This window comes from Pleurodeles waltl, chromosome 1_1, assembly GCF_031143425.1.
Source record: "Pleurodeles waltl isolate 20211129_DDA chromosome 1_1, aPleWal1.hap1.20221129, whole genome shotgun sequence".
Taxonomy (NCBI): Eukaryota; Metazoa; Chordata; class Amphibia; order Caudata; family Salamandridae; genus Pleurodeles; species Pleurodeles waltl.
Window position 1 is genome coordinate 450,490,318 of NC_090436.1, and position 144,179 is coordinate 450,634,496.

A 144,179-nucleotide genomic window follows, 5' to 3' on the forward strand; every position below is an offset into this window, starting at 1 on the left:
GATGGAAACAAAACCTGTAGTGTAGTCTTTATGTGCATTGTGGGCTAAGAGTGGAGTCACAACAGATTGTGTGAGTCAAAAACAACTTACAAACACTCAACACTATGTGGCAGGAGTATGCAGAGCATGTGTATCTATAGCTACACATGCTACAAATATAATATTTTATATTTCTTAGAACAGATTTCAGATGTGCTATTCTTGATGCCTGTTTTGTTTCAGTACTACATTAAACCACCAACAGACCACTTCTATATATGTATGCTACTCAAGAAAGCAAGTTGTTGCTCCACGTCCATACTTTTGCTCTTAACTCACATCACCAACCTGGAGAGCATTTCCATCTTACCAGCTTACGTTATCATGGCGATGAATCAGTCTTTCTGTGGAGAGTGTTCCAAAAAGGCCTATGAGGGCTTGTTCACCTTTTGGGACCCTATCTGTGAGGATGTCACCCTCTTCCAAACTGACACCTTCTACTTAAGATTGTTGACAAAATATGAGGCTGGAGGCTTATGCTGGAGGCATGGAAGGGGCGCATTCAGAGCACGTGTAAAATCCTGTGTAGGTAACATCAGTTTAAACTAAGTCTTTAAACACTACAACCAGAGGACAAGCAGGTGCTGCCAGGGTAATTAGATGCCTTTCTTAACTACACACCTGTAAGATAGCCCTTCTGTGCAACACTGAATTTTACTTTACTTAGGGTTCTTCTCCATTCAGAGCAATGGAGTTGCATTATTCCCCACAGATACCTGCTGATTCCTTGCAAACCCTTGTGTTAGACCGCTCCTTGATCTCTTTAGTGCTGATTTTCTGGGACGATATAGTAAGAACCATATTTTATTGTCAGTCTTTCAAGACAAAGTCCACAGAGCTAGCAGATTATGATTGAGTGAACTACTTGGCAACAGAACCAAACTAATGATCAGTGAATCCCACAAACTCTACAGGACTTGATAGATTATTGCACTACATCTTTTCAACTGTACTTAATACTTATGTGATACGCCAACTTTAACAGAAGAAGGTTCCAAGAAAAAACTGCTAGTTCAACCCTCATCCATGAAGACAAGAGAATGCCTATTTGCAGTTGAGGTTGCTTGTTGTAATACCATTTAGGATACACATTGGCTTCATGGAGGACTCAAAATGTTACATTTCTCAACGGGAGGCCTGGCTGCCTGCTCTAAATTAGACACTGGAGTCAAGTGATCAAGTACCTCAAAGAATTCTTACAGGTGCGGGGGAGGTCACCCCTACCCTGAATTAAAGGGGGTCTGCTCATTTCACTGTATTCTTCCTAAAAAGGATACAATAGCTCAGGTGTGGTGCCCAAATACCCACTCGATCAACATGCTTGCTCTTCCCTGAGCCTGACTATTCCTGATAATGCTCACCTCAGGAAAGAAACATGTATTCAAGGACCCTGCTGCCAAGGTTTCTCTCTCTCAATAAACAAGGACTAATCATCCACGTGGGCGAGTTTCCCTAGAGACAATCAAGGATCATTTTTCACAGAGGCTGTCCCACCATGCCTCAGATTCTCAACCTTGTTTCTGTCCTGGAGAACCGGGAGCTCCTATTGTCTATTCCTGGGCATCTATGACTAGCACCCATATGCATAATTGCATCTCGAACCCTTCCTGAAGTTTGTCACCTTATTTTAAGGCACAGAAATGTATTAAAAAACAGTAAATTAGTAAATAAGTCAATTAATACGGTCAATGATTATAAATGTATCTATGTATAATACAATGTCTAATATAAATAGCAATTCACAACACTGAATCTGAAAGCTATACTAAAACACCAAGAATGATATAACAATCTCACACCTAATAATTTACTAAATACATGATTTATCTCTGACTTCAAAAAGGTCATACTATACATAACATTCATTAAATATCTAACATGGTAAAACTAAAGTCTGCCCATTCTGGCTTGTTCAGGCAGTGAGGGGATAAACTTTGGACAACTATAGGTATAAGCTAAGTCTAAGGGCCACATTATATATGTGACTTTTCTCACCCCAAGCAGTCACCTACACTTTTACTAATGGAGTTTCATACTGATCCACGTAACCAGAAAGTTATAATATTATGAAAACATCAAAATTGCCCATTGGCAAAGAGCCTGATATTGCCCCAAACACATGAAAGATTTGTGAGGAACACATACAATTTCTCTTCAATAGATTTTTATTACTTTCATGGAGCGGTCTGCATTTTTACGCATGTAGCCTTATACTTAAAATTACTATTTGCTGGATCCAAACAAATCTAAATCTAGAATATATCATTTCTGTTGTCAATAATGTATATTATGCAACATCTTTCCTGACTTAGCTAATTAAACCTTATTTAACTTCTGCCATATAAAAATGAATATCGAGCAGTAAGGGCCAGATGTATCATGAAGGCCTTTTGCGATTCGGAATTTGCGATTTTTAAGAAATCGCTATTTTCGACTCGCAAAATGCCATGTATCACATTTGCGAATCGGTAATAGCGATTTCTTAAAAATCGCAAATGCTATTACCGAATCGCAAATTGCGATACCGGCCCCATTCGCACCTATGTGCAAATTTTTTGCATTTATACAATTGTGATTTCTTAATTAGAAATCACAATTTTGGAAATGCAAAACCCCAGGGTGCTGGGGGCCTAAGGCCCCCTCTGCTGCACCCCAAAACTTGGTGGTAAATAGCGATTCCTAAATGCCCAAATCCCATTTAGGAATTGCTTCAAACATGTGCTAAGGAATCGCAAATAAGGAATCCTTATTTGCGATTTCTTATTTAGAGAGTCGCAATTTTAAGGAATCGCTATTTTAGCGATTCCTTAAAATTGCGTTCAGAATGTCTTTCATACATTCTGAAATGGCTTTTTTCATTCGCAAACGGGCATTCGCACAGTTTGCAAATGCAAAATACCTCACTACATCTGGCCCTAAGTTCTGTATTTAGCAATCCATGATAGATCTCACAACAATTAGGTGAACATTGCACTAATATAGAAAAGACCTAAAGCATATGGTCTATTACATAGGTGGATCTAAAATAGATTTTACAAGTCCAACCAGATAATCCAGAATTTATGCATCTGGTTAGTAGTATAATAGGTTCCTTGAATTCACTGTCAGAAATTAATATTTATCCTATTTGAATGACAAACAGGATTTGCTTTAATCAGGGCCACAATTCCTCTTCAATGTGCTGTTCCTTTCTATGTCGTATGCCCATGTTAACCTTGTTAAAATGCATCCTCAAAAGAAATTGCCATGGATTTACACCAGCCCCTCAAAGTGCAATATACGCTAATTAGTTTGGTGCTGCTATCGTTATAAATTCCATTTTTTACAGTGAAGGTGTTGATCAGTTATCTGTAGCACCTACAACAAAATCTAACATGCCATAAATCTTGAATAACTCTATTTAATTTGTTTTGCCAACATATAAATCGAGTTAAGCCCTATAAGATAGAAAGAATGGTATATTTTAATACCATTCAATTTTTGCTTTGCAATAATGGGTCATACTCACTATAAGGTTACAGATGACATTTATGGCAGATAACACTTTTCCTTAAATGCTAACCTTTTTACTGCCTCTGAAATCCTTCCAGTTTACATCTAAGATTCATGACAATGATGCAATCGCCTAATACTCCTTTGTCACCGGAAGCTGCAATTTCTCTAGAAACTTGTAGTCATTTTAAAACCCCGATAAATGTGGCCTCTAACTCTTTCACTTAAGCATGCACCTTAATTAAAACTCTACATGGGAAAGGCAAATCTGTAGAAAATGTGTGGCAAAATTACATCTTGTTAACGAACACCCTTGGTGGGCAACTATACAGAGCACAGATTTATCCATAAACCACCATAGTTTGCTTGGAAAGGTCTTTGTAATGCTTTAGGCGAACTACCACAAGGTATTCTAAGTTTTCAGTAATTACATTTTGATAAAGTCCTCTTAATATTCCCGGTGGGACTGCAAAGAAGGATTTGTTTTTTAATCATTTACCAGAAGGTAAATTCTATTATCACTAATTGTTTCCTTAAGGAACCCATGCTCAAGATTAGTATTATTTAAGGGAAGCAAAGTCATCCACATTTTATGTGACTGTAGAAACTGTGACCCCTGTACTGTGGCCTTCAATTTGATGATTCCTTATCTCTCCAAAGTCTCCATTGCTCAAGAAAATATTAGAAAAACGTAGACACAATAGACGGCTGTGACATTTGACTTTCTCAGAAACAAGTTGTGGGAACAGGTTATCAGTTATTCCAGGTATGATGTTTTAAAGCACTTTACTTTGTGGCACATGGACACATGCATCTCCAAAGCCAAATGTTTCCAAGCTAGACCATAAAAAGTCCCAGTCAAGTGAAACATAAGACGCTGCCTTTTGAAGCATGTTGTTAGCTGACCAGCCTTTAATGAAGGCACTGTTATAACTATAAATAAGAGGGCTTTTCCACATGTTTTTTTTTTTAACCGAGGCCCAGATTTGGCCGAGGGGTTGTGTCGCCATTGTATTACGCAAGGTGACGCAAGCCCTCAAGTAAGGTTTACTATGCCATGCAAAGCTCTGCATGGCTCTGAGTAGCATAGTACATCTGGAGTAACATGGCAGTGCAAGTCACTGACTTGGGTTACTCTGCCATGGGAAGGAGTTCCATCAGCGGAGCATGGGTGTTGTTATGCATCTACTCATGGGTCCTGGCGCATTCCCAGATTTACTAGCACTAGCAAACCTGGGAATGCGTCAAAATGCTACACTTTACCAGTCGAGGAGTAACAAGTAGAAATACGTTTATTTTTCCTCTTTCTAAGTGTGTTTCATTCAGCAGCACACATAAAAAGAGGGAGAAAGTCTGAGAAGATTATTTTTGTGTAGGAAGATGCCCCTTTACGCACAAAACAATCCTGCCTGCAACGCAGGCACCGTTGCAACATAGAACAAAAGTGCCTGCGTTGTCGCTAGACGGCACTCAAGTGTGCCATCACACAGACAGCTGGAATGTGCCATATCTTATTAGAGATGGCGCATTCCTGCTACTTCCATTTGCTGCAGTGAAGGAAATTGTATTGTCGAGTTGTGCTGCATCCAATGTTAGTAAATCTTCCCCTAGTATTTAATGATATAGTCCTACAATCTTCCTCCACTAGACCTTTATGCATCACACTAAAACGTAGCTTCAGCTGACAGTAAGCCCCGTTCTAGCTGGTTGGCTTGTTTTAATTTCTCCCTTACCCCTTTGTTTTTGATTGGCAGAGTTCTATCATTCCATTGATGACATCAAGGAAATATTTTTCTATTTTATTTTTAAGTACTTTGATTCGTTATTTAGCTTTCAAATCAAATCAAAAACATTTATAAAGCGTGCTACTCACCCGTGAGGGTCTCAAGGCACTAGGGGAAGGGGGTTACTGCTGCTCGAAGAGCCAGGTTTTGAGCTGCCTCCGGAATGCAGGGTGGTCCTGAGGTTGGCGTGGAGGGAGTTCCATGTATTGGCTGCCAGGTAGGAGAAGGATTTCCCACCTGCTGTGGTGCGGCGGATGCGAGGGACGGCGGCGAGTGCGAGGTTGGCGGAGCGAAGTTGACTGGTAGGCATGTAGAAGCTGAGGCGACGGTTGAGGTATTCGGGTCCCTTGTTGTGGAGGGCTTTGTGTGCGTGGGTGAGGAGCCGGAAGGTGATCCTTTTGTTGACGGGAAGCCAGTGAAGGTGTCTCAGGTGGGCGGAGATGTGGCTGTTGCGGGGTATTTCGAGGACGAGGCAGGCGGAGGCGTTTTGTATTCGCTGCCGACGTTTCTGGAGTTTAGCAGTGGTTCCTGCGTATAGGGTGTTTCCGTAGTCCGGGCGGCTTGTGACGAGGGCGTGGGTCACAGTTTTTCTGGTGTCGGTGGGGATCCAGCGGAAGATCTTTCAGAGCATGCGGAGAGTGAGGAAGCAGGAAGATGATACGGCGTTGACTTGTTTGGTCATGGTGAGAAGTGGGTCTAGGATGAATCCGAGGTTGCGTGCGTGGTCTGAGGGGGTAGGTGCGGTGCCAAGGGCCGTGGGCCACCAAGTGTCGTCCCAGGCGGACGGGGTGTTTCCGAGTATGAGGACTTCTGTTTTTTCTGAGTTCAGTTTCAGACGGCTGAGTTTCATCCATTCTGCAACGTTTTCATTCCATCTTGCAGGTTGGTCTTGGCGCCGGTGGGGTCCTTGGTGAGGGAAAGTATCAGCTGAGTGTCGTCGGCGTAGGAGGTGATGTTGATGTTGTGTTTGCGTACAATGTCGGCGAGGGGGCTCATGTAGACATGGAAGAGAGTCGGGCTGAGTGAGGAGTCTTGTGGGACGCCGCAAATGATCTCGGTGGGGTCTGAGCGGAACGGAGGGAGGTCGACTCTTTGGGAGCGGTTAGAGAGGAAAGAGGTGATCCAGTCCAGGGCCAGTCCTTGGATACCGGTGGAGCGCAGGTGGGATGTTAGGGTTCGGTGGCAGACGGTGTTGAAGGCAGCCGAGATGTCGAGCAGGATGAGGGCGACTGTTTCTCTGTTGTCCCTCAGAGTTCTGATGTCGTCTGTGACTGAGATGAGGGCGGTTTCTGTGCTGTGGTTGGCTCGGAATCCGGACTGGGAGGGGTCGAGTAGGTTGTTGTCTTCAAGGAAGTTGGTCAGTTGCTTGTTGACGGTCTTCTCGATGACTTTGTCAGGGAAGGGGAGGAGCGAGATGGGGCGGAAGTTCTTCAGGTCGCTGGGGTCTGCCGTAGCTTTCTTCAGGAGGGGGTGTTTCCAGCTCTTGGGGAAGGTGGCAGAAGCAAGCGAGCTGTTGATGGTCTGGAGAAGGGGGGCGATGATGTCGTTGGCTTTGTTGAAGATGGAGTGTGGGCAGGGGTCCGAGGAGGCACCGGAGTGGATGGAGTTCATGGTAGCTTTGGTCTCCTCCGCGCTGATGTGAGTCCAGGCGTTGAGGGTGATGGCTGGGGTTGTAGGTTCTGTGGTGGATGGCTGGGTCTGGTGTCCGAAGTTTTCGTGTAGGTCGGTGATCTTATGATGGAAGAAGGTAGCGAGGGAGTTGCAGAGGTCTTGTGAGGGCGTGATGGAGTTGGAGTTGGGATTGGAGAGCTCTTTGACGATGTTGAAGAGTTCTTTGCTGTTGTGAGTGTTCTTGTCCAGTCTGTCTGTGAAGGTAGTTATTTTGGTGGCGCGGATCAGCTGATGGTGTTCGCGGGTGGCGTTTTTGAGGGCAGACATGTTTTCTGCGGTGTGGTCTTTGTGCCAGGCTTTCGAGGGTACGGCAGTTTTTTTTGGATTCCTTGAGGGTGTCTGTGAACCATTGAGGTTTCCTGGTGCTGGTCTGTCTTGGGACGCGTCTTAGGGGTGCGAGGTTGTCCGCGCAGTTAGTGATCCAATGAGTGAGGCTGAGGGCTGCGTTGTTTGGTTCGGTGGAGAAGGTAGGTTGGTTGTCGCTGAGAGTGGAGAGAAGCTGTTCCGTGGGGATTTTGTTCCAATGTCTGCGTGGGATGGGTTGTGTGCGGAGGTGGAGAGTCGTGCATCTGAAGGTGAAGTGGACACATCTGTGGTCGGTCCAGTGTATTACGGAGGAGTGGCTGAAGGATACGTGGTTGCTGGCGGAGAAGATGGGGTCGAGGGTGTGTCCGGCGATGTGGGTGGGGTGTTCACCAGTTGCTTGAGACCGAGGTTGGCGAGGTTGTCGAGCAGGGTGGTGGTGTTGGGGTCATTGTTCTGCTCCAGGTGGAAGTTGAGGTCTCCGAGGAGGATATAGTCCGGCGAGGCTAGGGCGTGCGGGGAGATGAAGTCAGCGATAGACTCGCTGAAGAGGGCGCGTGGTCCAGGGGGTCTGTAGATGAGAGTTCCTCTGAGGGTGGTCCTGGGGTCGGTGTGGATCTGGAAGTGCATATCTGGAAGTGCATATGTTTGGCGGCGAGGGGGGTGTCTTCGGTGGAGGTGGTGACGTTGGAGTCCTTGAAAACGATGGCGATTCTTCCACCGACTTGGTTGGTGCGGTCTCTCCTGGTGATCTTGTAGCCGTCGGGGATGGCTATGGCGATGTCGGGGCCGAGGAGGCGTTCATCCAGGTCTCAGTGATGAAGGCGACGTCCGGTGGAGTTCAGGAGGTCCCATAGTTCAATGGCGTGTTTGTGGAGGGAGCGTGCATTGATGAGGATACATTTGAGATGATTATTGGCGCGTGGGCTGGCGGGCGGGGTGCAGTCGCAGTGGAAGGTGTGCTTGCAGGTCAGGCATGCGAAAGGTCCATGAGTGCGTTTTGGGTTGGCTTGGAAGCAGGTTCTAGAGCGTCCCGGGTTGAGAGCGTGAGGGAGGTGGGGTCGTAGCGGCGATGCGGGGTTTGGGAGTGCTGCGGGCCAGGGGTCGTGGCGCTGGGCGCGGTCCAGGCGCGGACGGGCTTGCCTTTGGCGCGCCAGCGGCGCGGCTGCCATAAGAGGGGGGGGGGCGGGCCGAGCAGGAAAGCAGAGGGCGGGGGGTCAGGTAGAGGGGAAGGGAAAGAAGATAGGGAAGGGGGGATTACAGAGGAGTCAGGAAGAAAAGAAGAGAGGAATAGAGAGGAAGGAGAGAAGACCACAGAAGAAGAGGAGAGACGAGTCCAGAAGAAGAGGAGAAGACCACAGAAGCGGAGGAGAGACGAGTCCGGAAGAAGAGGAGAGACGAGTCCAGAAGAAGAAGAGAGAAGAGTCCAGAGGAAGAGGAGAGAAGAGTCCAGGAGAAGAGGAGAAGACCACAGAAGAACACAGATAAAGAAAAGAAGAAAAGAACGCGCAAGGACGGGTGCAGAGGAGGAGAAGAGCACAGAAGAACACAGATGAAGAAAAGAACACGCAGGACGGGGTGCAGAAGAAGAGAAGAACACAGATGAAGAAGAGAACACGCAGGATGGGGTGCAGAAGAAGAGAAGAACACAGATGAAGAAGAGAACACGCAGGATGGGGTGCAGAAGAAGAGAAGAACACAGATGAAGAAAAGAACACACAGGATGGGGTGCAGAGGAAGAGAAGAACACAGAAGAGGAGCAGAGCACGAGGAAAAACGCGGTGAGGAAGAAGAGAAAGAAGAGAAGAACACAGAGGAAGAGCAGAGCAGGAAGAAAACGCGGTGAGGAGGGAGAGATAGAAGAGAAGAACACAGAGGAAGAGCGGAGCAGGAAGAAAATGCGGCGAAGAAGAGGAGTGGGACACAGAGGAAGAGCAGAACACGAGGAAAGTGCGGTGAGGAGGAAGAGAGGGACACAGGAGAAGAGCAGAGCCGGAGGAAGATGGCTACCAGAGGGAGGAGCAGAAAAGCGAAGGGAGATGGACAGAGAGAGGACAGCAGAGGTACAAAGAAAAAGATGGAGGACAGAGCAGAAGACAGAAGTTCAGAAAAACAGAGGTGAATAACGAGGGGCTGGGTGGGGGGAGCACTTACGGTTTAGCTGGTCTTGCTGGGAGGTGGCAGGAGCCTGGGCAGGTGGAGCTGCAGCAGCGGGGGAAGCGACCTACCCTAGGGTCAAGGGTCACTAACTCTGCCGCGCAGCTTTACACGTCCTGCACCATCCTTAGGTTCCATATTAGTATAGAGTACATTTGCCCTTATCACCCCAACCTGTCCCACCCTACCTGTTTCGTTTCATCCTCCCTCAGTGCTCAACTCACTCTCTACCGTCCTCCACCTCTTTTTCCTCTTCTCCTGGCATTTCTCTCACTTCAGTCCTCTGATATCTCCTCTCTGTTCAGCATTCAGCTCTTTTCGTTCCACCCAACTCCCACTACTCATAGTCTACCACTGTTTGTTTTGCCAATGCCCACATTTTTTAAATGCACCAGCATTTGGAAAGCCAATTGTGGCGACTGAGCATCTTGAAAGTGTATCTTTTCTAATGTTAAGTTAGCTGCCACACTGTGTGACATAACATGGGTTAACACAAAATGGTGCTCGCCTTGAAAGTGTGAAAATAATGTTCTGTACTATCAAAGTGGTTGCCACATTGCATGACACAACATGACAGCAACTTCAAAAGTATGAAAACAATATGTCCCCTACTTTCAAGATGGCTGCCAGGTTACATCATGCCATGTTACATCACACATGGCAGACACATTGAAAGTATAAAGACTACACTTTCAAGATGGCCAGTCTCTGCTACTAGATTTACCAATGCCAGCACATTTTACGACTCACTGGCAAAGTCAAGAGATATGGCCAAAAAGCATCGGCAAGAGACACACACTGGCTTTGCAAATGCTTGCTAACCTTCTCTTTAATCACAATTGCATAGATTATTGATTTAATAATCCATCCTTGATGGTCTCTATGTATATTCAGAAAATGAGGCAGTACATCTTTGGCAAAGATGCACCCCTTGACTGAGATTCTTTATAGGCTTGTGGCTTTGTCACACCGAACTCCATCATAAATTTGCAGTCCAAATCAACTGCAATATCAAGGGACAGAATGAGGGCAAGAAACACCATTTATTTTTTAATCCTTCTCGTTTAAGAGCCCATTTATCTCATTTATAGAGCCCAATGAAATGTAAAAAAAATATCACTCACATGTTTAGTCTCCACGAGGCCCTTATCTGACAAAAATCAATATATTTACCATCAGCTTCTACATCTAGACACCAATGCACAACTTTTTATATATTGTCTCCCTTACAGTATTAAAAACTGTGAGCAAAAAGCTGCATGATTTTAACATATATGAAGCCCAGCACACACAATTCAGTACAAACCATGCCTAACTCTTTGTGTACCAGACATATCAACATAACCTTGCCACAGGAACCACAATCGTCACGTGGTGCTTCTCCAGTATCTGGGCTGCGTATTCTATTATAACCTTCTTCCCCTGTATGCCAGATATAACCATAACCTCTCCATACAACAGACACGAAGAAGCCTCATCTAGTCATTTGTAAGGTGTCAATCCCATTATTAATAAGGAAAACCTCTGACAGTACTGTGGTAAAACATGCTAGTGTTTGTCCATCTAAGGTTTCCCACATATGGGAAAGGCAATCCCTATTCCATGTTAGCACACGCTGAAGAGGGGAAAGACATGTCAAGTTGTGTTCCAAATATCGTATTTTTACTAAAATGACCTTTCTGTGTTCTAGGCACATAATTAATTTAACCTAGAGCACATAAGGAAAAATATGATCTCCATAGATCTGTCATATTTAAATTATCACTTAGATCAGTGAATGCTGCTATCGGAGATTTAGCTCATTGCCTATTCAGTTCCTCCACATGAAGTATATTAAAATCCAAAACACAGACTGTAGACATTCTGTGGTCAAGGAGCTTTATCCCCAAAACTCTTTTTTACATATCAAGGTGAATTCACAAATCTTTTCCCCCCCTGCCTGGCAGAGGAGGGGTGTGGTGGGGACACACTGGGATGTATAAAAGGCAAGAATGTTATGATTGTCCTCGCGATTTACCATGCGAGAGCCTAAAAACTGATATGGTGATCTTGCTGTTGCAGTTCAATTCCAACAGACTAGGTAAAAGCTGGAGATTGATAAAACTCACTTTTTCTACAGCACTACTGCTGATTTACGCTCTAGACCTTTATGGGCACTAGCTTTGGACTTGGGCTAGTTGAAGCTTCCCTCCCCATTGTCGATAACCACAACCCACTCTCCAGCACCCTGCCAATGTCAAATCTTGTTTCAGATCTACCTTGCTCTGCTAATGGCTCATCTACGACCCCTTTCGCGAGAAAAAATTCTAAGTCACAAAGTCAACTTTCCAACGGGATGAATGTGGTCTTGTCCATCACAGTCGACCTTAGCTTTTGACTTTAACCCAGATTTTAACATTTTGGTGTAATTTTGTTAAAATATTCTCTATTTTTCAAAATCAGTTTGAGATTTTTCTTGTGTTGTGGTTTCATTTGATTACTGTTTGAGTACTGCCTCTAAGTGAACCCTGACTGCTCTATGCTGTAGCAAACAGAGGTTTTAGCACGTTTATTAAGGGGTTTATGTGGTTTACCAAGATTTTGATTATTTTTAAGTGGGTTCTTACCCCCTTCAAATAATAAATCATTTACTGACAACTAGGATTGAGGGATTAACCATGCCCCGTCAAGCCCCCTAACTCACACTGCAGCAGAGTGCTTTATGTATATTTGGACACCATTAGCTGTGGAATGCGTAAGTTGCATTAATGGTACTTTAGAATCTGTAGGCCTTCAATTTCCCTTAGATTCATACATTCAACAGTCCATGTCTGGAACCAACTAGGTAGTAGCTACGTCCCTTAGAGATTAGTCTGGGCACGTTTTAGGGTTGGAAAGGTACCTTTTCAGTCCTTGTGCTACATATTCCATTACAGGGACTTACTTGAGAAAAGCTGCTTCAAAAGTAAGAATTATTTCTGTTCTGGTTTCTTGTTTCATTAGGAAATACGTACTGTAGCACTACCTCAATCCCTAATCCATGGTAGCAACAAGTGATGAACTCTGTATTAGCATTTGAAGTCAGTAATAGCCCTGAGAATTTCCATTCCTCTTAGGTCCATGGGGGGGGCAATGACCAGATGGATAGTGTCCTTTACTATTAGATTTCTTCTCTCAACAAACCTGAAGCCTATTGATCAATACTACGTGCCTGTTTTAGAGTTTGGTGGAAGGATTAGTCCTTCATGATGTTATGGATATCTGGTTTGTCTTATTACAGGTGCGTTACATCCTAATGCACTTGTAATCAAACAGATGAGATGTCTGTCATGTTGTGACCGAACAACCTGTTCAACAAACTCTAAATCAGGCCCTAAGCTTTCTGGGCATCATTACCCATCACAAATTTCTTGCATAAAAAAACACCCTCTTTATGATGACTGTACTTTAAAATTTCTCCACCATCAATTTAGAATGGTAATTGTAGGAAAATACCCCTTTTTGCGTAGTCACCTCCACTTTTTGATAGATTTTACAATTGTTTTTACTCTGCACACTGGTACCCAGTGTTTGCACTCTAACCCCTAAAATATGTTGAAATTGGTAATAGCCCTAGTTGGCATGGTTAACTTATCTTTAAGTCCCTAGTATATGATACTAAGTGTACTCAGGACCTGCAAATTAAATGTGTCTACTAAACTGCAGCTACTGTGCCACTCCCTACAGTGACAGTGTAGACATGGATGCATGCCTACCAACGTAACAAGGCTGTGCAGTTCTAAAAGTGCAAATTTAACCTGTCAAAATAACCCATTTTGATGGGCATAAACATTCCTTTTAAATACCGAGAAATCCCACCTAAGTAGGCCTTACTGCACATAAGGCAGGGTGCAGGCTATTTAAATGTAGAACATATGGAAGTTTAATGTCCTTATAGTGAAAAGGCCCCAACAGTTATTTTCATTGCAGCAGAGTTAGCTTTTCTATAGGAACACATTGGGATATAATAGTACATGTATTAATGTTATTTCTGACTAGGAAACCGCTCCAAAGTTCATTCATTATTAGAAGCCCAATTCAGTGTGAAGCTGGATTTCTAATTAATATTTTGGGACTGTACTTTTAGAAATTACCTTTTCCCTGCATAAACTCTCTAGAACCCCATTGACATGAGCTCCAACTGGCAGCTTGCACCTGAATAGCCCTCCATGATGAGGTGCAAACTTGCTGTCAGAGCTGAAACAAAAGATCTTGGGGTGTGGGAAGAGTTGTTTTCTCTTGACAGGATGGCTTGTGGGTTGGGCCCAGAAACTTGATTAACTTCAAAGAGCTTCAGTCTCTGTTATTCGGGTAAATGGGACCCATCTATAAGCAAGCCCAGTCTTTTGCTTTGTCTGTGATCACTGTGCAGTGTGACTGTCAATAGCTAGGTGCAGAAACCTCATATCTCTTTGTACATCTGTTGAGGGGACTCAAAGCTGGAGACTAAACTGATATAAGGTACATCACTCTAGAAGAGGCTTTGGCTTGAGAGCCCCCTCAAAGGGACACTTGAAGGAAGAACCATGTCATACCGGTTCTGAAAGCAAAGAGAAAGAATTCACATCCTCTGTCTGCTTTAAATGTATATAAGAGGGAGCAACGACCCCAGCTGTTGCTCCCAGTTATCTATGACCAACGAAGGGAGTGCTTTGCAGAGTATTAAGGGGTGCTGTGCAACCAGAGCTGGTGTCTTTCTGACAGCCAGCTTCCAAGAGATGAGAGGACATCAACTTAAGTCTTGCTGTGAGAGAACAGGGCTGATTGCAGAGGCCCCTTAATTGTTTGCCCCCATTTTCCACTTTTTGCTGCTGTTTTCCTGACTCTGATGGTGCCCTGGGTACTGCTAACCAGTCCCAGGGCCTGTGCTCTGTGTAAACTCAGTATGCAAGTTAGGCTAATTATAATTAGCTAACTCAACCTACCTATAAGTCCCTAGTATATGGTAGGGCATGTATGTTTAGGGACCCCAGCATAGGTAGTTCACTCATAGGTGCACTGCTAAGGTACCCAGTGTCATTTTAAAGGCAGGCCTGCCTTGCTGGCTGCTTTTAAATTAGTTACATGCAAATTCGACTTTGTAATTAAAAAGTAGTTCCAAAGTCTTAAACTACCTTATTTTTACATATAAGTCACCCCTAAGGTGTGCCCTATGTGCCCATAGGGCTGGTGCCATGTAACTATAAGCAGGGACCTTATACAAATAGTTTTATAAGCCCTGGTGAGGAAAAACAGCCAAATTATTTTTTTCCTCATTGTAGTGAATGGCCTTCATAGGCTAGAATGGGGAAGACTTTATTTTAATTTTAAAAGTCCCCTTAAGTAACAGATACCAGAAGGTTGGTATCAAATTAATTGTTATAATAAATCCCACAACTTCCATTTCTTGGATTTAATATAACTTGTTCAGGTAAAGAGTTTTCAACTTTACCTGAAAAGTTGCCAACTTCAGCCCTGCAGAGTTTTTGCTGCTGTGCTCTGATTGGCCAGCCTCTGGCAGGCTGGCCAGGCTGCCTTGATGAGGTGTGAAGTGGCCTGGCTCCACACAAAGAGATATGCCTGTGGGAGGAGATCTCCCCTCAGCAGATGGTGAAGCAGGAAGAGGGAGGGCTGCCAAACCAGTCTTCAAAGGCAGAGAAGGACATTTGGAGCAACCCAGCAACATACTCACATCGTGCAAACCCAGACAATTAGGTGCCCCCTTGATTAGATTAGGAGAGGGCAGGAGAGAGGTGTGTTTAGGATTTTTAGCCACACCAGTGGGTGGGCTCAGCCAGATGTAACCTCCAAAAATCACTTTCAGCCATGATGGATTTTTGAGGAATGTTGCTCCCTGAGATTGATTTTTGCCACACTTCCCAGGGAGTGGTCATCAAGGGGGAAGGACCCTGCACCTGATTGGAAAACCAGGACCCCCCAGTTTTTCACTCAGGATCAGGGATACAACTGGCAGACCTGCACCCACACCTCAGATCCCTATCAGATTCCAACAAGGAAGAATTACAGAAGAAGAAGGACTGCCCTGCTGGACCCCTGAGCTGCACTTGGACACTGCATTCTGGAGGACTGCACCAGCTGCACACTTGGGCTTCACCACTAAAAGGACTTTACCTGTCTTCTACTGCTTGAAGAAGGGACTCCCTATTTGCTACAGGTACAAAGGAGCTGCCTAGAGTCCCCTGCATCAAGTCCTGTAATCAGAGCCCAGCATACCAGCGGCCATTTGATGATTCTGACCAGGTGCATTCTGGGAATTGTAGTCCCAACTCCCAAGGAGCAACTCAGAGCTTCTGGAACCTTGGATCAAGTTGTGGACACTTCCAGGACACAAAAAGGACCTTTGGAAGAAGATCCAGAAGTTTGGAGACGTTTGGAGCAACTCCATAAGTTGAAAAGGTGCATTGTGGGAGTTGTAGTCCCAGACCCCATGAGGTACACCAGAGCCTCTGAACACTGCGCTGGTGCTGTGGACCATTTTCCTGAATAAAACACTTCTGAAAGTAAGTGTGCCAGTGTTACCTCGTGGGTAGCCTGAACTCTGGACTTTGTTCCTTTCCAGTGTGACCTTTTTTTAACCCTTTGAGCGCTAGTTGCTTCTATGCGCTAGAAAGCAATAATTCTTTAAAAATTCATATCTCTGGTTCCCCTTATCCGATTTTATTAGTTTTTGTGTCATTTTAAAGCTAACAAATATGTCCTATTTTCATAAAATGATTTTTAATTTTTAAACTGCTTCCTGTGTTTTATTTAATTACTGTTTTGTGATATTTGAATACTTTACGCTTAGTCTCCTAAGTTAAGCCTTGTCGCTTGTTGCCAAGCTACCAAGGGTTGAGCTGGGTTTAATTTACTGAGACCTAAGTGGAGGTTAGTGGTCTATTGCTAAGTGTAGGTACCTACCTGCCCTTGCCAATAACCCATTTTCCAACACTTGCCTAGAGGGAACAAAAGTTACTCTCATCTGAACCGGTCTGCTGAGAGAGGGGAAGGAGCCTGCCAAACCTGGAGGAGGTGTGACTGTCCAGGGAGCAACAACCTGCTGGTGTGTGGATCTGCTAGAAGTAGGAATACCGAAACTCGAGCTGAAGAGCATGGGTGAAGTCTCTCCATGCTGGTAGTTTCAGGCAGGAATCACAGACAATGGTCATCACCATTGTAGACATGAACTGTGCCCTAGGCAGACTGTGCTGATTCTAAGAAACTGTGACTGAGGCACACTGTCCTGCTGCCATCAAGAACTGTGCCAGCAGTGGATCGTGCAGCTGAAACCCAAGACTTCTGCGGCTACTCACATCACTACCACTACAACTTTGGAGCTTAAAGTATTGAATTTGGCACGGAAGTGCAGATTTTGCACCATAGCCCTGCAAATGGGGTCTGACGGATATTGCAATTTTCTAATGGTTAGCCATAGGTGAATGGACACAGCAATATAATGGCTCACTGTGAATCTGTGACAACTTTTGTCTGGGTGCATTACTAGTCTTTAATGAATATCAGTATGATGTGAATGGTATTGATGAGGCAACTGACAAGTAGTGACAAGTAGTGACTAAAGAGTTTATTCATAGTAGTGCCTGAAACCCCTTATCTCTCTGGTAAGGACAATTAAGGCAACTCTTGGGTGAGGCAAATGTTTAGGTTAAATGCATACTATACCTTTGTGTTAGATTTGTTTTACTTTTTCCAATGCAAACCCCGATGAAAAGTGCATTGATGGTACTCAATCCACTGAAAAATTGTGGATTATAACAAACATTAACACAAAGCTGTGGAATGCTCTGCCTTGCATTACTTTGCATCAAGGGGCGTTCCATGGGTGGTGCATCAGTACTCCCAGGCAGCCACTCATTGATTTTGATGCAAATCCCCATCTACAAAGAACTGCAGACCTATGCCTCCTTGAGCCAGGTGTAATGAGGAGAAATGTTTTCATCGCTCCTCAGTTTTCCCTCTGCATTTGTGCTGCATTCTACAGCTCAAATACGAAGTGGGAAATGCCTCAGCTCATAACTGTTGCACTGAAAGAGAGGGCTTCCTGTTCACCTTGCTTTCCACAATGCAGATACTGTTGAACGATGGCATAAGGGTGTCTGCATTGGCACCTAGCAGCCAAAACTGTGCCAGCACAGTGAGAGCAAAGCAGATCCATATTTTAGTAGATATGTAGCTATTCTGCTTTGTGCTGTTTATTTGCTGTGATTTTGCATGATTTTTTTTTGTAGTAATTCTGGGTCGTGTTCCAGAGAAGATTCCTTTACCAATTTTAAATAATAAGAAATGTGTCTAGGTTATTAATTGTGTGGAAGCATTTAAGCAGGTGAAGAGTGGTATTGCATGAGATGCTCCTTAAATGTATGTTGTGTGCATGCTTGCGGGTGAGAGTGTGTTTATATGAGAGAGTGTGTATATTAAGTGTGAATCTATGTGTAAGTATATATTTAAGTGAAAGGGGAGGTCAATGGTCGAGTGATGTCACTTTCACTGCCCCCTGGCCTTTTGGGGAATTGACATTCATGAAGGCATTCTGTTCCCTTTGGAACTAGGATCCATAACAGAGGCCTTGTTAGGTGCGGCTCCCCCATTACTTCTCTACCACTACGTTGCAGTTGAGAGCATGGACAGGTGGTTTTGGAGGCCATCAATCACATAAAAAAGATGAGTAAAAAGTAAATCATAAGGATGTTTCTTATCCAGGTGTCTCGAGTGACATAGATAAAATGGTCTAGGCAGGGATGCCTTCTTCGCTGACATGATTTGACGTCCGCCACTCAATGAAAAACATCTATGCAATTCGCTTTTACCCATCTATAAGAATAACAATAAATTAGTTCTTGAAACTAACTTGTTCAGTTATATGGTTTTTTTTTCCATTGCAGTGCATTTGGTGAGAGTCCCATAGTAAAGATGTCGGGGCTGGATGGGAGAGGGATGTACTGGACCGTGCAATGTGTTGGTGGAATCCATGTTCCAAGTTTTTTTTTAAAACATGTAGGAGAAGATCGCTTTACTGCAGTTAGGAAGAGAGCGGTGTTTCGACCTATTCTTGATTAATGAAACCCTTCAACTGCAAAAGCGTCTTCTTTTCAGATTCTCAAAAGACTAGTATGAAGTGCTGTAGTGTTGCAATAGTAGGGCAAGTATATTAGAATAGTCTAAGTGCAATAACAAGAGACATAAGCAGCAAGTTTTTTGTTTAGAATTTGGAAGAATTTAGTTGCTGCTACATGGAACGTCAATGTGGAAAAAAGAAGAAATGTCTCGGACTCTGTAAGGCTGTACCTTAAGCCAAATCCAATGGCTTTAAAAAAAAAAAAAATGTGTTGTGAACTTCTAATAGTTTTATCTACACGTGTTTCCTCTGGTGCCCAGATGAGCCTTGTAGAAAATTACAAAAATATATATTTCAGTGCCGGTGGGACAGAGTGCTGTGTGAGGGAACAGAGTAAATCAAGTTGCCATTGCTCAACGACAGACTCATTTCCCAAAACCTAAGTAATTCTTGCACATAAAATATTTCTAATCCAACTACGTGGTACAGTACTGTAAATGCAGCTTTCAAATATAGTTCACCACCGACCTAAGCAGATACTCTATACCAGCAATTTCTGGCTTTGTTGATTGCTTTTCACTTCCATGCCATTTTGCAGACTTTCAGATGCACAACATTTTGGTTTCCACAGTGTTCTGTCAGGTAAATCTGCATGCTTCTGCATAACCAAAGAGGTTTCCAACTTGCAATTCATAAGTAATGATTATGGCTATAAGTAGGGATGCCATAATATTTCACTTACTCTATAGGCACTCAATTTGCAGCTTAAACTTACGAAAAGAAAGCAACCCTGCCTAGAAAGTTCTATCAAAGGAACCCAGTTTTCATTGTTTGAATGCTGCTTGCAATTGTTGCTTACTTGTTATGTGATTCCTATTATGGCAACCCTAGGCGTGTTTAGTGGGTGAATAATTTTATGAAGAGGTGGAATCATGGGTTTAACTGCAGTCCAAATATTTTAGGCTTTGGATGACTGTCAGGTAATGGCATGTTCTACTCACACTCTCAACCTGTGGAAACAACCTGCATCTCTGCAATGAGAACAGAATAGGTATACCTTCATACTACAGCTACAAACTGAATAGCTATGGTCAGAAAGAAGGAATCTGATGGATTGGATTAAAGCGATAGAGTTAATTTTAAAAACGAATAGAAGTTGCCAACGCTGAACTTCCCGATGCACAAGGTATCCAAACATGGCCAGTGATTTTCTGAGTAAGGATGTTTTAATCAAATAACAAGTATGTGTTTCTCTTTAACCTTCAGTGGAAGTGCATACACTGAAATACTACAAACGCATAACAAAGTATCCTTTGGATGGCATAGTGTATTCAAGCAGTTAGTGCACGTTTTATGCAGAAAGGAGTTAAAGCAAGGTTTACATTAAATCGAAATGCAGTTTCGCCACACTTGTCTGCTCAATGGATTTTGGCCTATTCAAAAACGTTCAGCAAATAAAATGCATTTTTTCAGGTATCAGCGTGAAGAGAGATGATTACTAGAAGAATTTTCCCAAAACTTAAAAATATAACGTTTTCTACCCAGTTTATTTCAAATGTGTCAACTTTATTCAAGCTAAACCGTCAGACGATGTTCTCATTATTGAAACCCAAATATAGCAAACATGAGGCCAATTCTTAAATCTATTTTTAAAAGATCCACATTTCATATGTGTCCTCCAATATTTAAGCACATTAATGTCTTTGAGTTTTGTAAACGTTCTATTTAGAACTCATGAAAATAAATGAGTTGCAAATTTCCATCAATGATTCTGCTGCCACACACTTCTTCAGATTGCCAGCAGACAGTTTGCAGTAAATGCGTCTTTCAAACACATTAACCCTCCCCCCCCCGCCCTTCCTATTTCATTTCTAACACACTTTTTTCCTTGTGGAAATACCTCTCAATTGATATCGCTCTTTCCTTGGAAGACTTATGTTACCCACACTAGCTCAAAATTAAATACTCCATAAAATACACCATACTGGTTTATTTTCTGTGCCAGTAAATTCCATCTGATGGCATAAATGTCCACAAATCTTATTTCCGTGAATCCTGATCTGCCATTTGCACTGAAAGCTGGCACTTTTGCCTATTAAGTTGAAGATGGGTGTTCAAAGAAAAGCTGAGTGTTGGGTTCATAACATTCAATATGAGACTGGGAGATGTTTAGAGAGAGAGAACGTGATTTCCTTTGTTTACACCAACCCACCAGACACCTACACTCCGCCTTACTCTCACACATTCCTTGAATCCTCAACAGTAAAACTGGAGGTCGCTCATTCTCCCACATCTCCTCGCTTAACAATATGCTGTATAATATTTTTTCGATGGTATTAACTATATTTAACAATTAATGGAGTGGTAAGATAGTATTACGGCTTTGATGTATCATATTAGTTTAACATTAAATGTGCAGTTTTATTAATGTTTTTGTTTTGTGCCTTTGTATATCGTAGGGATTGGTGTATTTATTTAAATAAATATAGTGTGATAAACATTGTATTGGCATGACTATTGTCAATGGACTGTGAAGAAGCTGTTTTTCATTTTCTTTTTTTGCAATTATTTTTTAGAATGTAATTGGATGTTTGTTTTATTTTGATTGCTACATTTGAAGTGATGTGTTGCTAATACCATGGGGATGAGACCTATTTTTTTTATTATTGGATGGTTACTCTTATAATCACTATTTGATGCTGAGCTAAGCATGCATCTCTGTGGCCCCCATTATGACAATGGCGGTAAATCCCTGTTACCAACAGAATTCAGCCACATACAAATCTGCCAGTCCAAAGGTCAGCGCTAAAGTTGCAGTATCAAAACCCACACCGTTACCCCAACAAAACAATGGCCGCCACATTATGACCCATGAATCACCACGGCGGGCAATCAATGGCAGTAAACCATTGGCGGTAAATACCGCCGCGCTCACAATGGACACCCACAGACAAAACAACTCCACATTGGCCAATTCAAACAACACACACCTGACACCCATACAAACACCACACCCACACAACTATAAAACACACACATTACTCACAACCCTTTATGATTACCAATCATTGCAACCAGAGAGACACGAAGACCACTGAGACAACTAGAACCAAACACTCCTCACACCCATACACCACTCATGCACTCTACATCACACACCCTGACACATTACCCAACACACCTCACATAACACCCATGGCATGACAAAGACACCCCCGTTTCACAGAGGAGGCGCTAAGTGTCATGGTGGAGGAAATTGGCAGGGTAGAGTCACAGCTATTTGGAGCACAGGTGCAACAAATATCCATTGCAAGGAAGATGGAGCTACGGCGGAGAATCTTGGACAGGGTCAACACCGTGCGACAGCACCCCAGAACAAGGGATGAAATCAGGAAGAGGTGGAACGACCTACTGGGGAAGGTATGTTCCAGCAAGACACCAGCTCACTATCCAGAGGACTGGCGGTGGACCCCCCCCCCCCCACCTCTTCCCCCACAACTCACAGCATGGGAGGAGCAAGTCTTTGCAAAACTGCATCTTGAGGGCCTGGCCGGAGTCGGAGGAGGACTGGGCACTGGTAAGTCAACTCTCAACTATTATCAACCCCCACTACCTGCATGCCATCACATACCTTCACCCTCACTGCCATCACATACCTTCACCCTCACTCCCATGACTCCACTACATCCCACACACTCTACCATCACTTCTCACTTATTCCAATGCCAAGCCCTGCATGCAGTACCAATGTATGGACAACCCTCACAGCCCTGCATGGACACCCATCACCAAAGCATGCACAGCCTAGAGAACTAACAATCCCACCATACACTAACATACAAACGTGAAAGCTGGCAGGGCAAAACCGTCTCTGCGTGTCGGTCTCTGCGTGTCGGTCTCTGCGTGTCGGTCTCTGCGTGTCGGTCTCTGCGTGTCGGTCTCTGCGTGTCGGTCTCTGCGTGTCGGTCTGTCTAGATGCAAGCGAATTAAGAAATAAAAAAAAAAAAAGGGGGCTGGTGGCTACCAACCAGTATAGGCATGGTTATGGCCCCCACCCCTGCTGAAGAGGGTTAGAGTCTTTCAGCTCTCCTCTACACACTAAAATAACTTATCCCACGGCAAGCAAGAGGACATTTGATTATTTTTCGGTTTTGGTTTTACATTTAAGCCATGAGAGCTTGGCTAACTCTCAAAATCGTCCCACTTGGAATGGTGAGGGCTGCACTTTTTGGACTTTGGGACGCTGCCATGTAGAAAAATCAACAAGACCTAGACATATCTGAAAGCTAATCTTCTGGGTGAGTCCAAGGTGATGTGCTTCACAAGCACCCCACACCATTTTCTTACCCAAAATGCACGGCAAACCTCCAACGTTGCTGGAAATCACACATTTTTCCCAAATCTTTGTAATGAACCTTCCGGAATCTGCAGGAATCCACAAAATTGCTACCACCCAGCATTGTCCCATCTATACCAATACAAATTCTGCCCCACTTGTCAGCCGAATTTGTTTTTTATTTTCTCTTTCAACTGCCCTTTTGGACCCGCTTTGGTTCCCCCTCAATTTCAACATATTTTTTGCTCTTCCCTGTCACAGGCCCTTGGCCCACCTACACAAGTGAGGTATCATTTTTACCGGGAGACTGAGGGGAACGTTGGGTGGTAGGAAATTTGTCCTGGTGCAGTGATCTCACACTGAAATGTGGGAAAACGTCATTTCTTTTTAGTTAAATTTGAGGTTTGCTGAGGATTCTGGGTTGAAAAATACTGGAGCATACACACACGTGACACTTCCCTGGACTCCCTCGGGTGTCTAGTTTTCCGAAATGTTTGGGTTTTGGTAGGTTTCCCTATATGGCTGCTGACCCAGGACCAAAAACATTGGTGTTCCTCCCTCCTCCCCCCACCGCAAAAACAGGTAGTTTTGTATTTGATCATTTTGATGTGTCCAGTGTTTTGAAGCATTTCCTTTCACGGGCACAAGGCCTACCCACAAAAGTGAGCTACCATTTTTATCAGGAGACTCGGGGAATGCTGGGTGGAAGGAAATGTGTGGCTCCTCTTAGATTCTAGAACTTTCTATCACCGAAATGTGAGAAAAAAGGTTTTTTTTTTGTCAAATTGAGGTTTGCTAAGGGTTCTGGGTAACAGAACCTGGTGAGAGCCCCACAAGTTACCCCATCCTGGGTTCCCCTAGGTGTCTAGTTTTCAAAAATGTAAAGGTTTGGTAGGTTTCCCTAGGTGCCGGTTGATCAAGAGGCCAAAATCCACAGCTAAGCACTTTGCAAACAGGTCAGTTTTATTGGGGAAAATGTGATGTGTCCACGTTGTGTTTTGGGGTATTTCCTGTCGCGGGCACTAGGCCTACCCACACAAGTGAGATACCATTTTTATTGTGAGACTTGAGAGAATGCTGGGTAGAAGGAAATGTGTGGCTCCTCTCATATTCCAGAACTTTCTATCACCGTAATGTGAGGAAAAATTGTTTTTTTGCCACATTTTGAGGGTTACAGAGGATTCTGGGTAACAGAACCTGGTAAGAGCCCCACAAGTCACCCCATCCTGGATTCCTCTAGGTGTCTACTATTACCAAATGCACATGTTGTGTAGGTTTCCCTAGGTGCCAACGGAGCTAGAGGCCAAAATTCACAGCTAGGCACTTTCCAAAAAACACGTCAGATTTCAATGTAAAAATGTGATGCGTCCATGGTGCGTTTTCTGTTGTTGGCATAAGGCCTACCCATGCAAGTGAGGTACCATTTTTATTGTGAGACTTGGGGCAATCAGAATAGAAGAACAAGTGTTATTGCCTCTTGTCTTTCTCTACATTGTTTCCTTCCAAATGTAAGACAGTGTGTAAAAAAGACATCTATTTGAGAAATGCCCTGTAATTCACATGCTAGTATGGGGACCCCGAAAGTCTGATATGTGCAAATAATAACCACTGCTTCTCAGCACCTTATCTTGTGCCCATTTTGGAAATATAAAGGTTTACATGATACCTATTTTTCACTTTTTATATTTCACCAAATGAATTGCTGTTTATCCGGTATACAACGAAAACTCATTCTAAGGTGCAGCTCCTTTATTGGCTCTGGGTACCTAGGGGTCTTGATGAACCTACAACCCCTATATATCCCCGCAACCATAAGAGTCCAGCAGACGTAGCGGTATATTGCTTTTGAAAATCTGACATGGCAGGAAAAAGTTAGAGTAAAATGTGGAGAGAAATTGCTGTTTTTTTACCTCAATTTCAATCTTTTTTTTATTTTAGCTGTTATTTTCTGTAGGATCTACACAAATGACCCCTTGCTGAATTCAGAATTGTGTCTGTCTGTCCAGAAATGTTGAGCTTTCCAGGATCCAGCACTGGTTTCACACCCATTTCTGTCACTAACTGAAAAGAAGCTAAAAGCACAAAAATTAGTAAAAATGGGGTATGTCCCAATAAGATGCTCAAATTGTGTTGAAAAATGTGGTTTTCTGAGTCAAGTCTGCCTGGCCCTGAAAGCTGTGAAGATGGTGAAACCCTTTGTTGATGCAATTTTCAGGGGGGAAAAAAAAACACAAGCCTTCTTCTCCAGCCCTTTTTTCCCCATTTTATTTTTTTATTTGACATTTTTGCTGTATTTTGGCTAATTTCTTGGTGTACTCTGGGTACCTGTAGAATCCCTAGGATGTTGGGGGAGAAAAGAAAGGACACATATTTGGCGTGGGTAGCTTATGTGGACATAAAGTTGAGGGCTTAAGCTCAAACTGCCCCAAATAGCCAAAAAAGGCCTGGCACCTTAGGGGGGGAAAGGCCTGGCAGCGAAGGGGTTAAGCATAGGTTAATTTAGTGACCTTTGTGGTTTACCTTGACAAGGATTGTGGCAGATAGAGAAGAGCTCGACCTACCTTAAATCAACAAATGCAATTTCTCACACAGGCAGTATGACACATAGAACATAATAAAGTAATTTCAATAAATTCAACTGGCGTGTCTCACAGCCCACCACTTTGCCATGTTTTACAGCCACACATTGCTGTACTCATTATATTTGTTTCCTCGAAGTACATGTACTATACTTTGCTTCATTAAATGGAGGACACAACTGATGGCTATGATAAAGCTGGTTTGTCACCAGCCCCTTACTTCATGTCTCCTAATAATGGTTTTGTCTTTCTCTTAGTCTCCCTGATCCTTTATCACTAGTAAAGTATTTTCGACACCCCTGCCTCACTCTAATTCTGATATATTATTGCCCTCTTTTCATGCTATATTGTGTTGGCTAAATGGACCACAAGCGTTGACAAATCCTAATAGCTTTATGTAGGCACTGGCAGCCAAACATAAATTGTATCAGGCCAGAGTGTCTTTCTTAAGCAACTGAGTTAAGCAGTATAAAATCATGGGCCATTGGAGCAGAAGATTGAGAGTCCGCAAATGACTAGGAATGAAAAGTGCCTTTCACCCCTGACTGGACTCTTTCCTTATGCATCGGAAGTAAGATTTGTTCATTGTACACTTGATTGTCAAAGGTTTGACAAGCAAAACATTGTGAATAAAGCTTCTTAACATCCTAATCCAGAATCCGGCATAAAGACAAGTATGGAGGAAATGTCATATCAAACTACAAACTAAAAAAAAAAATCACACACAAATGAATGTAGCTTCTGCAAGACTCCAATTTTTAGGATGATTGATACACATTTTGCTCTCAAGAACAAATTAATAATTGATACATTTGATCAAAGATTAGTTAGAGTTGGTCAACGCTTCAGTCACACCTACATTCTGACTAGATTATTATTCCAAGTTGCAATCAGGTCTACACTATGCTCTTTCAAGAACAGGTCGCCATGCCTTGCTTACAAACCCACTTGAGCCAATGGTCATTGACAGAAGAATGTTGTATAATTGTTACCGTAAAAAAATTCAATTGCGCCCCACCAATGATATAAATCCAAATTGTGCGCCACAACAAGAGTGACGATTATGGCTTTCCGAATTAGACAATTAGCTCAAATCATAATGTTAACTAAGTTCAACTACCACCCACCAGCAGTGGTAGCCTACGCAATCTCTTCTCTTTCCTAACAGAGAAGAGATCAGATCCACTGGGGATTTCCTATGTTTGAATAATGTGTGAGAGGGAACACTACCGGAGCAAAAGTGGAACAGCGTTTCCAGACATAGACGGGTAATAACCAGTTGTTAAGCTGGACTACTCGACACCAAACCACCAGCGGTGTTGTTAGGGTGCAGTTTAGAAGCACGGTGACAGTCCGCACCTCACAACTTCTGAGAAGCAGTCAGAAGTGTGAATGCAATTTACAGAGAAATACCTCATTCCTGCGCCCGACCTCGGTCCCAGCTGCTGTTAGTAGCTGAGAAAGCACGATATTGTGTTCTGTCTCTCCCACTAAAGCTCATTTTGCCTGCCCTCTGATGGATGAGTGGACAGACAGATGGATGAAAGGCTGCTCGTCAAGACCTGGGCTGTCGTAGAGCTCCGCTGGGAGCCACAGTAATTTCACATCCTTTGGAGCTCCGTCATGATGGATAGAGAGAGCGCTCTCAGCTTTCTCCAAAGCACCATCGATCCACGCGTTACCTATGCGGCCAGGATGGCAGCGATATTAAAAACATACAATTGTGTTAAAGTTCTTCGGATGTAAACCTCATATAACAACAAAAACAAAAATAGAGGGAGTGTTTTGTGGCTATGGACTGTTTTATGCTATGTAATGAAACCGAATCAGAGGACTAACAGCGGAAACCACCCAGCCGACGATCGCAAAGTAGCTGCACACCTGACATAGTGAGAAGATCGAAATAGGATATTTAAAACTACAAAACAAACAAAATATATGGCAGGATCGAACACCCTTGAGGGTATTTGCATTCTGCTGTTGAAAAGAGTGCATGAAACAATTATACAGGTAATAATAGTTGCTGTCTAGCGTTTACATTATTTTTCTTATCTTTAGCAAAACAGTTATAAGAAACACATCTCTGTATGAGAAATATTAGGTTGGTTCTCCCTGGCTTAACACTGCTGGGAATACAAATCCTATCAGTGTACTTGTTGAAACTCAATTTGCTGTGCAGTATGCCAACACAGAGATGACCCCAGAATCAGAGAAGAGCGATTAAGAAAGGAAGAGAGGTTGGTGGATGGGATACCCCTTCTAATTGGGGGAGGATATCCCATTCACTGTATTACAAATGCCATAGGCTATTACGTACTTGTTTTGAGGCAGATGATACATCTTCCATGTTCATGGTGGAATATCTCCTGTGCCAAAATCTCTAAATAAGGCCTAAAGTTTTAAACAGATGTTCTTACTATTACAACTCCAATGAATATGTACCTCTTAAAGCTAATATTTCAGCCTGCGCCTTCTGACTCAGAAAAACCCTGTAGTCCAAAACCCTTGTCTCTTGATGCATCTAGTAGAGCTTGCTATCTCATTACCTGCAACCATTTTCTTTGAGGTAACTCTAGAACCTCTAGACTTCGCAAGAAAGTATTCAGAAGTTCTATTTGCAAATGGATTTTTACATTACCTGGCATAGTGGCGATATCACTAACCCTCCCCAATGACATTGGTAAATGACTCAGACCCTCATGGATGAGTTCTTCTCTTCTCCATGTTTCAGTGGCTGGTGATAGAATTTTCAAGGCTTCTGTGTAGAAGCGTTACCAATATGTTACCTTTCAACAACTGTTTTTCATGTTCTCCATTTTCTTACATTCTTTATTAAGAAATGTAATTTACTGCTTCTGGAATTCATGATGGGTCACTTGATGGGGACTGCATTTCACATCAAGTTGAGCACAGCCAGTCCTGACAAGTAGTATCATACTGTGCCGAGCTAGTCTTTTGTAATATATGTGTGAACGAGCTTGACTTTTACTAATACCCTGTCAAGCAGCACACCATGAGCAGGGCCACTGCAATAATAAAATTATGTGGCTGTTGCATTCTTTACATATTTATGCATTTATAACAGATACTGCCTTCTACTGCATAACCTCCAGAGTTTAACAAAACTCTATTTCTAGGTCAAATGGATTAAAAGCTGCTAACATTGCAGCCACACAAATCACTGAGCAGTGGAGAGTCATTCATAAGTTGACATCACAGCATTTCAGCCGCTTATTCCTGTATTTGGTTGGTAAACTGGGAATAATGATGTGAAACCTTTCTTAAGATTTGTAAAAATGACAAGATAATGAAGTAATGTCATCACAAAATGTGCTGCATTATGTCTCATAATTTGCCCTTTATTGCTGCATAATTGAGTCAACCATGCCACAAAATGTGGTCCTTGCCACTACATAATACCAGTGGCTCTGGCAGTGGGTGAGGACTGCATCTAAAATATAATGCAGACACATGGAGTGAAACTGAAATGCTAGACAAACTAATAAGTCGAAAATGGATTGCTCTGGTAGGAAGGCTTAGTGTTATAAAATAATTACTCCCGACATCTTTGTGTATAGCTGATTGGTGGACTAGTGACGTGTGTGTACATAGACCTATGAGGTCCCAGCTTGGGAGTGAAGGCACTGAGAGTATGTAGTCCAGTTGAAATATATATTACAGACAGTGTGTAATAGGCTCTACACACTGCCAGAAAACATGCAAAAGACCTAGGGGGAATATCCTAACACTTCACTAGGTTTGCATCATAAAATAAGGCAAAGTGTTATGATTTACTTTCCAACAGAATTTCTGATTTGCATTTGAAAATTGTCTATTGTAATGCAAAGTAGAGCTACATGCTTCTTTACCAGAGGGGTGTTGCATGGGTGGTAAATGGGCATTTCCATCCTACCACCAATGGTTTTTTATTCAAAGCTGTATCTATTAAAAATAAGTGGACAGGATTTTGTGCCAAAATGTCTGCTTCCTCGAGGCAGTCATACAGTTTGAGACAAGTTATTCTCTCAACTTGTAGAACTTTGCCTACATACTTCACTTTATAGCTTACACACAGAGTGGGGAAAGTGCTAAAGAGCAGCCTTCCACTCCAATACCTATACCAGGCATCCCATAACCACACTTGCATTATTGCAGAACATATATTACAATAAAACATTCTTGCAAACTATGACGATATGCCTGCCTTTCTATTTCACTTCAGAACTTTGAGATTGTATGTTTATCAGCATCTGTGGCATCGCAGACCACAGACACTTTGTATAGGAATGCCCCGAGTCCAGTCCCTCTTAAAAAGGTAGTGTCTCCTATACCCTTGCCCTGCTCCACACAGAGAAACAGAAATAATGCAAGGCGTGCCTCAACGAATTATGAGGCTGTAAAGAAGATTGCCACGCAAACTAACAAATGGTCAGCGGGCAGGCGGGCTCCAAACCCTTTACGAAACAACAGCGTCTCACAAATGAGACACATGCACTTGCAGGCTCAACCCTAGAAAAGGCATGGAATGGCACTTCGTACCATCTGAGGAAGGGGGGTGGGGGAGCTCTGCACAGAGTACCTCTGACACACCAACACGCCGCTGGCACCACTTCAAAATCATCATGTAACCACAAAAACTATTAAACTCAGAACCTCGAAATTAGGACTGATCTCCCAAAGCCCTCCTTCAAGAAGGCAAAGCATCCCTGTCCGTCAGGAATGTTCCCCAAGAGAGACTTGCTGGTTAGTCACTTTTGTCTCTGGTCTCACTCTCAGCAGGCACACTAAAGTGCCTTGCGGTGATTCAGTTTGCAGAGTGTGCTATATTAAGTATGCTTTGCTATGTTTCATACATGGCTTGCTATTTTATGAATGTATAGTATTCTGCTGATGATTTGTAGGTAACTGAATGTGCTGGCAAGAGAGCTTAGGCTATGGACAAATTCTAATTGTGTTTTTCGTGAAGGGAGCTCAAACTAAAGTGGAACATGTTAATCACATGCCACGTAAACTGTGGGCTCTTTTTCCTCATCTGAAATTGTTTGAGCCCATTTTCTGTTTTGATAAAGAGAATAGGTAAAATGGCAATCTCCAAACCCCACATCTATATCAAACTAGCCAACAAAAGGAATGGGTTGCTGACAGTTGAATAAGCTGTACTTTAGTTCTGCACATGGGCGAGGAGGAGCAGAGCCAATATTTTGCTGCACGTGACAAGTAACATTACAGGGAACAATGGGTGGCTTTAAAGCAGAATTAAGGAGGATATGTTGGTCATATGTTTCCGGTGTTTAGTGGGCGGTGTAAGGGTGGGAATGACAGGTAGAAAATGTTTTTTGTGATGTCAAGCAGACTACGATGTATGCCAAGGACAATGTTTAACTGAGGACATGTTTCAGCCCTGGTCTATATAAAAAGTGGTCTTCAGCACTTAGGTTGAGTGATTTTGAGGAAGTCTCGCCTCAAGCACATGTTTCTGCACCCACTGTCTGTTAAACAGTTACAATGCATTTCTAACTTTTAGTCCATTTATCAAGTATTAACATTGTCTGCTTTGTCAAACAATTCAAGCCACTCCTGCCAGGATATTTAAAGAATCTTTAATGTATAGAAGAATAGCACAACTTCATGCATTGACACTTATACGGTGCAAACTTGCCAGGATAGGAACAGAGAAACCAGTGGGGATTTTATTTCCAATTAGCACTACACATTTACCATTAGATTTTGGTACAAATTCACAAAGTTACGCGGAGATGTAATTTTCACAGAACTACATGATTCATAGTTATGTGGTGGATTCAGAACTCTAGTACAAGCTACATATAATAAAACGGCAATTTAGGTAATACACGTCATTGTATTCATCTTTTGCCTTCCTTACGTGTTCCTGTATACTGAAACTAATCCATCTATTTACATACAACTAGCGTTAAACAAGCATTGGCAAACCTATCTGATCTAGCCTTCGCAATCTGCTGCATTTTGTCTCCCCATCAGAAGCAAAGGCAAAAATAAATAAGAGTCTGACTAAACGTGGAGACCGTATGATTGCAACAAAATATTTAAAGTGAAATATATATATTATTTCAATAGACCATAACTGCATTTTCCTATCAGACATGATTACATATTACAGCAAAGGAAGCCATGATAGATTTAATGCACTTCCCAGAGATATACGATTCTTATTTGAGTAAAGATGCATAGGGTATCAATTACTCTAACCTGAAGACAGTTTAGACCCAATAAAACCTATTTAAGAAAAATATAGTAAATAATGGAAAGAAAACAAAAAACACTGGTGATGTGAACAATCTATGGCACTTATATGGATTTAAGCCAGCTGTCACAGGTAATCCGGCAGAAGACAGTCTCTCACAGTAAGAAAGAGGCAAGGTCCTTTGAGTAGGGCCCATTTCCACGTGATGTACCCTTTAGTGGACATAAGCATAATTAATGACTTGAGCTTAAGACATTGAAGGATAACTGCTGACCCCAAGCCGCTTTAATTAATTTTTTATATATGTATTTTTTATTTTATTTTTTGTCATGGACAGTTTTATGCTAGCTCTTGGACAAATACACGTGCTTTGGATGAAACCATTTCTGGTGCTCACTTAAGTGAGCTTAAGTTTCATTTCCAACACATTTGTTTTGTTTAATGAAAACTACACCTCAACCAGCATTTACATTAAGAAACCTGCTTTAGTCATACATGAGTTACATATTTATATTTTGTAATGACCAATTCTCAATTTGAGCCGTGGTAGCAGGCGGGTGCCCATTTGCCATCTTTTTTGGGGACTGGCACTTGTCTTCCCAAACTTTGTTGCAGAGAAGAAAAGCACAAAAGTGAGACCCGCGGAAGAGAAAGGTAGAAAACCAGTGACAAATTGGTGAAAGCCAGAATGAATAACTAACCTACAAGAGTCGGTGAGAGAGTGCCTGGTGGTGAATTATGGATACCTACGTTACAATAAAGACTACACAGTCTTGGTATTTGGCAATCCAAGCCTTAATGAAACCAACTGCGATTTCATAAACAAAAAGTAAAAAAATATATATATTAAGTTACATCTTGGACATATTTACACATTGCATTAAATCTTATAGGTTTACATTGGCAACAATATTCCGTATAGTGCACTTAATGATAAAGTAAAAAGTAGAAGAAACTATTATAGCCCGAGGGTACAGTTTTAAAATTTACACCTTAGCTACACACTACTTTCCGTTAGTTTTACATTCATCAGTATACTCGCAAACTTATTACTACTTCAGCTTCTATGGAACAAACAGCTAAAAACGTACAATAAAATGGGTTGTTTCGTTAGTTTAGTGAACACCACAAACCACCCGTTAAAACTTAATTTGTTTTAGTTACAAAAACATAAATATACATATATTATCACAATATGCAATTCTTTCAAGAAAACCCAACCATGGTAGTTAAAAAAATATTTTTTCCACAAAAACGGTTCAATAGATTATCACCTTGTTTTTTCCGTATCACTAACTTTGCAGCAAAAAAAAAAGCACATGAAATCAGCACAAATAGCTTGGGAACTCCCAAAAAAAATTAAATAAAGTTTCTTTTTTTCTATTATAATAATAAAAACCATAAAATCTATCAACCCCGGCCTCTGACAAACAACAAAGACAGTACTGCGCCTGCTGCTTTTATAGCCACAAAAATCCCACAATCCCTGCTTGCAGATAATGACGTTAATGCCTGCACAGCCAATAGTAAAGAAGAAGAGCCTTAAAAAAAATTCAAACTGTCGGCCTCTTACAAAGCTAACTGGCATTAATTATTCAAATTAGGCAAGTCTTTAAATTGTCGGCGGCTTTTTTTTTTTCTTCTTCTTTTGTAAGTTTCATTAGTCGGAAGCTCTTCTCTATGAATGTCTTGTTCACCCTTTCAGTTAACAGAACATCCAGAAAATTCGTCTTTCTATAGGAGTGGCCGAGGAAAACAAAATCAGAACCTTGACCAACTCTTTTCTTTGGTTTCCAGTTGTAGAGGCTTGGAACCTGTTAATTGAACTTCGCTCTGGTCTAGGAGAGGCTCGTAAATTGTTTCTGCGCAGGGTGCGGTCTGAGTGAAACGTTGATCGCTTTGCACTCAGTTGGGGGGCTGGAAAAGGCTACGTTTTGCTTCACGCTTGTGGGTGCTGTCGGTTTACCGCCAATGGAGCAGCGCATTTAGAAGTCTGAAAGACAATTTACCACCTGTTCTACACTGAGTATTGAGGTAATGTAATGTTTGCTGCTGACCAACATGTTCTGTATGTCAGGAGTCCGCATCTTACTAAGGTCGGTTATTTCGATTCATTAAATTGGTGTTTGTCGTTTGCAGCGCTAGAAGCGATATGTAAGAATAATTTATTATGACTGTTTTGCTTTCATGTACATCATGCTCTTTCACATTGGAAATGCTACTTTGGGTGCCTCGGAGCATACCTGACCAGCCTGGGTTTGACCTATGTGGAACCTATTTAACATAGAAACTTCCTGACATTCGTTTTGGAAACCCTTGCGTGCGCCCTCCTGGTTAATATTAACTGTGTTGAATTGCACTTTTACTTCGCCCATTTACTTCATCCATCACGATGTTTGACTCGGCCAGTGTTTACTTTCTTTTATTTCATGTTGTCTACAGCAGACCTATGTGGCTCTGTCTTTGGAAAAAACAGGATTGAATCCTTGATATTTTTCTACTTTTATTCGACGATATTGTACATTTATTCTATTTTTACAACTGCATTAGCACCATCAGCTGACGTGCCATTTACCCTCTTTTTAGGGTTGGGTTATGAAGCTCGGCTGGGAAATCGTCTCTGGCCGAATGCTGCTACTTCCTGCAAGTATCCTTCCCTTCCCCTGAGTGGATACATTAAACTGCACGAGAGGCTACTTTATAACTTTAGTTCTTTTTGTCTACTCTTGCTGACTGTCTCACGCTCGTGTGCCAAGATATATGTTCTCCGTCAAAACAGTAAAACCTGACCTAATTCTTGTTTTTAGCTGTTAGCAAAACTAAGCTACATAATAGTGCCCTTGAGCTGACAAATGCGCAGTCATATAAACATAAGATTCAGACACCAGAGTCGGACTGGAACAGAAAATGGGCCTTGGCACAAAACACGTGGAACACATTCGTGAATTAGATAACTAACACGTGGCCCATGTTATCAAAGTGGGGCCGTTTTGAGTTTGCAAGGACATGCTGTGTAAGTGTTTTGCAGGTTTAGGTGGGAGCATGGGCGTGAGCTTGCTACAGGAAACCTTTGTGGCATATCAGGGAAGTAAACTGAATGTTGACCAGTGAACCGTAAAGAAGGCCCACACGCTGCCCTATGGGACTAGGGGCGCCCATGTGGCATTGCCTTATTCCTCTGTAGGCCAGTCTGACCGTACAGATGCACGAGCAGCGAGGCCGGTCTTTAATGGTTCTTAATGGCAATTCGCCACCAAGTTTATTCCGTTTTTAAAGGAGAGACCGCAGCAGGGCCCCAGAAAGAAATACCCACACCTTCCCCGTTGATTTCCAGCAATAGACGCTGGAAACCACCTGGATTAAGCACAGTACTTGGGGGCCTTGCCTCCCTCGGCGCTACACCCCCAAACATAGATTTTCTGATAGTTGGGTACACGTGCTTTGTTTGGTATGGTGAGTTGTACATCGGATTTCACCTGATATTTTTACATATATGCATGCTCAAGACACACACGCTCTCCCTCTCTTTCGAAATTGTCCAAAAGGGTGTTTTTAATTTTACGAAGCTTGTGTTCCTTTTACTTACCATACTACTCAGCATTATTGTCCCTTTTCACCGCCCCTTAAGCCCCTCTCTTGCACCTTTAACATTAAATACCTTCATGATTGTTGGAAAATCTGAATCCCGCAGTCTCACTGACCAGGCCATGCCCCTAACACTGTCTAGAGGTCTCACGTAACCTTGCAGTTCAGTGAGGGGTGCTGGCCAAGGCCCCATTTACAGTCACAAAAATATGAATTGTATGCCCCGTGTTCAAGCAATAATCGTATTTTGGTGCTATTCTTTACACTTTTCAATGTTGGACAATATTAGGGGTGATAAAATGCCCCCCCCCCCTCCCCCCCTTGGTGGCCAGAGTAATTGGGGTCTAAGTGAAATATAAGACTTCTCACAATTTTGATAAGTGTCATGAATAGCAAGAGCTTATATTTCACCTCTGGACATATTCTTCGTTTTTCATCAATTGAACCTGAAGATAACGGTGGGTTCACGTGGTGACCAGATTGTGAAAACCAAAAACTGGGACACTACACAAAGACAGAAGTAGGACTACAGTTTTGCATCAACCAGGTGGCACAGAATGAATGAATGACTAAGTGACAGCGCTCATTAACAAAAGACTGTGGAGCGCTAAGGGGAAACAAATGAAGCATTTACACACAGCATCATAAATGCTAACAAAATTGCGTTCTCAAACACTTTTTGTGGGCAGACCAATTTTCATTAAAATCCTTGCTTTTTAAATTGGATTTTTCTTAGATTGCGCAGTTCTGAAAACCACACACTAGTTTCTAGAAAACGTTTCTTTAACTGCTACAGGTATAATTATATCTGGCAATTATTTCTGACACTGGTAAAAGGGAGAATGTGTCCTGAATATCACTAGTTGTTGTGATAGGACCTCTTTCAGCTGTATGTCCAACATAACCTATGTATAAGAACATTCTTTCCTGTTTGTTTCTTAGCTCTTAAATGGTTCATATCAATTATAGCATATAATCTGTTTAATAATATGTTCTCATTATTTTAGCCATGTCATTCTATTCTTGTGGAAAAAAATAGACTGGTTAAATGTTGCTAGTAAAATCAAGCACTGGCAAAACAAACAGGTTTTGCCTTTAACTGGTGGTGTTAATGGAAGTGATATTGGAGGGGAAGGTAATTGAAGGCGTAGCAATGATATTACTAATTGTCGTGGTGGTAAGGAGTCATAATCATATTGTAAATGGTGGTGTAAGTACAGGCGGTGGTGCGGTTTAGTAGTACCTGGGGACTGCATAGCGTGTGCCCACAGTTACCCACCACCGCTGCTCTGGTGAGAAGTCATCCAGCAATGAGGAATGGAAGAGGCTTGGAGTGTTGTTGTGAACATGCTTGGACAATCCTTTTTTTTTGTTACAAATTTGGTTATTCAAATTTTATATAAGCAATACAGACAATGCAAAAGACCCCACCAGCGCTGAACAATAGTCAACAACAATAGTATGGCAGTTGCTTGCAATATACTATCTTACAATTCCATTAGCAGGGGAGCTAGAGAGAACAGTTGAACCTCCAGCAGTCTAAACAGCAAGGGGGGCAAAGGAGGCGGGAGGACAGAGCAGTGTGAGGAACTGTCAAACTTAGAAATCAAGGTGCTCAAAGGGGGAGAGGCGAAGGGGGGCACACACACATGGTCTGGGCAGTCAACCAGCAGCTGCCAACACCCCATGTTATCCATTTACTCCGCAGCCAGGGTCAACTGTCACACACTGTCGTGACTGCTACCCTCCTCCTATGCACTCCCATTAATCTGAGTCGTCAGAGGAGCGATCAACATTCGAGTTGTGTGGATACTCAATCAGCAACCCATCTGTCACCTCTTCTTCAGTCCCCACCCCCCTCAGATGTTCCATCATGCAAACCCAGACCTCCAGATCACGCTCTGCATAGTCGTCCATGCAGACCACACAAAGCCTGCACTCCTCAGCTGTTGCTCATTCCAAGAGATCAGTTAGCCATTTGTCCCACGTTGAGGAGGTTGGACTGGCCCAGTGAATAGCGATGTTGCCTCCCAAGAACCAACCCCAACTGCGCAAACCGGTATGCCATTTTGAAACCCTTTTTGGGAAGGGGTTGCAGTCCCAACAAGCTATGTCTCATAGTCAATTCCAGTCTAACTGCTGTTATTTATTTCTGTACCTGCGCTATCGCATGCCAAAATGGCTGCAGTGACCTGCAGCTCCACGCAACATGTCCGAATCCAGCAGGAGATGTGCCACAGCATGCACAACTGTCCATATGCGCCTGGTTTTTCGGTGAAGTCACTGTCAAGTACGTTCTATGTAGATGATAAAATTACACCAGCTTAAATCTGGCATTGATAGACCCTTCCCGTACCAGTGCCCAGGCCTTAGTACACTCCATGTCCGTGTGCGGCATTTCCAGGTCTGCGTCCCACACTGCGTGTCATTGACACAGCTCTCTCCCTCTTTTAAGGGCAGCATATAGATGGGATAAGATCCCCCTATCGGAGCCTAGGTCTAGTATTGTCTGCAACAGATGACTCAACCGATTCCTCCGGGAAGGCTACCTAAATCTCCGAACTGTCTGTGATATGCTGGCGTACTGTAGGAATTGTCCCTGGCCAATACCAAAAAGGGCCTGGCCTCTTCCAGAGTTACAAAGGCGCCATTTTGATATAAATCTCCTGCCCTGTTGCAGCCACCTGCCCTCCACCTTGAAACATCTATTGCGCAAAGGGGTGCAGCCACCAAATATGTAGGAGGCGTGCATAGGGTGCCCACTGCAGCACTCATGTAACTGCCCGCTCCCATGTCCGGGTGAGCTGCGATACCCCAAAGGGGACATCTGCTGGGAGTCTGGAGCCTTCACATAAGCTGTGCAGGGAGCTCCAGCAGCTTCTTCTCCCATTAGTGGTGTGTCGCACCACAATGCTGCCCTTCGGAGCAGGCCTGCTATGTAATACAGATGGAGATGTGGGCGCCCCAGTCCCCCTCCACTAAATCAAATTTCAAGACCACAAGGCAGACTTTACATCTCCTTCCAGCCTATATCAAAGATATTATAGCTTATCAATTTGGCGAAACATGGATATTGGCAACTCAGAACGAGTCCCACATTACACATAGACAGCAGGGGAGCAGGATCATTTTGCTTAGTGTGACTCTGCCCATTACAGAGAGCAGGGGGTATTCCATAATTGAATAGAAACTTTGAGGCCATCCAGTACATTGCCCATATTCAGCTCATATTGCAGCTGAGGAAAATGGGTCACCCACATCCCCAGATATTGGAAAGAAGTGGTCTCTCATGCCAGGCCCACTTGCAGGAGATCAGGTGTCTCAAGTCCAATCAGTGATGGGCTTGATCCAACAGGAACTGCACCCGATAGACTGCCCTCCTAACATTTAAATTACTGTTGTTTGCCAATAGACAATGGTCCAGTCTGCTGTCTGCCTGATGAGTAGGTGTGTAACATGAGTACACCCTAGATATAGGGTGAAGCTCTCTCCAAACATGCACAAAGAGCAGTCTGTCCATGGTCTCTCAAAGTCTAGCTGACATTCAGGGCTTGGTGCCCTGCCTGGGCAGGCTTCTATCACAATTGCCATCAAGGACGCAGTTGAAGTACCCAGCCCAAATGATGAGCCCAATGTAGGGCAGAAGCTCTTGTTCTAGGTTCCTGAAGAACCCATCATCGTCCGTCTAGGGGCATAAACGTTTAATAGACATATTGCTCGTCCATCGCGTATCCCATGGAGCAGCACATATCTGCCTGCTACCTGTCCTCTTAATTGTAGTGGTACCCTGGGGGCAACCCAGATCGAGACTCTTACTAGCATAAGAGTAATATGTGAAGGAGTAGAGCGGTCTCCTCCACTTTAAAAAAAATAACTTTTGGGCTTCAGCATCTAAGATGTGCGGCTCCTGCAAGAAAGCAATGTGCACTCTGACCCACCTGAGAGATGTATGTACTCTATAGCGCTTGACAAAGGAATTCAGTCCCCTCTCATTCCATGTGAGAAAGCATATTAGATCACACATCCCTGTATATTTTGATCCACAGCCTCTTTCCACCCCCCCCCGTCCCACACCCCAGCCGACCAGGCCCGCCCCAGCACCCGCCACCCGACCAAGAGGCAAGAAAGGATACAGCTCCCCCCCTGTAAGCTTCAACACAACATCCATGTGCACAAAGTGTATTGTCAGCCAATTTCGTACAACAAACAGCAAAGCCCAACCAACCACATCCCAAACCGGGTAAACACCACTGACCCAACTTGTCTCCCCAACTTGTATATGGAACCATCTGACCCACTCTGTTGCTAGCCTAAGGAAAGGCAGCATACCAGATTGTCCTTCACCTCCCATCAGAAGTTGAGGTGTCATATGGTCGTGTACAGACCAATCTCTCCAGAACACCCCTATGTGCACCTAGTTCACACTCGCACCCTCCCACGGCTAGCACAACAATAACTGTAGTTAAGGGAAGAGAAAAAAAAGTAGTAATGGAGCAAGCGAGAGAAGAACAGTATAAAAGAAACAGGAAGGGACTAGTCACCTCATGCAGCCATGGCCCCAACTGTAAAGCAGTCCCGTTTCCCCAGCAACCCCAGGCAGAACAAAAAGGCCAGAAGGAGGAAGAAGGGGAGAGAGGAAAGTCAAAATTACCCCTGAACCCACAAAGGATCAGAGACAATCACAACATCTCACACTGAGAGGGGGAGGGAAAGGCCCAATAAACAGCACATTAGTCCTTCATTTTAAATGTTACTCATTTGTCTTGGGGAATCACCCAGGCACACTGGTGGCCAGCCTCCAACACCTTGGCAGGGCACAATAAGGGCTTCATACATTACATCCGGGCATCCTCCTGCTCCAAAGCTGGGCATCCTCTCTCCTAAGTGACCCAGACTGCAAGGGCACCACAGACGTTGTGGTCTTCACCAGCAGCCTGGCTTCCTCTGTCTCTTGCCGCAACTGTTCCAAACTCAGACTGCCATCTAGGCGGACTATCACTTTAGCGTCAGAGCTCGTGTGATGCCGGCGCTTACTCCTTCTCCGTACTGTAGTCTGCTGGCCTCTCTGCTTGTCCTCCCAGAGGGGGTTGCCGGGACACACTTGCCTCCTGAGCTCCAGCCAGTCCCATACAGCCTCTGATGTTTGGAAAAAATGTGAGCGGCCGGCATGGAGCTCCTTCAGTTTAGCAGGGTACAGCAGCACATATGTAAGATCCATCGCTTTCAGCTTCTGCTTAACTCCAGTAAAGGACTGTCTTTGGAGTTGGACCGACCTGATGTAGTCTGGGGAAAATATGTATGGTGTGATTCTTGTAGGCCGGGTCCCTGTACTTACGTGTTTCCTGCAGTATAGTATCTTGATCTCTGTATTTGAGAATCATAGCGATGATCATTCACGAGGTGGCGCTGAGTGGTGCGGACGGACCAGGGCCCTGTGCGTCCTCACCACCACAAACACCGGCGACAGTTGTACTGCAGGGAGCGACCTCTTAATCTAGTCTTCAAGAAATGATTCTGGGGCGGTTCCCTCTACTCCCTCAGGGAACCCCACAAATCTCAAATTGCACCTACGGGACCTCCACCTTTGCATCTTCCATCCTCACTTCCAGCCTGCTCGACCTAAGCTCCAGGGTGGCCATGGTAGCTTTCAGGTCGTCTAGGTCTGTCTGCATTGTAGTCACCTGTTGTTCAGTGGCGATAGATCTTTCTGCCACCGCACACAGATGCCTCCTCAATTTACATCAACTGCCATGGCTGCAATCTTCTCCTGTACCGCCTGTCCAGGGCCTCAATTGCCACCAGGATCTAGGCCCCAGAGGGCTTGCGGGCAACTCCTGATGCCCTGCCCAGGCTGTGAGCCCTCATTCACGCCTGTTGTAGTGAACTGATTCATTCTAGTCTGCTGGTTGCCTTTAGCCATCCTGTCCTTACCCATTGCGCCGGGGAGTGCAGCAGATCAATGTCAGTGGGACTCTCCCAGCACCCACGCATGGACATGGGTCAGGCAGATGGTAGGAAGCTCCCTTCTCTGCAAATCCAGCTGTTACACATGTAGTGGGACCCGCACAGCAGGTGCATTCCCGCAGCATCACAGTCCACCAGCACACCTCAGCATGGTGCCCAGGGGACCTCTCCAACACAGCAATGCACCCAGCTCGGGACCATTTGTAGGTGGAGCCCTGTTAAATCACTTATCCTGCAGATGCCGCCAGTGCAGGCTGCCACCTCATTCGACAGTGCCCCACTGAAAATGCAGATGGGAGAGCTAAACCCCGTCCACAGTGGTAATCCGCTGTCCTCAGGTATTCCTCTGTTCTACTGGCACTACCCCCCCACCAGCACTCTTCCGGGACAGAGTATGCCTTTCAGATCCTCAACAGGGAGGACGGGCACCCACCACTGCCTTGCGCCTGCAGGTTACCTTCAGTGCCACTTCACGGAGCACACCAGTCAACAAGCATGTCAAGGGCCTGATGGGTTGTAACCAGGCAGCAGCCAGGTACACTTGGGTGCCCCAGTGTCAGGCCTAACATCAATCTGTTTCTGGGTCCCCCACCCCCCCTTGTAGTTCACATAGGCCTCTGTAGCGGCTGCTCCATTAGTGGCGAACAGGTAGGGGAAAGTGGGCAAGTCCACTCCGCAGCAGTCTAGGCCACCTCAGTCGTTCCCCATAGTTATGTGGCCTACCTCTCTTGGCCCTCCGTATGGGTCCAGGCCCAGTCAGCGCACTCTTATCCAGCCCCAATGTAGGCCTTGCCTCTTCACTGCATCTGGTAGCACCCAGGTCAATCCCCCAGCAACTGTAGGGGGACCAGTCTGTCTTCTACCACTGCGCCCTCGGCTCTTTTTGGGGGGAGTGAGGTGGACTCACGACCCTCAAGCCTCTCGTCACCACAGTCCCTAGTAGGCCCCTCAATCACATCCATCCATGGAGCAGAGTCCAGACAGTGACTGAGCCGTGCCAGTTATCCCCTCTGCCCGTGTGGGGCCAGGTGCATCCAGCACAAGAAAAGTGACAGGCCAGGATCAGCAGTACTCCAAGCGGGCCTGCTGCGTGTCTGAAATATACAGTCACAGGCAATCCGCATTAGGCAGCCCCCGGCCAACATCCAGCGCCTCCAGCAGCCCTCTGCACAGCCCCCTCTCATCAGTCACAGGCAGAGGCTCACCTCTCTTCTCCAGTTGCACCTCTTTCCGGCTCCATGGATGCCATCCAGGGCCTGCAGCAGCCTCAGGCACAAAGGGTGTGATATGCTGCACCTGCCATCTTGGGGCCAAGGCCCAATCTGCTGGCCTGCACCGAGCTGCTGGGGGGGGGGGGGGGGGGGAGAGAGAGGGAGTCCCCGGGCCGATCCCTCTCCAGTGCTGCTTCTCCTCATCTCTCCTCTTCACACATGTGGATCGCGGTGTCCATGAGGCTCCAGAACCACAGGATACTGCAGGATTCTGTGGCTGGCTCTGGGAGCTCTTGCTCAGAGGAGCCGGTTGGCTATCTTGTTGGTCACGCCCCCCCCCCCCCCCCACAATAATAATCTTAAAGGCGCTATCATGGATAAACTGAAACAAGAATGACACTGTAGAACAGATGTTGACAGACCAATGCAAAATCCTTTGTGAGTCCCAGCCTCTTCCCCATGTGGGAACACAGTAAGCATTGTAACAAAAAGCCAAAATGTAATTTATACTTCCTGGCCAGCCAACTACAGAAAGGATCTCCAGTGAGCTGATACAAAATGCATCTGGCATTGAATAACAGGCAATGGCTGGAGTGGGATGATCTGCCCCCCACACTGTCTATAGTGTCTGGTGGGGTGACAATATAATATATTTGATACAGTAATCTGCTTAAGACAAAGCTAAAGCGGACTCTCTAGACCAGTCCTAAAAAGCCAGCAGCTATGTGTTATATAAATTCAGTCTTTCAAACACATGCCCGGATTGCACTTTCAGTTACACATATATTCTCAACACTGTCACACACTGTACTCTTAAACACAAACACGCCCAAACATGGCATGGTTGCAGTTATGAAGATAGTGAAATTGGTGGTGATGGTGCTCCTGGCGCTTGTAGAGGTGGCATCAATAACAGTGGTAGTTACATTGATGTTAATGGTGGTAATGCAATATGCAGGGCATTGAGGGCTAGACAGGAAGTGTTGGTGCTTGAACTGGTCGCAATCATTCTCTCATACCTAAACACTGTAAAATGCACCACTCAAACAGGGGCTGAGTGGTGGATAGAATGGTCACTATGGTTGGTGACGTTGGTGGTAGTATGTTGGTGGTAACAGTGGTCGTTATTCTAACAGTGGTGCTCAGCGGTAATGATAGTGATGCTAATCTTGTGGGCAAAGGTTCCAAAAGTAATGATGGTGATAGTGGAATATGCAGGAGTGAGGGCTTTGCAGTAGAAATACTGGTCCCCTTACCAGAGACAGAGGATGTTTATAAAATGCTGGCTCCTAACTCTAAAAAAACAAAAACAGGGTGCCTATAAGGTGCCTGCCTGAACTGCAGCAAGGAGGGTGGGTGCTAGGAGAGTGAAACAGTGACAACTAGAACAGAACAAAGAAGCAACACCTGTCAACTCCAGATCAAGCCGCTCAAAAAAAGCCACAGCAGTGCAAAACACAACACATTGTTTTCTGTATCTAATGCATGTAAAATATAAGGAGAAGTTGAGATCTTGCAAGACACATCAGACCAATTTTGGTTGAGGCAGTCTTGTGATGTAAACCCTAAAAAAGCAAAGACTTGCACCAAGTCATCACAAAGGCCTTTACAAAAAAGCTTAATGCACCAGAAATACAAGAAGGCATTGCTTCCTATTTACAATGTATGTATGATGTGGAATTGAAGGTGTTATTAATGAGTGTACTTTTCAGATAAAAAAGGACTCCATGTATTGGAGTGTAATTACTTCCTGGGAGCTGAAAAAAACAGACAAACATGATTGAGGTGTGGCTCACTGGACTAGCTCAAAAAGGGCAGTCGCAACCTGTTCACCCAACCACTCTGAAATTGTGCTGCACATGAAATGTATGAGATTCAATAAAGAGAGACTGTCTTCAAAGTACAGCTCAGTCACATTGTAAGGTGCATCCCATAATAAAAGCAGTCTCTGATTTAATTGTGAAAACAAGCATCTCACAGTACTAAAAGGAACTGTACATCTCTGCCAAGTCTTAGTCTGGCAATCAAGGGCTCTTACAGGGGCTTCAGTTTTGTTGCCAAAGCTGAAGATCTTTAAGATTTGTCTACTTTAAAGATATGTAGATGTGGAGTTAAGAATAGTAAATCATGACCTGGGGAGTGATTCATGCTGTTGAATGTTTGTTTCGTTACAATGTGGAAAAATATGGAAATTAACAAAAAAATATAGTAAATATAGTCTGTTTGCTCACTTCCTCGCTATTGTAATAGCTCATACTCTGGAAGCTATTCTTTGACTGGGCAATGTTTTGTTACTCGATATTGACAAATCCATAGGTATTTTGAATGAAAAAAGCCATCACTTCTATTAAGACCAAGTCAACCTTTATTGTTTAGTTAATTAAAACCATAACAATGTAAAAATCAGCAGTAAGCAATTGTCTAAAATAAATTCTTAGTAAGCACCTATACTTTGAAAGACAAATGTGTGAATCAGTGATAATTTATACTTTTTAAATAATATATTGGTTTATGTCATAACTACCCAACTAAAACCTTTTGAAGCAAGGACCTAAGGTGCGTGTGCAAAACACATCCTTAGTTAATTAAAATCTTTACACAGGCCATGATATGAATTAGTACAATTTAAAAATAGTCTTATTTATAGAAATTTTAAGACCTTAAATAAAATTCCATTACATTTTGTTAATACATATAAAACATATTACTTATTCTCCTTAAAACAGTCCACTGTTAATTGGATTAAAAAAGAAAGGAAAAAAAAGTCCTACCATACCATTCTCTCATTGGCTAAGACCTTATTGACTAGCAAACTCTGTATGTCGGCTGGCATCTTCTCAGTTATAAATCTAAAGACCAGAACTCAAACTAGTTCCGCACCCACTACTGATTTTAGTGTACTCTGAACTTCCTGTTTTTTCGAGGCCTGACTTAGAAACTTTACTAACCTGACATTCAATGAAGAATGTGAGGAATTAAAACAGGCAATCACAGCCTGCCTACAAGTATGTATGAGTTTCTGATTGAACACAACCTTGAGGTACCTTCTTCGTTCTTGCCCTAAGCTTTGGCATATACAAATCAGGTGTAACAGACCCCCTACTCCGCTTCCACATAGAGAGCAAGATGATGTTAATCCTGCACTTGCCCTTTGTGCAAAATCTTGACCTCCTGGAAGTTGACCATACCTATATTTAATAAATATATTTTAATTTTTTTGACCAACCCCGGTCCTGATACACCTGGCATTTTAGCATTTTATATTCCTTAATTATAAACCAAGAATGAGATCTACCTGCAAGGAGACTCTGATCCACAACCAGGGACTTTTTCTTTACCATACCGTTAATAATTTTTTTTAAAGCGGCCACTGGCAAACTCTGATCCCATAATGAACGGGCACCCAGATCATCCAAGGACTGGTCCAAATATAACAGTGAGGAGTATCTTGGTTCCATATTTAGCTCTTTCCAAAGAGCTTTACTTCCATTTTCGTTTGCAAGTTGAACTCTTTTCCAAAGTTTAATATAGGCCCCCTGTCTTGCAATCACTTGATTCACACACCGAAGCTCCAGCCTAATTTGGGCCTGAGATGCTTGCTTGGGAAGATGGAAAAGCGATCTAAAAACGTTCCCAATAATCCCATTCAGGGTGATTGCATCCCTATCCCTCAGGGGTTTTGCTACCGGAATTAACACTTGAAATTAACTTGGCAGCTATCACTTGTAACAGAAGTTTGTAACTGGGGCCATCTAACACTCTTAATAAGGAATGAAAAGCAAGCAACCAGTTATTTCCTTTTCGTACTAAATCCGTTATCTGGGGTGAAAATGACCCCCTCTCATCTAATAGTACCTCCAAGTATCTATATAATGTGACTTGTCCAAGTTTTGAGCCTTGAAGGTACCACTTATATTTTTTCTGTCTTTTGCTGCTTATTTCTATTGTCTGTTTTCTTCTCATTTATAGCTAACCCATTTTATGCTGGAAAATCTGCCAATTTCATTACCAAACGCTGTAATCCAGTGTTCGTGTAATTTAAAAGGACAACATCGTCAGTGTAAAGCAGATTTGAGGTGAAGAGATCCCCAATCTTTGGGGGGTGCGCATTTACCCCATTTTAATATATAGGACAGATCTGATAAAGATTGAAAAGATGGGGCGTGCGGATGCAGCCTCGTTTAAGACCACGTTCAGTCCCCACCTTCCTTGATAGAAAGGTACCATCACCAATTTTCACTCTAATCCATGTGTCAGAATACAGCATCTGCACTGCTTTTAATAATTTTGGAGGGATACCCCAGGAGTTTAATTTTGCCCACAGCAGGCTACACTGTGCCGAGTCAAAGGCGGATTTAAAATCCACAAAACATACATACAGAGGCTGTTTTCTTTGTTTAAATTTACAATAGTGCAGGATAGGATGTTTACTGCTGTTCCAGCCCCCTTTATAAATCCTGACTGATAGATTGATCGGAATAATATTTTTTTGAGCATCCCACGTCTGTAGAACTCCCAACAGGGCCGCCTGCACAGTATTTAGCCTCAGTGTCAGTTACAGTGATTAGCCGATAATTCTCAGGGTTGGAACGATCAACTAGTTTAAAAAATCAGGTGCATAATGGCACCTTTCCAGGAGCATGGGATAGTTTCATGCTCCGATGCACTATTATAGATCATGGCCAACCCCTCTGCCCAGAATCCTGGGTTGGTTTTTTATAAAGCATTTGGGATCCCATTTGGGCCTGGAGCCCTGTTCTGCCTGCTTTTATCAGTAAGTTTTATTATCTGAGGAACGGAGAACATTTGATCATTATCATCCGTAGATCTATAACTGACTAAATTTTCATCCGATTGCAGTCCATGAGTCACTAATAGACTCCCTGTGCAAAGCGCCTCTTCTTTAGTTTATCATTAGAAAATCGTACCAAGATAGCTCATAGATATCTGAACTTGGTATAATTGTAGGTGCCCTGTTTAGGTTATTAATCATTTTCCAGAAGTCCCGAGAGTTCTTTTGTTTGCTTAGTAAATGGGCCTTTGACCCAAAATCTTTCCTTTTTTCTTTATTTTTCTTCCAATATCTGTTTACGGTATTGACTATTTATGACTTTTAAGTCTTTTTGTGTACCAGGCTCATTAAAGTGCTTTTTAGCTAATCTTGATAACCGGTTCCTCTTTTTCCTCAACAATGCAGTGACCACTGTTATTTTCATTATATTTCTATTTATTTCCTTCTCTAACTCATAGTGCAAATGAGATATACGGGGACGGGGTCAGAGAGAAATCTAGCTGCAAATTTCTCCAGGAATAATGACCATAGACTTATTGGTTCATCGGTTAAATCACACCTAATTTGGTTAAAAAGCTCCTCTGAAGTTTTCCCAATAGGTTCGATTGAATCCCCAGGCCACCAAAGCTTATTGTAATTGATTGAGATGAGGTTCCTAGGAGAGGTAATAGCTGGTTTATACGTAGGAACACTTTAATTCATCTCTATACTTTGCAAGCCGTGGTCACTTAAATCTGTCCTTAGAATGCGATAAACGGCAAAAGTGGCAGAGTAACCATTGCATAATCAATTACTGACTGAAATCCCAAAACATAGGTAGGAGAAGGAGGGGTGTCCAGTTGGTATCTCCCATTCAAGATTCTGAGGCTGGACGCCTCCAGATCTTTAACGAAAGCAACCACTTTAGCCTTTCCCCCGCCCCTAACTTGACTTCCCAATGTTTGTCGTGGAACAGACCATATAAAATCCTGATTTACTATCTGTTCCTCTCTATCATATGGTTGCAATAACTTCATGTTAAAATCTCCTGCTATTAGTAGCTCCGGGGCATCAGATTCTTGCATCCCCATCAATACTAATTCCACAAGTTTAGAGGACAATAGCTTCTTGGAGGAGGCTTCTGGGTGTATATAAACATTTATTACCCACAGCGTTCTACCTAACGTCTTATGCCAATCTAGCAGTTTTATTACCAAAATATCAGCATGGTATTCTTGACAGGTTACTCTCAGCCCAACTGCTATAAGGGTCGCCAGACCCCCCTTCGGCCACCCAAATTTCTTCCTTATAGGCTCGGGAGAAAAAACCCTAAGAGCCATCAGTTGTGAAAGGATTTATTGCCTAGGTCTCCTGAAGAAGCACTATTTGAAAGTCTTTTAGCAGGGATAGATTTTTTTGCTGGCTATTGACACTCATCCCGTTTATGTTCCAGGAGCAGATTTTTAATAAGTCATGATGACAGTTAACTTTAGGTAATCTAAATAGCGAGGAATTTTGTCAGGGGTTCACATCATGGTGGAGAGCCGCTGAAAGCCGTCCTATATTTAATTGACCTGGATCATGTCTGTTATCTAGCGTGTAATTTATTGGATGATAAATAGTCAGTGTAAGGTTTCCAGTTGCTGTCCTCAAAATTGAATAGGGTTTACTCTTCCCTGTGAGATCTACCCTGTGGCTAACCGAAACCAAGGGTTCCGGATAGCCGATCAGATGGGGAGTTGTAAGCTCAATTCTCCATTTTTATAAAAACTTTTTTTTCCTTAAGAACCCTGTTGGCAACAGTTGCTGAAGATCAGGTCACCAAGGTGGATTCTTGGTGGGGACTGTTTAGCGTCCGTTCTCCAGTTAAAAATTCTAAGTCTACGGATCGTATATTCTCCAGCGGGGGTATGGCTTGCAGGAGTTTAAGTATATTCCCACAATTTAATGTCTTCTGAACCCCTAGTCCGATATCTCGGAAAGAAGATCGACTTATTTCCATCCAGGCTGATTCCTGCTGGTAGCCCTCTGCTACAGGGTCCTGACCTACGTCACATGACAGTCCTTGCTGAGCACTCAGAGGTATGTGAGGGGCACTATAGCATTCAATGGTAATTTGCCATGATCAAGATCTATTCTTATGCTAACATTCGTAATCGGCTATGTAGAGGGCTTGATAATCCTGCCGCCCTGACAGCATTATTTTGTAAAACGTTTTCATCTGCCTTCCTTCTACAATTCCCTCTTTGACCTTCTTTTTCTTGATTTCCAATTCGGGACCTGTTTTTTGATAATTTCACCCTGCCTCTTGTTGCGCCTGGGTTTCTTCTTCCCCACAACATAGATTCCCCATATCTGATATAACATCATCCTCAGTCACTTTTAAACAAGGGGTAGACACACTTGAGCCTAAATCAGAAGACCCCCTTTTTGAATGTTGAATAAAGGGTACAACTTGGTCGTTACAAGACTACTTCCAATTTTTTAGTTCTTAGTATTTTCCTCTTTTTTTTAAATTAGTATTTTCAGGAATTGGTATATTTTGTGTATCTGCCTCATTAGTCCTAAGTGGACCTTTCAACCTTTTCCTAGCCTTTCTCTGCTTGTTTTCTTTGCCTTTTAGTTTCTGGTGGTTTAGATAGCTGTTGAAGTTGAGTTTTTATAGGCAGGGTGAAGGAAGAAGACTGGGGCAGAAGACGTTGGTTGGATAGCCCACCCTGTGCTCCTATTAAATCATTTACTGGTGACACTGATACATTCATTAGCATGGCTATGATAAACCTTATTTTCACTCTTCTGTTATACTAAGTAACTCTATAAGACCTTTATTATCAGGACAATGACAAACCTTTTGTTTACCAACCTTTATTTCATCCCCTTCTTCCCCTTCACTGTTTCCAACACCGACCTGTTCACCCTTATTTAACTTTAAGTCAATATCTTAACTTTTTGAGGTGGTCAGATTAGCTTTAAAATCCGTCATCAGGGAGTTTATAACCTCAGGAATTGAGGCTAACGTGCAGATGAGATCATGCTCTGTTTCGGCATAGGTCTGGGCTTGTGGGATCAAAGCATTTGAGTCTGCTAATTTTAGGTCAATCCCAGCAACCAAATGCACCATTATGTTCAATAGGTCAACTTGCACATCCATCTTTGAGGATTGATAGGATAAAGCGTCCTAAGTTAGTTGCGAAGTTTTAAAGTCCCAAACTTTGTTTTGGCCTAAAGGACCCTCCTGGGTCTCTTCAAGAGCGGGGTAATCATATTGTGCTAGCATTGGGTCCTTCTCCTTTCGGCTCAGTTTGTCTTGTGATGATGAATTGGGCTGATAATTGGTTGCAGTAATCTGCGCTATATGCAGCACATCCACAGATTCTAATTAAGTTGTTTTTTTGAGTTGCTGAATATGCAGTTACCTTGGCACTTTTGGGAACATATCTGCCATTCATTATATAGACTCCCGCTGCCCGCGCTAGGACTTATGGCTACTTTTTCTGTAGTGTGCAGGGCAGTTTGCTACTGACTTCCGGAATAGCTTTGAGAATCCCCCATGGACTCTTTACCGACCAACATTTTGGGATATTCAGTAGCTATTGACTTCTTATTAATGACATTTACTTCTAGAGGGGTGGAACCTTTAGTCTGCAAAAAGTTAGTGGCTCTATTAAGAGGTGGTGGAGGAGAGGGAGATCTCATAGTCAGTAGTTACAAATCAGTAATCGAGCCCCAGTCATTTCCTTTATTAACCAATGAGTTGCTAATATTTTCTGGGGAATTCTTTACCTCTTCCCCATCTGATTCTATTTCACCTTGATTCCTAAAAGAGTTTATTAAATTCCTACCCGTAGATTCGCTCAGTGTCAGTGAGGTCAAAATATGGGATGACCCTCAAGCTACAGGTGCTTGAAGAGAGGCAAAATCAACCTGGGCATTTGTTGAAACAATTTGACCAGCATCTGGCCCACCATTATTCCCCTTTCCAATTACGGTGCTGCTTTGACTTTTTGTTGGAGAATTGTGAGATGAGAGAGCTGTTTGGTCTTTGGTAGAGGAAAATATTGCTTCCAAGGGGTAGCCAAAAAGTCAAATTTATGAGGCAGTTTTGCTCCCTTCTGAAACATACGCGCGATGGGGGATGTCAGGGTCAAATTCTCTTCCAGTGAGTTTTTTAGTTGCTTTAAGTTCACGGATGGCATAGTAGGCAATTTTTGTTTCCTCTTGTTTCTTTTTGCTTGGGAGAGAGATGCCCTCTTTCCCTGAATGCATTCCCCCTTGCGAAGAATAAATACTTCCTTTGGACTGGGATATCCGCCTATGTTGGCTTTGCTACTTTACAGACTTTGAGTAATATTCAATTGGTAAGGAGGACAGAGGGAAGAGAGAAGGGGATTATGGTTTACTGTGGTTTGTTGTGGCTTGTCACCACTTCTGGTTGCAAACTGCACCCCTAATCTGGAACTGTTCCTGCAATCCTCTGCCTCCATAATTCCCTTAATTTCCACCTGAAGTTCTACCAAGGAAGTCTCACCACTTCCACGCTCAACACACAGGGCCAAGTGTTGCCTCTGTGAGCCTCTGATAGTCCTAACCTACTGGCGCAAGTGGGGCTCACAGGCCTCACAGCAAGCCGCACCAGAACCTGGTCGGGCCGCTTCTGCGGTGAGCCTGGGCTCGCTTTCAGCAGTGGGCCACTATGTCCACTACACGCGCTGTAGATTGGCCTTCCAGGCGTTATCCTAGGGCCTTTTTGGTCGTATGGCCTTTAAATTCTCATGGCCCGGTATTTCCTGTGAATGGCTAGTTCTTTGAGGCTGGATCTTGAAACAGCGGCCAGGCAGTGTTGATATATTTGATGATGTTAATGCTGATTGTCCAGCTGACCATATAGTTGAAATGACCGCTAACCGCCAACCTCCAGAACAGAAACAAGGGTGGAAAATGGCATTTGTGGCAGTCTCTGTAGTGCGGGTAGGTGGTGAGGCGAAGGCAGCAGATGGAAGTGAGGACAGCAAAGGCAGCAAAACAATTTAAATTGGATGTCAAGGAGCGGTAGAATAAAGACACCAGTAGGGCAGATACAGGTAGCTGCAATGCGGGAGAAAGCTGAGGGCAGAAACTACTACTGCCACTATTGCAGAATCAACTCACCGCTTGCTGCCTGCAGCCCTCAAATGCTCTTGATGCAACTCAGTCCAGCTCCAGCGTGACTTCCGAACTCTGTGATTTTCCCCTCTCCCGTACCGCTGCTGGACCGCCTGCCTCCCTTCTGCTGCGCTCGGAGGAGCGGAGGCTCGTTGGGCGGCAAGGTGCCAGAGGAGGGCTGCGATGAATTTGGCAGGCGGACGGAGTAGGAGGAGCTGGGGTCCAGAGGATCGCGGCAGTGGTTCCGGTTCAGCAAGAGGCCAGCGAAGAAACTGGACTGCTGCGATAGTGTCTGTGTTATAAAGACCTGATTAAACTGTTAATTTTACTGAAAATATCATTTAAGCTATTTCATTGATAAATTCAATTGAACCCTGCAAATAAAAACCTGAACAATTAACATGTTTTGACACTGAATGTCACTCCGTCAGGGTTGTGAGAAAAGTAACCAAAAATGTGATATCCCAAAAGGAAATATTTTAAAAATTATGTATATACAAGTAGATTAGTGATACACTCCTGTCTGTTGATCAAAGGTACGCTTTCAGTCTGCTTCTGAGGGCGTTGAGGCATATGCTTGTTTGAGGACGCACATATCTGAAGGTCTCAGAATATTGAGCTTAGTAGGTTAACACGTTATGATTTCTGGATGTGTGACGGGTACATTTTGAATATTTCTAATCTATCTTCCCTTTCTCCAGAGATTGAATAAGTGAGTGCCAACCATTTGGCAATATTGCCATCTGTTAATTACGTTCCAGGAATCTGTGCTTTTCTACATAAATATAAAATAGCTGTTGACACCCCTCATTGAGAGGTTCTCTTATGGAATGACTGTCCTACATCCATGCAGGAAGCCACCAGGCGTAAAGGACTCACAACAAGGTATGTGCCTTGAAATAACTTTGCAACAAATGGTGGTCCAGCATGCAAAGGATACAAGTACTCCTTCAAGCTTAAGAAAACATAGAATGTGTGGCTAGCGGGCAATGTCCTGCTAAGAGTCTTTTCAATAGAAAAAAAATAGTGAGTCATGATATAACAACCATGCTTTCAGTTCTTTTCTGAAGTCTCCTGCAAAATGTTTCCAATGCATATGGATTAATTTGGTTAGCATTAAACTGTGAAATAAACATCAAAGTTAAAACCATTCAGTTAACAGTAAACCTACAGACTAAATTTTATAGCATAGTTATGTATTAGTTGTTGTGACGGCACAGGTATACATAAATATTTGGATCACAGATGCAAAACAAAACCACCAATACTTTCAAAGCAATTTCTGTAACCAGAGGTTTTTGGCACTTTCTGTAAATATATGTAGTGGTGGTCAGGACTTAAGCGAGGTCTACTGTTGCAAATATGCTTCATCAATAAGTATACAATCACTACTGGAAAACAATTGATGTTGGCTTGAAGAAAATACATACTCTTTACCTGCATGGTTGCCCTATCTCCATAATTCTTTTAGTTTAAAGTTTAACATTTTGTTTTATTTTTTATTTATTTTTTGCTTTAAATTGCCATTTTGGGATTCTATCTATTGTGCCATCCCATGGCGCATTTAAAATCGCACTCTAGATCTATTCTAAATCCCTGAGGGATTTGAGTATGGTTCTTATTTGGTTGAATCCAGAATTCAGGTTTATTACTCATAGTGTGTATGTTCCTTGCATACATTTCTACTTCAGCATTTTGGGTTTTTGTTAGGAAATGTCATGGAAGGCAAATGGATCCCTTCTCCAAAATCCTTTGGCCAGATTTGCCTTTAACTCTGCAACCTCTGTAGGGAAAACAATGAATGATGTGCACCCAGTTTAGGATGCCCATGTGTAAGTGGAGTCGTAAAGTAAGGACATTCGATAAGGCTGTCGGATAAATGATTCTGCACATGTGGAGATTTGCATGGCCAGTGCTTCGGGGGACCCTCCTTTTCTTTATTCCTTCAAAGAGAATCCCTCCATTGTATACATGTATAAAAACCCACATCTAATTTTCTTATTTCTTTTTAAAATGTTTTGTATTGTTTGAAATCTAGATACATCATATAACTGACAAAAACAGCACAGAAATAAAAGTAATAATCTGTGTACACAGCAAGTGCAACAGAATGATGATTCAGAACAGTAGTTGATGCTGTACAGTACAACTTTCCTAAACATTACACACCTGTCTGCTCACATCTTGTCCCTCCCTGATATTTCATGCCACATCCTGCAGTGAGTGGCCAGGTCCTAGTCTTACGGCCAGAAACCTCTGAATCTTATTTGCTAATACTCTATCTTTTGAGCAACAGGTTAATCACACCATTAAAACCTGTTATTGGAAAATCCTTTCTTTTCTTCAGAAGGAACTCAGAATTTTGGTGATTGTGGCCTTATTCACATCTAAACTGGATTACTGCAACGCCCTGATGAGCATTAGCAAAGGGTCCCTTTATAGGTTACAACTGATTCAGAATGCCATGGCTCGCCTTGACTTATCTCCCACACTAAGCATCTGCCAGTAGCAACTTGAGGCAGCTGCACTGGCTACCTGTGGAAAAGCACATTATTTTTAAGGCACTCTGCCTCACACACAAGGCTCTTCTCTTGGAAGGTTGCAAATATCTTTGTTCATTTCTGCAGCAGCATGCGCCTAGCCGTCCACTCAGATCTTCTAGTCTCAATTTAATTTCAGTGCCCCACTGCCAAAAGGCCAGATTGGGAGACAAAACCTTTTCAGTAGCGGCTGCGAAACTATGGAACACTCTTCCGCTGCCCATCAGGAAAGAAGACACGCAACTGTCTTTTCGAAAGCAGCTATAAACGTGGCTTTTTTTCTAGCTTGGGCGAGCTCCATTTGCTGGTCTTGCCTTTCCAGGGGTTTCTTTAGGGAATCACTTGCTTCACCCACTCCTCAGCGCTACAGCCGGAATGCGCTTTATAAATATAAATACAAAAATACATCATCCTACACCTTCCCAGACTAATGCACATGAAGGAGAAATAAAACAGCCATTTTACACCTTACATTGAGGCACTCAATATCAAGCTCATTCCAACCCAGGCTTCAACCTGGAATCCTGATATTGTTGCACTAACATCTGTTTTCATATACATAGTGACAATCCACCATTCCATTCATTCAAGGAATCTTCCATCAGGTGGGTCAGACAATGCTTGAATCTTTGCTTAAAGTGCTTGAATCGGCCATCCACCCCATTGAGTCCTCAGCAAGCCGCTCATCAGATCATACCTCCTTCATACACACTTTGTCCGCAATAGCCCATTCCACCATATCCTTGAGCCAACCTGTAATAAAGGGTGGGCAACTGCAAATCATAGCATAGCTATTCTTTAAGCCAAAACCAGACCAAGCTCTAATTGTCTTTTACAGGTTACCTGTGACGCACCTAGTCATATGTAATGAAGAAATTACATACCTGCTCAACTGTAATAACTTATTACAGTTCAGTACTGATGTCACGATGATGAAACCATGCCTTCTGCCAGTCAGCATCCAAAGTTGAAAGGCAGGTCATGGAGCATAATTAAAGATGCAGTTTAAAAAAAAAAAAATGAAACATTGCTTTGGTCTGTTTTTCTAGAAGAATAGTGATAAGTGGAACAGTAAGATATTTATGAAACGTTTTTCCGTGCATGCCTTTATTAGAAAATATAGACTCACCCTGTATGCTTATACACATTCTGAGCTGCAGTGTTTTATTTTTTTAAATTTTTTTATCTGACTTGTATTAAACTGATTCTAATATCTTAAAAGCAAATATCTACAGCTTGTTTGGTGTTTAGGCTTGCAATAGTGATTCTACTTGTATTCTCACTTACAAAGATGCGATATCTTTAATGCAAAACAGCAATGCACCAAGGATTTAAGTAATTTATGGGAAAGGAAAAAAGTTTCCTTTTCTGTATGTTATAACTCCGTTGTTCCCAACCTTTTGACTAATGTGGACCCCTGCTTTATCATTACTGGAACCTGGGGGACCCCCATTGAATCATTATTGGAATCCGGGACCCCCTACTGAGTCATTACTAAAAGCTGCAGACCTAATCTGTTAAGATAAATTAATTTTCTAAGCAGTCGCAGACCTCTGGTGGAGGCTTTGCAGACCCCCAGGGGTCCCCGGACCACAGGTTGGGAACCACTGTTATAACTATATTGTGACCTTATACAGGAACACTGCCTTCAGCCTTGTTCCTCTACATGGTAACGGAAGTCCTCAGTGATTTGCAATGTCCTTGTAATCTACAGTAGGAAGAGCTTTCCCATATTTGCCTTGCCCATGAACACACTGCCTAGGTCATTCTAAATGATTGACAATTAGACTTTCAGATTCAAAATGGTCAACTTGTGTTCAATGGAGTACAGCTTGTATTTTATGGCCTGTAAGCTCAGTCAACCCTTTTTTGGTACTGCATGATCCTGGTAATCAGTTGCAGCAGATATTTCCATTGGCATTGTAGTTAAATTTTCCGTGCTGCTATTGTGTGTTGGTAGAGCTTGCTAGTTCACGAGGAACAGGATAGTAGATCAGATGGTAAGTGGGAGGCAGAAGTAGATACCACAATGTGGTCGGATTGTTTTCCTGAAGTGAGCACTAACAGGGACCACTGAGCTCCCTAAATAAGAATCACTAGCAATCAGTGCTCATTGTATTTAGTCTGCAAGAGAGTGTAGGCAGTTCAAGAATTCTTGAATCTGAGTTGAGATGGAAAGCAGTTCAGGGATTAATAATACTACTGACATGCTCAGGCGAATATCCTTAAACTCGAGCACAGCAGTGGAAAAAATAATAGTTTTAAAATAAGGGCCACTAGCTTATAACCAATTCCGTTATTGGTGATTGTGTAAGAAGTGCAAACGTCGGATCATGCAAATAACCTGCAAGCAGGAAAGACAAGGGAGCACTATGTCATATAAACAGATTATTAAGCTATCAAAAAGCTCTGTTCAACAAAATGGAGGATTCTGAAACCTTTCCTCCAAATATACTATGTTGTATTTCTTAAGTAACATGAAAGCTATTTGAAATCTAGTGTGAACAGCGTTAGTTTGGCAACAAACTGCAAAGATTAAAATGGAGGTATGCTGAACATTGTGGGTATGAATGGAAACAAAGGGGTAACTGCCCAAGAGCTCACTCTGCTTTTAGTAGACTACGGAGGTTCCTGTATATGGCAGATATGGACTGCAAGGCTTGGCAATATCAAAAGATTTAGGAAGAAATGTGTAAAACTACACCTGCTGGGATAATTCACCATCATTCAAATTCAGATGGAGTGGTTGATCTTGTGTGCGGCTCATCTCTGTCACTGCAGTAGGGTGCAAGGGATCAGTGAATGTTTGTGAACATCTGCGCCCCAACAAGTTTGAATTATCACACTTTCCTTCAATATACATGAGCTCCGTAGACAGCCCTTTGGATCCGCTAGTTCACATTAAAGAAACACATCAACAGTATTAGCAATAGCTTAGTTGCATGGGAGATTAAGAGTTGACTATCACTTACGTCAACAGGTGGGGAGACCCAGGTGGGTTTCCCCTTTCAAGCACCACCCAAGGCACCTAATCTACAGTTTGGGGTATCTCTAAAAATTGGGCACCACTTGAACTGCTGCCAGTATGAAAAAATACTGCGGGACTTGAGTGGAAACACATTAATCTGACTTATCAGTGAGTATGTGTGTGGTGGGAATCCTGCAGCCATTTTGATAATGATCTTGTATTCTATATCACAGTCGAAATAACTGCATCTCTCCCAGGCTTTTATTCCAGTGTGCAATATGGGAATGTAGCATTTGTAGAATGCAATGTTAGCATAATGAGTGTTTAGTTTTAACCATGCATGTTCATTTGTACATACTTCAGCTGCATGTCAGTTAGAATTGCTAATATACACACTATGCTTTAAAGTGTTAATTCTAAAATGCCTAGTCTATAACGTGATAGTTTTTCCAGTCAGTGTAAAAGATTGCCCGAAGGATTATCACCTCTAGTCGCCGTGTAATTCATAATTTAGTTTCTCAGTTAATTAAAACCTTAACAATTTTGCCATTTTACATGATAAAAAAACATTCTAAAATAAATTAAGATTTTTACTACGAAGTGATTAAATGTAAATTAAAAAGTTAAAAAGAAAACAATTTTACGATTTAGTTTTCCTGAGATAAGTAAATCTTGTAAAATGTCTCACTTGTAGTAAAAGATATACAGGCCAGGGGTTCAAAATGTTTTAGATGGAAGCACATCACTTTATTACTGTCCTGGACTTAAGATATATGGTAAATACTGCGACTACCCGACCCACTGGAGCTAACACGATTGATCTTGAAACCTTTTCAGACTTGGGGATAAAAAATAAAAAAAAGGGCTGATAGTGCCCTATGTGCGGGCCAGTACCATGAACCAATTGGTCTATGTACAGTTGAAGTGATCTCTGTGTGACCTGGGGGAGTTGATTAGACATGCTATTTTGGTCGTGGCCTACTGGTGCTACAAACCCGAACATCCCTTTTTTTTGCATAGCATGTTTCAGGAACTTGACAAACGTACAGTTTAGCTGGGGATCGTGCGGGTTGAAGCAGGCCACTATGGCTCCCCCTACAGGTCGTCATAGCTCCATCAGTGAACATCCTCTTCAGAAGGCCTAACAGACCCGGACAGATGCAGATTGAGTAGTAGATCTTCCTTTTGACATGAACTGCGCATTAATGTTCCTCTATAACAGAGCATTGATCGAGGTTGTCAAGTTGCCTAGTCGCATTGTCATAAGTTCAAGTTTCATGTGAGGTGCATAGGTGGTGAAGAAATAGGCAGCCGCTTCCAGTTTGGTATAGTATTTTATGGTCATCCACGCATGAAACCAGGCACTAAATTTGGCTTTATCTTCAATAACTGAAAGCAGTTTAGTGGCCTTATTAACCCCTCTTGAAAATGAATTGTATGTTGGTGCTACCTCCCACAGATCCAGTGGGAAGCAATTTGGATGAGAACTGTTAGCAGAGGACGGACTGATGGGTCATATGGCTGTTTGTCCAGGAGAGAGAAAGCATACATTAGTGCTGGGGTTCTTTGCGCAAAGTATCTCCTCTGTTGTCTTAAGGATCCCAGGGCATCTAAAATTACTCCAAGATATTTATAGTATGGCACCACCTCTAACGAGACGTTACTTAAGGCCATCAGTGATCTGATGGTGTACCTGCAGCCTAAACACATTATTTTTGATTTAGCCACATTGATTTCCTGCTGGTTGGAATGAACATAATTAGCCAGAAGGATTAGGGATCTTTGTAACCTGACCTTGGTGCAACTGAGCAGTACCAGATCATCCGCATATAGTAGATGTCAGTGAGATCCCTCCCATGTGAGGTGGGTGAATGTTTCCTGCGTACAAAGCTGGGGTCAGGTCAGCCATAAATAAGTTAAACAGGTGTGGGGCGAGCACACAGCCTTGTTCCAGACTGAGGGTTGTGGGGATTTTCCTTGAGAGCCTGGTACCATCTCTGATCTTTATGCGTACCCATGTATCTGAGAATAAAGCAATTATTGCATGGGGGTGGCAGAAGACCCCATAGCTTCAGCTTGCTCCAGAGCAGGTGTCTAATCGGTTGAAGGTGAGGCCGACAGCGCCGACACCCTCGCTCCACTTAGGAAAACCACCAGCACCCGCAGCAGCAAGAAAGCCCGCTGTTCACCGCAGACCTTCAGGCCTCCAAGCGGGAATGCCGAAAAGCCGAGAAGATCTGGCGCCAAGAACAAACAGAAAACAACTACACCACCCTCAAATCCACCATCCACAAACCTCACCAGCTCATCCGGACCACCAAAAGATCTTTCTACAAAGAACAAATTAACAACACACACAACAGCAAGGAACTCTTCAGCATCATCGAGCAACTCACCAACCCGAAGTCCTGCTCTGCCGAGCCCCCCCTCTCGCAAGACCTCTGCGACTCCCTCGCCACATTTTTTCACCGCAAGATCACAAATCAAATCATTAACATTTATAAAGCGCGCTACTCACCCGTGCGGGTCTCAAGGCGCTAGGGGAAAGAGGGGGGGGTTACCGCTGCTCAAAAAGTCAGGTTTTTAGGAGTCTCTGGAAAGCGGAGTGGTCCTGGGTGGTCCTGAGGCTGGTGGGGAGGGAGTTCCAGGTCTTGGCCGCCAGGAAGGAGAAAGATCTCCCACCCGCCGTGGAGTGGCGGATGCGAGGGACGGAACCGAATGCGAGGCCAGAGGAGGCGGGTGGGGACGTAGAAGCTGAGGTGTCGGTTGAGGTATTCCGGTCCCTTATCGTGGAGGGCTTTGTGTGCGTGGGTGAGAAGTTGAAAGGTGATACTTTTGTTGATTGGGAGCCAATGCAGGTGTCTCAGGTGTGCGGAGATGTGGCTGTTGCGGGGTACGTCGAGGATGAGGCGGGCCGAGGCGTTTTGAATGCGTTGCAGGCGATTTTGGAGTTTGGCGGTGGTCCCAGCGTAGAGGGTGTTGCCGTAGTCCAGTTGGCTTGTGACGAGGGCGTGGGTCACGGTTTTTCTAGTGTCGGCGGGGATCCAGCGGAAGATCTTGCGGAGCATGCGGAGGGTGAGGAAGCAGGCGGAGGACACGGCATTGACTTGCTTGGTCATGGTGAGAAGAGGGTCCAAGATGAAGCCGAGGTTGCGGGCGTGGTCTGCGGGGGCCGCTGCGGTGCCGAGGGCCGTGGGCCACCAGGAGTCATCCCAGGCGGACGGGGTGTTGCTGAGGATGAGGACTTCTGTTTTTTCAGAGTTCAGCTTTAGGCGGCTGAGCCTCATCCAATCTGCGACATCCATGGCCGCTTCTCACCGCCGTCCCCCACCACTGTCAAGGCTGACTCCAACGCACTCATCCACACAAACATCCTGAGTGCCTGGACCCACACCAACGACGAGGAAACCACCAAGACCATGAGCACCATCCACTCTGGTTCACCCGCCGACCCCTGCCCTCACCAGGTCTTCAATAAAGCCAGCCAAATCATCGCTCCCCAGCTCCGGACCATCATCAACAGCTCCTTCGAGATCGCCATCTTCCCGGAGAGCCGGAAACACGCCGAAGTCAACACCCTGCTCAAAAAGCCCAAAGCCGACCCCGAAGAACTCAAAAACTACCGTCCCATCTCCCTACTCCCCTTCCCTGTGAAGGTCATCGATAAGATAGTCAACAGCCAACTATCTTGCTTCCTGGAGGACAACAGCCTACTCGACATCTCCCAGTCCCGATTCCGCAAGAACCACAGCACCAAGGCCACCCTTATCGCTGCCACCGACGCCATCAGGAGCAGGCTCGACAAAGATGAAACCGTTGCCTTTGCAGCCTTCGACACCGTCTGTCACCACACCCTTCGCACACGCCTCCACAATGCTGGAATCCACCACAGAGCCCTGGATTGGCTCACATCCTTCCTCTGGCAAAACCCAAAGAGTCCGCCTCCCCCCGTTCCTGTCAAAAGCCACCAACTCCATCTGAGGAGTCCCCCAGGGATCCTCACTCAGCCCCACCCTCTTCAATGTCTACATGCCACTGCTCGCCAACATCGTCTCGTATGCGGATGCCGCTCAGCTGATCCTCTCTCTCACGAAGGACCCCACAACCACCAAGACCAAGCTCCACACCGGACTTCACGCCATCGCCAACTGGATGGAGGCAAGCCGCCTCAAACTGAACTCTGAGAAGACCAAGATCATCATCTTCGGCTCCAACAAAGCAGCATGGGATGAATCCTGGTGGCCTGCCACTCTGGGAGCTGCCCCAACGCCCACCACCCACCCACGCAACCTCCGCTTCATACTGGACTCATCGCTCACTATGACCCAGCAAGTCAACGCCATCTGATCCTAATGTTTTAACACCCTTTGCGTGCTTTGCAAGACCTTCAGATGGATCCCCGTTGAAACCAGAACGGTCACCCACGCCCTCGTCAGCAGAAGACTGGACTACGGCAACGCTCTCTACGCGGAAACAACGGCCAAGCTCCAGAGAAAACTTCAGCGCATCCAGAACGCCTCAGCACGACTCATCCTCAACCTCCCTTGCCACGAACACATCTCAGCCCGCATCAGAGACCTCCACTGGCTCCCCGTCAACAAAAGGATCATCTTCAAACTCCTGATCCAAGCTCACAAGGCTCTCCACAACGCTGGACCTGCCTACCTCAACGAGCGCCTCAACTTCCACATCCCGACACGCCAGCTTCGCTCCACCAACCTCACCCTTGCCACTGTCCCCTGCGTCCACAGACCCCAACCGGCGGCAGATCCTTCTCCCACCTTGCCGCCAAAACCTGCCACTCCCTCCCTGTCGACCTACATCTGACCCAGGACCTCCTGACCTTCAGGAAGCGCCTCAAGACCTGGCTCGTCAAGCAGTAGCACCCTTCCCCCAGCGCCTTGAGACCCTGCCGGGTGAGGAGCGCGCTTAACAAACTACTGATTGATTGACCTTAATCTATAAAGCCAAGATCTAGTTTCCTGTGCTGCCATCTGCTCTGCTCTACCAGAAAGGAAGTTAAGATGGTAGTCACGGTACCCACCCTTTTCCAAAAGCCTGCTTGGTTAATTGGAACGATTTTATGTTTTTCTGACCATGTTAATGCCACAAGGAGCAGGGTGACATAATTTTTTGCCTCAACGTCGATAAGGGTGATTAACCTGTAATCGCCGGGTTGTGTCTGTTGCCTCCCTTGAGATTGGATTGATTAAATAGCCTTGACAGCTCTCAAAAATGGCGTGTCCTAGACTTACTTCCTGTATAAGGTTAGCACTTCTGACCAGAAGACAGCTTCTTCAATAAAAATGGCTTGTGGATGGCCATTTGGCCCAGGGGCTCCTTCACAATGGGCCTTAAGAAGTGCTCGGTATGTCCAGTCAGTGGACAGAGTGAGTTTGATCGTCTCCCCGCCGTCCAGCTGGAGGATGTTTCCCCTTACGGGTGTCAATTATGGCAATGGGGGGGGTGGGGGAGTTCCACGTGGGTGGCACGTTGCTGTGAAGATTATCTTGATATAACACACCCAGTTATTTTCAGGGATATTTCAGTTGTTAGAGTTCCCTTGGGTGTTTAGATTGCCCCAGAATTTCCTGCAGTTTTTCCCTTTTGCGGTATGTATTAATTTTGAGAGCTCTTACCTTTGGCCTTTTATTTGCGTATTTGTTTTTTATACTCTTTCTTTGAATTCTTCAGTTGTTCCCACAGTCTGATTGCCTGGGTGAGCCTTCAGGTGTCTTACCAGCTTCCTTTAAACTTTTTTAAGGAGTTGGGCTTGTTTTGAAACGCGGGCTGGGGTGATTCACCGAATTGGCTGTGGTAGGTTGAGAGGAGAATGCTGGTCAAGTATTTTCACTTGGACCTCGTCACAGGCATCCATTACAAGTCTGTGGTTTTTAAGGCTCTCCAACATCTGCAACTTTGCTGATAAAGATAAGGCTCATATTGTGTCAGAGGACCAACGTAGTCTGTTGAAGCTCGTTCACTCTATTGAACCCACTTGTACTGGAGCAGGTTTGTGCACAGGCAAGGAGGACCTTAGGGTGAGTATTTGGTAGGAATGGTCACTAGATGTGGTGTATTTTATTTTAAATTGCCGTACCAAAGAGATCCGAGGCAGTGTGACTAGGGTGTAATCTAAAATGGACCGTGAATTGGGGCCGTGGAAGGTGTGGCTTGGGGGAGGGGGGGTCACCTGGGAACCTTCTGTTTAGGACCCATCATTTGAGGTTTTCCAGTGATATCACCAACTGTACACCCTGATGATCACAATGAGTGAAGTTCGATGAAACCTGTCGGGACGTTCCAGTAAGAGTTGTCGCCACTTAGTATTTTGTCTTCCACTTGTGCCATAATTAAATTCAAGTCGAAGTCTCCTGTCAGAATGATGTCCCACTCGGGGTGGGTCTGACGGTAGTATGAAATGATTGCTATTAACTTTTTTATTGCAGTACATTTGCGGGAAAAGCAGGGGTGTATGTAGGCGTTAACCAACAACATCGTTGGCCTATTGTTAGAAATTCAGTTGCAAAGTTTGAGCACATGGGCGTCTTGGTCTTCTTGCGGCAGCTCTTCGTGTCCATTTTCAGGGTTAATGAAAAGTAAACTGTTAGACCCCCACTTGGCTTTCCGTGCTGATTATGCATGACTGTATTTATTTCAAAGGATGTGAAACCCGACAGCGGAAGACCCTGTTGTGACCAGGTTTCCTGCAGTGCAATTATATCCCTGTTAAACAGTAAAATATGGCAACAAGACTGCATATACAATCAATAAAAGAATCAAAATCACAGTGCATGGAATATTGATATTAGTTAATAGATGGTGATGCATATAGTCCCAAATGCTCAACATTTTAAAACTCTTGCTTGAATGTCCATCTAAAGAGTGGACAAGGAGCTCTTTCTTACCAACCTACTACATCATACTCAGCATTACAGGAGAACACTGGCAGAGAGGGGTTCCAACACACATGAAAAAAAAGTTAGACTACTACATTGAGTTATTAGTACTATGGCATAGTAGTGATGAGATTGGCTTTATCCAAGTAGCTTGACGAAAGTGCCAGGCCTCTGGGCAAAGACCATTTTGCAAATGCCGAGACGCAGAGCAAGCCAAAGAATGGTCAGTCTTGTGCTCATTGGTGGATCTGTTGACCTTGTTATTGTGCTGTGACTCAGGGATCATCCGTATGTTAGGAAAACATGCTGTATTGCACACCTAGCTCTAAGCTTGGTCATCTGCATTTGAGCTGACCTCATTACTTTCAATTGCTATTTTGTTAGTGGCAAGCAAACAACTTTGCAGTCTCTACTGGTCATCAAGATCAGCACCCTAGCAATTGACATGATGCTTTACTTGGGTGACTGCAGTTTTCACACTGCCCTCTAGATAAACTTATTTTTAATGATCTTTACCATAGCAGCTTAGTGTCCATTCAGATTACATATAGACACATTGCCTAATGTACGAAATGTATTGCCTTTCCTTGTCCACACGATTATGAGGTGCAAATCCTTGAACTTTAAGGGGCACACCTCTGTTTATTCTCTATAAATACCTAAAAAAAAAAAAAAAAATCCTGCTTATCAGGAGAAAGCCCAAGAGCTGAGGAAACTCAATTTCATGTTGACAAATCTTTTATCATGTGATCCTCCATTGTTTACATCTATTCAAACAAAAAAACAGTGTGGGGGCGCACACTGCCTTCCTTCCCAGTACTCAGCTTACTCTAATGCAGTGGTTCCCAACCTGTGGTCCAGGTACTCCGGGGGGGTCCACGAAGCCTCCTCAGACGGTCCACGACTGCTTAGAAAATTGGCTTCCAGTAATGATAAAGTGGAGGTCCACAGAAGTGAAAAGGTTGGGAACCACTGCCCTAATGCATCATGGTAAATGTAGTGCATGATAACTTGCTTCAGTTGAAAGTCTTTAGTTTTTCGCCAATGTTGGTGCAGCCAGTGTGTGTATCTCAGATGTGTGTTTCAGGATAGTTTTCCTACTTCAGTAGAGCTATGCATTTTTTTGGAGGTACTGGAAATGCTGCCCAAAGTCTTTTCAGGGCTCTGTACAACTCACTGGACGCAAGTGCATCAGCCAGACCTGTCAGCTCATTCACTCAAGGGAGTCTTTTAATTAAAAGAAAAAAGCGGCTGGGAGCTCACTACCTCACCTCTTAGCTCTCAGAGCACCCCAATGCATCATGGTAAATACAGGGCATGATAACGCTCCAGTGACAGTCTTTAGTTTTTCACCAATATGGATGCAATCAGTGCTGTGTATCTCTGAACATGTTTCAGGATAGTTGTCCTTTAGTAGAGAGCAACACAATCTTTTTGGGGTGTTTGAAAAGCTGCCCAAAGACTTCTCAGGTCTCTGTACCACTCACGGGGCGCAGGTGCATCAGCAGGAGCTCGTCAGCTCATTAGTTCGAGGGAGCCCTTTTAAAGTAAGAGGGTGGGAACACTGCCTAACATCCCAGTTCTTCGTTCACCCCATTGCATCATGGGAAATACAGTGCATGATAACCCTTGATTCAGTGACAGTCTAGCTTTTCATCAATGTTGATGTGTGCAGGTCCCCATTACATTCACTTAGTCCTCAGTATGGATCTTTATCTAAAAGTGGATGTAGAATCCTCAAGCTGGACTGACAGTCACTTAATTTACAACTGAGTCCTTTTTAGAGTCAAAGAGAATTCTTAATAGTTTAAAATAATTTATTGAAGAATTAATATAATCTTTATTGATCAAAATTCTCAAGTTACAGAATCCTACATTAAGAGTGTCCTGAATCGGTCCCTACTCTATTCGTCTTCATCCCACAAATGTAATATGTCTGAATAATTATGTCAACTTAGCCTAGGAAAGATTACATTAACAAAGATTCTCGCCATTATCTGTCTCGTGCTTACAGGTATCATAATATTCTGAAACAATTTATCAATTTTCTCTAAGGCTCAATAGAATCTCTTCAGTGGAATAAATACTCTGTTTTATCTAACTGCTTGACAACTAGACAGTTCCTATGCACTTTTCTAAGCTCAATCCTACTCCCTTAAGTATCAAGCTCAGTATGGTTTCTCCAAAACATCACCCCCACACCCATATCATTCAGATAATGTTCTTGAATTACCTATCCTCTAAGCTCAAGTGGCAAGTATTAGTGGTCAGTTACAGTGCTCATCTCATCTGTCAGCTCTCTTCTGGTCTGCTATGCTCACTTGTTTTCTGCTGTCAATGATGATGCTCCCCCACCTTTCCCTAGGACATTTTTTATAATCAATCGATAAAATAATTATCATTTTTCGATATGTTGAAACATTGAACAATGCTTTGTCTTGTTAGATGGCGAGGATCGGATACAACCGCTTCCTTTCTCATACGCCTCAAATTCTATAAGAACAAATTTTTCATACATGAGTATAACGCCTGCATAATTCACACCATTCATGTAATGTTAATGTTTCCAATCTTAAATCAATGTTTACTTTTCTAAATACATGTTAAATAATTTACTTCAAAGGTCCAACACGTCCCTTCTGTCACATGGCTCCCATGTTTGTTAAAGGGGTGGGTCACTAGTTGAGGTTTGGACCACTTGTTCTTCAAATCCAACAGTTTTTGGACCCGCCCAGAATTCAGAGTTGAAATGTAATAGTCCTTGAATAACTGCTTTATTTAAAGTGACAATTTGTTCTTCAGAAAGAAAAGATCAGTATAGTTCTATTAATCCAAATATTCTTTATTATGAGGTTTTAGAAAAACAGCCGACTGAAGGCCTGGGGCTTTCTCAAGGTTCTGATTACAACAGACAGGAGTAACTCTCATACATTGTCAAATACATTTTCAAGCTGCATTGTCAAATGAATACATCATTTTGCATTAAGTATTGTTTTCATTTTAATTCCTGGGCTTAATCCCAAAGGGATACAGGACATCTGTTCACTGAAGGAGTGTAGGGGGCAAAACATGTGTTGGCTGTTTTTCTAAATCTGCATAATAAAGAATAGTTGGATTAATAGAGCTATACAGATCTTTTAATGCTGAAGAACAAATTGAAGAAGTCACTTTGAATAAAGCCATTATTCAAGAACTATTAAAAATCAACTGTCAATTCTGGGTTGGTTCACTTTTTCTAAATACATGTCAGCGCATTAGGCAGGTTAGTAGGTGGGTATGAGTGCATATAGTACTGGTTCTATTGTTTTAAAGAAAGATGTAATTTCATAGTTCAGAAAGAGGTTATGGAATAAACATTTTTTTTTTCTCAAGTGCCAGTCTAGCATGTTTTGCGTGTATTGCTGCATGGATTAGACAGAGTTCAGAGCATGCTTTTAAATGTTGAAGCAACAGATTTTAGGCCTAGCAATTCATTCTCATGTTAGTGATTAAAATTATGATTCTTAATTTTCCATTGGTGCCTTATCATTGGTGACATTATGATAAACCTGTGGTCATTGACAAAGTAAATGGGAATTGACAAAGTAAATGGGAGTAAATGGTAGTCAAAGGTGGAATGCAGAAAGGGTGGTGAAATGCAAAGATGTCATGCGTCCCAATCAAGGCACCAATCAAAGGAGCCTAGCTGGAAGTACCTTGTGCACGAGTCCAGCCAGACCTGCCGGAGGAATCCTGTCACCAACCAAATCCATTTAAGCATTGAAGCACCAGGATGGATATACAGTAGTTGCCACACAAGGCGCTCACCCTTCCATTAGATAGGCATTTAGGTCTTGAGTTTTATGCTCTATTCATCTGTTCCGTTATTTAATGTGTAGTTTATTTTGTGTTTATTAGTTCTTGACTGTTTTTCGTGTATTTTAATATTGATAAAGGGTGCTGCATTACTGTTTTCTTGGTTTGTGTTGTAAAGGAAAGAGTGATGTAATGGTCTGTCCTATGCCACCTGCATTCATCACTCTGGAATAGAATGATGTCAGTGAAGAATATTGGTGGTTGATATACAAGATAGTTGCTAACAGTTGAAGAAGGGAAGCAGTGAGGGAACCCTACGGGTCTTTGTGGCAGCTCTGTTTATGCTTCCTTAGTTAATACACAAACTTCATTTTACCTCTTTACTGAGTTTTTTTGTCCTCACGCCGATCACTATGGAGACTGTGGCAGATGTTCAGATGGTGGGGGCCACACAGAACAAATAATCAAAGTGGCATATCTTGCAATTGTACTGCCATCTGGATTGATTGCCACATCACACAAGCCTCTGATGCCTTGAGGAAATGATCAGAAGGCAAACACACCTCTGCTTTCATCTTGTAAAAATGAGTACATAGCTAATGCAGTACAATGGGCAAACATACAAGCCCTTGACGAACTAAGGGCTATAACAATCCTTAAGAATCCATTTAACATATCCACTCAGTCAACAGTTTGCTTCAGCTGTAAACTCAGGTGATTGTAATACAAACTAACTACTGGCTATGATAATACCATGGAAAGTGGCAGTCATCTAGAAGCAGGCAGTCCGATTGGTTTCCAGGGCCCTTCCTTCTTCAGGGCTTCTCCCCTTCCTTTTCAGCTGATAGGATTTAGTACCACAGGTTTCTCTTCACTCATAATGGAGGAATCCACACTAGTAAATCCGTTTTGCACTTCACTGGCTACCAATCTTTCTGATCTGCCTAGTACATATGGTCATTCATTCCAACACTCCATACCTTCTCATCTTGAATACAGAAATCTATTCCCAATAGTATTCTTTGATCTTCAGTCTGCATCTTCTACAGGTTCGAAGGGACTTTAAAGCTAAGTTGGGTGGTCGCTCTTTCACTTTTCTCACTACTAAAGCGTGGAATGTCCTGACCTTCGGATTCTGAACCATCCCATTGCAGTCAGTATTTACACAGAAGCTCAAAAAAATCTACAGTCTATGGATTTTTTTCTGCACGCCTGTCTTCCCTTCCAGAACTGTGCGCCCCTACAGCTGATGTGTGCCCTTTAAAAATTCACATGTAACGTAACATTAGGTACTAAAAAAAAAGAAGCACTACAGTTCACCTCATTCACACCTTGAAAAAGTGGAAATGTTGCTGATGGAATACCACAGAAGCCATTGTTTACTCATACCCATTGTTATTAATCCAGTCATAAACAGCCTTGGAAATAAATCGGCAACTCCGTTTTAGGAAAAACATCAAGCTCAGGTAATGTGATAGCAATGGTTGTAACAAATAAGATGACATATGTATACATGGCAACTCTTTTCAGAGTCAACAGCCTGTTTTTCCAGAGTCAACCATTGTACCTCACAGGCAAGTGGCTTAACTACAATGATAAAAATGAGCAGCTGCAAGGGCACCCCTCACTTGTACCTCAGAAAAATTAAAATGCAGCTAGTAGAATACTATCTACGCTACTGTATTCAGTCAAACACGTTCTGAAGAATCTACTCCTGGACAGCTGTAGAAGTTAGTATAGGGGTGTAGGAAGTTGGCGCTGTATATACTATCTCAGTGAGAGATAGTGTGCACAGTCCAAGGATTCCCCTTAGAGGTTGATAGTGGCAAAATTAGATGATACTAATGCTCTATTCTGTGGTAGTGTGGTCGAGCAGTAGGCTTATCAGAGGGTAGTGTTAAGCATTTGTTGTACACACACAGGCAATAACTGAGGAACACACACTCAAAGACTTAACTCCAGGCCACTAGGTTTTTATATAGAAAAATATATTTTCTTATATTAGTTTTTAGGACCACAAGATTCAAATTTTAGGTAAGTACATAAAATGCAAGGTACTTCACACAGGTAAATATAGAACTTTGATTTAAAACAGTAGTACACACAGTTTTGGTTAAAATGCATATAGCTATTTTAAAAGTGGACACTGCAAAAATCAACAGTTCCTGGGGGGTTCTCAGGTAAGTAAAGCACTTAGTCTCCTGGGCATAGGCAGACCACCATTAGAGGTCAAGGCAACCCCAAAGCTACAGCACCAGCAACACAAGGCCGGTCAGGTGCAGAGGTCAAAGCAGGGCCCAAAACACATAGGCGCCTATGGAGAACAGGGGTGCTCCGGTTCCAGTCTGCTAGCAGGTAAGTACCTGCATCCTCGGGGGGGGGGGGGAGGGGGAGAGACCAGGGGGGTTTTGTAAAGCACTGGGGGACACACACACAAGCACACAAAACACACCCTGAGTGGCACAGGGGCGGCCAGGTGCAGTGTGCAAAGTAGGTGTCAGGTTTGCTGTAGAAATAAATGGAGGGACCTGGGGGTCACTCTGCTGATGCAGGCAGGGCACGGGGGCTTCTCGGGCCAGCCACCGACTGGGCTAGGATGACGGCTGCCTGCTGGTCACTCCTGCACTGGTAGGTGGTTCCTCTCGGGCCTGGAGGCTGTGGGTGCACTGCTTTGTCGAGGCGTCTGGTTCCTTTGTTACCAGGCAGTCATGGTCAGGGGGAGCCTCTGGATCCTCTATGCAGGTGTCGCCGTGGGGGTGCAGGGAGGTCGACTCAGTGTGTCCATGTCGTTGGAGTCGCCTGGGAGTCCTCTCTGTGATGTTTGTTGTCCTGGACTCGAGCCTGGTGCGTTGGGTGCAGTGTGAAGATTCACGCTTCTGGCGGGAAGTGAGTCTCTTTAAAGTTTCTTCTTTGTTTCAATTTTGTTGCCGTTTCTGGACAGAGACACTGTCCTCAGGAGGTTCTTGGTCCTTTAGGTAGAGGTCAGTCCTCTGAGTCCTCAGAGATCGCTGGTCCCGCTGGATGCGTCGCTGTGCAGGTTCTTTGAGTGTGGAGACAGGCCGGTAGGGCTGGGGACAAGTCAGTTGTCGTCTCTGTGGGGCTTTCAGGTCAGCAGTCCTCCTTGTTGGAGGTTGCAGGAATCTGATTTCCTGGTGTTGGAAAATGGGTTATTGGTAGGGCAGGTAGGTACCTACACCTAGCAACAAGCCACTAACCTCCACCTAGGTACAGTTAGGTCTCAGTAAATTAATCCCAGCTCAACCCTTGGTAGCTTGGCAACGAGCGTCAAGGCTTAACTTAGGAGACAAAGTGTAAAGCATTCAAATATCACAAAACAGTAATTAAATAAAACACAGGAAACAGTTTAAAAATCCAAAACCAATTTATAAAAATAGTTTATATTTTTATCTTTAAAATGACACAAAAACGATTAAAATCGGTTCAGGGGAACCGGAGATATGAATTTTTAAAGAATTATTACTTTTCTAGCGCTTAGAAACAAAAAGCGCCAATCGGGTCATCTGGTTGCACCTCGACCGGGGCAAAGTCAAACTTTCAGGCCGACCGCGATGGAGCCCTGCTTGGCTACAGGTCGCGGGAGGCCTCGGTTAAAAAGTTACCTTCTGACTTAGTCTTTATTTTGAAGTTTTTCTTCACCGGGACGAACCTGCCAGTTGAATCCGACCTCCTGGAGCCCTTGTCCGGATACGCGATGTGGGTTTCCTCGGTGGAGACTTTTACCTTCGGACTTAGTCGTTTTTTCGAGATGAAAATCCTTCGACCGGGGTAAACCTGGATCTTGATCCGACGTCCATGGAGCCCTTCTCGGATACGATGGCTGGGAGGTCCCGGTCAACTTTTTTCCTTCGGACTTAGTCTCTTTTTTGGATGTTTTTCTTTACCGGGACGAACCACGAAGTCAGGCCTGGTCGCGGTTGAGGCAAGCCGGCTAGAATTTCCGCGGCGGGTCGGTCCCTCTCTGGAGCTTTTTTCCAAAAATTCTAAAATCTTTTCCAAACTTATGGGGCTTCACCCAGATGTTCTTTTAAGGTTCTTTTGGGGTCCACAGCTCACCCCAAGGGTCCAGAAGTTCTGTGATGGTCCTTAGGGGGTGCGGACTTCAACTCCCAGAATGCACCTGGCGCAAACTCCTTTTTGACCACTGGACAGTGGTCAGCTGGTCGCTTTCTTCAGGAGTTGGTGCAGGGGACTCTGGTTAGCAATTTTTCACCTGTAGCAAACAGGGAGTCCCTCCTTGAACCAGTTGAAGCCAGGCAAACTCCTTCTTGTGGTGAAGCCCAAGTGTGCAGCTGGTGCAGTCCTTCTGAGTGCAGGTTCCAGGTGCAGGCCAGGGGTCCAGCAGGGCAGTCCTTCTTCTCCTTAAGTTCTTTCTTCTTGAAATTTGGTGGGGATCTGAGGTGTGGGTGCAGGTCTGCCAGTTTTATCCTTGCTCCTGGGTGAAAATCAGGGGGGGCCCTGGTTCTCCAATCAGGGACAGGGTCGTCCCCCTGTGATGACCACTTCCTGGGAAGTGTGGCAAAAATCCATCCCAGAAGGCAACAGTCTCTAAAAATCCAACATGGATGAATCTGATTTTTGGAGGTTACATCTGGCTGAGCCCACCCACTGGTGTGGCTAAAAATCATAAACACACCCCTCTCCTGCCCTCTCCTAATCTAATCAAGGGGCACTTAATTGTCTGGGGTTGCAGGATGTGGGGGTGTTGCTGGGTGCTCCAAATGTCCTTCTCTGCCTTTGAAGACCAGTTTGGCAGCCCTCCCCCTTCCTGCCTCACCATCTGCTGAGGGGAGATTCTCTCCCCCAAGCACATTCCTTTGTGTGAAGCCAGGCCACTTCATACCTCATCAAGGCAGCCTGGCAGAAGCTGCTGCAGGCTGGCTAATCAGAGCACAGCAGCAAAAACAATGCAGAGCTGAAATTGGCAACTTTTTAGGTAAAGTCTAAACTTTTTACCTGGACAAGTTATATTAAATCCAACAACTGGAAGTTGTGGGATTTATTACAACAATCAATTTGATACCAAATTCTTGGTATGTAACATTTAAGGAGACTTTAAAATTTAAAATAAAGTCTGCCCATTCTAGCCTATGAAGGCCATTTACTTCAATGAGGGAAAAACGAATTTGGCTGTTTTTACCTCACCAGGGCTTATAAATCTATTTTTATAAAGTCCCTGCTTATAGTTACATGGCACCCAGCCCTATGGGCACATAGGGCACACCTTAGGGGTGACTTATATGTAAAAATAAGGTAGTTTAAGACTTTGGAAGTACCTTTAATTCCAAAGTCGAATTTGCATATAACTTTAATTTAAAAGCAGCCAGCAAGGCAGGCTTGCTTTTAAAATGACACTGGGCACCTCAACAGTGCACCTAGGTGTTCACCACCTATGCTGTGGTACCTAAACCTACATGCCCTACCATATACTAGAGACTTATAGGTAGGTTAACTTAGCCAATTATAATTAGCCTAATTTGCATATCCATTTTACACAGAGCACAGGCCCTGGGACTGGTTAGCAGTACCCAGGGCACCATCAAAGTCAGGAAAACACCAGCAAAAAGAGGAAAATGGGGGCAAAAAGTTATGGGGCCTCTGCAATCAGCCCTGTTTTCTCACACAACCCCCTCCCCCCCCCCCCCCCCCCCCCAACCCACACGCCCAGGAGACAAAGCCCAACCCTGGGAGAGTCTTCCTGGCTTGTTAGTGAAGAAAACTGGCTGTCCCTTTGCAGGGCCTACTCTGCCTTACATCCTCCTGTCAGGGTCACTCCCTATGGGTAGTGAAGCCATCCCAACAGTAAAAGGACCCAACTCAAACTGAAACTTCCCTCTAGGGGGGTCTTCCTCCTTTCTCTCTGCCAACTTGGGTAGTGAGGTGCCCACCTCCCCTACTCCAAACTTTGCTAGGGCAACACCTAGCTTACCTAAAGAGGTCACCCAACACTTGAGCAACCCCACCATGACCAATAGGGTCAGGGGGCCTACTTTGCTATTGGCCCTGGGGTCTGCCTCCCATTCCAAGTACAGTGCTGCCAGGAAGGCTAGCACCCAGCAGAGGCTACTGACAGCTGTCAGTACCCAGAACCACACCCTAAGCTCTCCACTGACAGGTGGCTGAGCTGCTTTAGGGGCATCTTTGGGGTCCTGGCACCCCTCTTGCTGTCTAGAGTGGGGGGCTACCACCTCCTGTGGCAGACACCCTCCTTCCACTCTCCCTTCTGTCAGTGCAGGGGCAACACCTTGCATCTGGACAGCTGCCTGACTACTCAGGACTTCCTTGGGGTCAGGTGAGGCCTCACCAGTGCCAACTCTGGGCTCCCCCCTTACTGGGGCAGAAGGCCCTTGGCTCCCTGGAACTCTCTTTAAGAGTGGCCTACCCTTCCTTTTCTTATTTCCTTTTCTTGGGGACCCCTGTCTCCTAACTGTAGGGACTGACTCCCCAGGACTTTGGGTTGGGGGGGCGCCCTGGGCGACCACCCCATCTGTGACCAGACTCACCTCTGGGAGGTCATTGCCCAGGATACAATCTAGGGGAAGGTCAGCACTGACTACCACCCTAATCCAGTCAAGGATACCCTCCCTCTCTAGGGGCACTATGGCTACAGGTTTGGAGGTGACCTCCCCTGTGGCTATCCTGACTTTCTTTGTCTTTCCTGGGACATACATGTCTGGGGTCACTAACCGGTCACTCACTATAGTGTGACTGGCACAGGTGTCTCTCAGGCCAGTGGTAGGGATCCCATTCACTTGAATGTGGTGGAAGTGCCTACTCCCACCCTCAGGGATCACCAGCTTACCATCTGGTCCTGTCTCCCAGCTCAATGCTAGGAGGACTTCATCATCTGAGGAATCCTCCTCTATGGCTACACTGGACAGCCCAGTGCTAACCACCTTCTTTGGACAGGCTGCATCTCCTCTGAAGTGACCTGTCTGCTGACAGTCAAAGCAAGCCCTACTGTCCAAGAGCTTTTTTTAACCCTGGGTCTAACTGTCTCTGGTGGTCAGAGTGGGATTTACTAACCTCCTTCTTAGGGTTCTGGGGTACAGAGGGAGTCTCTGTGGTGGGCTTACCACCTCCCTCCTTAGGTTTTTGGGGACCTGTCCCCCCCTTCTTGGAGTCTCCCCCCTGGGACTTGACAACCACCCTGGTTCTCAACCACTCATCAGCTGCCTCCCCTAGCTCTCTAGGGTTGGTCTGCTTAGAGTCCACTAGATGCTGGCGTAACCTTTCTTGGGTACAATTGGTCAAGATGTGCTCTCTCATGATCAGATTGTATAACCCCTCATAAGTATCTACTTTGTTACCAATAATCCAGCCCTCTAGTGCCTTTAGTGAAATGTCCACAAAGTCAACCCAAGACTGGGTACTGACCTTCTGGGTGTCCCTGAACTTCATTCTATATTGCTCTGGGGTCAGACCAAACTTCTTGGCTAAGCACCTCTTCATACTAGGGTATGAATCTGCCTCCTCCCTCCTTAAGGTCAGAAGCCTATCCCTCCCTGAGTTGGGGACCAACTCCCACAAAAGGGAACCCCAGTATTGAGGCCTAACCCTTCTCATTTGGAGTGCCCTCTCAAAGGCCCCCAGCCACTTATCTATGTCATCCCCCTCTACATAAGCAGGAACTACCCCCTTGGGTAATCTGGGACAAACTCCCCCACCCATGGACACCTCAGCTTCTTTATCGCTGCCTCCATCTCTTTTCTCTTTGTATGCCCACTTTTTCTTTTCTAGGGCCAGCTTCTCTGCTTCCAAAGCTATGTATGCTAGCTGGGCCTCCAGCTCTCTTTCTCTGATGGATGGGTTCTCTCCTCCTGAAAGGACCCCCTTCCCACCACTAGCTTTGGATCTGCCCCTAGTGACTGTATTTACTGGGGACCGTTCTTCCTCGTCCTCACTTAGGGTCAGATGCCTTCCCTCCCCTGAGTGGTTAGAGCTTGCATCCTCCCTTCTTTCTCCCTCCTCTGGAGCTTCTTCTGACTCTACCTCTTGGGCCTCAGCCCATGCTGTCAGGGATGTGATCAGGATTTGCTTCCTGAGATCAGTGGTTGCAGGCAACCCTCTTTCAATACACAACCCCCTAAGCTGGACTACTGTCAGTGTGGGTAGGCTAGCCAGATCAAGCTCCATGGTTCCCTAGTTTTGTGTCAACAAAATCTTTTTGCAAAAATTGGAAACAACAATTTAGAAAAATTACAAAAATTCAATAATTGAAATTAATCCAAATTAAAAATTAAAAACAATTTTTGCACTAGGACAATTTAAAGGATTTTTAATTTGTTTTACCTAAAACTGTAACGTGATATTGAACACAAGTACAGGATCCCGTCGCTGCTTCCAATTATGTTGGAAAATGGGTTATTGGTAGGGCAGGTAGGTACCTACACCTAGCAACAAGCCACTAACCTCCACCTAGGTACAGTTAGGTCTCAGTAAATTAATCCCAGCTCAACCCTTGGTAGCTTGGCAACGAGCGTCAAGGCTTAACTTAGGAGACAAAGTGTAAAGCATTCAAATATCACAAAACAGTGATTAAATAAAACACAGGAAACAGTTTAAAAATCCAAAACCAATTTATAAAAATAGTTTATATTTTTATCTTTAAAATGACACAAAAACGATTCAAATCGGTTCAGGGGAACCGGAGATATGAATTTTTAAAGAATTATTACTTTTCTAGCGCTTAGAAACAAAAAGCGCCAATCGGGTAATCTGGTTGCACCTCGACCGGGGCAAAGTCAAACTTTCAGGCCGACCGCGATGGAGCCCTGCTCGGCTACAGGTCGCGGGAGGCCTCGGTTAAAAAGTTACCTTCTGACTTAGTCTTTATTTTGAAGTTTTTCTTCACCGGGACGAACCTGCCAGTTGAATCCGACCTCCTGGAGCCCTTGTCCGGATACGCGATGTGGGTTTCCTCGGTGGAGACTTTTACCTTCGGACTTAGTCGTTTTTTCGAGATGAAAATCCTTCGACCGGGGTAAACCTGGATCTTGATCCGACGTCCATGGAGCCCTTCTCGGATACGATGGCTGGGAGGTCCCGGTCAACTTTTTACCTTCGGACTTAGTCTCTTTTTTGGATGTTTTTCTTTACCGGGATGAACCACGAAGTCCGGCCTGGTCGCGGTTGAGGCAAGCCGGCTAGAATTTCCGCGGCGGGTCGGTCCCTCTCTGGAGCTTTTTTCCAAAAATTCTCAAATCTTTTCCAAACTTCTGGGGCTTCACCCAGATGTTCTTTTAAGGTTCTTTTGGGGTCCACAGCTCACCCCAAGGGTCCAGAAGTTCTGTGATGGTCCTTGGGGGGTGCGGACTTCAACTCCCAGAATGCACCTGGCGCAAACTCCTTCTTGGACAGTGGTCAGCTGGTCGCTTTCTTCAGGAGTTGGTGCAGGGGACTCTGGTTAGCAATTTTTCACCTGTAGCAAACAGGGAGTCCCTCCTTGAACCAGTTGAAGCCAGGGAAAGTCCTTCTTGTGGTGAAGCCCAAGTGTGCAGCTGGTGCAGTCCTTCTGAGTGCAGGTTCCAGGTGCAGGCCAGGGGTCCAGCAGGGCAGTCCTTCTTCTCCTTAAGTTCTTTCTTCTTGAAATTTGGTGGGGATCTGAGGTGTGGGTGCAGGTCTGCCAGTTTTATCCTTGCTCCTGGGTGAAAAGCAGGGGGGCCCTGGTTCTCCAATCAGGGACAGGGTCGTCCCCCTGTGATGACCACTTCCTGGGAAGTGTGGCAAAAATCCATCCCAGAAGGCAACAGTCTCTAAAAATCCAACATGGATGAATCTGATTTTTGGAGGTTACATCTGGCTGAGCCCACCCACTGGTGTGGCTAAAAATCATAAACACACCCCTCTCCTGCCCTCTCCTAATCTAATCAAGGGGGCACCTAATTGTCTGGGGTTGCAGGATGTGGGGGTGTTGCTGGGTGCTCCAAATGTCCTTCTCTGCCTTTGAAGACCAGTTTGGCAGCCCTCCCCCTTCCTGCCTCACCATCTGCTGAGGGGAGATTCTCTCCCCCAAGCACATTCCTTTGTGTGAAGCCAGGCCACTTCACACCTCATCAAGGCAGCCTGGCAGAAGCTGCTGCAGGCTGGCTAATCAGAGCACAGCAGCAAAAACAATGCAGAGCTGAAATTGGCAACTTTTTAGGTAAAGTCTAAACTTTTTACCTGGACAAGTTATATTAAATCCAACAACTGGAAGTTGTGGGATTTATTACAACAATCAATTTGATACCAAATTCTTGGTATGTAACATTTAAGGAGACTTTAAAATTTAAAATAAAGTCTGCCCATTCTAGCCTATGAAGGCCATTTACTTCAATGAGGGAAAAACAAATTTGGCTGTTTTTACCTCACCAGGGCTTATAAATCTATTTTTATAAAGTCCCTGCTTATAGTTACATGGCACCCAGCCCTAGGGGCACATAGGGCACACCTTAGGGGTGACTTATATGTAAAAATAAGGTAGTTTAAGACTTTGGAAGTACCTTTAATTCCAAAGTCGAATTTGCATATAACTTTAATTTAAAAGCAGCCAGCAAGGCAGGCTTGCTTTTAAAATGACACTGGGCACCTCAACAGTGCACCTAGGTGTGCACCACCTATGCTGTGGTCCCTAAACCTACATGCCCTACCATATACTAGGGACTTATAGGTAGGTTAACTTAGCCAATTATAATTAGCCTAATTTGCATATCCATTTTACACAGAGCACAGGCCCTGAGACTGGTTAGCAGTACCCAGGGCACCATCAAAGTCAGGAAAACACCAGCAAAAAGAGGAAAATGGGGGCAAAAAGGTATGGGGCCTCTGCAATCAGCCCTGTTTTCTCACACCTGGGTTCAGGGTTGCCCCTAAATACTAAATTTAGGGGTGTGTTTAGGTCTGGGGGGCAGTGGCCAATGGCTCCCTTCCTTGACGGTGGCAACACCCTCCTTGTGCCTCCTCCCTGAGTGGAGGTGGGCACATCCATATTCCTATTGGGGGTATTCTCCAAAACCAAGATGGAGGGTTTCTTAAGGCAGGGGTCACCTCAGCTCAGGACACCTCGGGGGCTATCCTGACTGGTGGGTGACTCCTTGTTTTTCTCATTAACTCCTCCGGACTTGCCGCCAAAAGTGGGGGCTGTGTCCGGAGGTGTGGGTATCACCACTAGCTGGGATGCCCGGAGGCGCTGTAACAGGCATGACCCTCTGAGGCTCACCACCAGGTGTTACAGTGGCTGCAGGGGGAGGTGAGAAGCACCTCCACCCAGTGCAGGCTTTGTTCCTGGCCACAGAGTGACAAAGGCACTCACCCCATGTGACCAGAAACTTGTCGGGTTGTGGCAGGCTGGCAGGAACTGGTCAGCCTAACACTGGTGTTTGGACTGGTATATAGGGGTCATCTCTAAGATGCCCCCTGGGTGCACTTTTCAATAAATCCCACACTGGTATCAGTGTGGATTTATTGTGCTGAGAAGTTTGATACCAAACCTCCCAGATTTCAGTGTAGCCATTATGGAACTGTGGAGTTCGTATTTCACAAACTCCCAGACCATGTACTCTTTATGGCTACCCTGCTGCACTTACAATGTCTAAGGTTTGGCTTAGGCACTGTAGGGGCATAGTGCTCATGCAACTATGCCCTCACCTGTGGTATAGTGCACCCTGCCTTAGGGCTGTAAGGCCTGCTAGAGGGGTTACTTACTTATGCCCCTCCCTGAGGGGAGTGTCATGTTGACTGTCATTTTCTCACCATCAGCACACACAAGCTGTGAGGCAGTGTGCATATACTGAGTGGGGGATCCCCAGGATCGCATAATACATGCTGCAACCCTTAAAGACCGTTCCTGCCCACAGGGCCCTTGGTATCGGGGGTACCAGTTACAAGGGACTTAACTGTGTGCCAGGGTTGTGCCAATTGTGGGAACAGAAGTACAGTTTAGGGAGAGAACACTGGTGCTGGGGCACGCTTAGTAGGATCCCAGCACACTTTCAATCATAACTAGCATCAACAAAAGGCAAAAAGTTAGGGGTAACCATGTCAAGGGAGGCATTTCTCTACAAGGGGGAAATCACATTTAGAAGAAAAAGACAAAAAGAGCTCATGAACTGTGATGTCAAAGACTGTAACAACCTATCATTATCATACTTCACCAGCTTGTTTGCAGTCTCTTTTAAAAGTCCTTGAACTAGAATACTTGGGACACAGATATGCCTCTCAAATTATAAAACTGTGACCATTGCTAATGCAATAAATGTTACAAATATACTAGCTTGTGGCACTCTACTTGTAGTCAGACATTTGTATCAAAATACTGATCAGCAGCAAAGAAATAGTCAAGCCCACAACGCCACCTCGCATGAAAAGAAAACAAAAAAAGCGGATACCTTGTTACCTCGACTGTTAAAAAAAAAAAAAAAAAAAAAAAAAAAAAAGCAAATATTGTCAATATCTTCCTCAGTCATAAATTTGCATTTGAATCACTTGAGCTTATTGCTCTAACACAGAGTGTATGTGTACTAATGCTATCGTGACAGAGCAGCGGAGGATCGAGGCAAGCTTTGCAAATTTTTCTCTCTGCAGGGAAAATATTTTTTCCTTGTGGAGAAAGAGCTTCCACTAAATCTGTTCTTCCTTCTCACCTGGAGGGTGAGTTATTAAATGCTGTGGCTCAAGTACTTTTCCCTCCATTTCTAGGGTGGGTAAGAGTGGATTTCAGGTTGTGAGTGTGCCTATAAAATCACAGGTTTGTCAATGTCACCAAATTTACATGGCTAACTGGACCTTGTTATACCCAATTTATATCTATTGCATAGGACTTACTACTACAGGGTTTTCTACACTCGTTGGAGGAATCCACAGTAGTAAAACCCTTTTACGTCTGCCAGGTTTCATTTGGTCAATTCCTGACTGGTGTAAACAGACTTTTACAACTCTAAATGTACATTTAGGTCCAAAAATGCCTTTGTGAATCAGATGCTAGGAATTTTATTGATAAAATACAGCTGATAGAACTACAACCTGATTTGCACTAGGCACTCCCAAATCATCATAATTATAAATAAATTTATGAAGAGCTCTGGCATTATGAATGTAAGAAGTATTCACAGATAATGTCGGCCTTGTACTTTGTAAAAACATGAATGTTACCCCTGTAATACGTCTGATGAAGATAGCATGGTACCTGAATATTGTAACCAAAATATTGTCTGACAAATTGTTTACCTAAATGTTGCCCCATTTTGAGTTAATAATTAAAACATTGAACAATATTTTCAATTTATTAAGATTTAGCTCTACCATGAGATCTAAATGATAAATACAAAATCACATAATCAATAAAACTTTAAAAAGCTTTTGAAAAAATGTAAAACATTCCATTCATTAAGTTGACAAAGCGCAATACTTTCACTAAGGGGAGCCCATATTTCAGGAAGACTTGTTTCAATAAACAGCGATTAAAGGGAAGGGCAAACAAATAGCACATGGTTAAGGTCTTGGGATGAGAACATAATCTGTCCTCGTAATTTAATCCTTTCTAGGCACCTATAACTACATTTAATGGCAAAACCTTAATCTCCAACAATAATAAGAAATGACAAACCCCAAGTTTGTTTATTTTATTTGCATGATTAGTTAAAATCTTAGCATAATAGTCAACTAATTACATAATTATAACTAGACATTTAAAAGCTACCCTTATGTTGCCAGCATAACAACATATAGGGGATAACAATATTTGCAAAAAAAAGCACAATTATGATTTAATATCCACTATAAAATTCTTAAATTTATGCTAAAACAATAAGAGAAACTAAACAATTATTAAAAAGCGCAAACTTTTCAATGTGCGTGGTTCTGCATTTTTCAAGGGCATAAACTAAATCTTTATGATGCACTAACCGCCACAAGCCGCATATTTAGGCACTTGGTCTGTACAGACAGAAATTTGATAAGTCTATAATTTATCTGCAGATCGGTTGAAACAATTGTCATCACTGCTGGCCGACAAGAGCGTATCCCATTTGAACTAAAAACTGGTTTCAGCAGTTGACGACGTGCTTCTCTTAGGGTCGGGCATATACAGATGAGATGGACCATGTCCTCCCTGTTAGCATTGCATAGCCTGCATGACGCGTCTCCCCCATTCTTCCACAGTGGCTGATCCGCTCTTGATGTAAGAGATCCTAGCTGTATCGTGAGCAAGTGACGTTTGCCATATACTGAAAATGTTGAGATCAGATATTGCGATGGTGCCAGGGTGGTGTAAGTATGCGTGAGAAGCCAGGCATGTGAGCGTCGTGCAAATTTGCGTTTAGCAAAGGTTGCAGACCTATTTCCTTTTTCAACACTGGCACAGAAGGGGATATGACATATTAGAGTCCCATAGGTATGTAATTTGAGTCATTGCTAACTGAATACCATAAAGCCACAATTAAAGGGCTGGTGGTGTTTCCTCTTATTTTGTACATGGTCTTTATCGTATGTACTTTCCTATCCAGCTGTTTAAGGCAAAATTCAAGCCTAACTTGGGCAGGGGAAGCAGTACAGGGAAGATTGAAAACTAGTTTGTAGATTTGTATTTGTTGCTGATCGAAGAACGAAGCGTCTTTCCTGTGTAGTGCTTAGCTTCCATACGTAGTGGCTGGAAGGAATTTGGCTGACATGACGGACAGTAGAGGTTTCTATGAGGGCCCTTTTAACCTTTTGGCTGGGGCGCAAAAAGCAAATGTCAGCGCTTTGCATTTCTGAGCGATGTCCTGTTTTTGCGGTGCAAGGCTAGCCTCGTTGTCTATAGTAAAACCCAAATATTTGTAGCAGCGAGTCTCTTCAAGGCTGATGCCACCCAACTTAATTTTATTTACATAGTTGGAGACGTATCCTATAGATATGGTTTTTGTCTTCGTAGTATTGATTTCTAATTTAACGTTGCAAAATCGCCCAGGGTGCTAACTAGCTGCTGTAGCCCTATTTCATGTGGCTCAATGAAACAATGTCATCAGCATATGAAAGGTGTGATATGAGCAAGTTCCCCATCCCCGGAGAGTGAGTTGGTCGCGTCTAGCTTTGGGGAGAGGTCAGCATAAAAAGGTAAAAAATGTGCGGGGCCAGAACGCATCCTTGTTTTAAGCCTATATTTGTTGTGAATCCTCCTTGAAACTTTCATACCATCTGCTACCTTGATCTGCACCCAGGTGTTATCGTATATCATTTCAATGCTGCAGAGAAGCCGTTCTTGCAGGCCCCAGCTTTGCAATTTGTGCCAAAGAAATGCTCTGTCCACTCGATCAAAGCACGCTTTTAAAGTAAACAAAGCATAGATGTAGCTTTTTCTTTAGGCATTTTGCTTTGTCGGCAATGTCACTTAGTGCTAAAATATTGATCATTGTGCCGTACCGCTTCTGGAAGCTGGTTTGGTTCAGGGGGATGAGGTTGTTTGAATTGGAGCAGTGGAGCAGATCATCCATTATCAGCGAGGTGAAGTATTTGGCCTCACTGTCAATTAAAGCAATCAGTCTGTAGTTGGCTGGATTTGTTCTGTCACCCCCTTTAAATATTGGATTGATAATAGATCCTCTCCAGCTGTCAGGGATGATTGTTGCGCTCTACTTCTGTGTAAGGATTGCCAGTGAAGTTGACCAGTACTCTGGATAGGCCTTAAATATTGCCTGTGGAAGGCCATTGGGGCCGGGGGCACCATCCCTACGCCCCCTCCTAATTACTTGGGATACTGCCTTAGCGCTGTATCCATCGTCGATCTGACCAAGGTTCTTATGACTTGCAGGCTCCTTCAGGTGTGAATTTGCTTCAGGTAAATCTTTAAAAAAATTAAAAGTTGTTGGCCAGGTAATCCGCCCATTTTATTTTCGGGAATTGATGAACAATGAGTTACTCTTGACTGCCGGTCAATACTGTTAACTGTTGCCCAAAAGGGCCTGGAATTTGCCTTTTTTGAGCTATAGAGCAATTTGAGCCAGAAGTTGTCCTGAATTTTATAGTTTTTTTGAAGGGCCTTTATTTGGACACATGTAGATTCTGTGAAAGGACCTTTTTTAATTTCTCTAAGTACGTGCCTCAGTTCCTTAATTTAATATTTTTCTATGATTTAGACTTGAGGACATCATCTGATTTTTGTGTTGGTGATTGGCGCAGAGCTGAGTGAAGATAATGAAATTAAAAAGGTGGCCTACACTTCCACTACAGGCGAGGCCTGGAGTGTTGCAGATTGAAACAGGGTTTTTATCTTTTCACACAGCTGCGGTAATGAAGACTCTGACAAAATCAGATGTTTTAAGTTGGTAGATGCAATACTTCCAAGATCAGAGACAGGCAAGTGGTGTGGGGCTTTCAAGTCCAGTTCTATATGTTGGTATGAGTGATCGCTGTAGAGAGTAGTTTTGATTTTAAATTTCCTCACGTGTGATAGCAGAGGAAGAGACACAGCCATATGGTCTTATGGTTGCAGCCTTTGTGCTATAGTGGGTGTAACTGGGCGGCATGTCATCTTTGGTCCTGCCATTTAAAACTCTCATACTCCAATGCTCTGCCTTGACCATTTGCTTGCCCATTGCGTCCATTCTCTTCTGTATTGGTGGAAGTTGAGGGAGAACTGACTACAGAGCATTTTCAGCTGCCAATTGCTAATCCGGTTCAGGAGTATGAATTAAGTGGGCATTGAAATCAGCCATGACTACAATGTCCCATGTTGGTTGAGTGCATCTTCTCTTCTGCTTCATTCAATAATTTCTCAAACAGCAGGGTTTTCTCGACGTTTCTGTGGATGAGCGTAAACCATTAAAAATTACAAGAGGAGTTTGTCAATTGTCACTGAAGCGGAGTTTGACAGCCTGCAGATCATTTTGAGAATGCCAGTTGCTCTGTTGTAATGTGTAGCGCCGTGAAGACATACGAGGCTAGACCTCCATTTGGCCTGCCCAATTTATTACATTTTTTGGCACTGACGTGGTGTAATGGGTAACCTCCCAAGTGGACCATGTCTATTAGCCATGTTTCTTGCAATATGATTATAGTGTAGTTGCAACTGTTTGCTATTGCAAATCCATCTGCGATAATGGTTTTTGCTCTTGCGATATTCCAGGACATGATGTTAACAGCAGACCCCTGATCCATATTTTCTACTTTGTGATTGTCAGTTGCTCTTTCTTGAGTTTAAGATGTGAGCCATCCACCTCTGTTCGTCCTGAGCATCATTCTGTGGTTGTGGAGGTATAGGCATGCAGCTTCAGGCAATTGAGGGGCCATGCAAAGGTTTTTGGTTGACTTCTCCACCCCCCCCCCAACCCCCTGGCTGTACTGCTTCTTCTCCGACTCCCTTCTATTCATCTCCATTGTGTATACGTGGGCCTTTAAGCCTGATTGATTTGATTTTTCCATAGAACTGGACAGCAGGGGGAGAGGGTAGCATCATCTGGACGGTTCTGACAGCAATATTCCCATGCTTCAAATTGCGTTATTTCATCCATGATTGATGTAATGATGTCCCTTGTTCTCCATGTAGTGGATATTTGCTCTGACCTGTACTGGTCGCTGCTGTAGAGGAATTTCACTGACATTAAAGTCTGTAGATACAATCTTCTGAGTTGATGGCAACTCAGCCAGCAGCTCCAGGATGTTACCCCTGTTCAAGCAGTCTTGTTGACCCTGCGATGTATATTGTGAGTTAAAATGATCTGACTTGATTCCCAGACTTTATCTGAGTAATGGCTGTGCTGAGGTTGGAGGGAGTAATCTGTGATTCCGTGAGGCGTTGGCTTTCTCGGCTGATTGCCCTCTCACTGATTGCTATTTGGGTCCATCATAGGCACGTCTACTTGTCTGGTTAAGGAAGTCTTATTTTGTACTTCACTCATAAGAGTTTGTGTATTCCAAATCATGACTTTTGTGGTTATTTGCCCCTGTTCATTACTAATTGTTACCACCCAAGAGGGGTAGATCAAGTTTAGGCTTGTTTCCAAAATATTTTCCCAACAAGCGTTCTTAGTGCTGGACTGTGGATGATTTGCCAAGGGGGATGGTTTGCTGGACTGACTAATAGGCTGTATTTGTTCCGCATTGCTGTTCCATGACTGTGACTTGGCTCTCGGCAAACTGCCCGTTATGGCAGCTGGGCAGATAGCTTTGAGTTGCAAGAAGCCACTTTGTGTGGGTGGCCTTTAGAGCACCGTCTGCCTCGGATTCCAGAGAGACAGATTGGCCCCCCTATGCCACTGTCTGCGAAGCATCCTTTAATTTCTGTACTGCCACTGGCATCCCTGGAAGGTCCTGCGTGGATAGTTGGGAGACTGGTTGAGCCTCAGGGTTTTTGCTACCTATGTGAGCTAACTTGTTTTCTGATGCTGATATTGTACACCCTTGACCTGAAGTCACATCCATGATTTCTGCATCCATCAGGTCTGGATGGTGTAAATTAATCTGAAGTTGTTCCATTGGCCGGTGCACTTTGTGCTTTGCAGATAGTGGAGAAGCAGCAGATTGTGTATCATTGGAGATTAACTGAACTATTGGCTGTCCCTGCCCTTGTAATTTTCGCATAATTTCAGACCTTGTGATTGCATGAGAAACCAGGGATCCATGTTTGTGGCTTTAATTGTGCTAAAAATATGGGGTAAAAATTGCCACTTCTGTCTTTATTATGTCTTTTCCTCGCCTTTCTGGCTCGTTTTTTTGCCTTTTAGATGGACATTTGGGTATTGGTGCTGTAAGCTTGTCTATACAATTTGGATTAGTCTACGCTGTTTTTTTCCATCTGTGTCCCCATTGCATTGGCATGAGCAACATCTGGAGTTCCCGAGGCTATAGGTGACTTAATTTGTGCTTTGGAGTCATCATTTTCACAGAAGGTTGTGCTCTGAGCATTAGCCCTATTTTTTACTGGATAGCTTGAGCGATACTCTTTTGCTGGCCCTGCTCCTAGTTTCTTTTGCAAAAGCGCTAGGTGAGATAGTCCTTGATTCAGATTATTTGGAGTAAAAATATCACTTATTTGTTTCTAATTTTTCTAACATGTCTGTTAGAATATTTGGTAATGTACTCAATTTGTCGATTATCAGTCCACATTTTCAGGAATCTTGCTCTTGATCTACATTAGCCTTTGGAACAGGTGGCCAGATGGCCAACATATCCAATTTTCGATTAATATCAGCAATGTGAGTGGCCATAACATTCATTAGGTCAATTTGTAAATCTAGTTTGTCCAATTGCATGTTGAGGACTGACGTTGAAGTGTGGAGGGCGCTTAGATGCGAGGCGTGTAGCCAGGCGAGATCCCCCAACTTGCAGCTAGAGAATTCAGCTGGAAGATGGCTTCTAGGGGGAGTTTTGCTGTTTCTTTTGCTGCCGTCTGGAGGGCTGTTGTTGGTGACTGGGATATTGATATTATTAAGTTCCCTTGCACCTATATTTTGTTGTAATTCTCTCATATCACTAGAGACTTTAATGATCAAGTTGGAAACTTTTTCTTGTTGCAGTACAGCCAGACTTTGATTAGCCTTCTCCGATAGTTGTGATGGGCTCAGGTACTGTTCTTTAATATTTGACAAGTCAAAAGTGTTCAGGTCCACTGCCTCGACTAGAGCTTTGTCATTTGTTATGGAGAGTGACTGCACTAATGAGAAATGACAAACCCCATGTTCCAAATTCCAAGTTTGGTAAGATTGTGGTTGTGCTCCGGTACAGGTAGGTACAATAATATCCAACTTCTTTCTCCCCGAACACACAGGCATGTCATTGACCATCGAGCTACTCCTGAAACTATGTGAAACTGTTTCAAATAGGTTTTCAGTTGTAAACAAGACATTTCCTCTATATCAAGCTTACACAGTTTAAAGTGCCTATGTGCATGGTTAAAATGTTTAAGAAGAGTAAAAGCCTTCATACTCAGCCAAAAAAGTTACGTACATAAAAGACCTGTTAGTTTTTTTTTCCATGCTATGTAAAAGCTGATGCCCACCCTATTTTATGGCTACTTAATAAGCCCATTTCCAGGCATATAGTTTTAATTGGGGCCACTGTATTAAAAGTGTGAATTTTTCCCACACAATTCCCTCCATTTTGTGCAAAAAAATAAGGGGTATAACCTCTATAACGTATAATACAGAGGGGGGGGGGGCTTTGGTATACTGATAAATTTTAAAAGTGCGTTCTACAAGTAACTCTATATGAAGATAAAGCAGAATTTATATTGATCATTGCTTTGCTTGAGAGATGGGAGATGTCTTTATCTGAGAGGCTAGTAAAACAATTCCATAAATAAGGGGTATTTATCAAACATTTCCACTTCCTCACTCCCCACAGCCCATTTGCATTTCGCAATCTTTTTGTTACTCTTGCCTCGAAACATTATCACTCTACTTTTTTAATAATAATTTTCAAGTGATTACTGGAGGCATATTTTTGCAAGCTATCGTTTCTGTAACCTTTTAGGGGCCAGGTCCACGAGCACCATATTTTCACTGTAAAGTGACAATGCAATATTTCTATGACCTCACTTCGGTGCATCACCTCTCAAGTCATTCAATACAGTAGGGGGATCATAAATGTACAGGGAGATTAGTAGTGGAGCAAGCAAACCATTTTGTTTTAAACCATTTACTATAGTTATTTTCAGGGAAAGCCCACAGTCACCTCCAAGCAGAATGACACCAGGTGAAAGAGTAAAGTACAATTAGTATTTCTTTCTTTAAAAAAACTTTTTATTGAATTTTCAAATAATAGTAACACACAACAAAAACATATTTCTCAGTTATATCAAAGATAAGCACATCAAAACAGAATGCGCTTATAATTAAGAGAGCAATATAATGTTTTTGGACAGTGGGAGAGTGTGGTGTGTTGGCCTAACAGTAGACCATATAAAGGATGAGAGCGATACAGTGGGCATTGCTGTGGGGTAGGGGTGCTTCAAATGGTCACTTAATAATGAACTGAGGAAAATTGGTAAAGGCATAGAGTCGGTGAGGGGAATGAGAGGAAAACACTGAGTCTTGTCCCTCTAGGGCCAGCAGATAAACACATAGCGGGTTCCAAATATCTTTAGGTCTGGAAGTGACTGACTGTAGCTGTGTATAATCCATGCTGATCTTCTCACATTGTACCATGCTACTTAACCACGCCTGTTAGGATGGGCGGTGACCACTGCCCCAATGCAGTGTCAGTTCTCGCTTTACATGTAGTAAAGCAATGGAGGTACTTTTCTGGATCGATCGGGGGATGTCACTGGTATAACCCAATAATGCAACTATTGGGTGGACAAGAGTCACCTCAATCATCATAGAGTGAAGTAAAGATATCAGTCCAGTATTGTCCTATGTGTGGATAGGTCCAGGTTAAATGTATGAAATCAGCCTCTGGACTATGACATTTGGGACATTGCGATGAGTGGATGGGGTCTAGATGAACTAGGAGCTTGGGGGTAGTGTATGCTCGGTGCAGGAATTTGACGCGAGCAGTTTGTGTTTGATTGAAAGAAACAAGTTTCATTTTTGAGCAGCAACATGCCTAGACTTTGTCAGGGGGCATCCAAGATAATTTCCCCTGGGCTTCCTTACATGTTGAGTCAGGCCTGGTTTCATAACCAGACTAACAAGGTACATTTGGGGGACCAGGTGTCCCCTGTCTGCATTTGCGACTGTCAATGGCAAGAAGTTGTTGGGCCACCGGATACAGATTAGCTCACAAAGCATTGTGAAGTTGCTGAAGAACAAAGTGATCCATGTATGAGGCATTATTGAAGTGCGTGGGGTCATCATGTGAGAGAACTTGGCCACCCGGGAACAGATTCCCCCATTGTTTGTAAATCATGGCTATGAAGTATATATTGCACTAATGCCTCTCTTGTGAGAGGGAGACAGGGTTTGTCCAGCAGTGGTAAGACAGGTGAGTAAAGCAGCCTGCCTCCAGCACACATCTACATTTTCGCCACACTCCGCAGTTGGAGGACAATGTTTGTATATCAATAGGGTCAATTGGGATCCTTTTGGGTAGGATGGCGGATAATGTGGTTCCCTAAACAGGTCTCCCTCAAGCTTGAAAGGGGACCCGCGCCTCTGGATGACACCAATGGTAGGCATACTGGGATTGGGCAGCAAGGTAGTATAGTTGTGGGTCAGGAACCCCAATCAATCAAGCGGTCTTGTAGAGCGCAGCTCGTCACCCCAGGGGTCTCAAGGCGCTGGTGAGATGCTGCATGCCTCGTCTGGATGGCGATGACGGTAGAAGAGCCAAGTCTTGAGCTGCTTTCTGAAGTTCTTCAGAGAAAAGGAGGTGCGCAGGTGTAAGCGAAGGTCATTCCAGGACTTGGCAGCAAGGTGAAAGAAGGAGAGACTACAGAAGCGATTGCAACGGATGCGGGGGACGTGGGCCTGTGCAAGGGTGGTTGAGCGGAGTTCTCTGGTCGATTGGTGGAAGGTGAGGCAGGTGTTGATGTAGGCGGGTCCGGAGTTGTGAAGGCCTTCGTAGGCATGCATGAAGAGCTTGAAGAGGCATATTTGCTGGATTGAGAGCCAGTGGAGAGCCCTGAGGTGGGGAGTGATGCTGGTTCTTCTGTGGAGTTCGAGAATGAGTCTTGCTTTCGCATTCTGGATGGTCTGTAGGCAGTTCATGAGAGATTTCATGGTTCTGGCATAGTGTTGCCGTAGTCAAGTTGGCTGGAGATGAGGGACTGGGTGACTGTCTTCCTGGTAGAGATGGGGATACTTCGGAAAAGCATGCGGAGGATGTGGAAGCAGGAGAAGGAGACGATGTTCATCTGTTGCTTCATGCTCAGTTGGGTGTCCAGGATAGTTCTAAGGTTGTGTGCATGGCTGGGGTGGGTGGGTGGGAGATAAGGATGGAGGGCAACCACAGGGGCCAGGGTGGAGGGGGCTTGTTCACCAAGATGAGGATCTGTTTGAGTTGAGTTTGAGGCAGTTGGTCCTCATCCAGGTGGTGATGTTGGTCATGGTGTTTTGGAAACTGGTATGCGTGGTGATGGTGGTGGTGTAGTCTGTGAGAGATAGGACAAGCTGGCTGTTGTCAGTGTAGGAGACAATGTTGAGTTCGTGGGTGTGTGAGATGTGTGCCAGAGGTGTCATGTAGTTGTTGAAGATGGTGGGGCTGAGGGAGGAGACCAGGGGAATACCACAGATGATGTATTTTTGGTGCAGAGACGAAGGGTGGTAGGTGGATCCTCTGTGTTCAGTCAAAGAGGAAGGAGGTCCAGTTGAGTGCATTGACTTGGATGTCAACTCAGTGGAGCCTGGTGATCGTGTGGTGTGAGAGATGGTGTTGAAGGCTGCAAATAAGTCGAGGAGGATGAGGGCAGCTGTTCCCGGTAGGTCCTGTTCTCTGCTGCGAGTTTTAGATACCAGTAAAACTGAGAGGAATGAAGGTGGAATTCAGTCACTAATTCCTGGAATAATTTCAGGTGGCCTGCTCCTCGGGCATCTCCCAGTGTGGATCTACCTATAAAGTCTCAACCGTGAAACCCACCAACCCTGCCATTTCTGATAGCCATGTTCCCTGCCATAGGGTTTTCCACCTGATAATGATGCCAAACCATTTCATGTGGTGGAGAGCCACATACCAGCTTTCTACAGGGACTCTGTAGATCAGGGCAACAAATGATGGGGAGACTTGTTGTACAATGTGAGTATGCCGTGCAGATGGAGCAAGTCTAACTGCAATCTATGAGTGGGGTCGCCTCTGTCTGCCAGAGTCCAGTCATTGAGATTAACTAGATTTGGGGCCCAAAAATACAAAGTGACGACCATCTAGCCCAGCCTCACCATTGATTTTGTTCTTATGTAATAGGGAGAATAATACTGCCTTTCTGTGTGTTCAGGACCTACCCGGTAGCATAACAATATAGATATATATATATCTACTAACAATATTTAAAGAGCAGTGCCAAGTAATTGGACTGCATATCTTCCTCCAACTTTGTGATGGCAATAGTTAATTGATCGGTCCCCTTTCCCTGGAAATTCAGGTACAATGAGTGACGTCCCTAATATGCGATTTGATAGTCAATAGGAGTTTGCTTCTTTTATCACCTGGGAACCTATAAGTGAAATATTTCCAGTCTCTGAAGAGTAAGCAGCATAAAGATTAGAGATGTAATTCAACCAGGCCTCACTTGAGATTGGGAACATTTTGGCAATGACCCAGCTTCCACTGGCCAGTGCAATTAGTCTCCAGAAACCTCTGGAATTACTATGGGTGATGGCCTCAATGAGGTCTATCCAGACGTTACTGGTCGGTTGCCCAACAATAGAAGCTTTCCATCTACTTTTTAAAAAAACGAATTACTTTCCTTCTCGCCATTAGGAAGTATATAAATAGACACTTGTGCAAATTATTAATTAATTTATTTAAATTAGAACCTTTGCAATTGTCAATTGGATGTCCTGTTTTTACCTGATTGACTCGCTGTGCCAACAGTGGTTGTTCAACAAACTTTGCTATTTCCTCATCAAATTTGACTGACATTGGTCCCTACTGGTTAGTTCTTAGTGCGTTTTAATTCCTCTCTTAATTTTTTTTATTGGAGGCTGTCCAATGCACCTTCGCATAAGTTGTACTAAGGTGCGTTTTTTTTCTCCCACTAAATTCCAAGACAAGTTTTCCTCTGGGGCGATACTACTTGAAAATATTTATATTTTGTGATTGCTCAATTTGGTATCTATAATCTCTAGGTCAGATAGCAAATTAAAAAACGGACAAGGAAACAATAACAAATTATGGAGCTAGATTTTTAGCGACAATGAATGGGATGAGCGGGGGATATCTTAATCAAGTTTTGCCTATAATGATAATTGACCTATTATTCCTCCGATGTTCAAGGAGGAGCTTCCCCCTTTTGTCAGTCAGCTCTACGTGACCTCGGAAAGATAAGGCTAGGTATATTTAGTGCCTCGTCCCTCTCTGTATCTTAAAGCTGAGCTAAACCATGATTTGAAACATTAGCATTATGATCCCCTACAATAATTACTAATTTATATTTCATGTTTCTGCTACTTGAAAATAAACTGGAACAGTGACTCAATGCATGAGTTGACTTTCAGTCAAGGGAGAATGTATAAACTGGCAAGGGGAAGAGTTTCAAGCCCCGTTCCAAGTTCCTTTTTGAATTGAACACTAGACACTGTGCTAAATTCAAAGTATTGCTAAATGGTTTGTAGGGCTAGGAATAATTTGTAGATAGCAATATTGCAATCCCTTCACTTGTGTGAGCTTTCCTGATTTTCATTTGCTGGGCAACTGATTATATAAAGTGTCCCAATGTAAAATCCAGAACATGTCTATTGTAAACAAATATCTGCATCCAAAGAATTTAGTGAGTGCAGTTTTTGAGACTCTGGGAACTGCCAGCCAAATTCCAGGAAAGGATTTGATTTTAATACTATTACTAAATAGACTGTACAGTCATGTGGGAGCTTGGATGTTTAAAATTAAGTACCCCAGCCAACAAATTCCATTTAGTTATTTGTTCTTCTTCACCAGGTCATAAAATTATTGTTCTGACCTAGATAAGGGACAGACCTACCTCTGGACCCCACCAAATTAACTGTCAATTCCACACAAATTGGCAGCTATTCGGAAGAAATACTACATTCTAAGACATGGGCTTAAAGCTTTACCTAATGTTTCTGAAGGAAAGGGGCACTCTACTGGAGAGTGAGGGATAATTTCAATACCTCTATTAAAATCGAAATCACAGTTGTCCAGTATTAAATTAACAATTAACTTTGAATTAAAGAGCAATGTTGATCTTTTTGGCAGAGATATACAGTGATTGTACTTAAATGTCTTTACTCCTTACCAACCTCAATGACTCTACTTCTGAGAGACAATTAAGCAAAAGTTAATAATTTAAATAAACAATATCCTCATCAAACATAATAAATTCAAGTGTCAAACGCAAATCTTTCATTTCTGAATTGGGACGCTTTAAACATAGAGGCGATTTCTCAACAGAAAGCTGAAAGGTTTCCCTGGGGATAATGTCTTGAGCCTTTTGGATCCAAAATTGTGGGTTGAGGATTTACATTGCATAGATTACAAATATATTTATTTGAAGATTCACACTCCCTCTCATCTGAGAAACCGTTATTGGGAGTTAAGTCCCCCTGAATTGGTTAATGTCGGTCACCAGCAAAGGTTACATGTATTGATAAATTTTCCATGTGGTTCTCTAGTGGTCTCAGAGTAGGGGCAAATCTCAGTTTCATTGCTCCCTTTTTTCAGCCTTTGATATTTCTTCCTTTGTCTGTTCTTCTTTTTTGGTCCTCATTGTAAATTGGGGGGATTCGATTGCATGCATGTTTTCTTTTTATTTAAAATTAGGAACAGTTTGCGCTCTACATCTATTAGGGGATCACTATACATATTACTCGAGGAAAAGACTTCTGGAACCTTGAATAGCTCCTCTAGAAAAAGGAAGTCTTCCATGGTTTCTCTCACATCCTCCTGCAAAGCAATGCCTACTTTCAACCAAGGGCAACCAACCTATGTGGCAACCTCCACACCTTTTTTAGGCCTGCTTTGCCCTTATTTTCTTTAAATGCCACTTCTGACTTTAACATATCAGACAGAATGGGAAGCATGTGTTCAGAATTAGGTCTCAATTTTTTCAAGCAGATTCAAGATCGAGAAGAGTATTCGCTCTCAGCAATGAAGTGATTCAGAAAGTTGATTATATTCCTCAGGTAGATGGAATGAAGTTTTCATGTGAAATGCAGAGGACCTTGCCATACTTAAGAGGTGGCAAGATTACTTGGAGTACTACAGTGTAGAAAATTGGAGGTATCTGAGCTTACAGGGGACTGAGGATCATTAGCTCTACGGGTGATGTTGAAAGATGTTTTGATTAAGGTGATATCTGACAATGTGTAGTCCATCTTAGGGGACTTAGAAGAATAAGATCTAGTCCTGATTACTTAGGGATTTCCTTGGGACATAACTCTAATTACGGGGATAATCTACTGGGTAAGGAGATTCCTGAAGGGTGAACCTGTCCCTGTCTGCCTGATAATGAATAACCCCTTATCAGTTTGAGAAAATAGGTGGGCATAGAAAAGAGTCTCTTCAAAGAGCCAATGCGGTTCAATTTATTCCTTATAGGATTTGATCTTGTTTTTTTCACCAACTCTGGTGGAGATTACTCTACCTGATCTAAGCTTTCTGGCATTCATTTTCAGCCACAGAGGAGACTCCATGAGCAAGGGCCGATAGCTTATCTCGGCTTTGCAGAGCTCAATGGAATTCCTTTAAGCCTTTTAATTAGTCCTCTTTCGGGCCAAATTGGATGGACCGCCTACAAACCATCAACTAAGCCTGAGTGTTAATATGAGCACACTTCCGGGGAGTAGTGAAAAACAGGGGAACTCCATAGGTGCAAGCTGCATCGACTCCTGTGCCGGCTGCCTCCATGCACCACTACTGCCCAACCCTCCACCAGGCATGATTAATGTATGCTACACCTGGGGCTCAACCCTTTTGATATACGCCAAGGGGACAGTTAACTGGACGCTTCAGAATCAAGCTTCAGGCATTAGGCTTCAACTCTGCTTGCTGACTGCCACTGACTACCACCGGTGAAGCCATGGACTTCCAGGTGCCGGCAACCAGGCAGATTTCTCCTTTACTTGGGGTCCATAATTTGGGCCGTGGTATAGTCAATCTTGAGCACTTTACTCACCACCTTGCTCTCCACTCAAAGCAGCGGTCACTCATTCTGTACTATGTATCTCTGCTGCGGCTCGTCCCAATGTGTTAGTGGAAAAACCAAGGGAAACTAACCCTTTACTTTCCGAGGGGAATAGCTATCACACTTTCCTGCACCAGCCACTAAACTGGCCACCTCTGAGTGCACTTTGGATGTTCAAAATCTGTGCAGTCTGTAAGAAACTCACTTTGTGCTTAATACACACACCCAGCATTCTTTAACGTGTACTTTAAAATCCTACCAGCCTCGGTAGCCACCAGCTCCTAGCCTCTCCTGGAGCCCTGAGGAGCAGGCCAGACCTAGGACAGTTTAGGGAGTGAGCAGGTGAGCACGTATGCTGGCCAGCAAACAGGTGGAGTGGTGATGGCTTTGGAAAGGTTCCAAGCTCCAAAGCCTCAAACCTTCAGGGCTTCACTTTGCCCAAAATCCGTGACTCACCACTCAGGCTGCAGGGATGAGCTCAAAGTCATAATCCCTTCTCTTGGCACCATACCTCATCCACACTGACAACTCTCATTTGAGCCACGTCTGCCTTTCCTTTTCCAACCAAGAGCCCTTTTTTTGAAAATTGTGTTTGTAGGACGATACTTTTGCTAACGCTATTCTGACCTAAACCAACAGAGAGATAATGCTTTGGAGCACAACACAGCTCCATAATATGTCTTATGGATTTATCTTTTATCCCCTTCACTGCCAGGCCTTTTCCTCCTCAGGTGCCAAGCCTGTTTTTTGGCTGTTTGGGGCAGTTTGCGCTTAGGCGCTCATAACTTTTTGTCCACATAAGCTACCCATGCCAAAATTGCATCTTTGTTTTCCCAACATCGTAGGGATTCTAGAGGTATCCATACTTTGGGGGTGCCCCGAAGGAGATCAAGAAATTAGCCAAAATACAGCGCAAATTGTATTTATTTAAAAAAAACTAAATGGGGGAAAAAGGGCTACAGAAGAAGGCTTGTGGTTTTTCCCCTAAAAATGGCGTCAACAAAGGGTTTGCGTTGCTAAAATCACCATCTTCCCAGCTTTCAGGAACAGGCAGACTTGAATCAGAAAACCCAATTTTTCAACACTATTGTGGCATTTTACTGGGACATACCCAATGTTTACTTTTTTTGTGCTTTCAGCCTCCTTCCAGTTAGGGACACAAATGGGTGTGAAACCAATGCTAGATCCCAGAAAGCTAAACATTTCTGAACAGTAGACAAAATTCTGAGTTCAGCAAGGTGTAATTTGTGTAGATCCTACAGAAAATAACAGCTGAAATAAAATAATATTGAAATTGATGTGAAAGTAACAGCCATTTTTCTCATGTTTTACTCTAACTTTTTCCTGCGATTTTTGAAAGCAATATACTGTTACGTCTGCTGGACTCTTCTAGTTGCGGGATATATAGGGCCTGTAGGTGCATCAAGAACCCTAGGTACCCAGAGCTAAAAAATGAGCTGCACCTTGCAATGGGTTTTCATTCTATGCCGGGTATACAGCAGTTCATTTGCTGAAATGTAAAGAGTCAAAAATAGCTATCAAGAAAACCTTTATATTTCCAAAATGGGCACAAGATAAGGTGTTGAGAAGCAGTGGTTATTTGCACATCTCTAAATTCCAGGGTGCCCATACTAGCATGTGAATTACAGGGCATTTCTCAATTAGACATCTTTTTTACACACTGTTACATTTGGAAGGAAAATATGTAGAGAAAGACAAGGGGCAATAACACTTCTTTTGCTTTTCTGTGTTCCCCCGATAAAAACTGTACCTCACTTGCGTGGGTAGGCCTAATGCTCGCTACAGGAAACGCGACATGGACACATCATATTTTTCACTGAAATCTGACGTGTTTTTTGCTAAGTGCCTAGCTGTAGATTTTGTCCTTTAGCTCAGCCGGCACCTAGGGAAACCTACCAAACCTGTACATTTTTTTAAACTAGACACCTAGGGGAATCCAAGATTGGGTGACTTGTGGGGCTCTCACCAGGTTCTGTTACCCAGAGTCCTTTGCAAACCTTCAAATTTGGCTCAAACACTTTTTCCTCATATTTCGGTGACAGAAAGTTCTGGAATCTGAGAGGAGCCACAAATGTCCTTCCACCCAGCGTTCCCCCATGTCTCCCGATAAAAATGGTACCTCACTTGTGTGGGTGGTCCAGGTGCCTGCAACAAAAAAATGCCAATAACCTGTAGAGATTGAGGGTTTAGCACCGCGAGTTGATAAGCACATGGTTTTCTTTTTTACATTTTTTAGGCTGACTCTGCTTTGGGGACCCACACAAGTGACATATCATTTTACTTGGGAGACTGAGGGGAATGCTGGGCGGAAGAAATTTGAGGTTTGCAGAGGAGTAAGAAAATGTTGGGGGATCCAGGCAAGCCACACCTCCCTGGACTCCTTGGGGTGTCTAGTTTTAAAACATGTCTGGCTTTGGTAGGTTTCCCTAGATGAATGCCGCACCGGGACCAAAAACAAGTGAACCCCTCCCCACCCCCCCAAACACAGGTAGTTTTGCAATAGATCATTTTGATGTGTCCACGTACTTATGTGATGCTCCAAACACTAAAATTGTGAAACGAAACGCACTTAGGTTATGTTAAAAAGACCCCTCACCCACCAACCAAGTTGGAGGCATGCTTCATGTGAGAAAACAGGGCTGATTGCAGGGGCCCCCTAACGTTTTGCCCCCATTTTCACTTTTTGCTAGTGTTTTCCTGACTCTGATGGTGCCCTGGGTACTGCTAACCTGTCCCAGGGCCTGTGCTCTGTGTAAAATCAGTATGAAAATTAGGCTAATTATAATTGGCTAATTCAACCTACCTATAAGTCCCTACTATATGGTAGGGCATGTAGGTTTAGGGACCCCAGCATAGGTAGTGCATCCATAGGTGCACTGCTGAGGTGCCCAGTGTCACTTTAAAGGCAGGCCTGCCTTGCTGGCTGCTTTTAAATTAGTTACATGCAAATTCGACTTTGAAATTAAAAGTGGTTCCAAAGTCTTAAACTACCTTATTGTTACATATGTCACCCCTAAGGTGTGCCATATGTGCCCCTAGGGCTGGGTGCCATGTAACTATAAGCAGGGACCTTATAAAAATAGGTTTAGAAGCCCTGGTGAGGTAAAACAGCCAAATTAGTTTTTCCCTCATTGTAGTGAATGGCCTCCATAGGTAGAATGGGGAGACTTTATTTTCATTTTAAAAATCCCCTTAAGTAATAGATACTACAAGTTTGGTATCAAATTAATTGTTATACTAAATCCCACAACTTCCAGTTGTTGGATTTAATATAACTTGTTCAGGTAAAGAGTTTTAAACCTTACCTAAAAAGTTGCCAACTTCAGCCCTGCAGTGTTTTTGCTGCTTTGATCTGATTGGCCAGCCTGCCTTGATGAGGTGTGAAGTGGCCGGGCTCAACACAAAGATGTGCCTAGGGGATGAGATCTTCCCTCAGCAGATGGGTAAGGAGGAAGGGGGGAGGGCTGCCAAACTGGTCTTCAAAGGCAGAGAAGGACATTTGAAGCAACACCCTCGCATCCTGCAAACCCAGACAATTAGGTGCTCCCTTGATTAGATTAGGAGAGGGGAGTGTTTAGGATTTTTAGCCACACCAGTGGGTGGGCTCAGCCAGATGTAACCTTCAAAAATCACTTTCAGCCATGATGAATTTTTGAGGAATGTTGCTCCCTGGGATTGATTTTTGCCACACTTCCCAGAAAGTGGTCATCACAGGGGGAAGGACCCTGCCTCTGAATGGAGAACCAGGACCCCCTGGAGCCCACCCAGGAGCAAGGATAAAACTGGCAGACCTGCACCCACCAAAAAACAACAGCAGAGAGGGGCAAAAGTGGGAGATTCAGAGAAAATACTCCTGGTCCCGTGTGTAAAGCTCCCAACAGTCAATAAATCAAAGTACACACGGTTCCAAAAATGCTATGTGGTTTCTTTCAAACTGGGTGGTTCAGCATTCAATGGAGACCAAAGTCTTCGAAGCAAGAGCCCTCACTCACCTTCCGGTGACATGCTTCATCATAGGGCCAAGCTCCTTGTCAGGCCGGCACTGCAATGCCTGACAGGCCCCACACGGGGGCTCTTTGCCGGAGATCTTTTTGAGAATAATGCACAACCGGTCAAAAGATATCCCTCGGGATGATCATCAGGCGTAGGTGGTCAAGAACTTTTTGGCTCCACTCAAAACCATAGTGGATTTTCAATCCTGATGTTACCCCGATGAGGCCCTACCTTTAGTATTTGGAGGGTTTTTGATTTCCTTATTATGGGATTCCCTATTGTTTAAAGGATTAGGTATGTACTAAGGTCCTGACGAATTGCATAGGATCATTTATTGACTATAAAACAGCGAGAAACATGTTGACCTACGATATAGAGTGACACAGGGGATCCTGTTCTTACTTTCTCCTCTTTTACTAATCTCTACTACGAGATCTAGTAATTATACCAATCATACTTTTATATGGGGGGTGTAGACTTTATTTTACTATATCCCTATGTATTGTTTTTAATCATGTCAGAGGTATCAGCATTAAAATAAAATTACAATTCGTTACCTCTAGTCATTTTTAACTACCCTTATACCAATCCTTCACTATCTTTTGACCGGTTGTGCATTAAGACCTGCACCCACACCTCAGTTCCCTACCCGTTCCCTACCCGTTCCTTACCAGATCCCTACCAGGAAGAACTACAGAAGGACTGCCCTGCTGGACCCCTGACCTGCACCTGGACACTGCACTCTGGAGGGGACTGCACCAGCTGCACACTTGGGCTTCACCACAAGAAGGACTTTGCCTGGCTTCAACTGGTTCAAGGAGGGACTCCGTTTGCTACAGGTGAACATTTGATAACCAGAGTCCCCTGCACCAACTCCTGAAGAAACCATCCAGCTGACTACTGTCCAGTGGCCAAAAAGGAGTTTGTGCCAGGTGCATTCTGGGAGTTGCAGTCCGCACCCCGAAGGAGCATCTCAGAGCTTCTGGAACCTTGGGGTGAACTGCGGACCTCCAAAGAATCTTAAAAGAACATCTGGAAGAAGATCCAGAACTTTGGAGAACTTTTGGAAAAAAGCTCCATAGAGGGACCGACCCACTGCGGCAACTCTAGCCGGCTTGCCTCAACCTGGCCTGACTTGCAGGTTCGTCCCGTGAAGAAAATCTCCAAAAAGTAGACTTATTCTGAACGTAGGAAGTTGACCGGGACCTTCCAGATAGCCTATCCGAAGAGGGATCCAAGGACATAGGATCAAGATTCAGGTTTGCCCCAGTCGAAGGATTTTCACCTGAAAAACAACTAAGTCCAACGGTAGAAATCCCCACCGATGGGTCCGCGACGTGTATCCAAGGAAGAGTTCCAGGAGGTCGGATTGGACTGGCAGGTCCGTCCTGCTGAAGAAAATCTCCAGAAAAACTAAGTCCTAATTTAAACGTTTGACCGAGGCCTCCTGCGGGCTGTAGCCGAGCCGGGCTTCATTGTGGTTGGGCTTAAACTTTGACTTTGCCCCAGTCGAGGTGCGACCAGATTACCAGAATGGTGCTTTTTGTTTCTATGTGCTAGAAAGCATTAATTCTTTTTAAATGAATTTCTCCGGTTCCCCTTATCCGATTTTATTCATTTTGGTGTCATTTTAAAGCTAAAATTATTTCCTATTTTTATAAATTGATTTTGGATTTTCAAACTGTTTCCCGTGTTTTGTTTAATTACTGTTTTGTGATCTCTGAATGCTTTACACTTTGTCTCCTAAGTTAAGCCTTGTTGCTCGTTGCCAAGCTACCAAGGGTTGAGCTAGGTTTAAATTACTTAGACCTAACTGGACCTAAGTGGAGGTTAGTGGCCTATTGCTAAGTGTAGGTACTTGCCTGCCCTTACTAACAACCCATTTTCTAACACTTCATCATCGGGGTCCCACCCAAGACACCTAGCGTGTCACGGGTGTGGTGCGACGCATGATTACAGCAGAGCAGATTTTATTTTTACCACACTTACTGGTTGGATTTGGCATGAGGGTGAGTGATGATTCAGTAGATCAAATTTTATTTTAAAGAGATTTCACAAAAATTAAATAACTGAGAGGCCAAAAAACTGAACCAATGACTCACAGCTTGAGAGCTGTAAAGCCACAACAAGGCACCTATCGCTTTACAGTCCATTCACACACCTTTCATACATGACATGCACAAGACCATTCACGCGGGCAGCCACGGGCCCAACACATTACAACATTTGCATCGACAGACAGCGCCACTCAAGGGCTCATCACTTACATACGCCCTCATGCCTGATACAGCAATCACACCAGCTGATGGGAGTTTGTGAACTGGCGTTTGTCTGGCAGTGTTGCAGTAGCCAACAGCAAGTCAATATTTACACCGCCAGCCAAGCGCCACCCCACGCACACCGCCAGCCAAGCGCCACCCCACCCGGGTCGGTCCCTCATGCACACCGCCATCACTTTTTTTGTTTTTAAACACAGAAACCACTAATTATAAATAAATACAAAACTACAAAAGCTCTAACTGAATACATGACAGTAATGCCAACTGTGAAACTGAACATATGAAAATATAAAACAGCTGTCTACGCTCACGGTATTTCCCAATAATTTTTCTGTGGTAGTTCTTGAAACAGCCACCCACACTCAACCCAGGTTTTGAAGGACAGAGCAGTACATCCTAGTCTCCTTCCTGATACCTCTTTGAGCACAGACTCTAGATCTCTTAGCAGGAAAGTTTTTTTTTTTGGCCGTGGGAGGAACATGCTCAGCAAAGTGACGATCTTTCAATCTAGCCACATCCTCCACCACTGCTTCTCTAGGAACTCTTGCCTATTCAAGCACAACAAGGCTCGCTATGATACTCTTGAAATTTCACAAATGTTATCCTTGAATCTGGAGAACTATCTTTGAACACAGCAAAAGCATTAAAAGTTGCCAAATGAACAGGTGAACCACTAACTTCTTATACAAAACATAAGACTTACGAGCAGCAGTGTAAGGTTCCAACCTCTGATCTACTCCATCAACACCACCCATGTGCTTATTGTAGTCTAAAATGCATACAGGTTTGCGCACTTCAGCAATTTGACGCCAAACAGCCACAGGTGAAGTACTCTCATCATGGATGGTAGTTAGCATGTACACCTCCCTCATGTCTACAAATTTCAGAGCTAGCAGCTCATCATTCCGCAAGGCACTGCACTGTCCCTTCTCAAGTTTTTTTACAGACAAGCTCTCTTGGATAGCCTTTCCGATTAGAGTGGATTGTGCCACAAGAAAGAGTGTCCACTCTGAACAACTCCTTGAACAACTGAACTCCAGTGTAGAAGGTATCTGCATATAAATGGTGACATTTGTGAAACAGTCGTCTACCAAGTTCCCACACAATTTTCTCACTCCAAAAGTGGGTGGACAATCAGGGGGGTCAATACTGGAATCCCTACCAGTGTAGACCCGGAAATTATAAACATCCTGTACTACTTTCAGACAGCATATACAATTTAATTCCATACCGTGCCCTCTTGCTAGGAATGTAATGCCTAAAAACCAAACGACCCTTGAACAGGACCAAAGACTCATCTACAGATATTTCTTTGCCTGGAACATAGATTTCTGAAAAACGATCTACCAAATGATCAAGGACAGGTCTAATCTTAAAAAGATGGTCAGAATCAGGGTGATCTCGTGGAAGGCTAAAGCATTATCTAAAAAAAAAAAGAAAATAGGCCAATCTGCCCCATCGGGGGGCAGAAATGCCATAGAATATATTGACCCCTGGGGGGGCGACCCTTGCCCAAGGGGCCACCCCCCCACACAGAGCGCACACATGATCCCTGGCGCTAAGTGGCAGATGGGCCCAAAAACAAAATAGGCCGATCTGCCCCCAGGGGGAGCAGAACTGCCCAATATTGCTTTTTGCCCCTTGGGGGCGACCCTTGCCCAAGGGGGCGCTCCCCAACACAAACAAAATCAGCCCTAAAAAAAAATCTGTGGTTTCTAGTGGCTTTCTGCCCGTCTTGGGGGCAGATTGGCCTAAAAATAAAAGGATGATCTGCCCCTAAGTGGGGCAGAAATGGCGAAAAATACATTGGCCCCCAAAGGAGTGACCCTTGCCCAAGGGGTCGATCCCCCACACTATAAACACACACACTAATTCCCAGGTGTCTATTGGGCATTGTTGCTGCCCGATCACATCCCCTCTATTAGAGGGATTTCCCCCCCCACACCCCTGCCCGGAGGTAAAACACACCTTCTTTCCTCTTGACGCACTGGAAGCAAATAGCTTCCAGCGCGTCTTTGCACCCTTTCATGTCAGCGCGCAATCACGTGCTGACGTCTTGGGGGGTGGGGGGGTCAGGTGTGGAAGGAGAAACTATTTTCCTTCCAAACCTGTCCTGGGGGGTAGGGGTGGTGGCCCTCAGGGGGAGTGCTAGCGCTTCCCCCGAGGGTCTGTACACAGACTGGTTACGCCCGTAATGCCTGAGGCGCGTCACCACGGACATAAACATTGTCTGTGGCGTAAAAGGGGTTAAGCTAAACCAGTTTGCTGGTTTGCACAGAATACCTAATGAAATTTTGAGAGAAATATTTTAGCATCATGGGCAACTGCCACAGCTAGCCTCAGAATGGCTTTATTTTAATTTCCACAAGCGAAGAAAACAATGCAGTATTTTGACAGTTCAATTGCCCTTTAAAAATTCTCCTTTGGTTGAATGTGCAAATGTATGCATGATTGTGTCATAGTTTTACACCATTCCTCAAAGTAATATGAGATAGCAACAACCCCCTTACGATAAGGGGTCAAGGAAGGAAGGATGCAGTGCAGCTTAAGGGAAGCGCAATTAGCCCTTGCCTGCGGTTGACCACCTTCTCGAATTAAAGGCATAACACAACATTCCGATGATGCTGTGATTACCTCCGTTGCTTTTATTTTTTTAATGAATAATCAATTCACATAGCTCTGCAGGGTGTTGCATGTTGCCCCTTAAATTGGCATGGCTGAACACCATATGCCCTGTAATGTCAGTTTGGTTCCCCGGTGCTCGATTATGATACTATTGATGTGTAGCTATTTTAGCCATGTTCTGAGCACTTGTTTTAGTTAACTAGGCCTGCAGCTCTGCACTTTCACCTGTCTACGTTTTATTCAGCATTGCTTTATTTTTCTAGCAATAGCTTCATTTGCGGTGCTGTTTTATTTCCCTATATCTTGTTGTTCTTTCGCCTAGGAAAGCATCACATTCTTAGTAGGACATATAGTTCACTTTGTGCTTTCTCCAAGGCTACAGTCAGATAGGGTTGATGACAAACGTGGTATGCTGTCTCCAGCATTCACACAAAAACAGTCATACGTGGGGACCATTTCTTAGAATGTCAGCTGCATTATTATAAAACACCCCTTAGTGCCAAACACGTTAGTGAGATTCTAGCCAGATGACCACGAATGTATGCTGATTGCTGCAAGCTTCACTACAGCTACCTACTTAGACGACCAAGCCCTGATCCAGATGGGGACGGTGACTTTTAAGACATCATGCCTCTTTTTCAGGTATGAGGGATGATGTTCTCCCACGGGAAAACCCAAAGGGCAGATTAGGCTTAGTATGCTGCGCTCATACATAGCGTAGGTGAGGGGCTATAGATCCACTCCCCTGTTTAGACAGCATAGTCGGACTGTTCGTGTTTTACATTTTTAATCACATGCCTGATCCTATTGTCTTTCATTATCCTTGTTATTGCTATGCACCTGCTTTTATCTAAGATGCAGATATTTTGATAAATGCCTATTTAAATATATTCTGCCTCTGTTGTCTTTGCCTGAGTGAGATTTTAGTAACTGAGATAACTGGATGCGATCTGATGTACCAGATTCCCTGGGGAGTCTATCTTACCATGAGCTCGGTTGCCACAATCATCTGTCAGAGATGGGGTGCTGCTAGTTAGCTGGAAACCCCGGATTAGGCCGACGTGTCACCAGGTGTGGAATTGTACTCATTACCCACCACTTAAGCAGTCCTACTTCCCAAATCCAGTAGCCTCATTACCCTAATGAGAACCTACGCAACACTATGTGATTAACTTAAAAACAAACTAGAAAGAAAGAATGACCACTTCCACCTCCCTATGATCATTACACTGTCTGACTCCCTTACACAGACCACCATTCCAAAATGGCTGACCCATAGAGCTATTTTGGTACCCATTTCTCGTTGCTTCCAGTTAATTTAAAGTAACACATGTTCGGGAGAAACTTTAGATGCCCACATTCCACCTGACTCCTCCGTTAAAACTGAGCAAATAGGGATGGGCAGACTAGATAATCCTGGGTAGTTGGCAGCCCCACACTTAATATTGTCCCACTTTGAACAGTAATAGGCAGGGAGCCACAGCTCATCATTAGCTAATTTTACTTTCAGGCTTCTGTGAAACCTGGCCTGACCTACATTCCCTACACCTTGAAGTTTCCTGGGGATGGAAACTTATACCCATTCTTCAAAAGAACACAGCATGGAGCTGCGCTTACAACTAAAGTTGGCAGTGTTAGCGCGCCTTGTCCTTAGTAAGTAAACTTATGAGGGGACATGTATAGGTCGATGACCCTTTTGAGTTGCATGGAGTATCCTAGTCATGCAGTGACTATTGAATCTATAGCTAACATCAATAATCAAGAAACTTTCTATGGAAAACAACTAAACCGTAATACTCAAGAATAACCACTACTCAGGAAGGAGTTAACAATTTTTATTCCCTATTGATTACAATTCTAGATCATCCGTTAGTTCAATCTTTATTCAAATCAATCCTTTTTGTTAATCCATCATAAAAGACATAAATTCTTAAAGGAAGCTTTCTATGACAATGTGATACCACAAACTAAGAATACCAGCATTAATAGTGAAATTCAGCAATTAGGTTTGTCAGTCATTGTCACTGTCCACGTCACCCTAACAGCCTACCTAACCAAGATTAGCATTAGCATGGGGGTCTTCATGCAAAAACAATTTAGAGAAAACATCAATTTGGAAAAAATCTGAGAATCTTAAAAAAAAGCGCAGTTGATACCTAGAATAAAAGGCATAAAAATAGTCTGTCACATTTTCATAGCTACCTATCCAGGATGGATCAGCAACAAGTCAGTCTTCGTCTTCAGGTCATCTATTAGTCAGCTACGGATCAGGCTCACAGACCATGAGCCCAATATCAGCTCCTCGGACAGCGTCTCCTGACGTCATCAACTTTTCTCCTGCTAATCTGATTTCTTGCCCTTTGTCATTACTTTTTATTGGGGTCTCTCAGTCCATCCCCCAATTGCTAATTGGTCAGTCAGTCGGCAGATATAACTTTAACCTATAGTTTTTGTTTACCAAATCTACTAATTTTCATATGTCCCCGTTCACTAGAAGCGGATTGGTTTTTCATACGATGTTCTCATCTTCCGGCCCTTCAGGTATCGAAATTGTTTCATGCTCCTCTTCAGTCAGTAGCTCCATTGTTCAAGTCCTGGGAAAGTACATTTAGCCTGCTTTACACATAATTGTATCAAATTGTCTTCATCTCCTGTCCGCCGGTACATTGCAGAAAATTCTAGCTAAGTGACTTCAACATTGAGCAGGTCAAGGCTAGTCCACAGCAGATTCGAAGCAAACGCGGTTATTGTTTTCTGCTCTCAGTATGTGAGGCCTAGGGAGACTACGCCTTTAATTCAGTTAACTTAACACTACAAATTAATATAAAACATAGGTTATACATCTCATTGTGACATATTATTACATTTTTCTCATATTTTCATTATTTCATACAATTTCAGTCATTTTAGTACACTTGGTGATCATACCCTGAGGGCACATTTTCAAACGTGCACAATATTTTTCTGTAATTTTTCTACGCAATTTCTCAATAGTAATAACATATAGATCATTAATAATTTTCTTAATTAGCATATCTGCTCCAACAGCAGTATACACTAACCACATGCTCAGGACAAGTTTGCCCAGACACTGATGGCCCAAACTACAAGGCCATGATCATGACCTCCAACCAGGAACTCATCTACGCATGTGCTGTGAATAAACTCCAAAAAGTATGCGCAAAATACATTACTACCCACTGGGCAGCTTCTTACATATCACTTCAAATACAACACTGACCTAGAAAAGGAGGCATTTGGTTATCAAACACTACTAAAACTTGCTTTCCCTCTTCCCTGGTAGACCTGTAAATAAGCCTTTACCTCTTCATCCTGATCTATCAATCAGACAAAACAAAATGATTGGAGACCTTTGCTCATGATCTTCATAGCTCTGAAGCCCTGTGTGCTGGTGTTAAACAAGAAGGTGAGCAATACTTACTTGGATCTGGTCACCAGGGATCAGCGTGACAAAGATCTTTAAAATTAGATTTGCTCTTAATAAGGAATCTTATGAATAGATTTGGTGGGTTCACATCTTTCATTTTGCTCCTCGTTTCGACTGGCACCTACATAGGTAACGTATTTAAAATCACATACAAAACAAGTTCTTACTTTTGAAAAGTTGCATATGAGTTAAAACCACCAAACCCAGTCCGCACCCACCTCACGCTCTGATACTGGAAATGTCACACATGCACTGGGGGGGAGGGGGGGGGGTGACACGACACCCAGACTGGAAGCAGCAAGAAAGAAAGCTAATGGTATTGTCAAATTACCAATGCCATATCCAGGTTCACTTTACATCTACTCTTCATCTGGGGTACTTTGATGTTGCACAGTGGTCGGGAAAGGTGTGAAGTATGGACAACTGTATAGGTGGATAGGATAAGTAGTTAGGGCCAAATGTACAAAAAGTAGGAATTGTGATTTCCTAATTGCAATTCTTATTTAATCGTAATTAGGGAATCCCAATTCCTAATGTAAACAAACTTACAACAGTTAAATAGCAATTCCTAGTGGGTCACATACTGAGCTGATTTTAATGAGGTTGTCAGCTGTTTGAGTCCCATTAGGCATGGTGGTTATCAAAGGGATGGTGGCATGCTGGAGTCAGGGAACCCCCATGTCTGATTGCTTTTCAATAAAACATTCATTTTTTTAGTTTAAATGCAGCCTGTTTACCTAAAGGAAAAAGGCAGCATTTAAAAAAAAAAAATACAAAAAAAATGATGCACTTATGTTTCATATGTTGCTCGTAAAAAACATTCTCAAATGGAAGGGGTCATAACGGTTGCCACCTCCTTGAGATGTTGGTAAAATATTACTGTTATGCAACTGGAATTTGGTCGCAAATCATTAATACAGGTCATTCATTCAGGTTTGATATTTCGAAGGCACGTCTTAAACAAATACCAAATCAGTATGCATTCTCAATACCAAAATGTTACCGGATCGCAATTTGGGATTCATACATACCAAAATGCTTTTTGTGCTTCCAAACAGGCAGTTTTGTAAATGTGGCGCTTAGTTCTTTCACATCACAGATGATGGAATCATAGGCCATTCGTTCTGGTAAGCCACACTGGAATCATAGGCCATTCGTTCTGGTAAGCCACACTGGAATCATAGGCCATTCGTTCTGGTAAGCCACACTCTCGTAAAATAACTGCAGGGGGCTTTAATACTATATTTAAAATCCGGTGCCCAGAATGCCGTTCCCTTAGAATGAGCTGCTAAGGTGCTTTTTATCCGAGGGGTGGCTTCAATTTCTAGTTATTTTACTCATATATCATAAACTGTAGAACACATCAGCTATACTTCATCATTGGCCACATGTTCCTGATTCGCTTGTTAGATGGCCAGTAAAATGCAACCATTTCCCATTATCCCTCTTCACTCCCTCTGATGTACGTTGTTTGATATGAAAAACCGAGAAGGTATAACATTGGCTTATCATGTATTTCTCTTAATAATGTGATGAATGCTAATGAAGCTCTGAAGTACACAAATTGGGATCATAGTACAAAAGCTTGATTAATAATATTCTGAAAACCTAATGATTTTATGTTTTTTCTAAAATGTCATAATTAACCTCTGTTTTTTTTTCAGGGCACAATCAGGACCAAATCATCACACACGTAACTACCGTTCATTAGAGACCTGGCGTGAAAAGAAGCCAATACTGACATTTTCAGTGGGCAGTCTTCTGAACTGGGTTAGGCAAAGTGAATTCCAGTATCTTATTCAATTTGGGGCCTCTAGTCATCAAAAACTCTCTTACAGGTTCCCTCCAAAGTCAGTAAATTTGTGCTAGATGTAAGATTAGCCACCACTCTGGGAAACAGTCCATGCTCTCGGTGGCTCGAAAATCATAAATACGATTACATAAGTTCTTCTTGAGGGAAACAGTGACAGCATAATTTGAGTTTTCTTCAAGAGTGCACATAGTGAATTTCTTAAATTGCTTTATTAGCAGTATGCTGGTTTCATAAAATTCGGCAGGACTAATTTCAAACCTACTAGAGTGAGAAGCTCCTCCTGAATGTTCGGAATTTACATTTAATAACAGATTACACGCCAAAGCTGCATATGAACTATTAATTTCAGGTGCCCTCCCCAAGCAGGTGCATTCTGAACTGTCAACACTGGGATGGAATAAACGTTAAACAGACCTGCTTTAAATAATCAATATGAGGGGGACACAATTGGGAGAGTTACAATACATAAGGCAACGTTTTCATCTGGCATGCCAACTGAACAATCACAATTTATCCTGGTGAAAAAGAGATGTGCTACGATAGTAAATTGTGCTACACTGTTGTTCCAGTTATAGAAGCACTTGTGTTTGCAGGCTAGTGATGCCCCCACAAACTCTCTCCTGTGCAGGGCGCATTATCATTCCGAATTCTACAAGCACACAAGGGAGATGCCACTAATGCATTGATGGTGAGCTATCAAATTAGTTTTTCATGGGTCATCTTTGTGAAATGGTTATTTCTTAGAAATTATTAATACTCGCTGCTAAAACTGCCATAAGCATGTCTATGTAAGGTTTTCTCAAGCCTCCCATTCCTCTAATTTAATTTTAGATTTCATCACCTCTGTTTATTAACTCTACATAGCACTTGTGAGGGCCTATCAATAAGGCGCTCTGTTTAAATATGTCACAATACATGAGAAGACATTACGTACATAATCATTTGGTACTGGAGTATAAAAACTTACGACCAATGATCATATGGCTAGACACATTAATAATTAAGTGCAAACCCTGTGACTGAATAATCTCCCTGCTTCTATTCCGGTCAATGACCGATGAGTCGATCAAACGACTGTCACAAATCATCGGGCAAACCTAGAGACTAGGTAACCTCTGTAGTGTTTGCTTGTCTGCTTAGACGTCTCAGTAAGGCATTCATTTTTCCTAAATGTGTACTTTGCCCCAAAAATGCATTTATATAAATAAACTTATTTGAAGATCATTTACTGACATCTCTTCCTCTTCATTAAGGCTTACCTGCCCTCTTAAAGGCATTTTCAAAATTAATTAAATCTTCTCAATTTCTCTGAAGATCACCCACTCTTGATAAGCCAGCTGGTTTTGCAAATCTTTATTTGACTGACTTGTGATCACGTCTTTATCAATAAATTGCCAAGGCACTATCGCAGTTCCCACAATGCACCACACTATTTATGCTTACATATTACAAGATTATTGGCATTAACCAAATTGAGAAAGGGATATTTCCAATGTTCAGCTTCTTTTTAGCCATCTCACACTCTGTCTGACATATGTACTAGCATATTAATCTGTTTTAAACTTGTTGGAGGGGTTGGTACTGTTGTCAGATATTGAAAAATAAACTTCATTTAATTCGCCTGTCGGTTACATATATACATAGTATAAGGACAGAACATCTATTTATAAAAAGAAAAGAAAAGTATGAGGTATCTTTGCTACACAAACACCAGGATTCCTACGTCAATCTGTGGGATAAAAGATAAGATAGCAGGTTTTAACTTTGATCTACATCTATGGACTTGACACTGTGCATATGTTTAAGACACTGCACACAGTTTAAAGCATTTACATTAAAATGGAAAATCGGAGCAGGAGCTGCAGTTTGCACAGTTTGGAAACAGAAAATAAGAGGGGCAGCCTCTGCTCCCCTTTGATAAAGCCCCAGTTGCTATATCACGTGTAATTTTTCATAATAAACATCTACTGGATTGGGGACACCTAAGTGAAGACAACCGCTAGGTTTTAATCACCAAACTTCTGGGGCGACATCGCAACTGGCTGCTGGTTTCTAATACCTATTTCTAAAAATGTTGTTTGTTCTAAATGAAACATGATGTGCCAAATCTAAACAGGCAAAATATGTGCCGTACAATAATCGAAAATATGAAGCCTAACCACATTCTCCTTATAGAATTTCTGACGATAGTCCCTGAATGCAGAGGTCATTTTCCTAGAACTTAGTGTGGCTTCCTTAGTGACATGAGATGTCAGGAATATTAGCAATTTTCTTAGCCTTTTGATAAGATCTGCCAAATTGGGATGATTCTAAATATTGATTCTGTATACTTGTGTTGAACAGAACTTTTAATCTGATTTGAATTTTGATTGCAATGTTACCACTTTCAACAAACTGTTGGTCAAGACCTATTGAAGCAATAGTTTATAAATGTAACACGCTGCACACCTGGTGTTAGGGTTTGTACACAGCAAAGAGCATGTCCCCTCTCACTGCACTAGTGGGTTCTGTAATAGCTCCCTTTTAAACTTACTATTCAAAGCCTTTCTTGTTATCTCACCTTCCCCCCCCCAGGCTTCTGTGTATGTTGTTTAATGTGCTGTTTTGTTTACACATTGGGCCTTGCTTTTACCAAGGCTTCTTTAAAACACTCCTCCCTAGGCCATGTGTTAATCCAACTCATTTGCATAATAACTGAAACTCTGCACACCTTTCAAGAACATGTGCAGCATGTGAGGACCACACCCAGCTCTTCAAACCACACCCAGCTCTGCACACCTTCCAAGAACATGTGCAGCATGTGAGGACCACACCCAGCCCTTCAAACCACACCCAGCTCTTCGAACCACACCCAGCCCTGTCTATAAAAGGCATCCCCCGAGCCTCACCCAGTGCTTGTGCTCGTCTACCTCCTGCTTACCTGAGAACAGATCCCTCGGCGCTGGCACTCCTGCTCTTTACAGACTTTCTTTGACTTCAATTGGCGCAGCTGCTGGCTCTTCCTTCTTCCGGTTTCCGGTTCCTCCTTGCCTCAGCCTCTCTCCTACGAGTAACCTGCAAAAGAGAAAGAAGACAAGGTTAGACTGATCAGTATCTCTTGCCAGCAACAAGTAAGTGCAAAACTTTTTATTACCTGAGTGAGCTTTGACGGCAATTTCTGGATTCGTGTATAGACAGTTTGGGGCGAAGTGCCTTCCACGAGCATTGTGATTAAGGCTCTTTGTTGCAGGATTATTTTGCAGGACTTTGTGAAGCGGACATTGTTTTTTTTCATGGAACTTTTGGGAATCGAACAGTGGAAACCATTGACAGCAAGGAAAACCGTAAATCAAGGACTTGCACAAATTACATGCTGTATTTTGATGTAAAAGTACGGTATTTGTTTTATAAAAGATTCTGGAAATATGCAAAAAGTGAGTCTGCTATTGGGAATTTAGGCTTTAGTTATATTATGATGAATGTTTGATATTGGTAATTCTGATAACGGTATTTGTTTAATTTTTTAGAAGCTTAACAGTAATAGAAAACACATCCCAGAGCAGTAACACATTCCAAACCTGGAAACTAGAGACCAGGATCCAAGAAGTACTTTTAGAAGAGAATTTCCAATAAATAAAGGGATAGTCAGGAACCCATTTAGGAATAGGTTGCACTTATCTGTTCTTTGTTTGTTTCATTAGGCACCAGTTTCTACAGAAGTCAGAAAGGGCCGCAGATTTGTGCAGCACTTCAACAGTGGAAACGCAAGAACGGTGTTGTGTCTCTTTTTTTTTATTTTATCCACTTCCCCCCCTTCCCTTGAGCTTCTGTTCTTAGTGCACTGTTTTAAAAACTAGTGTGCTGGAACAAGCAGTTTCAGGGTGGGGTCGGATTGTCTTCAACCTCCATCAGAACTGAACAAGAACTCAGGTGAGCTGGGCTTTGACAGAAGCACAAGCCTTAAAAAAAAAAAAAATTCAGTTCTGGTGGACGATGAATACCGGGGAAGAAATAGAGGGTATTGACGTCACGGATATGGCGCAGGCCCTAAATGAGGACTTGGCTCATAATGAATCAGTGTCTGGCATCTTGCAACATATGCAAGAGGAAATAGAGAGATTAAAGATGGAGAATACCTCTTTAAAACAGGATTTAAGCAGGTATAAATTTAGGGGATCTCAGTGGAACACAGCTTCTACGCCTTTGTTTAAAACCTCCTCAGAGACAGGGGCGCCATCAAAACATACAACTTTGCCTTCCCCAGTTGAGGTTACTGTTAATGTTCCTAATGTTGTGCCCTTAGCAGCACCTGAACGTTTTCATGGAGATAGTAACAAATTCCATGTTTTTATCAATCAATGTCAATTACACTTCATTTGTAAGCCACAACAGTTCCCTACTGATGATACGAAAGTGGCATTCGTCTTGTCTTATTTGGGTGGCACAGCAGCCAATTGGTCAATTCCTTTCGTGGATAGAGATGATCCCATCCTCCATAATTGGAATCAATTTAAACGTACCATGACCAGCCTTTTTGCAAAACACACTTTCATGCAGGCAAGTGATAATGAGCTTTTAAATCTTAAACAAGGTAACAAGGATTTATTGACCTATCTCACTAGTTTTAATCGTTTACTCACCGAGACACAGTGGCCAGAAGAAAAGCGTGTCTCCCTTTTTTATAAAGGTTTGAGAGACGAGTTAAAAGACGCGCTGGCTCATATCGTTGATTTGCCAAAAGACTATTCAGACTTTGTAGATTTAGTTGTGAAATTAGAACATAGACTAGGAGAAAGAAAGAGAGATAAATACAAACTGGAATCACGGTGAACTTTTATTAGACACGAGAAGAAAGACACAGATAATAAACTCCCTGAACCAGAGCCTATGCAAATAGGGACACTCAGAGGTCCACTCACATCAGAGGAAAAAGAAAGAAGGAGAACATTTCAATTATGTTTATATTGTGGCAGGGCAGGTCACTTTGCCAGAGAATGTCCAGTAAAGCCTAAAACTCCACGAAAGGGTGCTGTTTCCTCCACCTCCTCAACTGAATCGGGAAACGATTAAGCTCGACAAGGGGAGAGGTTACTTGTTCGAGAAAACATCTTAATCAAACCTCTAATGCTGCAGCCTTCAGGGTACCGCACATACCTAGACATTTCATAATTCAGGTCGTTTTAATTGTTACTACCCAAGTGAGGCATTCTCTCCCTGTCCTACTGGACTCAGGCGCGACAGGAAATTTTGTGGATAATAAGTTAGCTGAAATCTTAGGACTTCCTATGTGCCTAAAGCCATGTCCAGAAGCAGTATGTGCAGTGGATGGGTCAGGATTGACCTCTGGATTAATCACAAAACAAACAAGTCCACTTGTTATGGTCTGTCAGAACGGGCACACAGAGGTGATTAGCTTTGATCTGATAGATACTCCTAATTTTGGTTTGATTCTCGGGGTACCCTGGTTAACAACTCATAACCCAAAAATTGATTGGGTGAATAGAACTGTTACTTTGGATTCCTCTTTCTGTAGAACCAATTGCTATCAAGAAGCAGGTACAGAACAGAGCACAGTATTACACTGTGCTAGTGTTACACAAGATGAACCAAGTCTCCCTCCTGAATATTCTGACTTTAAAGACGTCTTTGATCCAGTAAAGGCTAGTGTGCTGCCCCCACATCGGTCTTATGACTGCCGTATAGATCTTATCCCAGGGGCCCCTTTACCTAATAACAGAGTATATGCTTTGACTGACGAAGAAACCAAATACTTAAGTACCTACCTAGATGACCTACTACAGTCTGGGTTCATCCGTCATTCCACATCTCCAGTGTCATCTCCACTCTTTTTTTATCCCGAAGCCGGATAAATCCCTGCGCGCGTGTATCGATTATAGAGGACTAAATAAGGCTACAATAAAGAATAAATATCCTCTTCCTCTAATACCTGTGTTGTTGGATCAATTAAGACATTCTACTGTATACACTAAACTAGATCTGCGGGGAGCTTACCACCTGGTCCGAGTAAAAGAGGGGGATGAGTGGAAGACAGCTTTCAAGACAAAGTTTGGTTTATTTGAGTACACAGTAATGCCCTTTGGGTTATGTAATGCCCCTGCGGCCTTTCAGTTCTTTATAAATGAGGTCCTACACGAATTCCTGGACGTTTGTGTCATAGTATACATAGACGACATCCTCATTTACTCTAAGAACTCAGAAGAACATACCCAACATGTTCGTGCAGTATTATCAAAGTTAAAAGAAAATCATCTTTTTGCTAAGTTAGAAAAGTGTACTTTTAATGTCAACAAGGTGGACTTTTTAGGATACTGCCTGTCACCTCAAGGAATAACTATGGATGTAAAGAAAATCAGTGCTATTGCTGATTGGCCAGAACCATCCTCTGTAAAAGATATTCAGAAATTTCTGGGTTTCGCCAATTTTTATAGGAGGTTTGTTGCACATTTTGCAGACATTGCAGCCCCAATAACTACCTTGTTGCGGAAAGGGCAACGATTTCTTTGGACTGATGAGGCGGCACACGCCTTTCAACTCCTAAAACAAAAGTTCACTTCAGCCCCAATTCTGAAACATCCTGATCCTGACTTGCCCTTTTTTGTTGAAGCGGATGCTTCACAAGTAGCTTTAGGAGGAGTTCTCTCTCAACGAGATGCAGTAGATGGCCAGTTACATCCTATAGCCTTCTATTCCAAAAAGTTATTACCAGCTGAACAAAATTACACTGTGGCTGAAAGGGAACTACTAGCTATCAAAGTAGCCTTTTCAGAATGGAGGCACCATTTAATGGGAGCCAAGTACCCAGTTACAATCTTTTCTGACCATAAGAACCTACAGTTTTTTGGATCACTTAAGGCACTAACACCACGTCGGATGCGCTGGTTAATTTTTTTTTAGCACATTTGACTTTGTTATAACATATAGACCAGGTGCACAACAAATTCAATCTGATGTGTTATCTAGATACGGACATACCTCAGACATGAAACAAGATAAAATAGGAGAACCAATTATTCCTCCCCAAAGGTTGTTGGCACCAGTACAACAGAAGGATTTCATCACAGATCTATATAATGCACACATGCAAATAGCACCTCAGGATTGGTTAAAGGATTCCCATAACACAATACAACGAGGTTTATTGTATCACGACAACATGCTGTTAGTGCCCACCTCTGAATTACAAACACAGGTGATAATTTGGCATCACGCCTCACCGTTGGCAGGTCATCCTGGTTGGGTAAAAACCCTGGAAAATGTGCAAAAACACTTTTGGTGGGACACTATAAGAAAGGACATTAAGCAATTTGTCACTACCTGTCCAATTTGTGCAAGACATAAATCTTCTCATAAGGCTCCTGACGGCTTGTTAATACCAATGCCAACACCCAAACAACCTTGGCACACTGTGAGCGTAGACTTTATTGTAGGTTTACCACCTGTAAAATCCTTCACAACAGTGTTGGTTATAGTGGATTTTTTATCTAAAATGGCACATTTTGTACCATTACGGAAATTACCCACGGCGGCAGAATTTGCCGATATTTTTATAAGGGAAATTGTGCGTTTACATGGTTTGCCAAGCAAAGTGGTGTCAGACCGAGGGAGCCAGTTCAACTCCAGATTTTGGAAAAAATTATGTGAAAAACTGAAAATAGATGTGGCCTTATCCACTGCTTTCCACCCAGAGACAGATGGACAGACTGAACGACTGAACCAAACCTTACTTCAAACGCTACGTTGTTTATTGGCTGATTATCCTAGTGAATGGTTGGAAGCTCTTCCTGTAGCAGAGTTTGTTTATAATAATACTGAGCATTCAGCTCTACTTTGCTCACCATTCTATTTCTTGCAGGGGTATCATCCAAGAGCTATACCCATTTTGTTAGAAGATTCCCTGTTGCCTACAGTAACGGATAGACTAACGAGGTTAGGTGACATACAAGACAAAGCCAGGAAACATTTATTAAAGTACAAGGAAAGCATGAAAAGACAAGCAGACAAACACAGGTCTGAGGCCCCAATGTATAAAATTGGTGACAAGGTATGGCTCTCCACAAAAAACCTAAACATAGAGGGATCCCGAAAGCTGCAACCACGTTTTATTGGACCCTTTAGTATAACTGCCATAGTAAACCCGGTAACAGTAAAATTAGATTTACCAAAAGAATATCCAGTACATACTACATTCCATGTCTCCTTGCTTAAGCCGTACAACTCAAAAACCCGACCTGAACCACCACCTCCACCCATACCAATTAAAGGAAATCTGGAATATGAAGTGAAAAGCATAAAAGACTCAAAAAGAATTAGTGGACGTCTGTTTTATTTAGTAGAATGGAAAGGATATGATGAATCTGAGAATTCATGGGAACCAGCATCATATGTACATGCCCCACAGCTGATTAGACGGTTTTATTTAAAAAATCCAGGAAAACCCCGTCTTGTAGGAGGGCCTTTGAGGGGGGCAACTGTTAGGGTTTGTACACAGCAAAGAGCATGTCCCCTCTCACTGCACTAGTGGGTTCTGTAATAGCTCCCTTTTAAACTTACTATTCAAAGCCTTTCTTGTTATCTCACCTTCCCCCCCCCCCTAGGCTTCTGTGTATGTTGTTTAATGTGCTGTTTTGTTTACACATTGGGCCTTGCTTTTACCAAGGCTTCTTTAAAACACTCCTCCCTAGGCCATGTGTTAATCCAACTCATTTGCATAATAACTGAAACTCTGCACACCTTTCAAGAACATGTGCAGCATGTGAGGACCACACCCAGCTCTTCAAACCACACCCAGCTCTGCACACCTTCCAAGAACATGTGCAGCATGTGAGGACCACACCCAGCCCTTCAAACCACACCCAGCTCTTCGAACCACACCCAGCCCTGTCTATAAAAGGCATCCCCCGAGCCTCACCCAGTGCTTGTGCTCGTCTACCTCCTGCTTACCTGAGAACAGATCCCTCGGCGCTGGCACTCCTGCTCTTTACAGACTTTCTTTGACTTCAATTGGCGCAGCTGCTGGCTCTTCCTTCTTCCGGTTTCCGGTTCCTCCTTGCCTCAGCCTCTCTCCTACGAGTAACCTGCAAAAGAGAAAGAAGACAAGGTTAGACTGATCAGTATCTCTTGCCAGCAACAAGTAAGTGCAAAACTTTTTATTACCTGAGTGAGCTTTGACGGCAATTTCTGGATTCGTGTATAGACAGTTTGGGGCGAAGTGCCTTCCACGAGCATTGTGATTAAGGCTCTTTGTTGCAGGATTATTTTGCAGGACTTTGTGAAGCGGACATTGTTTTTTTTCATGGAACTTTTGGGAATCGAACAGTGGAAACCATTGACAGCAAGGAAAACAGTAAATCAAGGACTTGCACAAATTACATGCTGTATTTTGATGTAAAAGTACAGTATTTGTTTTATAAAAGATTCTGGAAATATGCGAAAAGTGAGTCTGCTATTGGGAATTTAGGCTTTAGTTATATTATGATGAATGTTTGATATTGGTAATTCTGATAACGGTATTTGTTTAATTTTTTAGAAGCTTAACAGTAATAGAAAACACATCCCAGAGCAGTAACACATTCCAAACCTGGAAACTAGAGACCAGGATCCAAGAGGTACTTTTAGAAGAGAATTTCCAATAAATAAAGGGATAGTCAGGAACCCATTTAGGAATAGGTTGCACTTATCTGTTCTTTGTTTGTTTCATTAGGCACCAGTTTCTACAGAAGTCAGAAAGGGCCGCAGATTTGTGCAGCACTTCAACAGTGGAAACGCAAGAACGGTGTTGTCTCTCTTTTTTTTATTTTATCCACTTCCCCCCTTCCCTTGAGCTTCTGTTCTTAGTGCACTGTTTTAAAAACTAGTGTGCTGGAACAAGCAGTTTCAGGGTGGGGTCGGATTGTCTTCAACCTCCATCAGAACTGAACAAGAACTCAGGTGAGCTGGGCTTTGACACCTGGATGCCTCCTGACAGCTGAGGAGGCTTTGTAGATTGTTCTGCTGATCTCCTGACAGAATGAAGACGTCTTGACAACTACTATGGCCACAACAGTTGTGTCACTGTTATGCCATTCAGAGAAAGGGAACATAAGCTGACAGCTTGTTCAGCTGTGACCGATTGTGAGAATTGTCTCAAACTGACAGACGGAAGTGCATCCTGACGGGTTATTCAATGATGACATATTGCACTACATCTGTCATTCACAGAGAAAGACGTACAATCTGAAGGCTGTTTCTGCTATAGCAGATTTGGCTCGCTGTCTCTAATTGAAAGAGCAGGAAGGGCATCCTGATGGCAGCTTCAACCCTAAAGATATTTTACTTGTCTCTCATTGCCAGAGAAAGGTGTGCCGATTCATTCCTGTTAGTCTGTGCTATGAAAATATTATAGGAGACGGAAGTACATCCTGACTCAACTGGGAGGAGAGGCACGACTGCGAGGTGAATCAACTTTACAGATTGTACTATATCTCGCTATTGACCGGGAAAGGATGCACTGATATACCTGCCTATGCTTTGCAGATTGTATTCACAGCTGCCAAAGAAACAGCATGTCTGTGCAGATTATGCAACCTGTCTCACACTGTTGGAGAAGAAAGGAAATCTTAAAGAGGTGAATATATTTAGTCAATAATACATATTAGCAGGCACAGATTCTGATACATGAAGTACAAATCAATGTTTTTGGTTAAAGTGATTTGCAAACGAAACCTTGGACATTCGGAAAGCTTCCCTGTGAATTCAATCTGCTCATTGCTTACCATTGGATTGTTGTTTTGTAACTCACATTTGCTTGTTTTCTATTTGCTGGCTCTATTTGTTTTAGGCTATCCATCTTGAGGTCGTCCCTTCCATGGCCCTTACCTTTGTTACGGTATCCTTCCACCAGTGCTCAATTTGTAAACAATCCTTTAAATCTTGTTCTTATCTTGTCATATTTGCTGTGCACTCAAAGACAGGTTAAATGTAAATCTGACTTATGAGTGAACTTGGTGTTTACTTTTCTTGCTCTGACTTCAAAGTGACTCATGCTGATAATGGGGATGTAATGGACCAAAGAATGTACAATGTTATTTTTTTCTAACACGCTACAAAATATAAATGACTTTAAATGAACTGTGCAGATATTTCAGAATACATCAATTAGAGAGCACAAATGAAGCACATTTTTTGGTAATTCTGAAGTGTGGAGGAAACCTATTTTAATATTATAAAAAATATAACGGCTAATGACAGTTCCACTCATCTTTTGTGCGGTATATATATTTTTATCAGTAAAACTTATGCCTGTGCAAATGTAATAGTCATTTCAATTGTAAATGTGTTGACTGTAATAGTAGTGCACTACCACAACATGCATACTCCACTTTCTCACTTCACCACTCCACTGCACTCTACTCTGCACTACTCCACACCAGTTCACCCTATGCCTCTCTACTCTACACCACTCTACGCCAATGGTCCAAATTTGCACCACTCCACTGTACTTAACTCTATGCCTCTCTACTCTACAGCACTCTACGCCAATGCAGTCTAGGCCGCTGCACTCCCCTCTGCACCACTCCCCTCTATACCACGCTTCACTATTCTGCAACACTGCATCACTCCTCTCCACACTCGTGCGCACTATGCCAATCCACTCTACATCACTCTAATCTACTCTGCACCACTTCACTAAATGTCAATGTATGCCATTGCACTCTGCCGCTCACCACTCCATTCTAAGTCACTTCACTCTAGTATGAAACAATCTACTCTGCACCACTCCACACCATTCTACTCTACCCTGCACCATTCAATTCTACTCTTCACCACTCTACTCTGTGCCACTTCACTTTACTCTAACCACTGCACTCCACACCAATGCACTCTATAATCCTTTACTCAAAATCAATGCAGTCTATGCCAATCTACTCTGCCACTGGACTCTACTAAAATGAGGGGTTCATTTTTTATAGAAATTATGGTTAGTACTACAGAAAGAAAAATTAAGACCTGTTTTCAGTTATAAAATATCTAACTGTTCTACTTCCAACAGGAGCAAACCTGTCAGGTGGTGATAAATTTCCTAGATAACGAGAAGGGAAGTTTCAGTTCTAATAAGGTCAAGAGGCAAGTATGATGCATTTATTTCTTCACTTGATATAAATTAGCAGTTATCAAAGACTTATGGTAAGAAAAAATAGAACTACTTATCCCATGAGACATAGGGAATAAGTGTCCATAGTAACCACAGTCCAATCATAACTTGGTCCGCCATATATGTGAATGACGTCCCTTCCTTTTCCTCTTTCTTGAATGCTCATCAGTTGTCATTGTGTTTCTTAATTTCTCCTCATTTAATGATTATCACTGAATATTGTGCTTGTTTAAAGATTTAATTGTTTAACTGAGACCTGTGTACTGTTATCACGCAGGGTAGGTTTATCTCCCAGTGTGATTTTTATTTATTTATTTTTTTCATACCTCGTGCGTCCTGAGGAGGTGCTCTCGTGTGTGGCCAACGGTCCTTTCGTGCCCGTTGCGGCCTTGTAAAGAGCTGTTTCTATCCAGCACTCTAACAAAGCTTGCACGTGCGTTAGAGGATTTTTGTGAGGAATTCCTTTGGTTTCCTCATATTATTCCCCTGCCAACCCTCGTGTTTACACCACTACGGCAGTTGTTATCCCCTGTAATTTCAAGTCATGGATTACGACTACAGAGCAACCTAGTGAGCACAATTTCATTTACAACTGTTTTTACGGTTATAAGCACCGGGCTCCCCTGTGTAAGTTTTGGACGTACATTTTCTCACTGGTGCAATCATCTGACTATTAATGGATCACTCTGGTGATCATGGATACTCATCCTTCCAGGATGCTAAGGAACAATGGCCTCCCCAACAGTTGCCTTTTGGGGTGGATCAAGCAATTTGTTAATTTCTAGATCCCTGCACACCTCCCCCCCAACCCCCCGCCTCTCAAAACCCCCTTAAAGACAAAGTGGATAAATTGGCTGAGAGTATGCAGGGGTTTTTTAGTGATCCTAAATCTCAAGAACCAGGCCCTAGTACTAGTGTTGAAAGGTGAAAGAAGGCCTATAAGCATGATGCGGGGTGCATGGAGGGTTTCAATAAATTGACAAACATTCAGTAAGAGTGTTTGCATGCTTAAACATACACCCTACCGGGAGGGAGATTGTCCCAAAGAAAATTGTGACGCTGCCACCCAAAATTCAGACCCTGATGGTGGGTTTCCCTTTAGAGGGGAGGGTGACTCAGATTGTGACATTTCATCTGAGGATCATCAAGAATCTAGTAGACCATGGCGTCCGAGGGCCTAATACTTCTGATTCCACCGAGGCGGACACAAACCAGTGTGACATGTTCGACCCCTCTGATATCGATCTACGGTCCTCCGAATGGACACCCGACCAAAACGTGGCAGAGTACGTTGCTAGTAAATCCACCAACCTTTAGAAAAGGACGTCAGAGCAAGACTGCAGGCAGAGTGCCCCAGACCCTCACTGCAAGGGAAAGTCCACCGCTCCGCATATCTTAATGCAAAATTAAACACATTTTTCAATAAATCTATGAAGGGCCCTAAAAAGGGCATACACCAATCGTTGAGAAATTTCCTGGATAAACTCCTGGACGTTGCTGGCCCTCTTGCCCAGATCATCCAGGTGGCAGAACAAGCAAAGCGATCAGGCATTCCCATGTCCACTGAAATAGTAGCTGGTTGGGATCAGAGAGCTATCTGTTTGCTGGTAATGCGAACTGTGCGCTTGAGGCTGATCGCAGGAGATCCTTGCTTATTACAATCAACCCCAAACTCTGGGATTTAGCAACTTCTGAGGTGGGGTGACTGCCCACAGTAACCTCTTTGGGGGGCCATTCATCAAGGAGTTGGGAAAGTTTGTGGCAACCTTTTCCGCCCTTGACAGGGCATAATCTTCAATTAACAAAATCTTCCTAGGAAAGGTTTTTGCAAGGCCCGGACGAGGCAGGGGCTGCTCCTTCCACCAAGATCTCTAGAACTCAGTTCAAAAGGAACAGTGGCTGGAATGATGGAACACACGGAACCTTCTACCCCAGCAGAGGCTCAGGCAGAGGAAGAAACAACTGAGGAGGCGCTAACGCACCAGGTGGAAACACCAGTAAGCAGTACCCTTTTTTCCCCCCTCAAAGCCTTGGGGGGGGGGTTGGGGTGGGAAGACTCCTAAAATATGCTCACAATTGGGGAGGATTACAACGGACCTTTGCGTCCTTCAAACTGTCTGAGGTTTTCATATCAAATTTTATGGATCCCTAATTCAGAACACTCGACTGAGACCTCTGGTCTTTTTGAACGAAGAGATGATTCTCATCTATACAGAGCTGATGGAGTTATTATGCAAAGGTCCTATGTACAGGTCAGTACTCCACCCTCAGGGGATTTTAAAATACCTGTTTCTGGTGCAAAAGGAGGACAAAGGCTTCAGACCAGCAGTAAATCTGAGAGGATTCAATGAGTGATTGGTTTACCGCCACTTCAAGATGGAGGGAATCCATCTCCTAAGACATTTTTTGGAGGGGAGATTGGATGGCCGGGTTGGATCTCAAAGATGCCCACCTCACAATTCCCATCTTCCCACCTCACTGAAGATTTCTCCAGTTCGCCTGGAGGGGACAAGTGTACAAATTTTGAGCCCTCCCCTTCAGTCTATCCTCAACCCCATGATGTTTTACAAAGCTCCTGAGACCAGTAGCGGAGATCCTTCAACCAGGAGGAGTAAGGATGATCAGCTACTTGGACGACTTCCTTCTGATGGACTAATCTCAAACACAGCTCCGATTCAATCTGAACATGACTATTGCTCTCCTCCAGGACTTGGGGTTTGTCATCAACGAACGGAAATCAGAACTTATTCCAACAGATGACATTCCTAGAATTCCTCATTGATCCAGTAGTGGCTTCACTGAGTCTTCCCTTTTTAAAGGTCACAAAGAAACTCAGAACCATCCTGCGACGAGACAGAATATCTCTGTGCCAACTGGCCAGAATAGTGGGACTTCTATCATCCATCAAAGCCATTTTCCAGGACTTTTGCATTATCAAGCCCTCCAGAGACTGAAAGCTTCTCACCTACGCAGGGTGAAATGGAATTAAAAAACCTTTGAAACTCAGGTTGCAAGAACGTTATAGATGGTTTCAGATTTTTACACACAAAACCATAGAAATTCAGCAGTTGGTTATTTCAAGTAACTATAATTCATGTCCTAAGGTAACTATAACTCGCACCCTCGACATGCACAACTAATTACCCGAGATATTACATCAATCATGACATCTTGGACATCATTGATAATATCACTGTAGGTAGTTATAGTTAGGACCTACTTTCCCTAGAATAAGCGTTTTTGACTTGCCTATATCTTTGGTCCCGTTTGACGAATCCTCATAAAATTTTCCCCAAAAAGTGCCCACTAAGGTCTTGTGGATGGGAAGTATCAGGGGGATTCGTCAAGTGGAGGCTGATAAAGGGGACCTGGAGTGTGTTTCCCATTCTAATTTCCATAGCGATTTTGAACATGACAACAGCCTGAATGGAATTATACCAAATTTGGCAGAAAGGTAGCGGTCAGTCCAGAAAGAAGCCTTCTTGTGGTTTGGTGTAAATCCGTTCAGTAGTCTCTGAGGTAATAATAGAAAACTAAATATAGATATCTGGAAGCGCAAATAGTTAGCAAATATACTTGTGACCTATTCACAGACCCACGAGCCACAGGAATGCTCTCATTGGCTGGGCGCTAGCTGATCTGAAAGTTTGCCCCACCATTTTCTAAAATGGGGGCTGGTCTCTGGGGCTGAAATGAGATGGAAAAAAATGGGAAAGGGGGATTAGAGGTCAGTGTGGAGATACTCTGACCCTATGAATGAAATGGGAAAGTGATAGTGTGTTTTGAAAACGGGAAGGTGTTTTTTCTTACACAACGTGGATATTAGAGAGTCCACTGCAATGCCCAGTGCGGGCCCCTGTGTGTAGCATTGTGCCAAATTCGTGAATATCCGATAAAGCGCACACACACAAATAAAACACATTGGCACACTCACCCATCAACTCAGTCGTGCACATACTCACAAAGGCGCTCAGACACTCGCGCACCCAATCACAGATCCAGTCAGACCCACTCATCGCCCCACTGAAAATCTCTCACTCACACACAGACTGTAGGAAGTTGGCTCTGTATTCACTATTTCAAAGTAAGGAATAGTATGCACAGAGTCCGAGGGTTCCCCTTAGAGGTAAGATAGTGGCAAAAAGAGATAATACTAATGCTCTATTTTGTGGTAGTGTGGTCGAGCAGTAGGCTTATCAAAGGAGTAGTGTTAAGCATTTGTTGTACACACACAGGCAATAAATGAGGAACACACTCAGACAATTCCAGGCCAATAGGTTTTTGTATAGAAAAATAACTTTTCTTAGTTTATTTTAAGAACCACAGGTTCAAATTTTACATGTAGTAATTCAAATGAAAGGTATTGCAGGTAAGTACTTTAGGAACTTTGAATAATCACAATAGCATATATACTTTTCAAATAAATCACATATAGCTATTTTAAAACTAGACACTGCAATTTTCAACAGTTCCTGGGGGAGGTAAGAATTGGTTAGTTCTTGCAGGTAAGTAAACCACCTACGGGGTTCAAGTTTGGGTCCAAGGTAGCCCACTGTTGGGGGTTCAGAGCAACCCCAAACTTAACACACCAGCAGCTCAGGGCCGGTCAGGTGCAGAGGTCAAAGAGGTGCCCAAAACACATAGGCTTCAATGGAGAAGGGGGTGCCCTGGTTCCAGTCTGCCAGCAGGTAAGTACCCGCGTCTTCGGAGGGCAGACCAGGGGGGTTTTGTAGGGCACTGGGGGGGACACAAGTTAGCACAAAAAGTACACCCTCAGCAGCACGGGGGCGGCCGGGTGCAGTGTGCAAACACACGTCGGGTTTCGAATGGAAATCAATGGGAGACCAAGGGGTCTCTTCAGCGATGCAGGCAGGCCAGGGGGGGGACTCCTCGGGGTAGCCACCACCTGGGCAAGGGAGAGGGCCTCCTGGGGGTCACTCCTGCACTGGAGTTCTGATCTTTCAGGTCCTGGGGGCTGCGGGTGCAGAGTCTTTTCCAGTTGTTGGGATCTGGGAGTCAGGCAGTCGCGGTCAGGGGGAGCCTCGGGATTCCCTCTGCAGGCGTTGCTGTGGGGGCTTAGGTGGGGCAACTCTGGTTACTCAGTCTCGTAGTCGCCGGGGAGTCCTCCCTGAGGTGTTTTCTCCACAAGTCGAGCCGGGGGCGTCAGGTGCAGAGTAGCAAGTCTCATCTTCCGGCGGGAAACGCAGTTATCTTGAAGTTGCTTCTTTGGAAACAAAGTTGCAGTCTTGGGTGAACAGGGCCGCTGTTCTCTGGAGTTTCTTGGTCCTTCTAGAGCAGGGCAGTCCTCTGAGGATTCCGAGGTTCCTGGTCCTGGGGGAAGCGTCACTGGAGCAGTGTCTTTAGAAGTGGGGAGACAGGCCGGTAGAGCTGGGGCCAAAGCAGTTGGTGTCTCCGTCTTCTCTGCAGGGTTATTCAGCTTAGCAGTCCTTTTCTTCTTAGGTTGCAGGAATCTGAGTTCCTAGGTTCAGGGGTGCCCCTAAATACAGAATTTAGGGGTGGGTTTAGGTCAGGGAGGGCAGTAGCCAATGGCTACTAGCCCTGAGGGTGGCTACACCCTCTTTGTGCCTCCTCCCAAGGGGAGGGGGTCACATTCCTATCCCTATTGGGGGGATCCTCCATCTGCAAGATGGAGGATTCCTAAAAGTCAGTCACTTCAGCTCAGGTTGCCTTAGGGGCTGTCCTGACTGGTCAGTGACTCCTCCTTGTTTTTCTCATTATCTCCTCCGGCCTTGCCGCCAAAAGTGGGGCCGTGGCCGGAGGGGGCGGGCAACTCCACTAGCTGGAATGACCTGTGGGCGCTGTAACAAAGGGGGTGAGCCTTTGAGGCTCACCGCCAGGTGTTACAGCTCCTGCAAGGGGGAGGTGATAAGCATCTCCACCCAGTGCTGCAGGCTTTACTAGCCACAGAGTGACAAAGGCACTCTCCCCATGTGGCCAGCGACATGTCTCGAGTGTGGCAGGCTGCTAAAACCAGTCAGCCTACACAGGTAGTTGGTTAAGGTTTCAGGGGGCACCTCTAAGATGCCCTCTGGGGTGCATGTTACAATAAAATGTACACTGGCATCAGTGTGCATTTATTGTGCTGAGAAGCTTGATACCAAACTTCCCAATTTTCAGTGTAGCCATTATGGTGCTGTGGAGTTCGTGTTTGACAGACTCCCAGACTATATATTCTTATGGCTACCCTGCACTTACAATGTCTAAGGTTTTGCTTAGACACTGTAGGGGCACAGTGCTCATGCACTGGTGCCCTCACATATGGTATAGTGCACCCTGCCTTAGGGCTGTAAGGCCTGCTAGATGGGTGACTTATCTATACTGCATAGGCAGTGTGAGGTTGGCATGGCACCCTGAGGGGAGTGCCATGTCGACTTACTCGTTTTGTCCTCACCAGCACACACAAGCTGGCAAGCAGTGTGTCGGTGCTGAGTGAGGGGTCCCCAGGGTGGCATAAGACATGCTGCAGCCCTTAGAGACCTTCCCTGGCATCAGGGCCCTTGGTACCAGGGGTACCAGTTACAAGGGACTTACCTGAATGCCAGGGTGTGCCAATTGTGTAAACAAAAGTACAGGTTAGGGAAAGAACACTGGTGCTGGGGCATGGTTAGCAGGCCTCAGCACACTTTCAATTCAAAACATAGCATCAGCAAAGGCAAAAAGTCAGGGGGTAACCATGCCAAGAGGCATTTCCTTACACAGACCCACTCACACACAGACCCCCCTCATACACTCACACATCCACTCAGACCCTCATGCATGCACAGATCCACTCACACCCACTCACTCTCACATTCATGCACCCACTCACAGACCCACTCAGACATTAATTTGTTTAACGTAAAGTAATTTTAATCACTATATAGTAATCCAACCACTGCTGCACACAGCCAAAGGGCCTGCAACCAATCCCTTATTGCCACCCAACCCCATGACGCTCATGGCCTTTGGCTGTACACAGCGGGGTTGGTCACAGGGCCTCTGTCAGTGGATCTGTGAGTGGGTGCATGAGTGTCTGGGTGTGAGCCTATGAGTGGGTGCATGAGTGAGTGGGTGTGTAAGTGGACGCATGAGTGGACGCATGAGTGTATGAATGAGTGTATGAATGAGTGTATGAATGAGTGTATGAATGAGTGTATGAATGAGTGTATGAATGAGTGTATGAATGAGCGTATGAATGAGTGTATGAATGAGCGTATGAATGAGTGTATGAATGAGTGTATGAATGTTTTTTAAAAAATTTTGCATATTCACGAATATTTACGGCTATTAGAAGGGTGTATTCTCGAATGTTTGCGAAGATTACAGAATATTCACCAATATCACATGTGGTGAAAAAAAAGAAATATTTAAACCCATAATTTGCCCCTCAAACACCCCTACATCACATTCCTGGGATCAGGGTACCGCCACCCTGACCCCTTATGTCACTTTTAATTATATTTTTCAGCCCCGGGGACTGTGTCCCTTTACTCAAAATGGTGGCTGCAACTTTCTGATCAGATAGCGGGCCGCCAATCACAGCATTCCTGCTGTTGCGTGCATCTGCAAATTCACTGCAATAATCAAAACGTCGGCATGGATCTGCAGCCCTAGATATACAAATTTATTTCCCCTTTCATATCTCAAACTACAGAATGAATTTATACCAAATAAGCCAAAGAACCATTTGTGTAACCGAAAGCTAGCTTTATGCCAAATTTGGTGTAATTTCGTCCAGTGGTTCAGGCTGTAGGTCTGTTCAAAGGTCCTATGGGAATTAACATGGGAAATGCACTTTTTATTTTACCCCCGCATGACGGATCACCCCAAAACTTTCCATGCACAACAAGAACCACCGGCATGCTTTTTGGGGAAAATTTCATGAAGATTGGTCAAATGGTAAACAGGGCCTAACTGTAACTACCGCCAGTAGTTAAGGTGTGTGTGTATGTATGTATATATATATACATATATACACATTACCCAGTTGCCACTAGGCAGTTATAGTTAGAACCTAGTTTCCATAGAAAAAGCATTTTTTTTACTTGCCTAAATCTTTGGCACAGGTTGACTAATCTTCATGAAAATTCCACCAAGAATTTGACGCTCATGTGAGCTGCTGTCTGGAAAGTTTTGCGGTGATCCGTCAAGCGGGGGCTCAGAAAAGGGGGGGGGGGGGGGCAGCAGCCCCAGTGACATCAACCTCCCCGGGGCTAATTTCAAAACACATAGGGGGTCTGTTGTGGACCCCCAGGCCCGGAGAACCACCACCTTCCGGGGGCTATTATGTTGGGGGGGGTGCCATGCGGCCCCCCCCCCCCTCGCAAAGCCACTGATGGCACTGGGTAACGCCACACCCCCAAGGGCTGCGCTCTTGCTATGTCCCGGGGTGCCCAACCCCGCGACATAGCTGTTTGCTGTGATTTGGTGGGAGCTGACAGCTTACGCCAAGTAAGAGCAAACACTCCACTCTGATGAATTGACAGCTGCCAAAAAGCTCTCCCTTCATGCGAGCGGGGATTTTCTCTGTTTCCCTGCTCGTGAAATGCAGGCAGGGAAGCAGAGGAAACTGCCCTCACCGAGAGGGAGCTGCTTTAACAGCTTCCTCTCTGTGACACCAATGCTGGCTCCCACAGGAGGTGGCAAGCTGGCTGGGATCACTGGGGCCTTCAGGCCCCCCCTCGCGGGCCCCAATATTGTGACTGGGTGCCTCTCAGGTCACCTGGTCTGACCCCAGTGGATGGGGTCCCGCACCCCCCCCAAAATAACAATTAGGCCATTCCCTGGGGGATGGGGTCCTCGGGGCAGAGATCAGTGATTGTGACCCTGGGCCCCAAGATCGGACGAGTTGCTTCTTCAGGAACAGATTAAATCATAATTTGGTCACAGGTATCAGCTCCAACAAACGAGCAGTCGGGATTAATGCCTTTTTCTGTTGCATGCAGTGTAAAGCCTGTAGCAACAGTACAAATTGTAAAACCTAAGTGATACTTAACACAGAACATATTCCACCTGAGGGAGTTACAACTGTAATACAACATACTGTGTGTACTGCCTTATATGTCCTTAAAATAAAATATATATAGGCAGCACTATTCATCAGGCTTAAAAAATGGTTGTTGGAACATAAATGTGTCATCTGACATAATGATCAACAGTATCCGGTGGCCAGGCATTTCTTTGTGACACATTCTGGTAATGAGAATTTCTTGAAATATGTTGTGATTGATGTTATAACTCTGGATTTGAGAGGGGGTAACAAGGAATACAAGTTGAGAGTATTGGAATCAAAATATGTCTAGGACTTTGAAAAATTAGCACCATTGGGTCTCAACTCTAGTGAGGAAATGTCAGTACATCTGCTTTAATACAAATATGTAGTTGTGTATTTGTTACACAGTCTTCTAAGGCTAGATCAGTACTATGAACCGTTTTAGTGTTAAATTATTATTCATTTTGTTTTTGTTTCCACAAAGGGTGTTCTGCACTACATGTATTGGAAATCAGCCAATAATTGCACAGCACTGTACTCTGCCACCGCTACAACTATGATATCAAGTCCACATTTGCAGGATTCACTTTTAAGCCACAATATTTGCATAATACGGAACAGCTAAGTTGCACTGATGCATGATACTTTGCATGAACTATCCATAGGGTTATATAGTGCACGGATTATTATGATTGAGTGGGTGTATTAGTAAGCCGGTTACTAACATCAGCATGCGGCTTCTATTAAGTCACTGCATGCCCGTACCACTCGTATTTGCTATGCTCGGAGTATTGGTGCTGCTGAACTTATTATGGTTAGCATCAGCAATGTATGTCATTAGAGTACATATGTATATACATAATTCTTGTATTTGTCATTTCCTTTATTTTAGTATTTGGTGACATTATGAGTAACTTCGGGCAACACTGCTCTTGCAATTTTACACAAGTTTACTGTGTTATGTGCCGGTTACTGAGGATTATGGTATTACATACTGACCTTGTGCTTACACTGTTGCACTGGTATGACATATATACGCACTCGTAAACATGCCTTATGATGATTAATTCATGTGTCCTGCATTTCCCAGAATTCAGTACAATGTGCTCAGCAGTATGTTCTGTGGGCCACCAGTACGTTCCATGCTACTTTGGAACCTATGGGCCTTGATTTAAGTGCTTCTGACTCGCCCTCCAGGTCATTCATGCAAATTATACTACCTGTGATCTTTTACAATCTACGCAGGTGTTAATTCACAATAAGGTATGCAATCACTATTTGTTATTATTTTGTCTCTGGGGGGCAGTAATATAAGTGGTTACACATTAACTATATGTACACTATTCCATTTGCGGTGCTTCCGCATTACTGTCTGACGGAGGCTTTGAAGTAACATGGGGTTTCTTACATAATAATTTTTCTCTCAATCTGATTTTCAGCTATTGAGGTTTTGACAGGCATACAGGCTTTTTAGGTGATATTAAGTATATGGACTGTTAACTGTGCAATCATGGCGGCTGCCATCAGAGGTATTATAACTTTCACATTTTGTTTGATGTCCATTTTTAATATTCATGAATGTATGTATATAATGACCATGTCAGTTCCTTTTGTCAACTACTGTGATCAAGGCTACGGCTGAAACACATTGGTATCGACATTTTGGGTAACTAAATCACTTACTGTATCTTTTGGTGTTCATGGCCCCTTTGATTTATGGATGCAAATTGGTGCATTATCTGGGTTTCCGGGACCTGAAATGGACTGCCGCGTCTTGAGCCCCGAGACTCCAGAACTTTGTGATCTATATATATATCTCTCTATCTATATCTATCTCTATATATACATAGATATATATATATATATATATATATATATATATATGTGTATACATAGATATATAAATATCTATATATATTACTGACTGGCTGTCGCCAGTAGGTAGTTATAGTTAGGAACTAATTTCCATAGGAAAAACATGTTTTGTTAATAACTTTGATTTCGTTTGATGAATCTTCACAAAATTTTCAAAACTAATACGTCAGTCAGTTCAGCTGCTGTGTTGAAGGTTGTGGGGTATTTCGTCAAGCTCGGGCCCAGAAAAAAGGATTGGGGGACGTCGTAAAACACATTTTTCCAATTCATTTTTCCATGACTACAGCCCGAACCGCTGAATGGAATTACACCAAATTTGGCAGGAAGCCAGATCTTGCTGTGCAGATCATGCCTTTTGTTATTTGGTGTAAATCCATTGAGTAGTTTTGGAATTACTAAAGCAAAAATAAATATAGATATCTGGGCAGAGCCTAAGCACAGATCTCATCGTGAGCCTTCTTGGGACCAATATACATGATAGCACCCCACTGAAATACATTGTAGTGAACTGCAGGTTTTGAGGGTCACAAAAAGCAGAACGTGCAAAGGTAGATAACAGGTTTTTGTTACAATATAAATAACTCATTTATTGATGGTACCATACTAATTGTAGCAATTTTGGTGTGTTCTCAGGTGATTTTAGCCAGTGAAAAAGCCTTCTGGGATTTCATGAATCATGTTTGATAGAAAACTATTTTCCTATCAAGGCTATTGAAGGTGCTTCTGAAGCTAAAATGATAGCATATTTTCAGTAACTTCACACTATCTTTCTCAGCCATATGAGAATGAAGTCTGACATTCTCAGTAAAATATGTACTTCCAACAGGAGAAGCCTGTCCTTTCCCTTGTCTTCTTCTGCAGCCTTCCAGACTGTTCTAAGGAACAACTAGAATGCTAACAGATTTACTTATAATAAGAGTGGCACACCTGAAGCCATCTTGATTGAATCAAACTGGTACAAATTGAAACATTTTAGAAAGGAACAAAATGAAGAGGTTAATTTTGTCATAGAAATTATGGTTAGTGCTGTAGAAAGAAAAATGAGGATGTTAAGTGAGTTCTCACATATCTTCCTCTTCTTTCATTAAAACATTCTGACATGCAGACTGAAAATGCACTTTTAACACCAGTAGACTGCCAGTTAACTCCCTAGTGATCAGCAGCTTCTCTGCAGAGTTCCAGTGTGCAACTAGAGTGCTAACCTTCTGAATTTATGCCAAAACTATGGCACGTCTGAAAGCTGTCTTGATGGAATCAAAGTGGAAAACTGAAAGCATTTTCTACTGATGATACTATAGTAAGTTAGGATGCTTCATAAGAAATAAGTCTCCCCAGGTGGCCACCAGAGAAAGAGAGTCCAAAGGTAGCACAAATATCACCCAAGCATAGCCCAAGTATACTCCAGTGACAGAAGTGTGCAAAACAATGTTTGTCACAATTCGCTCCCTTCACTCTCAAGTCCACCATCAGGGGGCCACATTTTGGGACTTTCCAATGCTCTAATAAGCTTCCAGACATTCCCCTATAGACATAGTCTGACTTCCAGCCATTTGGACCCTCTTTGGAAAATATCATCCATTCCCAATCCATGCCAGGTTTTGTGGAAGCTAGCATGCCCATGTTTGGAACTCCAATAGCTGTAATCCCCTGCTCATTGCTTCATTTCCACCCATGCAGCTACGGACAGGTGGAGGAATTCATCACACCTGTGGCTGTCTGGTGCTAGCCTGCTTACACCTGATGCATGTGACTACTGTGAGCCCTTTTAAGACTCAGCTCCCTTTAGTCCAGTGTAGGTAATTGTATGTTTTCTAGTGAGACCAACCCTTGTTTCCTGAAGTTTCTGAGCCATAATTATTCCATTTTCCTGTTACAGTGCCTTAGTTAGTCCTCCCTTGTTGCTTGAGCTTTTGTTATTCTTAGTTGCTGAGTTCCTGAGCCATAGTATTTCCTTGGTCCTGAGCTGTAGCTATCCTTGTTCATGTGCTGTAGCTATCCTTGTTACTGAACTAGCACTCCCTGCACTGCTACTTGACTCCTGAGCCTCAGCTATTCCTTGTACTGTTTCTGCCTGCAGAGTTTCCTGGTTTCCTTAATTCCTGCACCAGCACTCCTTGTGCTCCCTTAAAGCCTCTCCTTCTGTATTTTCCTTTTCCCAGTCCTTTCTTTCCATTTCTTTGTTGCAGCTTGTAGTTTTTTCTTTCCTGCTGTCTTGCTTCTAGATTCCTTGTAAGTTTGTTGCTTGTTTTCTCCCAGGTGTACCCTTTGTTTTCCTTTCTTCCCTGTTAAGCACTCCTCCTTGCTAGCTCCTTCTCTATAGTGGTTGTATTTAGTTCTAATCCCTTGCCGTTACCGCCTTGTGTGTTCTTGTTTGATCTCCAGGATCTGTGGGCTCAGCTGACAACCTACATGGTGTTTCAATTACTTTTTAACATCACCATAGGGATCAGATCCACAGACCCTGCCTTTGCACACATCCAATATATCTGTTTTTTCAGTCAGAACCTGTAACAGCAATTGTGGGTGAGGAACTTACTGAGCTTCAGTCTTAGCTGTGGAGCTGTCGAGTGCTTCACCCCACATTCCAGTTATTGTTTATGCTTATTTATATATATATATATATCTTGCACGTTCGTCCTGGGGGGTTAGTCTGGTGCCCACATTGCCTCTTGAATGCCTGTACTTTCTGAGCCATCTCTTATTCCCTTGAACATAGCTTCCCTTTTGGATCCCCTCTCTCCTCTGACTCTGTGTGACCTTGGGAAGCTCTATTCCAGTATTCTGTCCCCTTTGACTTCCCTGCCGCCAGTCTAGCCAACACCCCGACAGTTCCTGACAGAATGATCAACCCACATTTCTGGGATCACTTGTAAGGTTTCTTGCATTCAGTAAGTTACCATTTTTTGTTCTGTTTGAATTGCTGTTGGTGAAATTGTTTTGACTGTCACGATGAGAGGTCTAGGAAAGAAAACCACTAGTGCTTCATTTAAGTTTGTGCAGGGGAGTTTACCTGTGCCCGACAATGAAAGGCATTTAATGTCTACATTAAGGTTTGAGGATGTTAACCCTAGTCCTGAAACACAGAATTTTCTTAAGAGAAATGAACATTTACGATCAGAATATTTCGCTTGTTGGCTCACCAACACCACTTTGCTAGATCCTGACTTCATTTTCTGTTCTGGTCCAGATTCAATGACTGAGTATTGCATCATTCTCCTTTTGCAATGCTGACAGTTTGCTGAGCAGAAGTTCTGATTATCGCATGTCTGCTGAAAGTGGTTGTAAAATACAATATTCAACCAGCCAACAACCAAAGAAAGAGCTGATGCATTTCATAACCTCTATTTACCATTTGAATGATACAGCCCAGTCTTGTGACCTACTAAAGATCACAGTACTTAATACTAAAGAGGCAATGTTTAAAACTACATTTAAGGTAAACAATGATCGGTTTAGCAAAAGACAGAAAAGACCTACTAGAACCCAGGCAGCTAGTAGCAAGTGGTAACAAAATCCAAGCTTTAGTGCTGTTGCTTGTTGTGAAACCTACCACTGTCCTTGCAGAGAAAGGTCTACAGATTTCACAGGATATAATTAAATCTAAGATTCTGGAATTGCAACAAGAAAATAAAATATTTTAGACTCTTTTGAAAAACTATAACCCAGAACTCAAGGGGGAATCTAAAATCCTTGTACAAACCTACTTCTAAGCATCCTATGTTAGATTCCTTACAAATGGAGAATTAAACATTGCGCTCTCTATTGCGGACCCCTCGGAGCTGGATCCGTGGTTGTGCGAATAATCGGGCCCCGAAAAATCAACTTGACTATCCCTTTATCAGAGTGAGCTAATCCTATGACCTACTCGCCCCTTTTGGCGAGTTGACAAAGAACAAGTGTTCTGTTAAGTCAAAGTGGAGGAGCAATAAAGAAGCCTTTAAATCTTCTTGTCACATTTGCTCTGTGTTCAGAGACAGAGGTCAAAAGTCAGTTTGTCTTACAATGAACTTTCCTTCTCACTGCAGAGTTCCTGGATTTTGTCAGGGTTTTCCTAACACACAAAATTTAAATAACTAAGTCAACTGTACAAACATTTCCAAAATATATTTCAGTAGCTGTGAAAGTCCATTGTTTGTACTTCTGTGTGATGAAAAAAATATTTTAATAGGGTGAAAACAAATCAGAACACCTTACTTGGTTATATGTTTTCTGAAACCCAATTTTCACAGGCTGTTACTACATTATATAGTAATATGTGTAAAGCTGCAAGTTCTTGGGAAGGTTTTTGGACATTTCTTGGAAATGATCTGCTGTAAATGACAGTGTGCAATCACGTCCTGCTTTAGCAATATATTTATTAATAGTGAGTGTTTAAACAAAAACTGAGAAACACTCCTGCTCTGATGGCAATGCTATTAGTAAACTAAGAGGCAAGTAATGGATCATGTGTTCCCTATATGTGGGCTTGATTCTTTTGATACATGGAGCAAAAATGTTGTGTCTTTAATCAACAATCTTGGAAATTCAAGTCTTTTCTTGGAATGGCCTGTCTTTTTTTGGAATGTCGTGTGGAATGTCATGTCTTTTCTTGGAATGTCATGTCTTTTTTGGGAATGTCATGTGGAATGTCATGTCTTTTCTACGAATGTCATGTATTTTATTGGGGAATGTCGTGTCTTTTCTTGGAATGTGTGGAATGTCGTGTTTTTTTGGGGAATATGTGGAATGTCGTGTCTTTTCTTGGAATATCGAGTCTTTTCTTGGAATGTCGTGTCTTGGAATGTCATGTCTTTTCTTGAAATGTGTGGAATATCATGTCTTTTCTTGGAATGTGTGGAATGTCATGTCTTTTTTTGGAATGTGTAAAATGTCATGTCTTTTTTTGGAATGTGTGGAATGTCGTGTCTTTTCTTGGAATGTGTAGAATGTCGTGTCTTTTCTTGGAATGCTGTGTGGAATGTCGTGTCCTTTCTTGGAATGTCATGTCTTTTTTTTTGGAATGTGTGGAATGTCATGTCTTTGTTTTGGAATGTGTGGAATGTCGTGTCTTTGTTTTGGAATGTGTGGAATGTCGTCTTTGTTTTGGAATGTGTGGAATGTTGTGTCTTTGTTTTGGAATGTGTGGAATGTCGTGTCTTTTCTTGGAATATCGTGTCTTTTTTGGAATGTGTGGAATGTCGTGTCTTTTTTTTGGAATGTGTGGAATGTCATGTCTTTTTTTTGGAATGTGTGGAATGTTGTGTCTTTTTTTTGGAATGTGTGGAATGTCGTCTTTCCTTGGAATATTGTGTCTTTTTTGGAATGTGTGGAATGTCGTGTCTTTTTTTGGAATGTGTGGAATGTCATGTCTTTTCTTGGAATGTCATGTCTTTTCTTGGAATGTCATGTCTTTTCTTGGAATATCATGTCTTTTTTTTTGGAATGTGTGGAATGTCATGTTTTTTTTGGAATGTGTGGAATGTCATGTCTTTTTTTTGGAATGTGTGGAATGTCATGTCTTTTTTTTGGAATGTGTGGAATGTTGTCTTTTTTTGGAATGTGTGGAATGTCGTGTATTTCCCTGGAATGTCATGTCTTTTCTTGGAATGTCATGTCTTTTTTTTGGAATGTGTGGAATGTCATGTTTTTTTTTGGAATGTGTGGAATGTCATGTTTTTTTTGGGAATGTGTGGAATGTCGTGTCTTTTTTTGAAATGTGTGGAATGTCGTGTCTTTTTTTTTTTGGAATGTGTGGAATGTCGTGTCTTTTTTTTTTTAATGTGTGGAATGTCGTGTCTTTTTTTTTGGAATGTGTGGAATGTCGTGTCTTTTTTTTGGAATGTGTGGAATGTCGTGTCTTTTTTTTGGAATGTCGTGTCTTTTTTTGGGGAATGTGTGGAATGTCGTGTATTTCCCTGGAATGTCATGTCTTTTCTTGGAATGTCATGTTTTTTTTTTTGGAATGTGTGGAATGTCATGTCTTTTTTTGGGGAATGTGTGGAATGTCATGTCTTTTTATGGGGAATGTGTGGAATGTCATGTCTTTTTATGGAATGTGTGGAATGTCATGTCTTTTTTTGGAATGTGTCTTTCCCTGGAATGTCATGTCTTTTTTTTGGAATGTGTGGAATGTCATGTCTTTTTTTGGAATGTGTGGAATGTCATGTCTTTTTTTGGAATGTGTGGAATGTCGTGTCTTTCCCTGGAATGTCATGTCTTTTTTTTGGAATGTGTGGAATGTCATGTTTTTTTTGGAATATGTGGAATGTCATGTCTTTTTTTTGGAATGTGTGGATGTCGTGTCTTTTTTTTGGAATGTGTGGAATGTCGTGTCTTTTTTTGGAATGTCGTGTCTTTTTTTGGGGAATGTGTGGAATGTCGTGTATTTCCCTGGAATGTCATGTCTTTTCTTGGAATGTCATGTTTTTTTTTTTGGAATGTGTGGAATGTCATGTCTTTTTTGGGGAATGTGTGGAATGTCATGTCTTTTTATGGGGAATGTGTGGAATGTCATGTCTTTTTATGGAATGTGTGGAATGTCATGTCTTTTTTTGGAATGTCGTGTCTTTCCCTGGAATGTCATGTCTTTTTTTTGGAATGTGTGGAATGTCATGTCTTTTTTTGGAATGTGTGGAATGTCGTGTCTTTCCCTGGAATGTCATGTCTTTTTTTTGGAATGTGTGGAATGTCATGTTTTTTTTGGAATATGTGGAATGTCATGTCTTTTTTTTGGAATGTGTGGATGTCATGTCTTTTTTTTGGAATGTGTGGAATGTCATGTCTTTTTTTGGAATGTGTGGAATGTTGTCTTTTTTTGGAATGTGTGGAATGTCGTGTATTTCCCTGGAATGTCATGTCTTTTTTTTTGGAATGTGTGGAATGTCATTTTTTTTGGGAATATGTGGAATGTCATGTCTTTTTTTTGGAATGTGTGGATGTCATGTCTTTTTTTTGGAATGTGTGGAATGTCATGTCTTTTTTTTGTAATGTGTGGAATGTCATGTCTTTTTTTTGGAATGTGTGGAATGTCGTGTCTTTTTTTTGGAATGTCGTGTCTTTTTTTGGGGAATGTGTGGAATGTCGTGTATTTCCCTGGAATGTCATGTCTTTTCTTGGAATGTCATGTCTTTTTTTTGGAATGTGTGGAATGTCGTGTCTTTTTTTTGGAATGTCGTGTCTTTTTTTTGGGAATGTGTGGAATGTCGTGTATTTCCCTGGAATGTCATGTCTTTTCTTGGAATGTCATGTTTTTTTTTGGAATGGGTGGAATGTCATGTCTTTTTTTGGGGAATGTGTGGAATGTCATGTCTTTTTATGGGGAATGTGTGGAATGTCATGTCTTTTTATGGAATGTGTGGAATGTCATGTCTTTTTTTGGAATGTCGTGTCTTTCCCTAGAATGTCATGTCTTTTTTTTGGAATGTGTGGAATGTCATGTCTTTTTTTGGAATGTGTGGAATGTCGTGTCTTTCCCTGGAATGTCATGTCTTTTCTTGGAATGTGTGGAATGTCGTGTCTTTTTTTTGGAATGTGTGGAATTTCATGTCTTTTTTTTGGAATGTGTGGAATGTCATGTCTTTTTATGGAATGTGTGGAATGTCGTGTCTTTTTTTGGAATGTGTGGAATGTCGTGTCTTTTTTTTGGAATGTGTGGAATATCGTGTCTTTTTTGGAATGTGTGGAATGTCGTGTCTTTTTTTGGAATGTGTGGAATGTCGTGTCTTTTTTTGGAATGTGTGGAATGTCATGTCTTTTTTTTGGAATGTGTGGAATGTCATGTCTTTTTTTTTGGAATGTGTGGAATGTCATGTCTTTTTTTTGGAATGTGTGGAATGTCATGTCTTTTTTTTGGAATGTGTGGAATGTCGTGTCTTTTTTTTGGAATGTCGTGTCTTTTTTTGGGGAATGTGTGGAATGTCGTGTATTTCCCTGGAATGTCATGTCTTTTCTTGGAATGTCATGTTTTTTATTTTGGAATGTGTGGAATGTCATGTCTTTTTTTGGGGAATGTGTGGAATGTCATGTCTTTTTATGGGGAATGTGTGGAATGTCATGTCTTTTTATGGAATGTGTGGAATGTCATGTCTTTTTTTGGAATGTCGTGTCTTTCCCTGGAATGTCATGTCTTTTTTTTGGAATGTGTGGAATGTCATGTCTTTTTTTTGGAATGTGTGGAATGTCATGTCTTTTTTTGGAATGTGTGGAATGTCGTGTCTTTCCCTGGAATGTCATGTCTTTTTTTTGGAATGTGTGGAATGTCATGTTTTTTTTGGGAATGTGTGGAATGTCATGTCTTTTTTTTGGAATGTGTGGAATGTCATGTCTTTTTTTGGAATGTGTGGAATGTTGTCTTTTTTTGGAATGTGTGGAATGTCGTGTATTTCCCTGGAATGTCATGTCTTTTCTTGGAATGTCATGTCTTTTTTTTGGAATGTGTGGAATGTCATGTTTTTTTGGGAATGTGTGGAATGTCGTGTCTTTTTTTTGGAATGTGTGGAATGTCGTGTCTTTTTTTTGGAATGTTGTGTCTTTTTTTTGGGAATGTGTGGAATGTCGTGTATTTCCCTGGAATGTCATGTCTTTTCTTGGAATGTCATGTTTTTTTTGGGAATGTGTGGAATGTCATGTCTTTTTTTGGGGAATGTGTGGAATGTCATGTCTTTTTTTGGGGAATGTGTGGAATGTCGTGTCTTTTTTTTGGAATGTGTGGAATGTCATGTCTTTTTTTTGGAATGTGTGGAATGTCATGTCTTTTTTTGGGGAATGTGTGGAATGTCATGTCTTTTTTTGGGGAATGTGTGGAATGTCGTGTCTTTTTTTTGGAATGTGTGGAATGTCATGTCTTTTTTTGGGGAATGTGTGGAATGTCGTGTCTTTTTTTTGGAATGTGTGGAATGTCATGTCTTTTTCTTGGAATGTGTGGAATGTCATGTCTTTTCTTGGAATGTGTGGAATGTCGTGTCTTTTTTTTGGAATGTGTGGAATGTCGTGTCTTTTTTCGGAATGTGTGGAATGTCGTGTCTTTTTTTGGAATGTGTGGAATGTCGTGTCTTTCCCTGGAATGTCATGTCTTTTCTTGGAATGTCATGTCTTTTCTTGGAATGTGTGGAATGTCGTGTCTTTGTTTGGAATGTGTGGAATGTCGTGTCTTTCCCTGGAATGTCGTGTCTTTTCTTGGAATGTGTGGAATGTCGTGTCTTTTTTTTGTAATGTGTGGAATGTCATGTCTTTTCTTGGAATGTGTGGAATGTCATGTCTTTTCTTGGAATGTCATGTCTTTTCTTAGAATGTGTGGAATGTCGTGTCTTTTTTTTTGGAATGTATGGAATGTCGTGTCTTTTCTTGGAATGTGTGGAATGTCGTGTCTTTTTTTGGAATGTGTGGAATGTCGTGTCTTTCCCTGGAATGTCATGTCTTTTCTTGGAATGTCATGTCTTTTCTTGGAATTTGTGGAATGTCATGTCTTTTTTTTGTAATGTGTGGAATGTCGTGTCTTTTTTTGGAATGTGTGGAATGTCGTGTCTTTCCCTGGAATGTCATGTCTTTTCTTGGAATGTCATGTCTTTTCTTGGAATGTGTGGAATGTCGTGTCTTTTCTTGGAATGTCATGTCTTTTCTTGGAATGTCATGTCTTTTCTTGGAATTTGTGGAATGTCATGTCTTTTTTTGGAATGTGTGGAATGTCGTGTCTTTTTTGGGAATGTGTGGAATGTCGTGTCTTTTTTTTGGAATGTGTGGAATGTCGTGTCTTTTTTTTGGAATGTAGTGTCTTTTTTTTGGGAATGTGTGGAATGTTGTGTATTTCCCTGGAATGTCATGTCTTTTCTTGGAATGTCATGTTTTTTTTTGGAATGTGTGGAATGTCATGTCTTTTTTTGGGGAATGTGTGGAATGTCATGTCTTTTTTTGGGGAATGTGTGGAATGTCGTGTCTTTTTTTTTGGAATGTGTGGAATGTCATGTCTTTTTTTTGGAATGTGTGGAATGTCATGTCTTTTTTGGAATGTGTGGAATGTCCTGTCCTTCCCTGGAATGTCATGTCTTTTCTTGGAATGTGTGGAATGTCGTGTCTTTTTTTTGGAATGTGTGGAATGTCGTGTCTTTTTTCGGAATGTGTGGAATGTCGTGTCTTTTTTTGGAATGTGTGGAATGTCGTGTCTTTCCCTGGAATGTCATGTCTTTTCTTGGAATGTCATGTCTTTTCTTGGAATGTGTGGAATGTCGTGTCTTTTTTTGGAATGTGTGGAATGTCGTGTCTTTCCCTGGAATGTCGTGTCTTTTCTTGGAATGTGTGGAATGTCATGTCTTTTCTTGGAATGTGTGGAATGTCATGTCTTTTTTTGGAATGTGTGGAATGTCATGTCTTTTCTTGGAATGTGTGGAATGTCGTGTCTTTTTTTTGTAATGTGTGGAATGTCGTGTCTTTTCTTGGAATGTGTGGAATGTCATGTCTTTTCTTGGAATGTCATGTCTTTTCTTAGAATGTGTGGAATGTCGTGTCTTTTTTTTTGGAATGTATGGAATGTCGTGTCTTTTCTTGGAATGTGTGGAATGTCGTGTCTTTTTTTGGAATGTGTGGAATGTCGTGTCTTTCCCTGGAATGTCATGTCTTTTCTTGGAATGTCATGTCTTTTCTTGGAATTTGTGGAATGTCATGTCTTTTTTTGTAATGTGTGGAATGTCGTGTCTTTTTTTGGAATGTGTGGAATGTCGTGTCTTTCCCTGGAATGTCATGTCTTTTCTAGGAATGTCATGTCTTTTCTTGGAATTTGTGGAATGTCATGTCTTTT

At 43.2% G+C, this 144,179-nt stretch overlaps 1 long non-coding RNA gene across 1 annotated transcript; it reads left to right on the forward strand.

Annotated features, from left to right (window-relative positions):
- Positions 1 to 33,314: 33,314 nt before the first annotated feature.
- LOC138279502 (uncharacterized) lies at positions 33,315 to 112,925 on the forward strand. The gene is made up of 3 exons (XR_011200876.1): positions 33,315 to 33,688; positions 53,029 to 53,212; positions 110,266 to 112,925. It is a non-coding gene; the product is annotated as an uncharacterized lncRNA (long non-coding RNA).
- Positions 112,926 to 144,179: the final 31,254 nt, after the last annotated feature.